At 37.8% G+C, this 144179-nt stretch overlaps 4 protein-coding genes across 7 annotated transcripts in view; 1 reads left to right on the top strand and 3 right to left on the bottom strand.

Annotated features, from left to right (window-relative positions):
* Nucleotides 1-15976: 15976 nt before the first annotated feature.
* Nucleotides 15977-84299, bottom strand: samd12 (sterile alpha motif domain containing 12). Of its 3 annotated transcripts, XM_077591093.1 has the most exons (6): nt 83650-84112; nt 83495-83544; nt 74872-75080; nt 65407-65536; nt 58500-58640; nt 15977-16654 (listed from the first exon to the last, which is right to left on the bottom strand). In XM_077591093.1, the coding sequence occupies exons 2-6, from the start codon at nt 83499-83501 to the stop codon at nt 16623-16625; spliced, it is 519 nt and encodes a 172-aa protein (XP_077447219.1). In that variant the 5' UTR covers nt 83502-83544; nt 83650-84112; the 3' UTR covers nt 15977-16622. The 3 variants fall into 3 exon arrangements, with proteins under 3 accessions (XP_077447219.1, XP_077447218.1, XP_077447217.1); XM_077591092.1 differs by lacking the exons at nt 83495-83544; nt 83650-84112 and adding an exon at nt 84157-84299; XM_077591091.1 differs by having other exon boundaries at nt 83495-84114.
* Nucleotides 84300-86025: 1726 nt separating this feature from the next.
* Nucleotides 86026-90327, bottom strand: LOC144067385 (zymogen granule membrane protein 16-like). Its single transcript, XM_077591100.1, has 5 exons — nt 90216-90327; nt 90117-90144; nt 89280-89326; nt 87923-88082; nt 86026-86718 (listed from the first exon to the last, which is right to left on the bottom strand). The coding sequence occupies exons 1-5, from the start codon at nt 90268-90270 to the stop codon at nt 86394-86396; spliced, it is 615 nt and encodes a 204-aa protein (XP_077447226.1). The 5' UTR covers nt 90271-90327; the 3' UTR covers nt 86026-86393.
* Nucleotides 90328-101032: 10705 nt separating this feature from the next.
* abrab (actin binding Rho activating protein b) lies at nt 101033-105951 on the top strand. The gene is made up of 2 exons (XM_077591320.1): nt 101033-101913; nt 105468-105951. Exons 1-2 carry the CDS (start codon nt 101033-101035, stop codon nt 105949-105951), a joined length of 1365 nt encoding a protein of 454 aa, XP_077447446.1.
* A 9003-nt stretch (nt 105952-114954) lies between these two features.
* angpt1 (angiopoietin 1) overlaps nt 114955-144179 on the bottom strand; it is a 55462-nt gene continuing 26237 nt past the window's right edge. Inside the window, exons 4-9 of one of the 2 annotated variants that reach the window (XM_077590550.1) lie at nt 143892-144124; nt 135178-135293; nt 134079-134180; nt 129313-129479; nt 120075-120205; nt 114955-115499 (exon numbers count right to left, since the gene is read on the bottom strand). In XM_077590550.1, coding sequence (XP_077446676.1) covers nt 115336-115499; nt 120075-120205; nt 129313-129479; nt 134079-134180; nt 135178-135293; nt 143892-144124 — 913 coding nt within the window. In that variant the 3' untranslated portion in view covers nt 114955-115335. Of the gene's footprint in view, nt 115500-120074; nt 120206-123268; nt 123319-129312; nt 129480-134078; nt 134181-135177; nt 135294-143891; nt 144125-144179 lie in introns of those variants that run through there. The other variant, XM_077590551.1, reaches the window with a different exon arrangement.

The following is a 144179-nucleotide window of genomic DNA, read 5'->3' on the forward strand; positions in this document are numbered from 1 at the left end:
TCACAATGGGTGACTTTTATTCACAGTGAGCATGTGTAAAATTTTAATGTGTGTATGAATGCCATTGAGTGAGTGTGCATGATCAAGGGAGCAAGGCCTGAAATGTGGACACAACCTCGTGGCCCAGCTGTTTTAATTCCATATTCAGTAAAGTTTAATATTAAGGGACTCATAGCTGTCAAAACATATTAGGATGATAAAGCATACTCCACTTATGATGTGTTGGTCTCTTGCTGAGGTATATTTTACTATGATAGATATGATGGCAGTAATTTTCTCAGGCTGGAAGGGGCAGAAATCTCATGTAATGCGCAAGAGCTGGAAATAGATGTTTCGGTAAGTCTTTTTTAGTTTGTATTTTAATGCAAAAATAATGTTTGTTACATCAATTCTGGGAATCTAAGCAACTCATCGGGAGGGACCCTGTGACTATTTGAGGAAACTTGGGTTTAATGCAAAAATAATGTTTGTTTCATCAATTCTGGGAATTTAAGCAACTCATCGGGAGGGACCCTGTGACTATTTGAGGAACTTGATTGTGGCCACTTATATCTGGGAACTTGTTCTTTCAATCACTATCAACGGCTAATAACCGAGGTGAGTGAATGAAAATTTACAGTAATACCTTGAGATACAAGCTTAATGTGTTCCAGGACTGAGCTCGTATGCCAATTTACTCGTATTTCAAATGAATTTTCCCATTTAAAATAACTAAATAGAAATTAATTCGTTCCCACACTCTGAAAAAAATGCAAAGATATGTTTTTAATTGTTCTAATTCACCACCCACGCACACAAAGTAACAAATATCTATCAAATGGTTATGATCCGCAATAAAATGACATTAAACGCATGAAGAAATTCTTGCAATGTGCGTGCAAGCGTGCAAGTGCGCGTCTTGCATGTTTTTCTGTGCGCATGCATTTGCAAATTTCTCGCACGCAATGGAGAATGGCCGAGGAAAATTGCTGCAAATCATTTTGGTTCGGCGACCAATTGATAATTTTTCAGCATAAAAATAAATGTATTCATATCACAAAAGCTCAGCAGAAAATATATTTATGGAAATGTATTGGAATAATTTTCCAGCAAATATTTATGGCCTATCCCTGGAGGTAGGGGGCAGTTTATGATATTTTGGGCTGTGTGATCATAATCGGCAGTCTTTTCCTGTCTGCTTCTGTGCAGCAGTCTATGTTTTGAGTGAATAAATATCAATAAAGCAACACTGCTCGGCTCCTTGGTTCGACAAACTGCCTCAGATTCCTGTGCTTGCTTGTATGTTCATTGTTTGCATTGTTATGACGTGAAAACCTCCGTCTTGATGCTTTCAAGAGAGAACATTAGCAAATATAGACTGCTAGCCTGGGCTTTTGGCCTAACGGTTACCGTGCTCTTCTGCCGTGTTGGCCGCGGTGTGCAGTGCGGCTTCAAACCTGGTAGAGCACATGTGTCAAAGTGGCGGCCCGGGGGCCAAATCTGGCCCGCCGCATAATTTTCTGTGGCCCGGGAAAGTAAATCATGAGTGCCAACTTTCTGTTTTAGGATCAAATTAAAATGAATTGTATAGATGTATATTAAATTTCCAGATTTTTCCCCTTTTAAATCAATAATTGTAATTTTTTAATCATTTTTTTCTGCTTTTAGTTCAAAAATTATTTTGTACAATCTAAAAATATATAAAAAAGCTAAAATAAACATTGTTTTAGATCTATAAAAAACTGGATATTCAGGGCTTTTAATCCAGTTATTTTAATCCATTTATTAAAAAAAAATCTAAATATTATATCTAAAATGGTCCAGCCCACGTGAAATCAAGTTGACGTTAAAGCGGCCCGCGAACCAACCCAAGTCTGACACCCTTGTGGTAGAGGAACACGGAACATGTCTCTGGTGGAACGGTTACATTTGGTCTGTCGCTGGTACTAGCAGAGCTGCCAACTACTCTGAAATTTCAGGAGTTTAGCTGGAAATGCAATCCAAACTCCAGGACTCCGGACAACCTCCCTAAACTCCGTAAATCCCCAAAAATTGTAACTTAAATTTTTTTGGAAGCAATCATTTCAGAAAAGTACCACATTTCCAATTTAAATGCCTCGAAATTCACACCATCACTTCGGCTTCCGCCATCTTGATTTAACTGCACTGTAAAACGGAAGAATTCGGTGACAAGTGTGCATTGTGAATCATCCGAGTTACAAGTTCTGATGAATGATTCGACTTCAGCGCATATCGATTTTGCGTGAATCGCATTCACTCTGGATAAACTCTGGAAATGGGACAAGGGTACTCCTGAAATGGGGTCGACGGAGGTTGGCAGCTCTGTACTAGGCTAAAAGTCCAGGCTTGTGTCCTCTCTTGAAGGCATCAAGAGGGGGGTTTCCATGACAGCAAATGCATCCAATTAATCACTGAGCACCTGTTACATTCCCCTCCTGAAACCGCGTTGGTGACACAATCCGTCCAACCCTACCAGTTCAGGAATTGAAGCTGTGCAGTGATTTTGACGTAAAAAACAGTAGTTGTTAGCAGTTTTATAGAAATTGAACGTATTTGCAATGCCAGGTCATTGTGAGCAGTTTTAAGGAGGTTTTTGGTGTTCGCGATTTCCGTCCTGATTATACATGAAACATTAGATGGAAAACTTGTGATATAAAAACTTTGCAGAAGTTTATTTGAAAGGATACTTTCCTGCCTATTCTGAATCCGTGACCTTCTGTGTTCTGGGAATGTTTGGTACCTGCTGTCCATATGTGAGTCTTGGTCTTCTTAGGCATTATGTGTCAGCTGTCACTGTAGAAAATTCATGCCAGGTTTGACACCACTGAGCACACTGCGAGGAAAGGCTGCCAGATGGAACCACCAGCTCCGAAACTCCTAGATGACAGAAACTGACAAAGACACTCGCATGCATGACCCACAAAGCCCTTCATTGACACACATTTGGGAGGCTTGCTATATTGGAACTGAACAGCGAGTGTCAACAACATGACACTGCTCCAAACATAATTCCTCTCAGTCCACAGCAGACAAACAGGAAGTCTAATCAATAAATATGCCCGCTCAGTCAATAGCCGCTTTCGGACTGCAGGAACTTGATTAATTGTAGTCCCAGGACTCACGAATACCATATTTTCCGCACTATAAGTCACAATATTTTCAAGGTTTGGTGGTCCTCCGATTTATTCTCAAGTGTGACTTATATAGATCTTTTATTTGACCTCCAATTATGGCACAGCATTGTTGTTTAGGTGATTGTTATTGCAAACAATGTTAATATGTTACATTATCAGGAGCCTATTTTGTCCGTTGTTCCTTATTTTACCATTACATTATCATATGTTACATGTTTTTCCTTGGCTTCTGATAAATTAAAAACCAGTACCCTAAAAATGGTACACGGTCGATTGGTTGCCGGTCTTTTGGTCGCCGATCTTTTGGTCGCCAATCTTTTGGTCGCCGGTCTTTTGGTCGCTCGGAAGGTAAGTGATAATTACCATTTAATTCGTTGCTCAAATTCCCTAAATACAAACTGCAAATTACTATTTAGTCATACTTAATGCCCTATTAATTATTAGGCTAAAGAAAAGCTCCAAATTTCCCGGACTTTTATTGTTTTTTGTTGGAGAACTTGTTAAGACCCTGACTGACGTACCTTCCTAAGGGGACAACTCATGTACATGCAAACTCTTATACACTCACACGTCGGCTCAGTGAAACTGTTCATGGCCATTGTTGGCTTTTATTGATGCATAGACCGTGTTGTTTTACCTTGTTTTGTCGCCGGTCTTTTGGTCGTCGGTCTTTTGGTCGCCTGTTGTCGCGTTCGGGGCGACCAAAAGACCGGCGACCAAAAGACGGCGACCAAAAGACGGCGACCAAAAGACCGGTGACCAATCAACCGCACACACCTAAAAATGCAGATTATACTGCAGTGCTTATCTATTTTTCCTTTTCATTGCCCATTCTTTGGCTAGTGCATCTCATAACTCAGGTGCGACTTATAGTCCGGAAAACATAGTAGTTATAGGAACAATTCTTAGCCAGGCAGTCTTGTTTGCACAAGAGATGACATGAGAAACGTAATGCCTGATATCATATCTGCAATCTGTCATCAGTTACGTCCGCATTTCTCTATATCAGTACAGGCAGTCGACTTACGACCTACGCCAGTTACTTCTGTTTGACTTTACAACCGTTGTGCAGGATAATTCGGACAGTACAGTGCGGGCATTGCATAAAACTTTGCATCTGCATCACGACTACGGAAACTTCTCAGGCCAGAGATTACCGGTTGTTTGCTGTGTTCACGAAGTCTCTCACATAAAAAAAAAACAAATACAGGAATTCAGGTGCAATCTTTTGATAATGTGAGTTACACAGAAACATGTAACACTTTATTATACTGTACAACCTTCACAAAAGGGATTGAAATATGATCAGATCACATTACGACCGATCTGTCGGTCCAGAATGTGGTCGTAAATTCACGACTCCCTGATGTATACATATGCATGAATAAAGCTCTCCGCATTCTAACGCACTCTCCTCATTTTGGATAAAATGTCAGACTTCTCAGTGCACCTCATGTATATTCATGAAAGTACGGAAACCTTAACGGAAAACAAGCAATCAAGGAGCTTGTGGAGGACACTGCGGCAATTGTGGAAGATTCAAGGTTTGAGCGAAGCTTGAGTAAAAGCATGCTAAAAATGATCATTTGTTTTCTTGGTTTCAACCTTCTGTCTACTTTATTTTCACAAATTCTGCTTTATTTTTGTCACCTCAGTTTTATTTGTATTTTTACACTCGATTTTGGTTTAGAAGTACAAGTCTTGTGTGATATGTCCAAAAAGCCTGAATTAAAGAGTTCAAAATCGTATGAATTCTGTTCTTCACTTACACTGTGGATGATTAGCATTTTTTTCTTAATTGCCATCATTTTTAAAGGTCATTTATCCAATCAAGAATGGTCGTGTCTGTGATTAATGTCATCTTGGACTCTTGGTAAATGTTTGGACTGGTTTGGAACTGATACGGTTTTGTTGTCACTTGTGAATTGATAAAATTCCAGGTTTTATACCGATAAGCCTAATCTTCTATCTCTGGTACCTCCATGTTAACATGCACACACTCAAGTATGCATTTAAGATTCCAAAAGATACACCTAAAACCAGATAGAAAAACATTCATTAAGAACATATCCACGGAAATTAATTCACAAACATGCACACCTTGATCCTACTCAAACCACAGATTAACCACAAAGAACGAAGCAATGTTTACAACTCACGCATAAGGAGCTTATTGTGTTTTTGCTACTGACACTTGTTTTGTTCTTTTGTGGACTCCAGTTTAGTAAATACTGTAATGAAAGAAGCATTTCTAATTCTTCTAACAAATGGCCAGGAATATAGTAATCTGTGAAAGAAATCACACAGACATAACACCCTGGCACCTCCTGTTCTTACTGCTCACCCAACTGGTATCACTGCTGTTAGTTAGATTGGAATTGTGCAGCTAAATGAGGACTTGTCAATATTCAGCTAACATGGTTGTGATGGCCACTCCAACAAGTATGAATACACCCATGGGGATCATGGGAGTGTTCAGTTGGGCTTTCGCATCCCAAATTATAGAGGTTGTTTGTAATACTGGAGATACCACGCTGTGGAAGATTCTGATGTAATTTGGGCCCAGAATATAAGTAATGTATGTTGGATTAACCGTGGTTTTCTTTAGTGATGACAAAGGCAAACTTCTATCAGAAGTTCAAAAGAAGTATTAAATGTAACAGTATACAAGAAGGCCGAAGGTAGAGGTTTAGCAAAATTCCAGAATTGCATGCTCCTTTTACTGGTTTTCTAATCATACAAAATTATTTGGTCCTGGGAAAGAATCCCGGAGGCCCATTTCACACCACAGGCTGAAGTGACCCAATTGTGACTTTTTTGCCTTTATCTGACTCAAGTCAAATACTTTCTTGACAATCTGAATGGGCATGAAAGTGAATATTTTCAAATCTGACACAGGCCATTTTATTAGGTACAATATGTGGATTTAAAATAAATATGGGCAACATTTTTCAGAATGTGTCTGCAGGGTGAACTGTCCAGTCTCCCCAAATTGGAAATTTAGGTAACCATTGAGCACATCAATTTGTGTTGCTTAGCAATGTGTGAAATGGCAAAGGCAGCGTGAAATAGCGGGAAATCCCAACAGAAATTGAGGACGAAATGGACGGAATATTTTTCTATACCCGTGCATGCATGTCACTCTTTATATGAACACTTTACAAGCCGATATAGAAAATGGTAGTCTGAACAGTCACAAAAAGATTGCATTTGAGAAAAAAAAATTGTTCATCATAATCAGTATAGTCTGAATATGTACTAATTTTTGAAGGCAAAGGAACATTGCGATCAGGATGGCACTAATATGGGTTCAAACACCAACCAACATGACTTTAAAAAACCTGTGTTCACACTGTTTTTAATATTGCTTCTAATATTGCTTCAAATGTCACTATATCTCAATTGTTTCGATGGCTCATATTACTGCAATAGTTGTCACTTTTGAACAAGAAATAAAACAAAAAAAAAGTGGAATTTTGTTTTATTTCAAAATCAAGTCTACTCGCGTCTGGCCAGTCAGACAACATTTAACTCGGTAAGACGGCAGGGCCCTAGGTAAGATGGCGGCCCTAGGTAAGATGGCGATGCCCTGAGCGAGCAGTGACAGGCACAAGTGAGTTTTTTTTCACGTTTTTTCTTTAATTTCCTTCATAGATGTCAAAATAAATTTGGTTCAGCGTTTTATCGGTTTATCTTTTCTCTATTTTGAAATAAATGACTGGATCCGCCCCATAATCTTGCGTCATGGCGTCATGACGTCATGACGCTATGGTGTTATGGCGTTGTCATCTTGTCACCTGTCGTCTTTTTATGCACATATAAGCCCTACCCTCGATTCAGTCATCATTATTTTGTCCGACAATAGCGGCTTATATGCGAGTAAATACGGTGGGTGTGAGGTGTTTCATGCGTGTTTTTCAGTTATACATAATTCTAAAGAAAGATGATGAGTAGGGCATCCATATATATCTTTTCTATGTCGATGGAAATCCTCATATGTCCAGGCAGGTGAGTGGCAAAAGTGAATGAATAGTTTCCAAATGAATATTGACTCATCCTTGAAAGTGAAAAGGCCATCAAAAAGCATGTTCTTTAAACTCTCGGGAAATGAGAAGCGCCACATTCCACTGCACTTGTTCATTGAGTAACATGAAACAAGATTAATCGATTTCTCCCATAGCCTGCATGTTACGTCATTTAAGTCACTTCACCTATGATGTCACTCGACCCCCCCCATCCAAACATGAGATCAATTCAGATTAAAACCATAAAAGCAGTCACTCAGAGCTGACAGATAAAGGTCCTGCAGAGTGAAATGTTTCAGCTATTTTGGCTTCTTTCAGAACTGGCAGCATGCAGAGAAACTGCTCATTAGAAGGCAAGTTTGACAGAAGCACTCTCCCCCACTAGAGCTCACCCAAACAGAGGGGAGGCAGAGACGAGGAGGCAAGAGGCAGATGGTGGCAAGAAGATGACGGTGAAAAAAGGGAAAAGCAGAAGGAGTGCTGGAGGTGGAGTGAAAGTGAAAGAGGAGTGAATGATACAGCTGTGGAGAGGGAAAGAGGACGGCGGGTAGAGGAAACATGCCAGTGGATGTTATTAGTCTTGGACCAAAGGCTTTTAAACGAGCACGCTCACAGCACCATTCCATTCTCATGGGTGCCTGCTGGCTTTAAGCCTTCAGGTTCTACTGCCGCCGGTTCCATCATGGTCGAACATACAGGGAAGCTGAGAAGATTTATTTTCACTACACCCAACCTGTGGAGAAACCAGGGCAAATATATGCATATGTTTGGAAAAACCCATTTCCTAAGGATCTCCCTCCCAGCCCTTTGTAATACTTTAAGGAAGTAGGAATATTTATTATCACTGTTCCTCCCTTTAACTATTAGAGGGATAATTGTCCGACACATACATAAACATTCAAGACATAATACCGTTGATGTTGAACGGCAGTCTTACTTTCTTTCTTGCTTGTTGCCAATGTCTTGCTCTCTATTAGAACCAGCACCGTGGGAGGCATGGAAATCATTTCCCAGCAGCAGGGTGCAATCCCTTGTGGAGGGCTCTGGCCACTAATTGTCAGCCTGTCTGAAAACCTCAAAACAGCAGTTTCAAAGGGCATAAAAATGGTTTGTGATAGGGATTATGTTAGTTTGTTTTACCAACCATTCATGAAGACTAAAGCCTTTAACCTTTCCCAATATTGATTTTATTTTGTTTATTGAATGTCATACCTATCCAATTTTCAATAATTTTAATCTTTTGGCTAAGGCGTAAAGTAAAAAAAAATCATAGGAGAAAGCACAAAGAGTAGAGTAAGAGTAAAATATATCTATTGTAGAGTCTACCAGAACAATGCCAACTTTGTGAGGGTTTTCAATGTTTTATTTGCAAACTAGAGCACAAAGGTAAGACTTGTAAGCTGTAGCCAAAGCCAACAAAATGAAAAAAAAACAACAGCCTTTGCGCTTCCAAAAGCCTGTCCACTCCTCCATTTCTCTCTCTCCAATCTTTAACGTGGTGGGTTTAGGAACAGCAAGTAAAACACAACACTCCACACATAAAGTATGTTATATTTTCAACAATTGCAACGGTATAATTCTTTTGAAGGTCAGAACCCACCTGGGATTGAACCCTCGATCTCAGAACTGTGAGGCCGACATGCTAACCACTCGCCGACCAAGCCATCTCGTCATACATGTGAAATCCAATTGAACAATATTATTATTAACACTATGTTGCAAAAAAAAAACCTATGAACTGTAAAACAAAATCACCTTAATCTGTATTAAATATAATGCTAAAACGAACTGTTAAATAATAGAATTTAAAAGAAAAATATTACCATTTTCACTTTTTAAATTTTCAGAAATAGGACAGCGTTCCAAATTAGTACCTGACCATGTTATAAGTTATTAAAGGCATCGGCAAAAACCAACCTCTCAATGGCCAGCAAAATCTTTTAGCGACTATGCATTATTCAAAGAAACACCACTTGTGGCTGCCTGGGGGACTACATTTTGTTGGGGCTACCAAAAATGGGTCTTTTCAAATGTATTTGATTTTTTTTTGTAAAGTACTCCATGTGAAGACTATCGTAACACACCACACACAGTACGGCTGAAATAGTTGAAGGGGCCACACGCAGACCTAGGAGTGCAGTGCACCCCATCCTAAGTACTGGCAATAAACACATAGGTTATAACATTTACAGTTGACATAATGTGTTCAGGAGCTTAACAACTCTTGAACACTGCCTAGCCTAACTGTCAATTTACAAGTGGTAATAAATAAATTACTTACACAGTTATTTCAAATTCTAGTAGTAACAGTTTCCTCCCCCCAAGGCCCAAAAGAAGCTGTGAAATGTTTTACTTAATGTGTGGGCAGAAACTCCAGAGACCCTACTATGTAATGGTGTCCAATTAAAAAGTAAAATTTCATTAATATGCTGTTTAAGATCATAACAAGTTGTATATACAAATATTTGCTCTGTCTGAACTGAGAGCAACTTGAAATAGAAATAAAAAAATCTACACTTGGTCAAATCGTATTGGAATAATAGCAACCTGGAGCAGACCGTTTTTCTTGAAAGTTTCAGAGGCTGCCACACAAAGTCAGAGGGATGGATGAGCATTATTCTGCACAGTGCTGAAACTAGTTGTGGCAAAGCTGGCAAGATTAAACCTCCCTGAAATGTATCTGTTGGAGATGAGCAGCTGGCAGAGAGAAGGGACCAGGGAGTTCGCAGCGGAGTGTATGGTAGCTCCATCTATACAGAATCAACACACAGTGAAAGAATCCTGATACACGCAACACACAGAATCCTGATAAGATGGTCTAAGTTCCTCAGTTGGAAGAGACAGTCTCACGATGGCCACTTACACATGCAAAGTTCTCTGAGATAACACACACACACACATGTGTGTATATATACATGAATATATATATATATATATATATATATGTATATATATATATAGATCCACATATATGTATGTATATATATATACATACATATACACACATACATATACATACAGACGCTCCCCTACTTACGAACATTCGAGTTACGAACAACGGTACATACGAACGTCTGCAAATCGGGTTTATGTCGAAAAATGTTCGTAAGTTCGATTTTGTATTGCGCGCCTTTTTCCAAGTAGTGCTTCTTTCCGCCGCTAATACCGACGCCTGGCGCTGTGATAGCTCAGCTCACCTAGCATCCACCTTCCTCTGCCCAGTTCGTTGCAATGCGGAAGTGCGTGAACGTATCTCCAGTGCGCAAAGAACCTTTTTCATTTGTATCATTAAATATCTCGTGCCTCCATTATTGAATATGGTTGGTGAAAAGCGAAAGGCTTCTATTGAGGGAGGTGCAAGGAAGAGGCAAGCCATTTCATTTTAAATGAGTGGCAATAATAACAAAGCTTGATGCGCGTCAGAAAGTGGTGAGCATTGCACGTGAATACAACTTGAATCGTTCGACCGTCATACCATTTATAAACATGAAGATCGAGCAGCAGGACCCAAATATTGAACGTTGCACAAAGTTTGCAAATCAATTGAATGATGCCATACAGTGCTACCGCATCATTTATGATGAAAAAAAGAAAAATGCAATCGTCATTAGATAGCTTCTTTCGGCCAGTTTCTAGTAAATCTCTCTCTCTCTCTCTAATGTATGTATACAGTACTGTATGTATTCTCTCCATTTTATTAAATGTTTTTTTCAGTACAAACCAGTGTGTGTTACTTATACAAGCCTTAAACATACAAATGCATGTATATAAACCTTCAATATACTTATATAGGCCTTAAATATAAATTATAATACAAAATATAGCACTGAGCAACTTATGAACAAATTCAACTTATGAACAATCGCTCGTAACCTAACTCGTTCGTAAGTAGGGGAGTATATATATGGGTCATTTTCACATAATTCAGCAAATAACGGTAAAGATATGGCCCTGGACTTTCCCTTTATGTGTTACAAAGTTATAAAAATTAATTACTACTGCTTTGTTTGCCACATATTATACTACATTTGGCACCAATTTTAAGAGAAATCTATTTGAGACACAAATACATTGAGAGCCAGTTTATGTTGAATTTGTCCACTCCGTTAGATGTCCAGAATCTAGTGTCACAGTTTATAGGAATGAAAAGTCGGGTTATGATTTATTTGTTTGTCTCTATTTAGAATGTGTTGTTTAGATTTGTTTCAATAGTATTTTCACTCAAGTTGTCTTTGAGAAAAATGCAAAAGAATTGCAACTGCAAACAGTTTTACTGATGTACCTTTCATATCAGTTAGTGTGTCTTTACCGTTATCACATGAGAAATACACCAAAAAATTCACAGTAAATACACCAGGTGGCTGGTGTGGGAGAAGTACCAGGATGTTGTCAGCCATATTGTCAACGCCAGCTAAGCAGAAGCCATGAGAATGAAACTAAAACCAAGGTAAGGACCATACCTGTGAAATGTCGTAACAATTCCATGTCTTTACCGATGTCCTAAAAACTTGGTGAACATAATTACTTTGCTTTTTAATGAACTGGGCATGGTGTATGCATGCAGAACACTATCATTTACTGAGTGCCAAGAAATACCATCTACCAATGTCAAAGGCTGAGGTGGAATGTTGTGTCTTTACCGTTAATAAATTTTGTCTTTACCGTTATTAAAAGGTGTATACAATAGATATGTAGAGATGAAATACATATTTTTAAATATACAACAGATATGTAGAGATGACGCTAACATGTTATGCTATGTTTATGTGTATACTAATTCCTGCTTTGATTTGTAAAATTTCCAGAACATGAATCCATTTAAGAAAAAAGGCGGTAAGCCACCTGCGAAAAAATCTAATGCTGCAGCGATGCGCAAATGCAGGGAGAAGATTAAAAATGACCCTGGAGCCTATCACAAATATTTAGAGAAAGAAAGGGAACGATATCAGAAAAGAAAGGCACAAGGAAAGATTCCAAATATTCACCCATATTTTTTAAATTTTAATTAATTATGTTTTCATTAAAGTTCCAGCTAAGATATTTCCAGGCAGTGCTAGTGTTGCTAATTAGAGATAATCAGAATGCTTGAATTGCATTTTGTAAATTATTCATTTTCTGAAAGTGTCTTTACCGTTATTTGCTGAATTATGTGAAAATGACCCATATATATATATATATATATATATATATATATATATATATATATATATATATATATATATATATATATATATATATATATATATATATATATATATATATATATATATATATATATATATATATATATATATATATTTATATATATATATTTATATATATAAAAAGAAGCTGGGGCGCGTTGACGCCTCCAGACGCAGATGCTGACACATGTCGAGATAATGATACACACAGAGACACTGACACGCAAAGCCCAGCGAGATATGAGCGGATGCTTGCTAAAATAAGCAACATCCACCGCCTTGGAAAAGGAGTCTTCTTAACAGACATATTGAGGGGGATCAGTGAGAAGTGGCATAAAAGGGAGCCGCAAAAAAGGAGGATAGAGATGAAAGATAACTAGGAGGACAAAAAGTGCAGAGACCACTAACGGAAGGTTAAAAGAATAATTAAATGGCAATTGGTGGGTGGGATGACATAAAACTATCCCAGCAAAGAGTTTATTTTTTTCGCATTGCAGCTGAGGACACAGCTCAGACTAGAGACTCACTATAAGAAATCAATAGTTTACTGGCTTCTCCTTCAGGTCCTCAGTTTTTCTGTCTAGGATGTGATTAAGTAAAATGTTTAAAAAAATAATGTCTTGTTTTCCAAGCAGTGTTGCTTTGCTATTAAACCTAAGGATGTGAAGTTGTAATCTTGTCTCTATACTAATATTGATTGATTTTTTTGCATGGATTTTATTAGGATGTTCTGTCCATATTTGGAGACCACATGATATTCCCCATCCCTAATCAAGCCCCAAACAACAACTAAAATAGTCATCTTTGTCAACTGAGAACGATTTATTTACAAAACTTACAATTTGTTATACTATCAATGCATATATCAACAAAAAACACTAGGGTGAACCATGAATTACTGAAAAACAAATACACCTGTACTACCTTCTTTGCTAATATTTTCAACAAAAATTACATATAAATTCAAAATAGTTGAGTATCAATATCATCCAATTAAAATTCAAACCTAAAACAACAGTGGGCAAACCGGTCCTTCAAGGGCTGTTGTGGGTATCGGCTCTTGTTCCAACCGATCCAACAAAGACAGTTTAACCAATAAGTAGGTTTCTGCGGAAACAAAAAGCACCTGACTGCAATCCACTAATTGAACTTATAGGACACCAGATAGATCGGTTGAAACAAAAACCACTGCAGACCGTTGTGCAACTGTCTGCCCATGACGACCTTAAACCATATTCTGTCCTGATGCAGTACACCCTAAATCAGTGGTGTGCCGTCAGGGCTTTCAAGGCCTTCTCTGCTGGCCTAAGAAATATCTGAATCGCAGACTGATGTTAATTATATTTTGTCCATGAATACTTATTAAATGATCTAATAGCGGTTGTCAACCCGCAATGGCTGAAGGAGAAGAAGAAATGGATTTGTTTGCAGATTTACTGTCAAATCCATTTTCAAGAAAAATAGCTGGACATCATTAAGAAAGGTCGGACAACTCCAAAGCAAGCAAGCCTGTCACAACCGGGAAGGAACATTTTCAGCACTAAATCGAATAAAACGTTTGCCAGAAATACCACAGGCTCGACTTTCAGCATTAGCTTCGATGGCGATAGAAAAGAAGGAGGAAAGAAAGGAGGACGGATATTGTGTACAGTTAAAAAGGATTTTTGATGGCTATATTTCTAAATAATATTTCAATTGTATGAGGTTATTATTGATGACTTTTTATGTGTCCCAGCTGTAGCTGCAGTAGAGGTTTTATAGCCATAAAATCGTTTTTGAGGGTTGGATTGATTCCGATAGCTGAAGGCGTCACTAGGAAATTCACGCACCGCCACTGCCCTAAATGAACAACACTACATAAACAACCACAAAGGGTTTATATCAAACTTCTTCATTGCCTGTAAAGACACTCAAATTTACCACTATGTGTGCACAAGTCGCAATACAGGACCGGTTAAAATAATAATAATAATAATATCTATTTTTTGTGCTAACTACAATTATGATCCATGAACTAATGAACCCTACTTCAGAGAAAAGTATGACCACGATATAGCCAGTTGTTGTTTAGCCTAAACAAATCAATTAACTGATGACTTTGTTAATCTTAGAACAACTGTATGTCCTGAAGGCCTGATCAATATGACTCAATCAGCTAGCAGGACTTTTTCCTGTATCAGCCTGTTCCTGCTATATCCCAACAATGAATGACCAGACACAGTGGAACCTGTCCACAAATGGAATTCCATTAAAAAAATGCAATTGCTCTCATAGGCAGCAATTTCTCCAATATAGCCCTTTTTTTCCAATTGACCATTGACCACACTGATCGAGGAAAGTCGTCCCCCCTATACAAACATCATTCCAGAATGTCAATATTTACAATTCCTATTTCTAAGTTGTAACAATGTTTGCTACACATAATGAATGTATACTCACGCACAGAGATGAAACAGCTGTTTGGTTTCATGACAGGCATTGGCTTTTAGGGTTAGTAAAGATACAATGTAGTAATATAACAGTGAGAGGCCATTATTAACATAGATATAACTGAGATTATCTTCATATAAATATGACAAAACAGACATTTCGGTGACAGACACAGCTGTCATCTTATTTGCCATCTTTGCTATTTTCAATATAGCTCATCTAAAAATAGTTTGAGAAGCTGACAAAGAATAAACAAAGCAGAGCTATACAGAGATATGTCAAAAGAGAAGAATATCTGTGATCTCTTCTGTTTTTCTTGCTCCTCGTTAACACCAAAAAATTCCAAGTCAGACTAACCTTTGGGTCGCCTTCAATCATTAAGTCAATGTAAAGTTTGTTGGCAGAATTGTTTACCTTTCTGGACAAAGGTTTTTGCGACATCACTGATGTGTCCTTTCCCTGGCCCCCCCTTCCACCTTTGATCAGGTTTTTGGTGATCCACTTCTTTCCCAAATGCCACTTGTTAATCCTAAATGTTTATACTGAGCTGTTTTTAACAATTAATGGTAGAATACTGGAGTGTATGCCTATTTTTGTTGTGTTTTTAAACATTTCACATTCAGGTGATATTGTCAAAAACATCTCTTTCAGCTGAAACTGTATAAAATAATATGCATGCTAACAATAGTATAGTTGGATAGGAACACTATGGACATTATGTGTAACAACATGTTATCTGAGGTCTTAGGCATATTTGTGCTTAAATATTGTACATAAGCACAAGTTATGGATACATATCAACGTGACACAAATAGATGCCAATATTTCTCTCCCATGTCACTAAGGCATCTTGAAACGTTAAGTGGGTTTTAATTTTACTTCATTTTAGGTTCATCAAACTGTGGTTAACTTTTCTATTTAATCTTTTAGGCATGTAATTTCTTAGAATATTTTCTGTACACTTAGTATTGTTGTGATGATGGAAACAGTTTTCATCTGTTTTTAAAGTATAACCTGGCATTCAAATAGCATCACAGAGGTTCACGTTGGAGAAATTTCCCCCAAAAACATGGTGTCCGTTGGTAATTGTTCAACATATTTGATTGCATAAAATAAATACCAGAAAATGTACATCAGGCATTGTCAAAAATGGTTTACGTTACACCATCCACTGTTTGCCCAGATAAAGGAAGAATTGAGAGCGTGCAACACACAAAATTGATGTTTAATGTGTCTCCCCTTTTGTGGTTGTTAGGATATGTTTAAGGGAATAATGTAGGATTTATGAGCAGTAATTGTCTTGCTATTTTACAAAGCCTTAAATTGGATTAGGAGCAGCCTTCCCATGTGGCAACATAAAACTTCAGTCACTACAGTGACGTTTGAGTGACAATTTTAAGGAGTCCCTTTAAGGTGTTAAGAATAAAATCTATTTCTGAAGGAGTAAAGCCATCTACAATACATAATATATTTTCATGAGTGAAGCAACACTGCAAAATGTGTTTTCATGATGTTAGCTGTCAGTGCTCTGCACAGGGATCTCATGTGATATCTTAAATCTATCCGGAGATGTAATGAATTGAGATATGTTTTATATTATGGAAACTGTTGGTCAGATTCCAGAACGCTGCCACGATTGTTTTGGACTGTGAGGACATATCAAGTTGGGACTTGTGGAAGGATTTTCAGGAGTGGCTACGAAAAATGTATGAGATTGTTTCCTATCTTTGCTCGGATGAGTTCACACGAAGAGCTGTGCACGAGGTCTAGGAAGTGGTCCGGGGATCACATGCAGATGGTCTCGTTTTAGGTTGCCATGGTAGTAGTCTTTAGCATACTTCTCTGAGAGCTTATGGTGAAGATGGATCACAATCCAGGGAGCCTTCAGAAAGAAAACACACACACCCACAACATATCAGAAAAGGTTATTGCTGAAACTGGGATTTTGCAAGAAAAACATTTCAGAACAAAGATTGAGAAGAGAGACACGTACTGACAACGTTGACAGAAAAGCAGGGGAAGTGGAAGGGAAATTGAGAAATGTGGCATAGATGGTAGAGGAAATTTGGAGTTTGAGATCAAACAAGCGAAAAAGTAGGGGCTTGAGATAACAAACATGAGCACAATGAGGCATAAAAATGGATCATGGTGATGGAATTAGAAAACTAGAAGAGGGCGCAGAAAGATAAGGGAAACGGGATAAAAGAGTAGGAGTGAATCAAAAGCAAGGGGACATAATTATAAATAGAATAGAGATATACATGGAAAATCAATGCAGCAAGCAACTTTGTGGCACAAGGCACTGCTGTGGAATCAGAAATATCTCACAAAAAATGAAAAAACGCAATAGCTAGAGCGTTTCAGATAAAGACAGGATGATGAGTGGAACAAATGAAGTGGAAGTATTATTATTGAAAAGTCAGTCAGCGCATTATATGTCAAGAAAAATAAATCTGACAGTCGTTCTCTTAACAAAAGCATCTAAAATGTGTGATGAAAGATCAGGAAAGGTATATTAATAATTATAAGTGATGGAGTTTCAATCAATATTCCTTCTAATTTTTCATCTTTCATGCATACAAACAACATCGCTGAGCACACTGAGGACCACTGTGAGCAACATCAGAAGTGCTCACTATGGCCACTCATCTGAATCACACCGGTCATCAGCAGGTGCATTTTTAGTGCCCAGAAACGATCTAGTCATCATAAAATGTAATGATTAATATGCAATAAGCTGCTTCGTAGTGTAGAGGTTCACTCGCCTGACTTCGGTGTGGGCAGCCGCGGGCTCAATTCCCGCTCCGTGGCGGTTTGATTGTGAGGTTGGGGTTATTCTGGGATGTTATTATATATGTGCATATTGGGGCACATATGGAATATGTGCATATTATTAAATCATTCTTACGAAGCAGACGAAAGCTGGCTTCAAGGACATTTAATTGTTTTCAGGACTATTGACTCGGACAGGACACCATGTTCCAGGCCAATGACTGTTGATCTGAGTTTGCAATGAAGATCTACGAAGGACTCTTAAATTGCTTTGACTTGGATTCCGGCAGATGGCGATAATCGAATAAACTTCCGAAAATACTCGCATATTGTTTAAAAATACTGTCGCTCGGGTTTTACCATATATGGAATTATGATGCTTATTTGTGCAAATTGTTACGCAGTTGTTTTGGTTTCCTATCCGCTCAGGTCACCTTGTATGTTTACTTGTGCAAATTCTTACGCAGTTGTTTTGGTTTCCGACCTGATATGCAATTGTTGTGGCAGTTGTTTTTTGACCTTAATGGTGTTATTCGGTTATTTTATGCAATTGTTTGAATCAGATTACAGTAAGTGTTTTGATTATGCGCGACTAAATGGACAGAGGAGGATGCTGTTTCTTCAGAATCATCTGGGACGAGGACGAAGTCAGGGTGGATTCTCCTTGCAAGTTTCGTAGCTGGAATATGTCGACGATGTCTCTCTGTTTTTATTAAAGTATACCTATTAATAAACCTATCAGTATGGTTGTTTGTCTCTTTGTGTGCCCAACGGCTGACTGGCGACCAGTCTAGGGTCTAGACTGCCTTTTGCTCGAAGTCAGCTGGGTGAGGCTCCAGCAACCCCCACAACCTTTTCAAGAATGCGCGGTATGGAAGGTGAAAGGTGAATGTAATATACAATAATAAAATATCTTAATAGAATATCTTAAAGAAGCTCCACAAAATGTTATCTTATTTTTCATGCCTGTCCTTCTCACTTCTCATTCAAATTACTTTTCTGCTGTCGCCTGGGGTAGTCGAGCTCCATTTACTCCATCTTTTTTTTCTCGGAATATTCGCTTAAAACTTTAGCTTCGCTGCATGTTTTGCAGAAAAGACCGTTCTCACCCGAAAAAGAAAAGATTATTTGATTATTTGCACATACTCCCACATCCATTCTAACTTAAAAGAAATGCAGTTCTTTTTTACTTTGGTTTGGGGAGTCGACGTATCATATTCACTTTAGAAGAGTTAGCATTAGCGTCACTTAACTCTGCCGCACTGTTCCAAGCGCAAGTACCGTCAATGCCGTGATTGGCCACGTAGCGTAATTGAATCGTATCCTATGATGGACACCTATCACTCACTGAATGACACAGCAAAAACTTATATAGTATATACATATATACATATACATATATATATATACAGACACTATTATCCCACAGACAAGTCTTGAGTTTCAGATTGGAAAAATACCCGAATTGTAAAACGGCATAATTAATGAGTGAAATTTTTTCCAAAACTGACCAAAAATTATGTTTTGATTTAGTATTCCCCGATCAAATTATAATAACGTCTTTGGAAGACAAGCACAAAATACAATGAATGGATATTTCAAGAGGATGTTTTTTCTTTACTCCAACATGCACTCAATTCTTTAACTGTCCTGACATTGCGTAAAATTGGAGTCCTTGGGCTGTCTTTGTTTTATTCTTGATAATCGCAACCCCAGTTTTTGCACTGTCACACGCTGATACCACAAACCAATATCCAGTGGAAGTTAGACAGGAATAACCCCAATTCCAGTCACATGTAAAAAGAAACAGAATGATTTACATATAATGTTCCTGCATTTGCATACACCAAAATTACAACCAAACTGATTCATTTATTTTCTGTCTTTACTCCTTGCTGACTTTGTATTGTGCTTTTTTAAAACTCGAAATTGGAAAATTATGTATTTTATCAACTGGTCTCTCAATGCAATTGATCACATTTTCTTAACAAGATAAGGGTGAGCCTGATACAGAATATCAGGTGGGTGGGCAGTTGGTATTTTGTGGTACCTGATGGTGGGGGCCGTCACGCTGGCCATGTAATTGAATTGTCTGGCTGTCTTGTCATGGGACCTAGGGGATCTGGCACCTGCATCTACGAGTAAAATGCAGCCCAGTAGTACCTGTCACAGATCTATGGAAAATAGCCCCACACCCTTGTGGGTTTCTTGGAACGATGCATTTGAAAGATTTGTCTTAAAAATACTTTAAAAGAGAGTATACTTGGAAAAATGATGCCACAACAAGACCTTGCTTCCCTATTGTTTCGGTAGTAGCAAGACTGAGCATACTTTAATTAGACACATGGAAATGCATTACCCACCAAGTGTTGCCATCAATTATCTATAATGATGTCATCAAGACATTCCCTTTCCCAGGGCATCTTGGGTCATGGATTATTGAGAATCATTTCAACCATTGTTGTTTAGATTGAAGAACATATACCAGAATGTTCTTTCCAAACAACATCAGAATAAATTCTCGACAAATCCAAAGAAATTTTGATGTTTGACAATTTTGTTGCTGGAGCTTTTCACAAATTTTAATGCAAATAATTATTAGGATAACAGCATAAAGAAATGTTGACAATATTAATGTTTTGTTTTGCATTTTGATCGATTTCTATTTGATTGTGGTCAACAAATTAATATATTGACCCTAAATTGATTCCTTTTTTTGTTACGCTACTGATGAGTACCAATCAGTCAAAAAGAAGACAGCAGAGCACTGTCTCATGCCTTCATTTTTGACATCTTCATTTCAAGAAATGTTTGCGTTGTCAGCCAAAAAGTCAAGAGGCCACACATTTACACTGTTCTCCAAACATTAAGTATCGTGATCTGAATCTAAATTTTGAAGGTTGTTTGCTTTACTATACACCCTATACACAAATTATTCTGCAATAGTGGTGAACAATAACGGGCAGTATTTCTCATCAATGTCATCTTCACAATGTATCTACGGGTTACAACTCATCGCAGACATTTCCATTTCTTCTGTACACATGCTCTGCATTATAATAGGAAGGGAGGTGCATAGTTCAATCCAAATATATGAGAGAATATTGCTGCTCTAAAATGCAAAATCAATAAAAGTTGAAGTTTTCACAGCTATGTTATATGGCACTGAAAAAAAGGACGATCACATCTTCATTTGGCTTTTATTACAGCAGTGTAAATTTATATGTACATGTAAATTACCATTATTTAACACAGTTCCAATAAACTGCTAAATTAATTAGTTGCTAAATGAACATATAAATATTTTACAGACAGTCATCCCTGAAAATGTACATAGTGGAAAATCGTGACCGGACGTTTGGTCGCCCGGGCGTTTGGTCGCCCGGACGTTTGGTCGCCCGGACGTTTGGTCGCCCGGACGTTTGGTCGCCCGCAAGTTTGGTCGCCCGCACGTTTGGACGCCCGCACGTTTGGTCGCCCGGACGTTTGGTCGCCCGCACGTTTGGTCGCCCGGACGTTTGGTCGCCCGGGTGAATATAATTTTGAGAGGTGGTTTCAACAGTAGATATTTAGATATTAAACTCACTCTCTCATGAATATAATTTTCAGAGCTGGTTTCAACAGTAGATATTTAGATATTAAACTCACTCTCATGAATATAATTTTGAGAGCTGGTTTCAACAGTAAACTCTGTCATGTTGTCAAACGTCCGGCAACCAAACGTCCGGGCGACCAAACGTCCGGCGACCAAACGTCCGGGCGACCAAACGTCCGGGCGACCAAACGTCCGGCGACCAAACGTCCGAGTACCGTGGAAAATATATGAAAATGACCTCATATTGGATTGAGATATTTTCCCCCTGTTATATGTATATAACTTAAAAAGTGTGTGAACTCAATGGAGATAGTAAACAATGTGCTTTGTAATTTTTCTGCAATTGCTTTTGCCGATCAAGGCATTTTCCAAATGAGCAGATTTTAAATCATACTCACTTTAATATATGGTACCTGCTGACCTGCCGACTAAGTCTTGCCCCCCGCATTCACTCGCTTCGCAGAGGAAGAAAGGCTCTCCCCACTGCCTTTAAGACGTGGAAAGGTGAATTGGCTTCAAGATTTAGAAGAAATCCATTGTTTCCAAACCAGTTTGGAGTTTCAGGGGTTGAAAATCCAGCATTAAAACATCCCAAAATCCACTTTTCTTTAACATTGTACTTTGTAATGCCTTCATATGTGTGAAAATTTTATTCCTTATTTTCTAGACTTAGTTTGACCTGGAACAAGAATTACCTACATACATTTAAAAAGTATATTTCTGGCATAACTTGGACGTAAAATCTGAACTTTTGAGACGTAGAAAGCTAGATTTTATTTTGGCATTTCCTTTTTAGTCAGGATTCTTTATCTTATGTTTTTTAACCACAAAAGCAAAGGTATAATATTGTTGCTTCTGTATTTTTCTGCTTTGAGTTTAGCACCACGGAACTGGCAAGCATAGTTCAGAACCATTTCTTATTGGTGCTGCGCCATTTTGCAATATACCTCTCCTGAAAATGTGTCCTACTGGGTGACAAAAGCGGTAGATCAAAACTACGTAAGGTTTATTGTTAAACATTTCCTTCCAAGTGGATGCAAGAACATGCGAATAAGGTGGTTATATGCCAATATGGATTAGGATGACTGTATTGTATGGTTTTTAGAAGTTGTCCCATATTGTGTTTAGATGGTTGCAATCTCTAATGGTATAGTTATGCAAGATATCTCACAAGATCAGTAGAATAAATACCGTATTTTCATGACTATAAGGCGAACATAAGTCTTAAATTTTCTCCAAAATAGACAGGGCGCCTTATAATCCAGTGCGCTTTATATTTGGACCAATACTAAAATTGTTATCACGATAAAATAAAATAAATCAGTCGATAGGGTACACCATCCTCTACAGCTCTCACAACTACGGCAAGCAGCCCCTGACTCTACTATTTCCCCCGTAAAAAAAGTTCTGCGCAGTGACTGCTGGGATATGTAGTTCTTTGGTCAATACACCCAATGGATTGTGGCCTGTATACATCGACATCAACACAGCTTGACGAAGCATGGAAAGCAGCCTTGGAAAAGTTACGCTAGTTACTAGCTAGCTACTATTTGCGAATGGATTGTGGCCTGTATACATCGACATCAACACAGCTTGACGAAGCATGGAAAGCAGCCTTGGAAAAGTTACGCTAGCTACTAGCTAGCTACTATTTGCGAATGGATTGTGGCCGCCTGGATGAAGGTATAAAACTCAGAAAATGAGGACTTTGATGGATTTGTGAGTGATGATGACGTGAGTACATTGTAAAATGGCTAAATAAAGTACAACCGAACTCAGTTTTGCTTCTGTTGCCTTTTTAAAAACGTGTTTTTAGCGTGTGGGTGTAGCGTGTGTGTTTAAAATGGTGTATGTTTTGCCATGCCTGGCTGCGTCTATAAAAACGGTGCGTCCTTTGTGTGTGTAAAATACAGAAATAGCACTCGTTATTGACACTGCGGCTAAAAATACGATGCGCCGTATAGTCGTGAAAATACGGTAGTTGAGTAAAGAATAACTTGTAATTTGTTTCCATCATATGACAACACCAAACATTTAAAACTGGTATTTAACGAATGCTCTTTAAGACATATGAGACCAATGAGATTCCTGCAGAAAACAAGAAACACCAGTCAGCAATCCACTGATTGTAGGACAAGAGATTGGTGAAAAGGTGCCCTCTCAATGGGTTGGAATGAAAACCCGCAACCACTGAGGCCCTTCATGGAATAGTTTGCCCACCCCTGGCATAAGATGTGGTAGCATAAGTTTGCATACCCTAAAAACTGGGACATTTCCTGTTTAGCATTAAAATAGTAGTCACAATCACACTCATGTTAAATGGCAGCAAGCACCAAACTTCTAACTATTAAAGTGTCCCTGAATTACCCCCAAAATCAGTTTAGCTGATCTAGTGTGCTTTTGTTTTATGTATACGTTTTCATGCATACTCAATAAGTACAAAAATCAGCACTCTCGTGTGCATGCTTCAGAATGAAATGATGTTCTGTGCCACTGGCATGTTTCCTCTCCAGGATTCCTTTAAAGGTCTGTTATTGTTTATCACAACAGAGTCAGTATCCTCCCAATAGAGGGCTTGGGGATAAGCAATATACTCAGAAAACTGAAACAGAGGCTTTTACCATATGAAAGGCAAAGGGAGAAAGCAACGAGGGAAATGAAAAGGGGATGAGAAATAAGATATCTATGATGAGAAGGGTATAATTCTGGAAGATAGAAAGAACAGGGAGGAGAAGATGATGGAGGGAGAGTAGGAAAAGTGAGAGCAACCCAGACGACATAGTTATATTCCCCAAGTGACTTGTGACTTGTTGGCTCTTTGCAACTTCAGCTCTAAGGATTACTGCATTTACACTTTTGCTTAAAAATAGCTTGAGTGAGAATTTATTTAGTTTGAATATCCCATCCAATATTGTGTTTCCTGAGACATATACCTTAGGCTACAGCTAACAGATAAGATAGAATGTTTCTCAAATTCAAGCACATGAAATAGTTTTGAATTGCATCTCTGTTAGACATGATCAATGGTCCAAAAGATGTTGGACATAAACAAATGTCATTGCCTCGCCAGGAAAAATGAAAATGAAACACTGGATTAACCAGATTAACGTCAGCATTTCTGTTAAAATGTGTGGATCCAACCATAGTTCTACTAATAGGTTGCATAATGTATACAAATTTAGTACGAGTAGGCCTCCATAATCAATATGAAATGTGGGACTGATGTTGTAAAAAAACACTTATTTCCTTTGCTAAAAAAATGTGGAATACTATGTCACTAAAGAAAATATTATGCATGAGGTCCCAACAACAATCTATTTAATAATTGAATGTATATGTATGTGTGTATATGTGTATATGTGTATATGTGTATATGTGTATATGTGTATATGTGTATATGTGTATAGGTGTATAGATGTATGTATAGGTGTATAGATGTATGTATATATATATATATATATATATATATATATATATATATATATATATATATATATATATATATATAAAACCCAATTCAATTATTACATGGATTGTTGTTGGGACCTCAAAACTGATCATAACCACTCATGGTTTGAAAAAATGACTAAGGAAAGAGTAATTCAGTTATTGATCAACTATCAAAATAAAAGAAAGAGTCATTCATTATCTATAAATCTTATACTCAAGAGAGTTGTGGAGGTGTTGGCGTCTATCCGTGAAATAACTTTTACACCTATTATTTGATGAATTGACTTAGATTAAAACTGAGATCATTATTTTCCCCAAATCCTAAAAGATTGGCATGTGAAAATGAATGCAAATACTAAAAACTGCAGTAAATTATCCTACCGCAAATGAGTCAATTGGGGTAACATTAAAGAGTTAGCCAATATATTTCTTGCAGGCATTTGACAATCTGCTAAAACCTGATGAAGAAGACATTTTGAACCACCAATGCTAATGTGTAGACTCTAAATCGCTGCCAAGATACGGGACATTCGATCATTTGTTTTGAAGGTCAAGTTATCAGATGTGCTGAATATGGTTGCCTGTTTACATGAATTGATCAAAGTGAATGATGTCACTGCAACACTTTCTAGGACAAGCTTTTAACTAATTGTTAGATTCTTAACTCTGGGGGAAAACGTTTGTTAGCACAGAATATCCAGTTTGCCATTTGGAGAAATCTGTCAAGTGTCTTTAGAGCATACTTGAAGAAAAAGATATTGAACAGGGCATGTTAAAAGTTAATTGCACTTAAATATAAGCTATGAGAGGCCTTAAAAGAGGCAAGACAAAAAGCTTGGCTTCTGTTTTGAAGCAAGAGACGATCTTCAGTAGCTGAGGTTAAAAGGGGTTCGTCAATCTTTGCCACACGGCAGATCAAATTTTCCACAGAAATGTGATGACTAGACAGAGGTTTGAAGGGATAGAAAAGTGAGAAGAAAGGTTCCAAACAAGGAAGTGACTTCGGCGAATCAAAACTTTGATTTTCACTTTTAAGTTTGGCTTTTGTCTCACTTTCAGTGGCTTTTAGAGGTCTGGAACTTGATGACCTCACAGGTGCAATGGCAGAGAAAACCACATCAACTATTATTTCTTTTGTTACAGCTATAATGGGACCGCATTGTTCCCCCTCAAGTCCCTGATGGGAAGCTTTTCTGCAGTTAAAAAAAGGGGGGCTTTGAATGTTATTTTTTTGTTCACGCTTTGAAATTATTCATTATGCTGGAGAAGTCTATGACATGGTAATTGATTTATGAGCTCACACTAAATTATCTATGATCAGGAGAAGGTAGTTTTCAGAGCTTCATCTAATAGCTTTTTGGATGAGCACAGTGAGTAGGATCAATGGTTAAATTCAATGCAGAAGCTTAACAAATTGTGTTTTTTTATTTTCAAAGTGGTTTAAGGGTAAACTTTTTTTAGGGTCATGCACCTGAGTTTTAGTTTTTTTTCTTTTTAGATTAGATTATCGCTTTTTTGTGCTTAACTCTTTATTAAATTATTAGTTTGTTCCCTTTTATATCTAGGCTAACTTACAGGTTGGCATTTCCTTTACGATTTTGCGAGTTCTCTTGATGTCATCATAAATTTTGACTATGACTGAAACTGTGTAGCGCAAACTATATCCAGTTACTTAAAAATAACACATCTTACCAGGTGATGCATCTACAACTAAATTAACTACAATTTAAAGAGTCCCAGTTCAGAAAATTTGTTGAATCAATGTTGCAGACAAATATATTGTTCTATTATTTGTTGTGATATTCTCCATATTTATCGTATTTTCACGACTATAAGGCGCACCGCATTATAAGGCGCACCCTCAATGAATGACACATTTTATTTTTTTCCATATATAAATGTCTATTTTGGAGAAAATTTAAGACTTTTAAGTGCGCCTTATAGTTGTGAAAATACGGTAATTAGCCTATTTTTTTTCTTCATCATGTGACCAATAACTCTGAAAATATAATTTCAGAAAAATCCAGGAAAAATGAAGTAGAATACCTCTGTTTTGGGAGATCAGACTTTTGAGGTGTTGTATTCTCGTATTAACCCAAAAACAGACGGCTACATTTAAAAAAAGGGTAAGTAAATAAAATGTGTATCTCTTAAAATCGAGTGCTTAACTTTAGAAAAATAAAATATACAAACAAGGTTAGAGGTTCTTTTTTCTGTCTACCACCTTGACACTAGTCACAAACAACATTACAACGCTACATTTAAAAAAGGGTAAGTAAATAAAATGCATATCTCTTAAAATCCAGTGCTTAACTTTAGAAAAATTAAATATACAAACAAGGTTAGGGGTTCTTTTTTCTGTCTACCACCTTGACACTAGTCACACACAATTCTACATCGTATATTTTAATTTACCACCACACAGACAGCTTTAGATGTTAACATTGTTGCCCTCTTACCTTTGACTGAACCACACTTTTTGCCAGTATTATTTATCATCTCACTTTTGATTATTAGTAGCAAGAGTAGAGTATCCAGCCAGCCAAGATGGCCTCTGATTATTGTATTTAAAAAAATATATGTCAAAAATAAATATGAATGAAAACAACAGATATTTGAAACATTTCAGGTACTAATTTGCAAATGACTCTATACCTGGGAGGGGAAATTATTAATAAAATGAAAATGAGACTTATTCACAGAAAGAAAGCTTCGGAAATAACTTAAGACACACATGACTTCCATTTTTGGAGCCCTTATCTGCAATCAGTGAATGTGAGTCTGGAAAACTAAGGACAGTGTACTGTATTGTGTAGATTTAAGTGCAGGATAAGTCCACAACATTTACAATTTATTAGTAAAAAAAATATTTGAAGCAATCAAAAATGGTTAATTTCCAAGACCAGGTTTAAATTGAATGGGTGCAGAGTCTGGGTTTAATATCAACCTTTAAAGCCCACAATTTATTTTGCGTTTTTTTTTTTTTTTTTAATTTTTGTTTAGTCTCTTTATATATGTAGAAAAAATATTATTGTTTTTTCATATTAGGCCCCAAAACATGTGATTGAACAAATATGCTATTTACTGGCACACAAATGACAAACATGGTTAACGACAGTTTTGGTTCTTCAATTATATATGCATGTTTTTTTCTTAGTCGAATAAAACTGAATGAACATTTCATCTCTGCATTTTTGGTTATATTTTCTTTTTTGCTCTGCTTCAAAAACACCACGTCATCAGTTGCAGCCGTGATTGTCGGCCTTTTTGGGTTAACTATGGGCCATTCGGAGCAAAAAATAGAAAATAAACATTTGCCACAACAAGGGATGAAGGAGAAACTGACAACCTTTGAGTTGGGACAAGACTATTCGACCCCCTGAGTCATGCCATCCCAACTCTAAAGAAAAATTGAATACGATGCAGATACATAAATAAAGACGAAGTAAAATCAAGGCTTCCTCCAAGGAACAAAGTAATGAAAGGGAAAAGTCATTTTTACTCCATTAAAAACTTTTGGAACAGTTTAATTTGTCTTGAGTATCTCGGGGATTCGCGGAGTCTAAACTAATGTGCTTATCTGGTAATTAAATAAGCAATAAACCAGACAATTAGTGGCACCAGTGCATATCAAATACTTGTTGGTGTTTGGGAGTGTGCCATTGACCGTTTTCTTGCATGGTAATTACATCTTTCTAAGCATGTATACGGTACTTGGACGTTTCGTCGAAAGACGTTTGGTCCCCGGACGTTTGGTCGACGAGACGTTTTGTCGACCGTACGTTTGGTTGACTGGACGTTTAGTCGACCGAACGTTTGGTAGAACGGACGTTTGGTAGAACGGACGTTTGGTAGAACGGACGTTTGGTAGAACGGACGTTTGGTCGCCGGGTTGTTACTGTTGAAACCAGCTCTCAAAATTATAATCATGAGAGAGAGTTTAATATCTAAATATCTAATATCAAAATATCAACAGCAAACTCTCTGTCATAATTTGACAGCGAGTGAACCCGGCGACCAAACGTCTGTTCGACCAAACATCCGTTCGACCAAACATCCGTTCAACCAAACGTCCGGTCGACCAAACGTCCGGTCGACCAAACGTCCGGTCGACCAAACGTCCGGTCGACCAAACGTCTTTCGACAAAACATCCGGTCACAGATTTATACAGACACAAAGTGTGAGCTCTTAAGGTGACATGACAAAGATGTACTAATTTTCACAACGCACGACTGGGAAAATGTCATGTCAAAATTCTGAACACCCAAATAAAAACAGAAATGTTTAACAGACAATTATAAAAAAGTAAAACTATATTTATATACATATATATATATACAAAGAAAAACTGAGAGATATCTTCTGACTCCAAGCATATTATGTTTAATCTGTTATGGGACTCAACTGTTACACGCCGCTCTCAGGTGTTGATTAACATTCTGTTTAATTTTGGTAGTTTCTTATTATGCCCTGTATACGCTACGGCAATCATGTCTCCACCGTAAACAACTGAGTGCCCACACCTCTGGGTCATTAGCCTTCGTCTTATATACCCATCTGTTTCAATGCTCTTTGCCAGTGTGTCATTTTTGTTGTTGGAAGCTAAGTTACCACATAGATATTTGCCTTGTGATTTCTGTACTTTGGTCTGGCTGTATGTGTTTTTTGATACTACGTATATTTGTTGCATCTTTTAGCCAGCCTGTGATCAGCTGCACGGGAAATAAACTTTTGTCCATGACCTGCCTCTCGCTGTCTCATATATTTAAGTCCCACTGTGTGTTCCATGGTCACATCAACGATATCACACCTTCCAATGTGTCTTCTTGAGAGGACAACACTTTAATATCTTCCACTATCTATGACATGCAACTGAATTAAAACAACTTTTTTGTTCAACATAGGACATTTAGAAATTTGCAACAATACCAAGTGTAAATGGGTGTTTTTTTTGCTTTCGATTATATCAAAAAAGAAAATGTTTTCCATCATATGCCACAGGTGAGAGGTGATATTTTTGGTGTTCACACAAAAGCAAAGTTCATAAAGTGTAAACAAAAGAATACTTTTTTTTCTCCAAAAGCGAAGTAATATTTTACTAACAAAACAAAGCATTTTACATTACATAGAATTTTCTGGAATAAAAATTTATTCTTACAATTACAGATGTTTACATTGTTCACTGTCAGTTTGATGCTAGAATTATATAAAGAAATGCAAAAATAAATACTGTTGGATACCATAATTTGGTCCTTTGGAGTTCTATTTAATGCTAAATTGTGATTTGATGTAATTAGATCATTTTTAAAGGGTTTCGTTGGTTGTTTTCTTTGATGAGCATGGCAAACAAATTCCGGAATTTACATATAACGTACTGCTCTACTTACGAAAAATCCAAGTTACGAAAAAAGTTCTGGGCCCAATTAATTACGTGTATAGGTAGTGTACCTCGATTCAAAAACATTCACACAAAAACAAAACCATCATGTGTAATGCATACGGTTAGGGTGCTAACTCGAGCACCACTACAAAACAACTAAATTGGCGCACTGGCAACAACGAAAGAAAGAGGTGTGCAAGGACGAGGGCTAATGACACACAGATGTGGACACTCAGATCATAGGGAGAGGCAAGCTGCCACAGTGAATACAGATAAACACAGGAGCTCACCAAAATAAAATAGGATATTAAACATAAATCAATGCCGCTGAGACCGACGAGTGACGTTAGATCACCCCCCATTCCGACTTCTGGTCCAGCTAATGACGGATCAGGCCGAAGGGAGGCTGACCTTCCATAAGGGTCTTGTCCACAATGAAGTTAAAACAATTCTGTCCTTTCCACCCACCCATGTTCACCGTGCATCCCACTCGTGAGTGATTGACTATTCTGTATTTGCTGTGTGCACTCACTGACTCTGTGGCATTAAACTTGTATTAACTGAATACATGACGAATGCTTTCCCACGGGGATCAAACCTGCAGATGTTATACCGCGTCAACCTTGTGATAGACACCTTAACCTTAGCATCGTTAAGTATGCATCATACCAAGCTGGCTATGTGTAAATGTATGTAGTGTTACTGTCAGGTTGTGTAGGTCCCAGTGACTACAGATGAGGGCACCTTAAGATGGAGGAGCTATGAGCTGAATATTAATCACACTGCATGTGTGGAGTTGGAGAGGGACTTGAGGGATTGCAGTAAAGTATTACCTAGGGGGATGTATCCTATATATACATTCATCAAACATCGGTAGTACTGTGCATAAGGCTGAAACAGGGCACAATATGTCTGCCTGCCCTGTGGGATGAACACAGTTATCGTTGTATGCATGTGATTTGAGATTACACAACCACTGGATTGAATCAGCAAACTGCTTCAACCTCCTTGCAGTGGTGAACATGCTACCTTTAAGTTTGAAAAACATCTGGGTAAGCAAGAAAAAATTAAGGGGGAATTTGGGAAGGATGAATGGTATCAATTAGTAGTTGATAAATTTTAGAGCCAAAGATTACGTGCTTTGATTTGAAGCGGCATCTGAAGCACAGTCAGGGGACAACATGCGTATCAAAGCCAAAAAAATCAAAATCAACAAAACTTGAGTGGTTAGCACGTCGGCCTCAAAGCTCTGGGGTCCTGGTTTCAAATCCAGGTCGGTCCAACTGTGTGGAGTTTGAATGTTCTCCCTTGCATGGGTTTTCTCCGGACACTCTGGTTTCCATCAAACCCATGACTGTGAGCCTGATGTGCTAATCACTCGTCCGCTGGGCTGCCTGCAACCAGGTTGCTAAAGTAAGAAAAAAAGAAAGACTTTTGTTTGATTTTGAAAACACCAGACTTGTGTTGTGACATTGTTTGGCTATGTGTTGTCAGGGAAACTGACACTGAAGAGAACAGCTGTACATTACGCTGATATTGTTAAGTTGATAAATATGTCTTAAGAAACTGTTATAATGTGGACGCCTGGATCTTTGAGACATGTGTGTGTTCTCTTTCTTATTAAATTAAGTAGGTGTAGTTCAGGTAGGTAAATCACTTGTCCAGCTGAGTGAGCACATGGCACTAGAACAAAATCTATTTGACCTTTTTTGGCTTGCAGACATGAGTCAAAACAATTGTGTGCTAAATTCAGTATCATTAAACCAAGGTGTTTCATTGTTCATTACCAGCAGAGGAGAAAATTTGTTTGTCTTCATGGATCACTGGATGGAAAGCAAGCAGATTGTACACAAACTAATCCCACCACTAACTCTGACAAGCAAACAACGGACAATCAAACTAAGGGGCCATCATGACTACATCGTATTACAAGACCATTGGTAGCCATTATATTGTAACTTATGTTTGCCAGCTGCAGACAATTGACGGACAACTAAGAATTACAGTTTCTGCCTCTTTATCTTCCTGTTTGACTTGCTTCTGCACTCATGTGATTGATGGCTGAATGCAGGCTTCAGTGCGTAGGAGATGAAGAGAGAGTAGCTACAATGGCCAACAAAAACGGCTCAGAAAAGAGGAAAAAGACACAGGGAATTGAAAAGAGTGAATAGGCATTGTTCATCTTTGGCGCAATGAGCTGCCGTTTGTTCTAAAGAATTATTGTTGTCTGCTTCAATAACACTTGCATGTTCTTTGGAAGTTATACACGTTAAAAGTTAGTCATTCAGCATTCCGTCGAGTGCAGTTGCATTTGAATGATTATGGCTCACAAATTTGGGGTGACCTAGTTCCTTAGCAGCTTTAAATAAGCATTCTGACCAAGCACTGATTTGTTCAAGTGTTTGCCAAGGCTAATAAACCAAACTCTTAAAGGCCTGCTCTGCAAAACGTTTGCAGAAGAAAAAACAGGAACACATTTTGATTGCATACATAAACAGACTTTCAAGATGAAAAATTAAATTTTGCCAAGTATAGGTCTGCAGAACACAATATTGTGATGCAGCTCATTTTGTGGTTGTAGTCAAGATGTATAAATTACATACTATAAATACATATAATGAACACAATGTGATTTATCAGCGGTGGCTGGTAGGATTTTTGGCAGGAAGGACACAATTTATCCAATCACCACTGATTTGAGGATGGCTATTGCAATTTGAGCACATAATGCAGTTAGAATGACTTCACACACAATTAAATACAATATTTAGGATAGAAGTAAAAAATACATTCTTAGTAAGTCACCTGCAACATGCCACAACCACTATTCATGTTTCAAAATTATCTTATGTACGTCTGACTCCCGTTCGTTGTCACGTAGCTCTGACGGTGTTTTTTGTTGAGTGTTTTCCAAGTATGGATAAAACAGTTTCCTCTTTTTTATCATCATGCCTCCCAAGAAAATTACCAGAGCGAATGAGGAGGAGGACATTGACGAGTTGGTCGTGGGGCACAAAAATGAACTCTCACCGGAGGAAGTAGAGTTAATGCAACACACATTTTTCCTCTGCATAGTTGAAACCGATGGCATACATAATTGGAGGACGGTTTATGACTTAAACAGTAGTCGAGACTCATTGTCTTTACCTTGTGACCTGTTGAATACGAAATGGAAAGTGGTGTAGAGGAGGGAGCCCCGAAGAACATGACTCTCGGGAGAATTTAAATATAAGTGCAAACTGGAGGCAGAATAAGGCATAACAAGGCACAAGTCAGTGTGAGAGAAACAGAGAGAGCGATTGATTGGCATGGAAGCATCTTGGGCTGGATTAACATTGGCTCTCGGGAGCCTACTGAATGGTAAATCTCGACTCTTCAAGCAAACATGGCAATTAGTATACTGAAACTAAAAATTATTTTGTAGCAGAAATTAATATAGAGTGGCCCGGAGGAACGAGTGGTTAGCGCGTCGGCCTCACAGCTCTGGGGTCCTGGGTTCAAGTCCAGGTCGTCCCACCTGTGTGGAGTTTGCATGTTCTCCCTGGGCCTGCACGGTACTCGGGTTTCCTCCACATTCCAAAAACATGCATGGTAAGCTGTTTGGACACTCTAAATTGCCTCTAGGTATGAGTGTAAGAGTGAATGGTTGTCGGTAGCCAGCCAATTACATGGCACAAGGAGACGCCCTGTGATTGGCTGGCTACCAATTCAGGGTGTCCACCGCCTCTGGCCCGGAGTCAGCTGGAATAGGCTCCAGCACCCTACGCAACCCTAATGAGGATGAAGCGGTTTAGAAAATGAGATGAGACTATTAATATAGAATGTATTTAATATAGTGTGCAGTATAACAAGTTTGAAATTAAAAACAAAAATGAATGGTTTCCCGGTTTCAGCACTACATTGATTATCCTTACTCCACCCTGATTCTATCTCTTGATTGAATGTATCTACTGTTTTTCAGGTGCCTGAACCTAAACAACAGCTGTGATAAACAAATTCGAACAAAATGCATACATGTGTGAGTGCTTCCATCAAAGTTTTGCTAAGAAGGTAATTTTATATATTGTTTTCCTTGTGTCAGTAAGAAGTTTTAAATAAGCACACGCAATCACAAGCCCTCCGAGGCAAGTCTTAATTACAGAAGCCGCTACTTCAGGCAATTTGAAAGCATCCGTGATAACCTAAGGTGTTTACATCATCAAAAAGCAGCTGTGCTTGCAGGAAAATTAAAGAAATTAGCACTGCTCATCACGCGCCAAGAGCGGGAAACGCTGACTTGACTCGACTTCAAATTTTCCCTATGTAACTCTGCCTGTGAAGACTAAAACACACTTTCTGTATGAAAAGCCAAAGGCCATTAGTTTTGACATGGATCCTCTATATAAAGTGAAATACAAGTCAAACCTAACTTACTTCAAGCAACCTAGCCTATGATCGCATTTGTTCCCAGAACAATATTGCTATTTGTTGGTTCACTGAACTTTATTTAGTAGATCCCCTCTCATATGAGTAGTGGACAGCATATTTTTCTATTATTGTTGAAACAGATTCTCATATCAATTAATTACCGTTTCAACATGATTTGGAATGTACACAAAAAAGTGTCTTAGTTGTTACCATGACAAGCCCGGCTGGCCTACGGTTTCCTCCAAATTGCAGAAATATGCTTGAAACCAACATAGTAATTTAGTGGTCATGGAAAGTGAAAAGAACAGGGAAGGTATAGGAAGCAGAATGGAATTTCAATCTAATCAGAGTGAGTAACGGGGCTCCAGTGCCAAGAGAAATGATACAGATTGAAACAAAAATGTAAAAGCTGAGTTTTATGAAAGTAATCCCACTTATCGAGATGATGACAAATGCTTATGGATAAAATCCCTGCCAACGTCCACTATACTTGTAAAGTTGGCACGGTAAAACGCAGTACAGTTTGAATGTGTACCAATAAAAGTACACAGGTTTGAAAGTTGAGTCAGTATCTTTTGCTTTAGATCCTGCATCGTGGTTGGGATACTGGAATTAAATGTGCCCAATACCTGCAAAATCTTGGTCAGAAACAAAAGCATTGAGGGAAAGTAAGAGAAAAATATGGTTTAAACTGGTTGATCAATTCAAAAATTACTGCTTCAAAGTATGGCATGACACAAAGACAAATCTCGGATATATTTTGGTCAGCTAACGAGACGACCTTTAACCAGGCGGCAAGTAGATCATTTGTATTTTGACACTCTGGTTATAAGAAAATTTACTTTTACAGCAGACAAAACCTACATAATAGCAGGCAAGCTTTCCGGAGAGAAAACTTGTATGTGTAGCCTTCAGAGATGTATTAAATGTTTGTCTTTGAGCAAATTTTGTGGCAAAAAATGGACTCATATGATGAGAACATTGAAATCTCAGGTGGCGAAGACCTATTGTCACCTGACAGCCATATATGCCATACACTCAATGCGTGTGCGGTCATTTGGTCGCCGGTCTTTTGGTCGCCCGGACCCAGACAACGGGCGACCAAAAGACCGGCGACAAAACAAGGTAAAACAACACGGTCTACGCATCAATAAAAGCCAACAATGGCCCTGAGCAGTTTCACTGAGCGGACGTGTGAGTGTATAAGAGTTTGTATGTACATGAGTTGTCCCCTTAGGAAGGGACATCAGTCAGGGTCTTAACAAGTTCTCCAACAAAACACAATAAAAGTACGGGAAAATTTGAGCTTTTCTTTAGCTTAATAATTAATAGGGCATTAAGTATGACTAAATAATAATTTGCAGTATGTATTTAGGGAATTTGAGCAACGATTTAAATGGTAATTATCAATAACCTTCCGGGCGACGAAAAGACCGGCGACCAAACGACTGAGCACCTACTCAATGAGGAACAAGACAATGCAAATGAGATTTCACTATATGATAAACAACTATCAATTGCATGCATACATTCAACTTTATGTAAAGATAATATGGATAGGTAGGTTCATATCTATACAGGTGCTCACAGCTATGTGCCTTTTTTCCAATTTTCTATCAGGCTGAGCACTGTCAGCATTGTTGTATAAAGGGGACCCTTTCAATCAGTATCAGGGAATCAAGTATGGCTGTAGCATGGCGACCTCTTCTCCCTGGAGCCACTTCATTGTAACTCAACTGAAACACAAGCCTATAAAGCTTCAAAGTAACATTGTTATATGTTGCATTTTGTATTCACATTCAAATAATGGGCTGACTATGAGGGAAAAAGTGCTGCCATGTACACACACTTAAACTCTTAAGTCTTATTCATGGAATCCTGCACACAAAATGGAATATGCTTGAACAAAATCCTACAGAGGCACACACAAAGATAGCATAATATTGGGGTTGCTCTATGTGGGCAAGTGCAGGAAAGAATTGAATGGATTTCAAAAAGAAGGCTCAATGGCAAGACTGATGATAATGAAATCCAAGGGAAGGACTGACCTGATTGAAGAGGGGTAGAAAAAATAAAGAAAAATCAGATTTTCACGGCAGTGAAGTAAAAGGGAACTCAAGTATGAACAGCAAATGAATATAGTTTGTGTGTGTCTGTAATTTCTCCTTTAAACTGGGTTAAAGCTGTAGGCTATGCACTAATCACTGTTTAAGTCAGTTAACTGTGGAAGCATAGCAAAATGATTTCTTATGCAGTGTGGGTAATGAAATAAAATTGAGTGGGTACTGATAAATTATTGCTTTACACCTGCTGTTTCATAATGTGTGTGTATCGCCAACAAAGCCATAGCATTAGATTTCTAGTTGGTGTGAAGGGATGATCTCATAGTCAACAAAGTAGCAAAATATAAATGCAAACTATCAAGCATGTAAACTAAAGATCAGAATGGTAATGCAAGGAGTTTAAATAATCTAGGCTTTTACTAAGGATTCTTTTTGGAATCAATTGTGGATTATTGTATACATTATTACATTAATTAATTTAAGAATTGTCAAATCACATGCTGCCAATGCTTTCTTCATTTTGAAATCCATTATAGGCAAACTTTAACATTCCTACCAAACTATAATTTATTAAATAGCTTCCAAAGCATTAGCATTTGTTCTACTGCATGATCAAAAATTGGACATGCCAAGGTCACATGGTACCAAATCGTGATAATATGCTAAAAATGTCTTTTTTTAACCTTCTTCAGGCTTCCTCAGATTAACAAGTATCAACAGGACACTGTTTAGCATGCAGCAAACACCTGTCTTGCCTGTAGTCCTGTTTTCCAGCAGCTCCCTGATCAGCATCTCTGACCAAGATTGGTGTAGTGTTGAATATGTGTGAGTGAGGCTCTTTGTATTCTACTAATTCTGCCCTACAGTTGCAGAGGCTAATGAGGGTTAACAAGAGCTTCACTTACACACAAGCTGACTGAGTACCTTAGAGGCCACAGGGAAAACTACAGTACATGCTCAGTAGGCTCTCCATGAGCCTGCTCGTTTAAGATTGGCTGAAAGATTTGGAAGGTATGAGAGAACACCAAGCCCTCACTACTAATGCTCATTATATATAGGCAAAATTTGATACTGCCGATACCTAATAAATATACTTTTACATGTACAGAATATATGACCGAAAAAATACTGAGACTTTTAAAAACCTGCTGTGAATCTTACCAAGCCATGAACTGAAAACCAAATCACTTAAAAACTCACCCAGCTGATCTTTCTAATATGTAGTAATTGAATTTACTGAATCTAAAAGTTCACAATCAAATTGGTTTACACAAAAGGACAAACATTGCTTCTCTTAAGCTTATTCATGATGTAAATCACATAATTGTGATTTCAAAACGTAGATTGGTGAAATTGGCAATCTGTGACAGGAGCAGACTTTCAATGGCTTGGCAACAAGCTTCGCCCAGTATAAGAAAAATAAAGGGTTCATTTATTGATTTGAATTTTTTTTGTCACTATCCATATAAAACGTACAGGTAAACTTCTAATGAAGAAAAAACGGTGGTAACATCTAGTTAAATGTTCTTATCGATGTGTTCTGGTGCAAGATATAAGGTTTGACTGCGAGACCTGTTTGCGATTCAGTGAGTGAGTTGCGAGCCTTTTAAATAATTGATTACACATGTAGAATAAAATACATCCTTTCCATCAATCATAGTGATTTCACTTTGAACATTCCATTCACTTAGCTTAGCTAGAACGTAATAGGCATACGGTATAGCTTTTGCTTCTGTTTAAAGGATTTGTAATATAACATTTTGGGGTTTGGTTCTTTTATGGATTTTTGTTAGTTTCTGTAGCATTTTATTGTATTGTCATTACTACAATTTAAACCTAGTCTTCTGTCTTAGAATGCCTTTCATACTTAATACATCTGGAAAATGTACAGTAGCAAAACTTAAGGCATAACAAGCATTTAGAGAAATGTCATCCTCAAAAGAAGAATTGTAAATTACCATCTGCATCTTTGTCTTGTCCAACACACATTATTGCGTTAATACATTTCGGACATTTTTAGATCAGATCCGGGCTTGAGTTGTCATGCACTAGCAGGGGAAAACTGCTCAATATCTTTGTCACATTTTATTGTAATTGTGTGGGGCTATGGTGGCAAGGCCATAGAATCTCTGTTTGGATATTGCTGATTTAGATTTCCCCTGAGTCTGGAGAAGCGTAAAAAAGTGTCTCAAAGTCTTTCTGTCTGTACTTGTTTTACTGACTTATTCTTGCTATTACACCTACTGGACTGTGGGAAGAAAACAAATCTAATCTCCAACAACAGATGGATTTATTGAAAGGCCAGAAAATACATGCATTCAGTCTTTCTAGCACCACCTGCATAGAGGCATATTTATGTGGATCCTTAAAGTTGAACAAGATCCAACTCTTTGACATCCACTTTGTTATCTTTAAAAAAATACAATAGACCACATACACATATATACATATACGTATACATACATATATACACATATATTTAAAGTCCATACATAAATATACAAGCACACACGCACACGGGTCCTGAGTCGATTCCACACAACTACAAGGAGCAGGCGGGGGACCCTGACCCTGAATTGGTTGCCAGCCAATTGCAGCAGATGCAAGGGAAAGGTAGATGGAAAACTATTCGCGCGCACACTCATACCTAGCGACAATTTAGAGTGTCCAATCAGCCTACCATACATGTTTTTGGGATGTGGAAGGACACTGGAGTACACGGAGAAAACTTTAGCAAACCCGAGAGAACAAATTCCGGCAGAAGTTCAGGAAGGTCAGAACCCACGAGGATACGACCTTCAATCTCAGAACTGTGAGGTGGATGTGCTAACCACTCTTACATAGGGCTGCCCTAAAAATAGCAGGGAGTTATGGTATTGAGTGATGGTAATTTTTTTTACGGTAAGTCCAGTCAATCTTTTTTTTCCACCTCTTACTGACTCTATTACCATTTTAGTTTATTCTCGATTCCTTCTACAAGTCTATTCATGTAGAAAATGGTCTATATCTCCCCCTTTCAGCCTCATCAAGCTAGTTTCTGACACAGGCCATTTTAGGAAACTGAAAATAAAGTTTCAGAAGTACAGGAGAGAAAAAATGTATTATACAATGCAAATGAAATCAAAAGAAAGAATAGACCAATGGAAGAATTGGAAGGATTCTAAAAATAAAATAAAAAATGACTGTGTGGGATGGTTGACGTAATATCTAGCTTCCTTTGCAGAATCTGAAATATGCTGTGTTGACGTGGGAAAGGTCAATAGGTCACTATAGCCAGCAGTATCCTTCACTGTCTCAAGGCTGGGCTAAAAGTATCAAGATGAATATTATTAAACCATAAAATGAAATGTAGTGATGTGTATGTTTTTAATTTTGATTGGAGGATTATTTAGAGTAGTCTACACATATTTGGTTCACTTTTCCTAACATTATATTGACGTGCTTTGCTTTCTTGGAAGGAGCCACCTGGCGATGTAGTGGTTCACTCGCCTGTCTTCAGTGCGACAAGCACGGGATTGATTCCCGCTCGGTGGTGGTGTGATTATAACTGCGAATGGTTGTCTGTTTGCTCTGCGACTGACTGGCGACGAGCCTATGGTGTAGTGCGCATTTCGCCCAAGGTCAGCTGGGATATAATCCAGCACCCTTTGACCCTAACCAGGATAAGCGGAATGCTTTCTTGGGAGACATACCAACGAATAATTCAGACTGAAAAATATCATCCAACTGTTAAACACAGTGAATGAACTTTGAGCTGTGTAGAAAAAAAAGAACAACAGAATGTTTTGTGTGGGGTGTGTGATTGTCCATGAATGGAAGCAATTTGTTTGTGCACCAAAGCTTCAGTGTGTATGCCATACCTGTCAACTCATGTTTTTCCTATATTTTATTCATTTTTTGTACGGGAAGAAAATGTTTAGCGAAAAGTTCGATTTTTGTAAAGCCGATCTCTTGTCATCCCCATTTCGGCTCTAATCCAGATCCATCTCAGTCACTGGTAGCAGATGGAAACGTCATCGTTGATTGCTAATGTTGTCATACTTTGAGCATGATATGCACACGTGTGTCAGTCACTTCCGCTTTTTCACTATATAAATATATTGCTTGTCAGTAAGCAATGTACGCAGACAGTCCAGCTGTCAACATCATACAATGAAATCTACAGAATCTTGAAATTAGTACATACTGATGGGCCCCCGTCCACTTAGGAGAAAATTTTAGACTTTTAAGTGCGCCCTATGCGAGTAAATATGTGCCGCGTTGCATTTGTACATTATTTTCTATTGCTTAATAAGAGGAATTGCAATCATTAATAAGGGGAGCTATTAGCCGAGGTTGAAAGTTATGGTATGCAGTAAAAAATATGCTTTAAGTTTGCACTTCTATATGTGAGACTGGATTTCTCACTTAGGGTAGATAGCAACTTATTTCTCAGAGGAGTTTGGCTACCAGAGTTGTAGTGTTAGTATGGCTGTCATATAAAGGAGGCCAATAGAACAGTCTTGTATTCAAGCGTTGGAAGCCAATAAAGTGCATTTATCCATCAGTAACTATACTCTATACTGCTATAAGAACTACTATACTTTTCTTCTCCTCATACTCGTTCTCTATCACACATTTGGACATAAATGTTAGCCCATCATTCTCAATAGGGACCATCATTAGCAGCTATACCCTAGCAAATCGACTGGATGGTGCAGCCGGGCAATTACTATAATTTCCTATCCCACACCAGTCATTAGATAAGCTTAACATTGACAGCGGATATTTAAATTTTGAATAACAATAAACCATCATCCAAGTCTCACCTTTTAATAACCTGGAAAATAATGACCGAGAATCATAATCAGATCCTCGCTCCGATACCTTAATAAAACCGGACTCTTCTATCATCTGTTAGAGATGCCCTCCTCCACTCTGTTTCAAAGCATGACAACACATACTGTAATTGGAAAACTATTCCCTTAATTGAATTTTTGTGTGCCTGCACAGTTTTGGCGAAAATCTGTTATCTTTTCTCTTGAAACTGTTGCTGCTTACTATATTGAAAGTGATGACAATCAAACAATAAAAATACATGGATTTTGTTGAATGACATAAAATAATCATAATTTAATTAATGCATTACAGAGTAGCCTAGTAATTTGCGAATAATAATAGTCAACTATAAAACAAAAGAGTACTACATTACAATTTAATTGCAAAATGTATAATAGAATATGTCAACCAAGCCTACAGTCATAAAAGATCACTCATTAGCAGACAAATAGGTTAAATGGCAACCTGCATTATGCTTGTCAATGTCAAGGCACTCAAAGGTGAATTTAATCCAACTCCAAGTGGTAATTGGGCAATAAAAGAAAACACTAACAAATGTTTTCCTAGACCTGAGGGGATCATTAGATACGGGAGAAAAAGAGTTCCAATCTTATCTAACGGGTGATTTGAAGGGTGCATAATGAAGACTAATATGTCGCTTATAAATAGCTGGTGGGTGGATTCAGTGTCTTACGACCTGAGTGTGCAGTCTACCGAGGCGTTGACGTGCCAGGGTAGCAAATGACTGCTATGACAGAATAGTGGTGTTGTCTGCTAATAGAATCTTTGAGTTTTTTTATAGACTAAACTCACTCAAAGATAGCAAAATCACATGCAAATAAACAGCCGGGACCATAAGACAAAAATGACTGAAGGTAAGACAACAAGTAGGTATAACGGTGTCTGTATCCACTGTCTGCGTGTGTAATGATTTAATTTTGGATTCACTTGCTTTTCACAATACAATAGTGCAGTAGGCTCAGAGTTGTAACTTGTTATATTTCAGTTGTGTATGTGTGTTGGGGTGGGGGGTATTTGTGTTCATGTATGTATGCGTAAAGAACTGCGTCGCTGAAAATAAATGGTTTTCATTGCTGAAGAGATGAACAATATGGGAATGGTGGTTCTCAAGTGTGTTAAATAAATGCACAAATGTGAAGAGAATAACGATTCGATTTAAAAGTATTATATGTATATATATCTGGATAATTAATGTGGCTGTTTTCGTTCATCAAAGTAACGTGTGAAGAACTGTCTAAGGACCAGAACCAGTTTAAGAAAAATTAAAGTCATTTTCCAATATTGTTTGCTAAAAGGAGCCATATCCAAGGAAGTAACCTGACACAACAGATGGATTTTTCCATATAGTATATCAGTCACGAATGCATGTATCACACAGATCAATCTGGGCAAGATCCAATTCAGACCTCTTTCATTGGAGGACCCTGAAAAAAATATGGCTGCTGATTTGACGAGTTTTCTCGCCACACTAGTGAAAACACTGTTTTCTGGCAAAAAAGCTTTTACAATGGTACCTCGAGATACGAGTTTAATTCATTACGGGACTGAGCTCGTATGTCGATATTCTCGTAACTCGAACAAACGTTTCCCATTGAAATGCATTAAAAAGAAATTAATTTGTTCCAACCCTCTAAAAAAACACCCAAAACAGGATATTGGATTGGAAAAAATGTTTAATTTCTTCTACTTCGCCATCTACTAACAAAGTAACAGATAACTAGTGGTTTAATAGTAATAAAATGTGTTTAATAGTATATTAAAATTGGACGGATTTCGCGGACGGGAGAGAGACGCAGAAGAAGCGGGGGGACTTTCCACGGCAATGTACTCGTGACAGAACAAACAAATTTAAATTAACTTGGATTAATATATACAAAACTGAATTCTAATTTTGTTTTAATTTGTTTTACCTTTCTTCTCCGGGTTGACTCCACCCGGACTTTCAGCGGGAGTTTTTAAAAGGAACGCATCAAGGGTTGTTTGTTTTTGCCTTCCCTTCAAAATATTTCGAAAATGACGTGCACAAATGTCCTCACAATACGATAACGTGCGACCACTTGCCAGGTTGTCAGGGTGCCTCTTTTCTACAAAATCAGAAAACTCTTTCCACTTTGCTAGCATGTCTTTGATATCCTTTGTAGCTAGGATAGGTTTATACCCCCGGTAGTGCCTTCTCCTCTGCCATGATGAATGTACGCCTGGGCATCTTCTTCCAAAAAAGACCAGTTTCGTCGCAGTTGAACACTTGTTGGGGGATGTAACTTTCCTGGGTGATAATCGAGGCAAATGTGTTGATGAATTCCACCGCGGCTTTTGAAATGGGACTTGCTGCTTCCTCGTGTCTAATAACCGAGTGTATTCCAGATCTTTTTTTAAATTTTTCGAACCAGCCATGACTCGCTTTAAAGGGTTCTGAAGGTGTTGAAGGCTCCCCCTTTTCAGATCCTTTCTTTGTTATGAAATCCATGTAATTTCCACTGGCTTTTTCACATATAGTTGACTCGGTCACGCTATCTCCTGCTAACTGTTTATCTTTTATCCACAATAAAAGAAGGCTCTCCATCTCGTCATGAATGTCACTGCGCCGGGGGGAAATTATAGTTAGTCCTTTGAAAGGCCTCTTATCCGTAATTGCGTCCTTCTGCTTCAGGATGGTGCATATGGTTGACATATTCCTCTCGTATTGCCGAACAAGCTCTGTGACATGTACTCCACTCTCATATTTTTCAATTATTTTGCGCTTAATATTGATTGTCAACGTTTGCCTTTTCTTTGCACAACTCTTCATTCCACCTGTTTGCTTTGGATCCATTGTTGTTCACTTTGTATTATGCATTGACTAATGGGGAAAAAACATGGGAAAATGCAACGCTCCGCACAGTGCTCGTAGATATCTGTTATACACGAAAGAGATGGGGCAAAAAAGACAATGATAAGCGCTACAATGATAAACAGCCACTCATGTCTTGGCCACCTGGCTTTCTCGTATCTCGAAATTTTTCTCGTTTCTAGAGATAATTATTTGCTCGTATCTCGAAATGCTTGTATGTCGGGGTGCTCGTATGTCGAGGTACCACTGTATTATTGTTCCTTGCTCCTCTTTTAATGATGGTTAGGGTTAAGTACCCCTAACCTGGGAAATTTACCTATTTACAAGAACTGATTAGCACTACGACATTGTATTCAACCAGATAGTTCCATTCTGGTCACGTCTGCAGCTCCTGCCTCTTTCTCCTGATTGGCTCGGTCATCCGATGACCGCAAAGTGGTTAGAAACTTGACGTTGACAAGACGGTACTGTAAATGAATGAAAAGGCCAGGACTGTCTTGCTTACCAGGTTAAACCCGAAGGGAGGTTTAAAACTTGACTGCACAATTATGAGTGTTCATTTACCAAATTGCATTGCGGCTGCATCAGCAAATTGAAATATTGTTCTTTTATAAAGTATTATTCATTAGCACTTCCTACAGCCAGGTTGGCATTTTTCCCTCTCGTAAGAGCTTTACCGTTAATGTCAAGACAGATTTATGAAGAGTAATTTCACAAGTGGAACTGCAGTAAACCAATTTCCCAATGACTGATGGCACACCTTCTACTGTCTCATACTTACACACTTTCATTAATTCACCTTGCCATTTGGCAGCGGCATGTTTCCTTGTTAAAGAAGCACAGGCTGTAAGTGAGTTAGTTATGCACTGAATTATTTTCTGTTTTTCTAATTTAAAGAGTGCATCTCCCGGTATAAACCAGGTAAAACACAATATAAAAGATTTATTTTGTGGTAGTAAACACTAGGCATTTCTCATTAGCTGTATGTCAGAAGGCAGCTACTGGCATGGTTTCTGGGCCACAAGTCCTGGGGTCACACTGGACAATACTCAAAAGATAATGGCACAAGAAAAGTCCCTAAAGCAGAGGTTCTGGTTGGGAGTTAAGGACAGCTGCCCAGTATTACTGGTAGAACATGGATAACATGCAAATACAGATGTTAAAAGACAGGTGTGAGAAAAAAGGCGAATGCTCCATCAGCAAATTAACAGCAACAACACACACGGTTTGACAAAAGAAAAGAGGCTTGTAAATAAACTATTACACGTGATGAAATGTGAACCAAAATAAACATAAGCATGAGGGGGTGGTAAAATGAAGTTAGTGTTAATATCTTCTATGATAATGGAGTGAATCTGGCCAGTGCAGAAAGATCAGTCATGTGGAAAGAGAAGAAAAAAAATGAACATGGGTGTGAAATCTCACATTGACCAGAAAGCCATATTTCCACAAAGAAGTGGAGTTTCCGTTGTGAGGGTAAGTGATGCAGAAAAAGTAGAAACATATGAATTCAAATGAGGTTGAACATTTTTTTTCTCCATCACTCTTGGTTTTATTGGATTGCTAAAAAGTTCGTACCATATTATGAGCAAAGGAAATAAAATCCAGCACTAAATGTTCAGCAATATATATGTGGAACCTATGAAAAAGCTACATTTTAAATTGTATAAAACTCAGTCCTAACTAGGCATGTCCTAATACTGACTTTTTGACTTCCGATCCAAATCAGATTTTTCTCAACTTGTTTTCTCTGATACGTATCCAATGCCCATATTTTAGACTAGTAAAAATAATGCAAAATATCACGTAACCAGCTTTGTTTAATATATTACACGATGATCAACACTGTCATTAGTTTCTAAAGAGATGTAGCCCCACTGAGCAGATATGTTTCCCTAGTGGTTTGATTTACTGTGGAAAAGCACCAAATATGATACTTTCCAATACTTCCGAAATAGTCAATAGTCACCAATACTGAAACTGAGTATTGGCTCGGGACATCATTAGCCCTCTCTATTTTCCTGTTACACACCAGGAGATGGGTCACATGACACATACTCGAGGGAATTTATTAGTGCAATTGTTGTTGCACAGAAACATTTTCACCAAAACATTTTTATTAATTCCAAGCAAATACATCTATTTTTTAATGACATGCATTCCGCATCATTGTGCAATAGATATAAAATTTTGTTGAAAATAACTATGCTTAGAAAAAACAAACAAACAAACAAACAAACTACTATGTGGTTCAGACTAGACAATTGTGGGAACTAAAGTTCTCTCAGGGCTTATTGTTGGGCTTTGAATAATTTACTGCAAATGTCATGGTAAGTGTTGATTATTAATAAACATTCCCTCATAAGAAAAGGGACAACAAATCCCCAACATTAAGCAGGCCTTTTGCACTATACAAAATCAATGCCATAGAGCAGGGGTCTCGAACTCAATTTACCTGGGGGCCGCTAGAGGCCGAGTCTGGGTGAGACTGGGCCGCATCAGGATTTCCACAAGAAAAGCACTGATAAAACTTTCCAACGTTATCAAATATCTTTATTTTTTAACAAAAAATAATGAATTAAATAAATTAACTTAAAGATGAATAAAAAATAAATCAATCAGTAATATAAAACCAAATAATACTAATGAGCATACAGTAGATATACACTGGCTGGCTAAGTAGAGAAAATGAATTATTTTTATTCCGTTTCAAATGTCTGTATTAACAGCTCTTTAACCTTTAACTTTCTGAACTTGAATGGAACATTGAACATGAAATATTCTGAACACGGCTTCTTTTGCCTACTCCTTGCTGCTAGAGACCTGGCAGCGCTTCTTCTCACATAGTCACATTTGGCTTGAGGGAGGAAGCAGTGGAGAACCTCAGTAGAGCTTGAAGATGCTCATCAGTAAGTCTGGACCTGTACTTGGACTTATTGAAGTTCAAGGTGGAGAAGAGCTTCTCACACAAGTATGTGCTCCCAAAAAGGCACATGGTCCGCTTGAACCTTCGGGAAAGTTCAGGGAAGCTGGGGGTCAACTCTCTCAAAAATTGCCCAAGCTTGTCTGCTTCTCCACTCACCTCCCTGAACTTGGCTTTGAGTGCAGAGTTGCACTGCAGGTCAATGAGCTCCATTTGAAGCTCAGGAGGGGCATCTTGCACATCAAAGGAGAAGGGGTCCGCAAAAATTTGAAATATGGCTTTGTGTGTCTTGAAGTCTGCAAATCTGTGATCAAATTCCTCCTGTAGCTTCGAAATGGCCTCAACATACTTCTCACCACTGAATGGTGTGCCTGCATCCACGAGAGCCTTGCATGCTGGGAAATGGCAAAGGTTTGTCTGAGAGAGCTGGGCTTTCCATAACACAAGTTTAGTGCAGAATGCTCTCACGTTGTCATAGGCAGCACTGACAAGTTGCCCCTGGACTTGTAGCTTCTTGTTCAGTACATTAAACTCATGTGTGATATCAACAAGAAAAGCCAAGTCCATGAGCCATTTGGGATCACTTAGCACAGGATCAATCAACTCACAAACGGCGTAGCTAGCTTTGACTGCTGCATTACTGTCTTTGGTAGCCTTCTTGAAGAGATCCTGTTGCCTCAGAAGACGTGTTTTAAGACTGGCAACCTGGTTGGCTCTCTCATCTCCCTGGTATTTTTCGTACTCCTCAGCATGTCTCATAGTACAATTACGTTTCAAATTGTATTCCTTGTGCACCGCAACTTTTTCAGTGTAAATGAGACACGTCGGGGTGCCCCTGTGTTCAACAAAGAAATATTGCACTCCCCACTTTTCTTGAAACTGTCTGTGCTCATCACCGACCTTTCTCTTCACGGCAGGCTTTGAAAGAGACATCTCTGGGGCTCTGTAATATGTTTTTCCACTTGGAATGAGTCTCGGGTTGATCTTTCACATTCAGTCGCGCGGGTTTGTGGCGCATGTGCACTTTCGCTCTCCGTTTCAATCGCGGAGATGGCTACAGACACTGACACAGGCTGGATCACGGATCATAGCGCCTCATTCAGTTCTATGCTGAGAGCAGCGGAGGAGTGTGCGCGCCGAGCGGAGTGATCGGCCTCACGGCTTCTCCTCCGCCCAGCTGATTGGAGGAATGAATGAGTGAGTGAGCGAGGCACTGGACAGCCCGGCCGATGTCCCGCCCTCCAGAGCCGTATACCTCACCGTGATTGGTTCATTCAGCTCCGAACCAAAGTTCCCTCTAATTTTTTGTTGGTCTGAGCAGAAAGACAACCTCCCTGAGCGCACTGAGTACCAGTGTGAGCGACATCATCGGTACTTAAAGACGTTTCGCCGACGGACGTTTGACAGACGGGCAGGTCGCCGAATGGATGTTCCACCGAACGTTCATTCGGCCGAACGGAGGTTCCGCCGAAACGGGATTCGAACGCTCGCCCCGCCGGATCGTGTGTGTACAAGTTTTTCAACCTCGGCCCGCGGGCCATATACGGCCCGTTAGGATTTTTAATCCGGCCCGCCGCCGGTGTTGTCCAAATTATAGTAAAAATCAATGTTCGTCTACCATCAATGGCAGTCCGGGAATAAGCACTCTTGGGCAGGCAGATGTAGCAGAACCGAGCCGTAAAATGACAGCAATCGGGTCAAATCCATCCTAAAACAGCATTTAATGATTAAATACAAATACTGGATGATATCGCGATGGAGGCAAAAAAAACGTCTATAGACGTCCATTCGCCAAACGGCTCAAAATGCTCTCAAATTCGGTCAAATCCAGCTGAAAACAGCGTTTAATGATTAAATACAAATACTAGTATTTGTATTTAATCATTAAACTAACAAATACTAGTACGACCTGTCCGTCTGTCAAACCTCCGTCGGCGAAACGTCTTTAGGCGAATCATCCGGTCACGACATCATCATTGCTCGCTATCGGCACACCAGTATCACACCTGCCGCAAGCAGGTGCATGTCAATGTTCCCTCTAATTTTTCATGTAAAACATGCTGTAAAACAAGAAAAACATGAGTGGACAGAGCTACTGCCACTGGCTGCCACTTAAACGGCGCCATCATGAGGAAAGGGGTAAAAAAAAAAAAAATAAAAAAAAAAAAATAAAATAAAAATTAAAAATAAAATAAAATTGATCTTTCATATTAAGACGGGGGCCGCAAATTATCGTCCCGCGGGCCGCAGTTGGCCCGCGGGCCGCATGTTTGAGACCCCTGCCATAGAGTGATGTTCTCTGGACTTCTTTAAAGGCCACATTGATTACCTTGTGCTCGAGACCATGACTAGCTAACGACTTCCCCAAAACATAAAATTACTGAGTCAAGTCAAAACTTTACTAACCATATTGGAGAAGGTTAATTCGGAATGGATTACCTATTGGTTACAGCCGTAAAATGAAGAGCAAAAATATGATAGTGGACCAAGCCACTTGTAAAATGATCCTACCTTTGTATCTGACTGCAAATATTAGCCATTTTACCTACATGTTCCGTATTCAACAAATTAAGGCTACAAAACGTTTCATGCTTGCAAATTCCACCTTTTTGAAAAAGAAAGTCACAGACACTGCAGGGAGACAAGTACAAAATGGATTGGAGCCTGCAAAAACCACAGGCTTTCTGATAGAAATTGATTGCATATGTAGTGTTTGGTGGAGAGGACAACAGATGTGCAAACAAAGTTAATGTCTAGCCACTTCACTACACTACTGAACAATAGATAACGACCGCAATTTCAATTTGACTTACTTGTTTATATAATGATAGTTTTTCTGAGGCCGCAATGTGGAGGTTATTCCTCGCCAGGGACAAGCACATTTGGAACAAATGACAATATGCTCAACAATTGTGTTGAATTATTTGAGGTTTATTCTGCAAAATGCACTGATGATACGATAAGTACTGTGCTTGATCTATTCTGATTATATATAAATGAGAAATTGACATTCAAGCAGCACACATTTACTTTTACAGAAACTTTTTGGTGAATAGAATGAAATTCTAAAATGACAAAAATTATGCCTTTAGTAATTTTAATGGTTTGATGTATTCCCTTTAAAAAGGCCTCAGTTTCAAGCCAAAAGCATTCCAAATTCGCCATCAATCATGTCTGCCCTTAAAGTGATAGATGTTAAAATAGTAATGGATGATCTGGTGCAGTGCTCTGCCTTTTTGAAGTAAGCTGCCATAAATCACCAATAGACCAATTCTTATCCTAGGCATAAATTACATCATATCCTTTTTAAGGACCTTGCCATTGTACAGTATGCCTTTCAATGTAACCTAACCCAGCAGTTTTTCCATACTATTCCGTGTCCTTGTCGTTCTTTAATTTATTTCAAAATGTTCTTTTGGGACTGCCATACGAGTGAATGTCGCTTTGAAGTCCACAACGTAAGTGCCTGATCAGCCATGTAGTACTTGATTTAGCAGGCATGCCTTAAATAGTGTTATAAAATGAGACTAAGACCCTGAATTTTCCATTTCAATTACAAATTTCACTATTTTATGAAATGCAAAAGAGATTGGGAAGAGATGAGCAGTAATCCCTCAACAGAATACAAATATTATGTTAGTTATAGACTAAGTTAAAGACTTTACGGCAGGTGTCTCAAACCGATTCCGCCGGGGGCCGCAGTGGGTCCTGGTTTTTGTTCCAACCGATCCAGTGCCGACATTTTAACCAATCAGGTGTCTTCTAAAATAAGTAGCACCTGACTTTAATTAACTGATTACACTTGCAAAAGGTATCCTCTTGTTGAGTTGGAATGAAAACCTGCACCCACTGCGGCCCTTTGAGGACCGGTTTGAGACCACTGCAAGTTTAAGCTGTACTGAACCGAAAATTTGTCAGTCAGTTACAATACTGCTTGTTTAAAAAATATAATAATCATTTAAGATTCTATGAATGTAAGCATGGTTAGAGATGAATTTGAAATGTACAAATATTTTACACCCCAAAGGTTATAACTGATACTTTCTCATGACCATTCTTCTGAAAATGTTTCTCATCTCAATTTGGATTCCTTTGCCAGCTCTAAGAAGTGTCCTGTCATTACAATATGCCAGGATTATAGAATTCCGCAGTTCTCTGGAGGGCATCAAATATACAAGAAATGTTTTTGTAGCCTTGCTTGGATATTTGCTTTTGGAAAATTCTGAACTCCTGAGGCAGTTACTTTGAAAGGATGACATGGTTTCGACCCTGATATGCTTTGCCAGCTGTGAGACTTGCACTCAAATTATTCATTGTTATAACCCCAAACCTTCTATGTTCTATACAGATACTGTAAATATGGAAAATTTGGAATCTTTAATTTAATTGCTGTGGTTTAGAAATATGGGAGGAAGCCAGAGTAAACCACTGCAGGCACAGGGAACACACACAAACTCCGGACTTAACTTTGAACCATTGCGTCATTGCCTTCAATCTCATAATGTAAATGCAACCCATGTTTCCATTTAGAGACTGAACTTGAATTCACAAAGATTTTGACAGTGCTATTTTCTGGCTTGTTTTTAAAATGTTAAATCCTCCTCTGCATTAAAGAACACAGGCTAATAACAATGTGAAGAACAAGTCTAATATCCTAGCCATTATATGAACAAGGCATAATATCTCTAGATATGCCAATGCCGTAATAGCACTTTCTTAATCACCACTTCAAGGTGTTCAACTGTTTGTTGAAATTTTTAATAAAGAAACTCCTCAACTCAAACCCTGTATATATTGCATTAATGAATGTCAATTCAAATTACAAAACAAAACCCATTTTTGTTTCATATTTCTGACCTGATGTGGCAAAATGAGTACGAGAGGAGCTCTGACCCAAGCTTCAGTTGACCATTTACCATGTGAAGTTGCTACGCTACAACCTTTACTAACTTCTATCCCTACCCTCACAAGCCACAGAGGTTGCCATGACAAACAATTGAGCACAATATTTCTCTTTTGTTCATTTTTCCATTTTACTCTCTATTCCATGTAAAGAAAGTAATTCTGTATACTACTATGCGCTTAGGCCTATTGATCTAGGTTCGTAATATCATGAGGATTATACTCGGAAGCTGAATATTGGGCTCCTGAATGTCCGGCGATGGTCAGGGAAGCAATAAAACGCATCAGACTTAGTGGAACCAGTCCATGGTGCCAGGCAACTGATAGAAGACCTTTTAATGGTATCTCATGTCATGATAACCGAATGAATGTGGTTTCATTACCATGAAACTGAAGCCATGAATGTCTTGCAACCACTCAGAACATTTTGAATGGGGGTATAGCACAATGTATATTGTCGAACAGCATTACTTCCTCGTATTACTAAGTCACTTTAATTATTTTAAGTCATATTTTAAACAGTTACAAGTCATTCTTACATGGTGACTAAACTCCACAAAGTGTACATGTTAATTGTTAATAGTAATTTGACGTCTATGTTAGGGTGAAATTTCTCTCTTTAGCAGCGGTCGGGAACCTTTTTGACAGAAAGAGCCATAGGTTTGAATGAGTAGTTTATGCAGACATGGCACATACAGGTTACAAATTTGAGACCCTCATTTTTTTGCTTCCCTGTTAAACTTAATTGGGCAAAATTGGGTGGATAAATCCAAAGTTATATTTACATTACTACACAGATATGTTAACCCATTTATAGTGGTACATTCCAACAATCAACATATGAAAATGAACTGAATATTGGCACTGTAACTAGATAGGTGGTTTCTGCAGAAAATACGGGTTAATGTTAATATATATAGTAAAATCTTTGATCCTGGATACATTTGTTGCTGCTAAGGGTTCAACGTTTCCAGTTTTGCATGTTTGTATATTAGTAAGATTGGATAATGTTGCAATTATTTGCAAGTATTTTAAGTATTTTTTCCTGCCTTGTTTGGTACTGGAAGTTAAACAAACTAAACAAGAAACCAATCCTAAATTACATTTAGTGTACCATTACACCCCTAGTGTGTAGTCTAGTTGAGATAATTGGAGACTCAGTCATAATTTTCTTTCATTGTTGCTACTCTGTTTTATATTTGTTATTGTCACTTAAAAAGGAAAACAGTTCAACAGAATGAACACATCTGGTTATATTCCATTATAAAGCTTTTTTTTCTATTTGTTTTAATAATGGCTACTGCTTCAACAACAGGAAGCTAATTTTGAAATAATAACATTGTGAAAAACACCCGTGTTTAGTTAGGATTTAAAGCTCAAGTGGCTCTCATCACTTAAAGGTTGAGGTGAACCATGACATCTAAGCAAGGGAGTATTCCATTTGTTATACGAAAGATATATTTTCCACCATTATATCTAAATGGAGAAGGAAATAAAAAAAGGTATTCACATTGACATCTCATGGGCACTGGGCCATAGTTGAAATCTCTGAGCAAGGAATCTTACTGACAGAAAATGATGAAAAAGAATTAATTTGACCATCCCTCACGGCAAGAACAGCCATGGAAAAAAAGGGGTGAAGACAGTAAAGAGCAGTGAGAGGACAGATGAAGCCAAGGGAACCAAAAAGGCAGAAGGGCTTGCATACAGGCTGTGGTCCTGAAGGGAGAGTTCAGCTAATGAGAGCTCTCGGCTACCCGCACACCGGAGCGGGTCATCTGATTCATGGAAAAGCCCAAAGGAAGAACAGAAGTCACACTGAATGCCTCGAATGCTTTCAACAAAGTCTTGAGGAAAAAAATGCTCAATGCTGAATATTCAATCCACTTCAGGGTAAGATATATTGGAATTTCTGCTTGAATATAATGATGAAGTTTGAATGCTGTCTTTATTGTGTTTCTATCCTCTGCTCTCACACTACTACTACAATTTCGGCTTGTTCCGTCAGTGGTCGCCATAGCAAATCAACTTTTTCCACTTAATCCCATCTTTTTTAAATCGTACTCCACACCAGCCACTTCCATTCATGCAGCTTCTCTTTGGTTGACTTCTAGCCCTGCTCCCTACCAGTTTTACCCTCAACTTCCTTCTACCGATATAGTCCCTCTCTCTCCTCTGGATATGCCCAAATAATCAAGGTTCGGTCTCTCTGACCTTGTCTGCAACACGTCTGTTAGGGTTATTAGTCTTAGATTATTATATATTACCTTGCAATGAAGAAAGTGCTTTGCTTACTACATCTAAAATGCCTGCTTGCAACGAAGTAAATGCTTTACTCCTTAATTGAACTAAACAAAAGGGAAGTCAAATCCACTTGGACTGGTGGAATGTGGAGAAGATCCTTCGGCTGCACATGACTTTCATTTGTTTTGACTATTTGACATCTCACTTCTGTTACCCATCCCTCCCTTGAGAGTTGAGACGTCTATTGTAACTAGGGTCCTTGAAGTTAATAAACAAGGAAAAGAAGTGTGTGACGCCAGAACGAACCGGGGACTAGACCTGAACGGTTCGATTTCTCCTTGCAAGAAAAATCCAGAAGATTGTCTTTTCTCTTTATTTGTGCATGCATTTGGGAATGCCTATTGGTGAACCTATCAACGTCTAACTCTCACTGTCCCTCTTATTTTCTTATTAATAATACAACCCAATCTGGTCACTCCTAAGGAGAAACACAGCATCTTCATCTATGCTACTTAAAGTTTCTCTGTCTTCATACTTTTAATTAAAACTGTGTGAACATATTTGCAGCTGCTGTCCATCGCCAATGACAAGATAAACTTCTGATAATGACAATGATTGACCCACCAGAATCAAACTAACCACTTTAAATTAAAATGTTGGTTTTATGTCTTCCTTTTCTAATTTCATAGGAAAAATGTTTCCCTACCGAATACAAAATAAACGTAATTCATTTAAAAAGTAGTTTCTGCTGAGTGACTGCATTCACAAGTATTGAAAGCAATCTGTGATATATGTTTCACATTTGTCTTTGTCAGTCTTAATGAGTCTTTGTTGGAGTAAATGAAGCATAAACACAGGCCGTGTCTACATGCACAGATTAGTGTAGCATACTTTGAAAACCATTTTCCAGGGGTGCCGTCAACTGTGTAATTCAAGTAGATTTTGAGAGTGATGACTCCACAAACCAGTTAATAGCATATTTATTAGCATAGGCTTGCAAAGGCCGTAATGGTCCTGAGCATGAAATTGAACCAGGAAAAAAGTTGAAAATTAGATTTGTTTCTGCAAGTAAAGAATTGCAAGACTTTGCTGGGTTCCCACTTTTGTATTACAGTAATTAAAAAAACAGTATGTGCAGCCGCTTTAATGTATTTGCTCATTGTTTTATAAAAAGTAGAGTTAAAAAAAACAGAAAAAACTTGTTCATCTCATATTGCATTGTCTCAAATCTATCTGATGTTTGATGTAAATCCATAACTCACTTCCATTTCACCTTGACATCTTGTCTCATGTCAGGGAATATAGTTGTTTCAATTTATAGGAGGTTTAATATAAACTGTACAGCCCAGTGAGAAAAAAAACGGAATTGGACATCTTGTCCCATGAGATGCAAGTTTATTGCTTTCTGTTATTATCGATCTTTCTTATTATTCCTTTTTTCATCCTTGTTTATGCTTTGTTGAAATTGGCTTATTATGATGTCTCTATTTTTTCATTTCCTGAGTGCATGAACTATTTTTCTGAAGTTCTGAAAGTGCACAATTTTACCATGAAACACTGTTCTTTAGATGATGTCAAAAAAGCTTGCGATTTTTTTAAATACATTTTGAGAATATTGGGGGAAAACAAGAGATTTTAACTATGTTTGAGAAATATGGTGGATATTACGGCAAAACAGATATCTTCAAATCACAACTAAGTGACATTTATTTCCCCTTTTCATATAATGGTCATGTTTGCATTGCTCCAAAATTTCCATCTGAACACATGTCATGATGTGAGGGCGTGCAGATGTGAAACCAAACGTCCGGTCGACCAAACGTCCGGTCGACCAAACGTCCCGTCGACCAGACGTCCCGTCGACCAAACGTCCCGTCGACCAAACGTCCCGTCGACCAAACGTCCCGTCGACCAAACGTCCCGTCGACCAAACGTCCCGTCAACCAAACGTCCGGTCGACCAAACGTCTTTCGACGAAACGTCCGGTCACGGAAAGAAAGCAATGGAGAATCAGGGCAAGGTTATACAGGGAAAACGCTAAGACTAAATCAATACCAAACATCAAAACCACATGAACCTAACAACTTGTGTAAGTAACCAATCTAAAAACCAAATTTTAAGGATTCATTCATTATTTCAAACAGAGACAAGACCACAGCGATATCAAGACAAGTCCATGTAGTATTGCAATATTACAATACTGTGACATCCCTTAAACTGTAAATATAATGTTTATTTTTTCACATTAACCAGAAACTCAGACGCTGCTATTGTCGAAGGTTGTTTTGGCCAGTCTCACATTACTGTAGCCTCATTAACTATGACTAAAATCGCACCGATATGGGAAAATCTAATTATTCCCCTCCAAAGGCCTAGTAACCCTTAAAGGTTAATCACTGTCTGTCTAGCAAGCAATGTTACGGTATTCTACAGTAATTACAACACCTCACTATCCTTTTTTTTTTACCCCCATGAGCCTTATTCTCCTACTCCTTTGTTTAGATAATAGCTGTGTCTCTACTTATCATTGCCATAAAGATATTGCACAATTTTTACTTCATCTTTATATGAAGTAAGATATTTCTATAATTGTGCAACTGTGGTGTCAGTGTTGAAAAATGCCAATGACCATAGAACAGGAAATGCAATTGAAAAGTGGTACATAAAGCATATAAAGTGTAGTAATATAGCTAATTTGGCAATAAATAACCACGAAGGTACAAACAACCTTAAAGTTAACTGGTTAAGTTACATTGGTTAAGTTGATGTGAAATGTGCCTGGGTTAACGGTTTGAGTACAACATTTATTGGTTTTACTTTATATATGTATATATATTTTAAAAAAAAAAGATTAACTTACAAACTTGTAACCCAGAGGCATCTATTTCCATCTTTTGCGTGGGAATTTGACGATCCAATCTGGGTTCCTTTTCACACCACCTACCTTCCTGTTTTCCTCTCTGCTCGATCTTCTCACCCATCTGTCTTCTCACCTCCTTTTTATTTCTCTTTCACCTCATCAACCCTCCGCAACAGATCCCAAGTGGTTACAGCTCTTTTTGCCTTGAGCGAGAGCTCTAAGTGCATATGCAATGGGCATTAAAATAAAAGCCATTCCATCCTACCTGGTCCCGGTAGTTCCAAAAAAGAGAAAAAAACACCCTAAAAAGTGTCTCAAACACAAAGGGTTTCCATGTGCTCCCTTTACACCTGGGGGTGAACCTCACATGCAGTACTTGTTGAGATAAAAACTGTGCATATTGTAATTCTTCACTGGAAGTCGTTGTCAGCCTTTGCACATTATATTTATTTTGCATTCACATTTCAGTGACCAAAGTATCTTTTCAAATTGTGTTTTTACTCATTTTACTATCTTGTGGGTTTATTAGCACTAATGTATGAGCACAGGCCAATGTTGTGTCCAAGAAACTCCAGTACATTTTCAAATATCATATAATAAATTATCCATCTATTTTTTTTCTGTGTGAGTCAGTATAAAACAACCACGAATCAGTACTGCTCCAAGGTTGGGAACCATCGCTCTAACATATGTGACCATCTACCCACTGCAACCATGAGCAGCAAAAACTGAGAAGTCCTCATTGTATTACATTATTGTTCTAATTATTATTATTGTAAGCATTACAGTAATACCGTGACATAGGAGTGTCCCAACATACGTGAAACATAAGATACGGGGAAAATTCCGTGCACATTTTTGCCTTGAGATATATGTGGATTTTAGATGCATTAAAATTGCAACATTGTAAACAAAGTTTTAATTCATAGGGGGATTTATTGTTTTGAATGAGATAACGATTTAATATTGAACATAATATGGAAAAAGGTATTATTGTCTTTTGGGTAGTGAATCTAATCTGTTCCACATACACTTGCTGACTAGATGACAAGACAGCAACATAACCTTAAAATTTAGCAATACACCATGATCACATTAAGCCTCTTGACACAAATTCAAAAGGCCATTCACTCATAAGTACCAATTACAGGACCCCCTAATCATTCTCCATCAAAAAGCTACGAAACTACAAACGGTTGTTTGTAGTTTTGTAACCATTTTCATTAATCATCTCCTGGGGGATTTACAACAAGAAGCAACTACCATGACTACAAATGGCAAAAGTACAATAGAGCTCTATTACGTGACTGATAAGGAAAACTTGAGATGTTTTCCTGGGAGTAGCCCGACATTACCTGTCGTCTGTTAGGAAGTGTATGCAAGCACAAAATTTGCATTCCAAATTTTAGGTACATGTGCCGTGTTTGCAAAAAAACAAGGAGGCTATATGTAAAATCTGACCTTGTGTAAGAAGTTGAAGGGTCCTAACTTCCTCTCGCACACGGAGCTGCAGGACCTGTTGTAGGATGTTCTGCCTCTCTGCTTCCTGCATGATGCCCATTCTCTCCAGCTTTCGGTCTGTCAATCTCATCAGAGCCCGCCCTAGAAGAAAAAAAAATCAAATTATGATAAAAGATTGTCAAATGAGAATAGATTTTAAAAAAATGTCTCATAACAAGAGTTAGGGTTGTAGAAGCACATAACACAAATATTGGTTGCCATGACAAAAATTGCAGAGGCACTAGTATTTTTTCCAGCACTCAGTTATTAAAAGAAGCTTTACATCTACCACAAATTGTCAGATTTTTACTAATTAATGCGAAAAACTTGATATATGCTATTTTATAGAATTCTCATGAGAGCAGACTGCATTACAGCAGAGCTGCACAATTATGGCATTTTGAAAGCACATTTTGATTTGTGTTATGTCAATGTTTGTTGCACCAGAAAGCTAATGAGAATCTCTACATATTTATTACATTGCAAGGCCTGCATCATTGGTGCTAAATAATAGAGAACAAGCATTTTGTTACTATAACAGAGCAAATTTTATTTTTGCTAACACTCCTCACGTTTGAAATCAGAAAGAACATTTTTTTACTATCGAAATTATTAATAAAAAAGAAAACATTTTGTTTATTTATTTGCTATAATTTAATTTACAAACAATAACTATTATTATTCTTTCTAGATTTCCGTTCAGTATAGTTTAATGTTGGTTGTTTTTACTATACATACGCAATTATTCGTCACAATTCGGTCTCCCAAAAAACTTAACACACATGTTGGAATTCTATTCAGTGCACATTCTTTTCAAGGATCTTTAGTTTTGAGCTAAAAACATTTTTATGTGCCTTAAAAGTTTCAATTAATTTCCATTGTGGTGTTGTTGCTGCGGAGTTTGCTGTAATATGTATGATATATCAGATATGCTAGATAGTAGGGCCTTTTTAATTATATGACACAATAATTCAGGTCAACAAGCAAGGCTCTGAATTATGGAGGACCACAACATCCAGTACCCTTTGCAGTTTTTACCATGATAATGAGGCATGATGTATTAGGGCCACTTTGGAATGACATGATAGAAAAATGGTGAATAACAATAACATTGTTATTTTAAGAGAAAAGTTTAAATGTTTTAAATATAAAATTGCAATGTTGCAAAAAGTTTTATAGAATAAAAATAACAATAAATTAAAAAAAAACATTTTTAATGTGTGTAAAGCTACTATGTTTTCTGAAGTTATATTTTGTATTTTGATTTTAATTGGTCCCTTAAATGAAACTTTTCTTCTAGCTTTATTTGTTAACAATCCTTAGCCCTGATGAAAGCGGATGTCTTTGTTTCATCTAGATTAAAAAAAACATTACATTAAAATGAACAGAAGATATTGTAAAAATCCAACTGTTCATAATTAATGTAAAAAACTGCTTAAATACAACAAGGTTACCAAAAAGCTTTTTTTTCTTTTAAATTACAATTCATTTTGTGATAGATGGGAAAATAGATGTCCTGGTGAAACGCTTGGTGTAAACAAATCAACTGTGGGAGAAATTATTAGAAAATGGAAGACAGACAAGACTGAAAATCTCCCTCGATCTGGGGCTCCATGCAAGATCTCACCCCGCGGCGTCAAAATGATAACAAGAACGTTGAGCAAAAATCCCAGAACCACACGGCGGGACCTAGTGAATGATCTCCAGAGAGCTGGGACCACGGGCTGCTATCAGTAACACAATGCGCCGCCAGGGACTCAAAGACTGCACTGACAGACGTGTCCCCCTGCTGAAGCCAGTACAAATCCAGGCCCGTCTGCGGTTCGCTAGAGAGCATTTGGATGATCAAGAAGAGGACTGGGTTGTGGTCAGATGAAACGAACATAGAACTTTTTGGTAGAAACACAGGTTCTCGTGTTTGGAAGAGAAAGAATACTGAATTGCATCCGAAGAACACCATGCCAACTGTGAAGAATGTGGGTGGAAACATCATTTTTTGGGGATGCTTTTCTGCAAAGGGACCATGACGACTGATCTGTGGAAGGGAAGAATGAATGGGGACATGTAACAAAAGATTTTGAGTGGAATACTCCATTCCATCAGCAAGGATATTGAAGATGAAACGTGGCTGGGTCATCCAGCATGACAATGATCCCAAACACAGCTAGGGCAACAAAGGAGTGGCTTCGTAAGAAGCATTTCAAGGTCCTGGAGTGGCCTAGCCAGTCTCCAGATCTCAACCCCATAGGAAATCTGTGGAGGGAGTTCAAAGTCTGTGTTTTCCAAATGTCGACAGCCCCAAAACATCACTGCTCTAGAGGAGATCTGCATGGAGGAATGGGCCAAAGTACCAGCAAGTGTGTGAAAAGCTTGTGAAGAGTTTCAGAAAACGTTTGGCCTCCGTTATTCCCAACAAAGGGTACATAACAAAGTATTGAGATGAACTTTTGGTATTGACCAAATACTTATTTTCCACCATGATTTGCAAATAAATGATTTAAAAATCAAACAATGTGATTTTGTTTTTTTTCCCACATTATGTCTCTCATGGTTGAGGTTTACACATGTTGACAATTACAGGCCTCTCTAATCTTTTCAAGTAGGATAACTTGCACAATTGGTGGTTGACTAAATACGTATTTTCCCCACAGTATATATGATGAATGGAATTGTAAAATGCATGAACATCTTTAGGATTCAGAATAAAATGTCACACATTAATTTTTACATTAGACTCTATCACTCTGTCTTGGGGTTAATTGTGCATGAAGCTATTGAGTTATTGAGTTTTTTTGTGCTTTATTGTAGTAATTTAACAGTGCACACATGTTGATTGACACACAAACATTTACAAATATGTCAAGGTCCTCATCTTTTGTAAGTGACATGAATAGTTTGCTTGTGTGCATGGAGTGGCAGATGAGCAGAGTTGGTGACATGTCTCCTTTTTTCCTCATCTATCCACCTCTTCTGTTTGGCCTTTGCAATGTCTCTGGCTAAAGTTTTATCTAGGCAGCATCTTACTCTTAAAAACCAACATAGATGGCAGTTTCTGTCCATCATAATGGCAATTTAGCACACAAGTGAAAGCAACATTTTTGTGGGTTGTTGTGCACACCGCTACCATGCTGGTTCTCTTATTGTCCACAGTGTGTTTTAGATTAGATTAGACTAAACTTCATTCATCCCGTTCTACCGGGATGTCGAAAGTGAGTGGGACCTCGTCCATGTTAGTGATGTGGTTGGCTGGATAGCTGGTTGATCATCTTTTTGCTGCAGTCGGAGCAGAAAATGGCCATCTTTGGCCAGTAATCCGCCAGAAACTGCTATGTCACTATGGTTCTTGCCCAGATGGATAGATTGCCCAGCTCGAAATGTTTATGGTAGTCATTGGAGAACTGCAGGCTCTACAACTTTAGACAACTAGTCTTGATCACACTTCACGCACAAGTGTGGAACTTCTATTGATCATACACGCGTTTTAGACTGTGGGACCATGAGGTTCACTTAAACCATAAATGCGAAGACACAATGCTAACCAATAGCCGCAATAAACAAACATGATTTTACTCGGGGTCATGGACAACACTATCATAACATGTAAATGAGACGGATAGTCTATGAACAATTAAGAGGAAAGGTTATAGGCGGAGGTCATGTTTTAGCCATGACATTACTACGACGTCACAACCTTTTGCAGTGATATAACATGGAACTGAAAATGCGTGTTAAATCAATTTTCTTGTGCCAAGCTTTTCCATTACAAAATGAGTCCGGGTATTGTAATTACAACAGATCAGAGACTAATGTTTAATTATGCCTTATTATGCTTTAATGCATTTTTAATGACATCTGGGTGGCTCTGTTAAGAATGGGAGGTAAAGATTGAGGGAGGTAAAGCTGGAGGATGGGATGCATTGATTTCATTCAAAATAGGATCAGGTTCTTGGTTGCATAATTCATTTTGCGTAGTCACAAAAACAATGTGGATGCACATCCATGAAACATTGCAATCAATCAAATGCCACAATTTCTATAAATTAAAAAAAGTCGGCAAAACTATTAATTACTGTATTTACACAGCAACACATCTGTAAACAATTAGCCAGTGTTTGTGTCATTTTATTCTTCCATAACAATAGTAAATGCAGCTTTTTAATTCCCTTGTTTATGATAATAGCCTGTACAACTGAAGAAAAAAATATATTGAATTACAGCTTACAATGGTTTTGGATTGTGTTAAATTAATTGGTTCTTGTTTGGAGAGACAAACTGAATTACTCACACTTAATTGTAAGTAGGACTTTACATCTCTGCATTCATGTGTCTATGTGCATGCAAATGCATGTACGTGGTGTTTCATAACCTTTTTCTGTAACATAATTATATAGCTGAATACCCAAACTAGGCCATGGTGTTTAATACAATGTTATGAAGTTGAGCTCTATGCAGTCAATATATTTTATTCTATGGAGGAATTACAAAAAAATAGCTTGTCCTTCTGCCCAAAAACTATACTAAGACAATTTACTTTGCTAAAATTTGCTTATCTTGACGAATTGGTAAAAAAAGAACATATTTCATAAAACACTGTAGAATATCAGTGTATGGTGCACAGTGGGAGGAAAGAGTATGTGAACCATTTGGAAACCAAAAAAAAGCATAATATTTAAAGTTAAAGTTCAACAAGATACATTGTATATTTTTTGCAAAGTTAACAAAAAGCTACAATCATTAAGCTCAAAGATGTTGCAGCACAACAATGTTTCAAAACGTAGAAGTAAATCAAAGAAAAAAAATGGTACATAATTGCTGCGATCATTGAATACTTCTGCTACAACAGAAAACACATGGTTGAAATTATTGCAGGCAAAATCAATGACTTATCACAGTATTTTCTGGGACTATAAATTGGATCTGAGTAAGTCGGACTAGCCAAATTGCACAATAAAAGGAAAAAATATATATATAAGTCGCACTGGAGTTGCATTTTTTGGGGTATTTTTTTTAATTAATCAGAAATGAAGAACAACTATTGTACGTTAAAGTAAAAGTAAAAAAGGGAACAACAGACTAAATGGGTGCCTGATATTGTGACATATTCACAGTTTTATGGATAACTGTAGCCCCCCAAAAACATACAATAAGCTGATGGAGCTCAGAGTGGATAAAAATAAAAGACAAATAGTACCTGATTATAAGTTGCAGGCCCAGCCAAATTACATTTAAAAAGTGCAAATTACATATGGAGGAGCAAGAAGTTAAGGATAAACTAAACACAGGAGAACTGAAAAGACAAATACGCACCGCTAAGGGTGAGGTGTGGAAAAGCTTCAAAGATCTCTCTTTTCGCTCTCTTTGTCTGGCCTTTTATTCTGTGTTCCAGCGTTATTTCGTTGTGCAAACGCATTTATCATTTTCATAAAAAATAGTAGATTATTTTACCCTTAGGAAATGTTGCGTTTCTTTTCTGCCAAATAACATATGAAATTTTGTATTTTATACTTCGGGCTCGGGTCTGGCTTTAATACCCACAGGCCGTGTCAGGTCGGGCTGGATTTTTATTAGGCCCGATCTTAGCTCTAAGTTAAATACAATTTCTGAATTGCTAGGTTGAAGTCACACAAACATGATTCTTACCTTCAAAGCATTTACCATTGAATGCCAACTGGCACTCAGATCTAGCGTACAATGGTGAAAATGATTTAAGTGCAAAACGAGGCTCATCATCATTTTGCCCCTTTTCATAGCCTTTGAGCTATTTTAAACTGTCAGACCGTCACTGACTCGAAGAAGCCCTTGACGACAACAAACAAATTTATTAGCATGATCAGTCGCGCTCGGAGAGGTGGTGTGCATGCCAATTGACATTCGTCTGTTGGCATGCGGACAGCAGCAGTGTGACTTTGAGGATCCTTATTAGGGAAAATGATTGACGTGGCAAACTCCACACAGATGGACATGACCTGGATTTGAACCCAGGACCCCTAGAGCTGTGAGGCCGAGGCGCTAACCGCTTGCGACACCGGGCCGCCCATTTTTCATCAATTATGCCAAAAAAGAGGAGTTCTCATTTCGTATCGAGTTGGGAAAGGCATAAACAATTGAAGCGCACCGAGATGGCAGCACAATCTTCTGCACTCCAAAGTGGTGGCGAGACTTCGACCTCGGCGGTCATCTATAATCCTCATAAAGCGTGATTTATGCATGGGTGTGTATGTGTGTGTATGTTAAGATTCTCTTGCTACGTTTGTCCAAAACGTGCAACGTAGAGAGTTGACATTTTTTACGGTGGCCAGAAACAGCTGTCGGATCCTAGTAGACGAGTGATTGCCTTTCTTCACCTTCTCTAAATGTGTAAACACAATCTTTTATTTGTTAAAAACCCATTTTTCAAAAGAGATTTTTTTTAATAGCGCAACAATTGTCTTTTGGTTCTAAACAAGCAGGTGGGACCGGCAAAGTCGGGTCCCCCTGCTTGTAATATTAAATAGCAAGGTAAAGGGAAATGAAATGTTTCCACAAACACAATCGCAATTTTATGAAGAAATATATGACAGAAACAGAATGACAAATTAAGCATCCGTAAGCATTCATATTATTAGATTAATTAAACCTTTTAATATAAATTCCCATCTTGAGAAAATTTGAAAAAGCTTTTAATAAAGCAGACTACTCATCCCCAGTGCAATAAAAAATGTTTTCACACAAATTATTACTTGCACAGTTTGGAGAATATTCATCACAACATTGGTACATTGATACAGTACAGTGAAATAATGTAAATTTTAATATTTGCATTTTGACTTAGAAATATGCTCTCTATTAAACAATACACTGTCAGGAATATATATGTGTAATAGTGTACCTGTGATATCATGTTGTTTAAAGGAATCGCTGTATATCTGATGTTGATTTGGACAGTGTTTCTTGAGCCATTTGCAGACGTCTTGTTGGGTCCAAAGGGCCACGGGTTTCGACAGTTTCACGTATCCAGGCTGACAGGAATAAATAATGGGAAAAAGTGTTTATGTTTCTCATAACTTCAAAATATATCCAATTCATTGACTGTAGGTAAATGTGATGTATTATAATTCTCCTTTGATCATTTTTTTTTGGTTTGGGAATTTAAACAGTTCAATAAACCGAAACAACAGACTTTATATTTAAACATATAATAATTAATTTTCTATATTGTTAATTTATTTTAGTATCTGTGGTAAGAACATTTTATTACCAAGCACTCGAAACTAAATACTCTTTTAGAAAACATCCAGCATCTTTGACTCCCTGCCTTGCCCTTACACAATTGTTTCTTTGAGCAGACCACATAAAAATTTGCTTTGTAATATCTTTGGTGATACTTTTCCATTTTCGACTGAACAGGCAAAACAAACCATTATAATGGGATGCAACTGTACATCATGGCAGTCTGAAGAGGCACTCTGCTTTTCATTGTAATTACGCAGTTACATACGAAGATTGCCAACAAACAAGGGGCGATTAGAATTTCCTCTCCTGCCCTCCCACAGCTTTACCTCTCATCTTATTTCAGCATGTGGCTAACTTTGCTCCGTACCCGATGCTGCTCTTTCTTATTCTTTCTCTATAATCAAAGAGTGGAGTATTTTGGGTTTATAAATATTGGGACAGCAGCACAAATATAATCTTTTTGGCTACTAAACAGTATATCAGCAGATTTTAAGTGAAAAGAACAGTAAATTGAAATCCATGTCAGGTGAATATATACATATATATTTATATATATATATGTATATATATATATATATATTTATATATATATATGTATATATGTGTATATATATGTATATATGTGTATATATATATATGTATATATGTGTATATATGTGTATATATGTGTATATATATATATATATATATATATATATATATATATATATATATACACACACACACACATATGTTAGCTTCCTCCTGACTGTACATTGCTACTGCACCAATAGAACATGTTTTTGCATGCTTGTTATTCATTTTAATACATTAATAAATAATTTTCTTTCATTTTTGTCTGTTTTTTCCATCTTTCCTACAAAAGTGGGACACTGATCATTTTAGGTTAGTTGGTAGTTTGAGGACTGTGGAACGGATGACAGAATTTACATATAAAGTACTGCTCCACTTACGAAAAAAATTTGGGGACCAATTAATAACGACTTAGGTATATTCACCACTATTATTATTTTTTGGTGGGTTCGATGCATCTCATTCTGATTTACAGTGTAATGTTCCATGGTAAAAAAAAAATCAGTTGAGATTGAGTGAACACCCAACATCAACAGTGGCTATTCAGGCTCATGTAGATCAAGGCTTCTAGAAACGTCAGTTCAAATGTCAGTATTCTGAGTAGGAAGACAAAAGTGAGACGACAACAAATGAAGCTGATATGCAGGTAGGAAAGTCCATGTTGCACTTGATGCGATTGCTGGGCAGCTCGCATTGGTGCTGAATCTGCAGGGAGGTGGGGGTGGTTTATAGGAGGAAGAAACCGCATTAACCATTAAACACCGCTCAACTCAATGTTAATTAACCCTGACTAGGAGCCTCAGGCAAAAAAGGGAAAGTGAGGCTAAATTCAGACAGAATGGTGACAGAGAAAAAAAAATACTGTGAAAGTGTAGTGAAAACCATGTGTATATACGAGTATCTCTACATTTGCAATATTCAGATTACGAAAGGCCTGGCTGGGAAAATTTTATATTTCAATATACAACAGAAATTCAAGTTACAATAACTGAAGTCTCAAAAGTTCAAATATCCCCCAAAACATGAATACACTTCAGATCAAGTACTTTATTTTGAAAGTGACGTGATAGAGTTAAACACATGTATCAAGGCTACTCGAGTTTGGACAGTCAGAGCACGTTTAACTACGGTAAGATAGATGGCAGCGTCCTGAGCGAGCAATGCCAGGCACAAGTAAGTGAGTTTTTTCACATTTTATGCAAGATACGGTTTATTTTTTTTCTTGAATTTCATTCATAGACGTCAAAAGAAATTTTGTTTAGCGTTTTATCTGTTTATCTTTATTCTATTTTGAAATATCTGACCGGATCGTCCGCATTGTCTTGCGTTATGGCATTTCGTCTTTGTCCCCTTGTGGTTTCGTGCATGCCAAGTCTAATTCGTGCGCATATAGGCCGTACTCTTGATCCACTCATCATTTTTTGGAGCGCCAAATACGGCGTATATGCGAGAAAATACGGTACCACTGTACTTAGGGGTACTAACTGACGAAACAAAGGACTGGAGAAAAAGAAAAAAGAAAGGAAAACGTTGGCGCTTCACAAACGTAGTTGAGACGAGACTCATTTTCCATGAACCCATTTGTGAGTCATGGGCTATCTGTGTTTTACATTCTACTCTCTTTCACCTCATAGCAGTGCTTCTGAGAATGGGGGAAATAGGTGAAGCTGGTACCAGACTGCCAGTTTGAAGTGCCAAAGAGTGGGGAGAAAACATCAGTAGGATAGGAGAGAGCAAGAGCAAAAATAACAGGAGCACAATCATGCTCAAAGAGCTCTGCTCAAGATTCCGGGCCAATTAGAGGTTTGAGTGACAGAGTAAGGCTCTGAAATGTAGCACGGCCTTTTTTCTAAAATGAATACATTTGGAAACAAGCACGCACAAGAAGCATACACAAAAACTGGTACACCCAAATGGTGAAATATTACAAACAGATAAATAAGCAACATATTTCCAATCATAAAACAGAAACTCAGCAAGTGTGCTGCAACACAAGCTTCCCTGCTGTGTTGTCCTTAACTTTAATTGATAACTAAAAGCTCAGCATGGCTTTTCTTCATGTTGCCTTAGCAACACTGCAAGGACAAGCTCAAAAATTAAAGACTAGAAATTGCAGAGCCTTGAAGGGAACGCACAAACCTGACATGAACCGTAGCATGTCATAATAAACAGCCACACAGTAACGACTGCAAATTGTAACATACACAATGGACCATGTAATTGCTCCAACAGTGATATGCATTTAGAGATCCAATATGGAATCAGTGAGCCAAATTAATCAAGAGGCAATCACCTCCTTTTGTGGGCACATGTGACTCAGAATTAAATGCAGTGTGTGGCTGATTGAAATTGGCAGTGTAGCACTGAGTGAATTTGACTGCATGGCGTGCTTTCAAGTTCCAGAATCAACGTCATAATGGTTCAAAGTAATTGGCATATAGAACAAAGAATAAATCACACATCTGACAAACTAATACTTCCATCTCGCAACATTTTGGGAGTGCTGAATACATAAAAACAAAGAGGCTGCAAAACAGTGGGATTTCATGAGGATTATACCGTATTTTCACGCCTCTAGGGCTCACCGAATTAAAGGGCACTGTCTATCTAAATTGCGGGTGAATTTCAGTATTTTTCCCATACAAAATGCGCTTTGGCTCAATGAGCACAAAGCACTACCATAATGTTGTGTATATTACAAAAAAAAAAGGTAGCAGGAGCAAAACTGAGTTTGATTGTGCTTTATTGACGTAATGTGTACTCGTGTTAATATAAGTCAAAGCATTAAAACGTATACAAATCCGTCAAAAAAGGCTTTCGTAAAAGTAATGGCGATGGGCTTAGGCAAAAGCTCGCCTTGCTAGCCAACACTTTAGCCCAGGCATCCACAACCTATTAACAAATCATCGCATAACTTGCTTGACGCTGCCTGTCATTCTTTGTATAACTATGTTTGCCATTGGACATCTATCTCTCCCAAACCGTTCACCTTACGTCCGCGGAAATTCAGCAGTGTCTTTTTTACTTGTTGAAGCTGATTTACCAACTCCCTCCACTTGCAAGACATGTTTTTGTTGAGGTGCCCCGATGGAGCTCGATTTCCATGTTCCTCTGCCCAGCAGATAGCCCCCAGTTTGAACTGTGCCTCATAAGCATATCTCTTTGCAGGTGCCATTGTCGGGGGGCAAACCGATATTGTTTCACAAAATGTAAATACATATTTTCCTACTGGTACGAGCTCTTTGCTTGAAATCCAGGCCTTTTTTCCATATACAAGTAGCATGTTTGCAAGAAGTGTACCCTGACAGTCAACCGGTCAGGGTCATACAGCGACAATTTTGAATTTAGTGCATAGATAAGGTGCACCGACTTATTGGGCGCCTGTTAGGTTTATTATATATTTGCTTCGCTTTCTTTAGGTTTATACATTATTATATATTGGAAATGCTTTGTTTAACTTAGCTTATTGACACCAAAAAGGGTCACTTTAGTACATCTGCTTGCAACCCTGATAAACAAAGGGAAAGGTCTCTATCAAGTTGGACTTATCAAAATTGTTTTGAAACCTCGACTTCTCACCCAGTCGCAAGTTCACAATGAAGATCCGGGAATGACTCTTAATTGTTTTGACTTGGATTCCAATTGTTTTGATTCCTGTGTTTTGAATGGATGCTTGCTTGTTTTAATTCTTATGCAATTGTTTTGAATCCTGACCTTAAGTATTTTGAATAGATAACCTTAATTGTTTTGACTCTAATGCAATTAAATGGGAAGGAGAGGATTTGGTTCTTTAGAATGATCTGGGACGAAGGCGAGTCAGGATCGATTCTCTCTTGCAAGATAAAGCAGAATATGCCTCCGATGTCTTCCTTATCTTAAAGCGTATCTATTGGTGAACCTATCAGCGCCCCATCCATTTTAGAGAAAATTTTAGACTTTTAAGTACCCCCTTATAGGCAAAAATACGGTCCTATATGGGTACCTGACTAGCACATAAAACAGGGCTCTCCAAAACGGTCTTCCATGGGCCGCTATGTGGCCTGGTCTTTGTTCAGACTGATTCTGCACAAAAGGCTTAAGTGATGAGCTTTCTGCTGAAAGAAACAACTCAAAGCACACAATTACATTACAATTACAACTACATTAGACACCTTAGTGGTGAAAACATGCCCCCTTGTTCAGATGGCATGAAATCCTACAAATATTGCAGCCCTTTGTGGTATAGTTTGGAGACCCCGGATCTATAGACTAACCCAGAGGTGGGCAAACCGGTCCTCGAGGGCCGCTGTGGGTGCAGGTTTTTGTTCCAACCGATCCACCATCGACACTTTAGCCAATGAGATTTCTGCAGAAAACAAGAAGCATCTGACTGCAATCCACCGAGTGCACTTGTAGGACACCAGATTGGTGAAAAGGTGTCCTCTTTATGGGTTGGAATGAAAACCCACACCCACTTCCGGCCATTTGTGGAATAGTTTGCCCACCCCTGGACTAACCCATCACGTTCACGTACTATCCTTCATGTTTTATATAGTTCGTATACATATTACTAAAACAAAACGTTTCTGAGTAGATATACTTCTCCCAAACAAACCGTTTCTGAGTAGATATACTTCTCCCAAACAAACCGTTTCTGGGTAGATATACTTCTCCCAAACAAACCGTTTCTGGGTAGATATACTTCTCCCAAACAAACCGTTTCTGAGTAGATATACTTCTCCCAAGACTAAATATTCACAAACTAAGGAAAATGAATGCTTGAAAATATTGGTAAAATATACCAAATACGTTTTGTTTCCCACTTAAAATGCCAGGTCTTCGCTTGCCCGGTTCTCCGAATGACCATTGACCGTTAAATCTCAAATAATTGCTACCCTTGTGAGGAAAACGCAACTTAGAAAATGAATTAATTAAAATTCTCCTTTTGGGTATTATTAGATTTATTGCTGTCTCGTGTAACTATGTGAATATTTTTTATACTAAACATCCATCCAGTCAGTCATTTTAACAATTAAATTTGTCAGTGTTGCAGGGGACCGGAGCCTATCCCATCTGACTCCGGGCAAAAGGCGGACTACATCCTAAACTGGTCAGCAGTGATTCACACAAAAAGACAGACAACCAGACACGCTCACAATCACACCATGGATGAGCCAATACCCCATTGTGAGCTTTGCTAAATATAATATTATTGTACATGGAACATGTCCCACAACATGGATGAAACTGTGTTGTCATAACTTTTATAAAGCATTGAATGACATGGTACACTGAAATAACAGTTTTCCAGAAGAATGGGTTGAACACATTTATGTCAATAACAAATTACTGTTCAGATTCCCATAAAATAATATATGGCTCTGATTGAATATCTCTTTTTTTGACGGCAAACTTTGTTTTCAATCTTACTGTGGCTTAAGTGATGAGTATAATGAGAAGAACCATCGTTCAATCAGCAGCCATATATTTTTTTGAAGGTGCCTTCCATAAAAAGGTCTCAAGTGGATCTTTCCCTGATTGATCTGTGTGATATATTCGTAGCAGATACGATATGGAACTATCAATCTGGCGTGCCAGGTTGGCTTCCTTCCACATGTGAGGAACACTGATTGAAAACTATAAAGTGTTGTCTGTGTGCTCTCCAAATGACAGTCAACCTGTTCAGGGTGTAAAGGGGGGGTGGGTGTGCAAGGCAAGGGTATAAAAAGAACATGTGATAACTCAATGAAAAGGAAGAATAAACATCTCCTGTTATCTTAATAGAGGGGTATTGTAATAAGAGAGACTCTCCGTTTAAAGTAATTATATTTTGCAAGTAGCCATGAAGGTGGATAAAGTGTAAATATGTTCATGGATAAATGTATTTTTCTTAGTGTCACATAACAAGGTTGGCCTGGGTCCAGCATAATATAGTTTCAGAGTACCCTCTAGTGTTATAAACTAGGCAGTGCAGTTGTTCTGTTGAAATTGCACAGAACTTCACCACTAATTGGAGGGTTGACGGAGTCTATTCTAGATATTGTTATCTATCTGATATCCTCCTCACAGCTAATTAGCATCCTTGCCAGGCTTGATTTCACCTTCTATTCTGTCCGTCTCTATCTCATTAGAATTAGGAGCTCCAGACCTGGCAGAAGCTGAATATCACCCCTATTAATTAATCTATTATGTGAAAGAGCGCAAATGGATGCAATATGTATACCAGTGCAAGTATGGTTATGTGTGAAAATAACACACAGCGCCATAAAAAAGTTAACCATCTTGTTAAAGACGGAGATTTACAAACTGTTGCATTTCACATTTGTGCCAAGTTAAGTTCAGTAAACATGACCTTGCATTATTTGCTCTCGGACTTGTTATCAAGTTTGCTGAGCATAATTAACATAGCTTTTGCACCAAACATGCAGGGTTGGCAAAATAAACCAGATTTTTTTTGGCTCACATGCAATGACTTAAAACGTGTGGACTATTTATTCCACAATTACACAGAGTATTAATTATTGGAGTAAGCAAGAACAAATGTATGAAATTTTATACTGTATTTGTCACTGTCTGAGAACCAGGAAAAGAATACATAATTTACAGTTAATTTTCACAGAACATACCTGATTACATTATCCTGCTTCCAAAATGCTAAACAGGTTGAAGCTATATATAAATATAACAGCTTCAAGCAGCTTTGCATAACATGAATATTGCAGTGCGATGCTTTGTCTCTTGTTATGCTGTGATTAATTAACTCACAAACCAAGTAGGTGACAAACACATCACAGTTTAACCTGAAACAGTGCAATGAAATTGGAACTCCACACACGGTCACCATTAACCACTGAAACTTGTGTTTCGTTTCAGAATGGTCAATTGAGCAGTTTGTGGGTTTACTTTATAAACTATGATTTTGTAGATTCAATTTACATTAAGACATGACATCAAGACACAGTAGCATAGTCACTCTTGATTGAGAGTTCATGCGCACTTGTAAACAAAGCAGAACGTCTGCCATATACTATAATACAGTCATACCTCTACTTACGAATGCCTAAAGGTACGAAACTTTCAGGTTACGAAACTTTTTGAGATGCAAGTGAGTGCCTCAAGATACGAAAAAAGACCCACGTTACGAAAACGTCAATATATTTCCCATATCCGTTATTTTATTTTGACATTTTCGCGGATACACTGTTTCTTGCTTGACAATTTCCCTACACTCTAACTACTGGGCTCTCATTGGCTGTCTCACAACATGCCTCTATGTTTCTTTGACTGCCGTTGTCTGCTTAAACTTATGTTTGGAAGAAGCTGTGGCCGAGAGCCTTTGACGTGGAAGAAACTGTGGCCGAGAGCCTTCGATGGACTCATAGTTGACAACAACTCTTCTTTCCCAAGATGGCGCTGTTCACGCAGCAGCCGGTGGCAGTAGCTCTGTCCACTCTTATGTTTTTCGTGTTTTACAGCCCTTCTATCTTTTTTTAATTACATTTCAATATTTCTTAATACATTCCTTTTAATTTCCGAATTCGTGGAAAAAACATCCTGGAAAAGTATTCCCGAGTTTTCCAATCGCCCACTTGGCGACGTATGTCTTGAGCATTTTAGAAACATTAAAAGTTGTCAAACGCAAGATCAGATCGATTTTTCTCAAAATATCTGTCAACAAGGACCACCGAAGGTGAACTTAAATCCAAACAGGTAAGCAGCAGTGCCGATAAATAAAATGGGTGGAATATTAGATGCCAAAGAAATCATAAAACGTTAATGCAAAAGATTAAAAGTTCAATGTAAAATTGTTCTGTGTTCGTTTGCTCTCTGCCTCTGTTGCCTAATGTTAGCTTCCTGAAACGTGCACATGCACATGAATAGATTTTGCATGTTTATTCATTTTAATGGCTTATTAAATAATTTTATGACCATTTTCTCTCATTTTTGTGTGTCTTCACACTTTTCCTACAAAATTTGGACACGTTGATGAATTTTTAAGGGCTTAGTTCGTAGTTTTGTGGGGACCGTGGAAAAAATTAGATTATTTACATAGAAAGTATTGCTCTACTTACGAAATTTTCAATTTACGAAAAAAGTTCTGGAACTAATTAATTTTGTAAGAAGAGGTACATGGTACGGTATATGCATGCCAACCACCATCTGCACTATTTTTGCCCCTATACTTACTGCTCATTTGCTCTGACTCCTATTGACACTGTACACTAGATGGGATTCTATAGAAAGGTATTATTTTTCAACTGTAGATAGGTTTTATACTCCGTATACGCTGTTACACTGCTAAACCAGAGCTACAGCACAGTTTCGTTCTGCCATGTAAAATGATAATAAAGCACTCTATTCTATTTTATTCTGGTTGTTAAATTGCGCTGGTTTAACGGTGTGATTGGCTGAATACTGTCTTTCTGATTTAGCACCCCTGGCCCATGGTGTGATTTATAATAGGCTTGCCCCCGAACGTACAACACAGCTGTGCTTATCTTAAGGCTGAGACATGATACCAAAAGGTTTTCCACATAAATACTACAATGCTTTCGTTCTGGTGCCTCACCCGTGTGAGCTCAGATTCAGACACTGAGCGATATGGTGGTAAACGGTGCTGAAAAATGGACGGGCTGATGTCATGGTAGCTCGGGCTGTCATCATCCAGCAGCACTGGCGGGCCGTCGACAGACTCCTCTACTTCATCTACCTGCGATTCAACATCCTCTGGATACATCTGGTGGTCAATGCCATTCTGACTCAGGGTGCAGTGAACAGCTGTGAAGGTCAAAAGGCACACTTGAATTAATGACAGGGAATAGAAAACAGGTTAAACTATATTATACTCTTTGTAACTAAATCTTTCTAAACTACGTTTAATTTCATGAAGGTGCACATAAGGGAATGTCCTATCATGATTAACCAATATTGATCCATAAATAAGGAGCATTTTTGTCTTTTAAGAAAATGTAAGTGTTTATGCTTATTACATGCTGGTTGTATTTTATTTAGTTAATAGTCAAAACATGCAAGAACTGCGGATCTGTTACAAGGTTGTTTGAGTAAAGAAAATCACTTCCAATGTAACTTGAGTACTAGCCGCTAGATGCCAGCATGGTACGCAATATGCCAAGTACCCTACAGTTTTTGGAATCATTAAAAATAATAACTGTGAGTGCAAACAAAAAAATGGGTAAAAAGACTGAAAATATACATAAAAATGAAAAAGAAAAAAAACTATGAAATCCTCAAATTAAACCAAAGGAAGAGAACAGAGTAACAGTGTAGATTAGCTCAGAAGAGAGTGTTTTTTCCCATCCACAAATGAGCACTGATGAGAGTTCAAATGTCCAGAGTGATGATGGTGTCAAAGAATGAGAAAAAGAAACATATTCTACAACTAGAAACCATGTTGGAAGTGTGGAGATTGTTGAGGGTGCTGAGTTTTAAGAGCACAAGAAAAGTCTCATTTTCACAATTAAAAAGAAGACTGATGAATGAGTCACCCCAAAATGTGACGTACTGAAAATGTCACCCACACTCCAAAAACAGGCTGGTACAGTAAGAAGAGAGTTTATATTCTGCTCTGTTGAATGTTACGAGAAGGCAGTAAAAATCAAGACAATTAGCTTCTCATTTCAAATGCTACTTTTTTGTTATTTGCCTTGTTCAAAAATAGATTTTCATGTTGCAAAATCTTTCAATGAATGTCGAATAATTATTGATAGTGTTATTTCAGTGGTTCTTTACCATGTCTGAGATAAAAAAAAAAAAAAACTGTTTTACATGCCACATCCTCACAAGCTCTTTCCCAGTCCATTTATTTTCTGCACCGCGTATCCTCACATAAGGTCACGGGCGGAGCTGGAGCCTATCCCAGCTGACTTCGGGCACCAGGCGGGTGACACCCTGAATTGGTGGCCAGTCAATTGCAGGGCACAAGGCGACAGACGACCATTCACATAGGGGCAAAATTAAAGTTTTCAAACAGCCTACGCTGTATGTTTTTTGGATGTGGGAGGAAACCGGAGTACCCAGAGAAAACCCATGCAAGTCCAGGGGGAACATGCAAACTACACCCAGGAAGGTAAGGATCGAATGCCTAATCTCAGAACTATGAGATCGATGTGCTAATTACTATTTTCATTTCATTTAAATAGGTCTTTTTTTTAAACAATAACATCTTGTCTTCATAATGGATTACGGCATTGCACAGCAGTAGACCTATCGTAAATTAAGATGCCGGAACTACACAACAATAAACTCTGTCCAGTTTAATAGTGAATAAATTATTTATTAATATTTTTCTATTTTTTATTGATAGTAATTTATTATTATTATTTTATTAATTATTAAGATGGCGGCGCACACTGACACAGCGGCTCTATGCTCTCTAGTTTATCACTTAGTTGGGTCTTTTGCCGAGAAAACACATCTTATGGAGAAGCACTACCAATTTTGTCATACGCGGTTTCTGGATGTGATGACAATTAGGCTTTTGTTGTTGATGATGACGACAGGGCCTATGTCCGATTATAATTATTATTATTATTAAAAGACAACTGTTGGTTAACTATAGGTACACATCAAGACGCAGAAATCACAGGCTCCATCCTTTTCTGCAACCTTCAGCACAGGACTTGGAATGTAGGAAAGAATATACATAAGTGATCTAGGTCTTGAATGCAATTGAAATGCGCAGCACAACCATTGCTACCTCTTTACTGCTTCCCCTTTCCTCCTAGTTCACTCTTTCAGCCCTTCTCCCACTCAAATGAAGAGATTGTGATTGATAGAGGATCTCATGAAAGGAGAAATTACAGTCTTCCTTTGAAATGATGAGAGACTTAAAGCTGTGACCAGAATAAAGGCATACAGAGCAAATGACAAGATGATGAGAGGAATTAAGACTATCAAAAAAGATGAAGGTGAAGGACTATTGTTTTGCCCTCAATACTGTAATGCTACGAGTGGAATGAAGAGAGGAGCAATGAGATGGCTTTTTTAAATTATCAAGTTACTATAAATAGCACCATTACATTCACCTTTTTCCAGGAATGGACTGAGCTTGGAATAGGAGGGGAGGCTATTTTTAGGGTGAACGTCCGCTGGGTTGATGGCAATAAATAGCATGTCGGTAAGAAATGAAACCAGTCAGTCAAGCGGTTGGGGTCATACAAAATTTCGAATTAAGTCCATAAACAAGGTGCACCAACTGATTAGGTGCCCTGTCCATTTCAGAGAAAATTTTAGACTTTTAAGTGCGCCCTATAGGTGTGATTATATATACATATGCATATACTCCCATACTTACAGCGTAACTAACTATATTTGTGACCATGTCTAAAATCCGGGTATTTTCAACTTCTAATGTTCCTCGGACGATTCGCCGAAAGACGTTTCGTCGACGGACATTTCGCCGACGGACAGTTCGCCGAATGGACGTTTCGCCGAACGGACGTTTCGCCGAACGGACAGTTCGCCAAACGGACGTTTCACCGAAAAAATGTGTTTAATTTATTATTTTATTAAACAAATAAAGGTGGGGATGTTTCTCATTGTGTTGTTTTTTGTGCCAAGGTTGAAAAACATATACACACACGATCCGGGGGCGGGGCGAGCGCGCGAATCCCGTTTCGGCGAAACGTCCGTCGGCGAAACGTTCGTTGGCGAAACGTCTTTCGGCGAATCGTCCGGTCACGCTTCTGATACCAAAATCTACTCTCGCACATCTTCCATTTACTGTCATTGATTCTGCATAAATGCCTATCCGGACATAACTATCACTTCAGAAGCTTCAAATCTGCAGTGCATATGATGTCCTGCTCATTTTAAGAGGTAGAATTCTACCACTACACTCAGACTTTTGAATGATGTGTATTCACACACACGCGCACACAAAAATCTGCATCATTTGTCACAGAGATGATGGTTGAATAAAAGGCAAAAAGTATTCCACTTATCTCCTCTCTCCAGAGTCTGATTTGCATGTGCTTCGAACTTCAAACAGATTGACACCAGTCCTGGCAATTTTTTAAGCGCTCTTTACAAGACATCATGTAGTCTCGTTTATTTATTTTTTTAACATCAATATTGGTAAGTTTATAGTATGAAGTACAAAAACAAGAGACAAACGACAATTTCTGCTTTGCACTCTTAATTAGTCTTATCTTAGTTATCTTATTGCTATGCGATGGCATGTTTTCCGGAAGGTTACTGATGCTTGTTTAGTTTCGACTGTGTTTTTAAACTATTTTATCTAATTTGTTTATTTGTTTTTTACTGAAATGCAATTATTTTTTTCGTCTCTGGTTACCATACGTACAGGATACATACCTGTCAACCTCGGCCAATTGCTCCCTTTATTAATGATTGCAATTTCCCTTATTAAGCGATAAATAATAAACCATACAAACACAACACGGCACATATTTACTCACACAGGGCGCTATTAAAAGTCAAAAATTTTCCCCAAACATGACATGGTGCCCAATCAGTCGGAGCACATTTTGTATTCACTAAATTCAAAATTCTGTAGATGTCGCTGTATGACGCTGACAGCTTGACTGTCTGGGTGCATTGCTTGCTGAAATGGGTAAAACGAGATCGGTCTTACAATAAATGTACTTTTTACAACAACAAAAAACGTACAAAAGTTGTCATACAGCGTACACAATTTGAAATGATCAAAAAATGTATAAAATATGGAAAAACGTATAAGTTAACGGGTATGATATAGTAAAGCTGGGCTAAAAGAAATAAATTGTCAACATTAATATTAAAAACTTTCCATAAAAATTCAAAAATATTAAACTATAATTACACCACCCGACAACTACAGCATGACCGGACGATTCGCCGAAAGACGTTTCACCGACGGACGTTTGGCCGACAGACAGTTTGCGGAACGGACGTTTCGCCGAAGCGCTCGCCCCGCCCCCGGATTGTGTGTACATATTTTTCAACCTCGGCCCGTGGGCCATATATGGCCCGTTACAGATAACATTCATTTAGGAATAACAAGGGCATGTACTGCCCCCCGCTGGACATATTTCTAAATACAAGTACGTACTACAATGTGCTGCCATTTTTTTATTTTTTTTATTTTATCCTTGCGTTTAAAGTAGTAGCCATTTGGAGACGCAAATTGATGTCTGACACTGAGAAAAAACAACACAGAAGACTTGAGACTTGTGAAATTCTAAGTGCCTTGGACAGACTAGAGGGCTTGGAGAACAATACCTGGAAATGCCATGGAACACACTTTTACTTCTAGTTTTATTTTAAATAATTTCCCATTATTTTAGGAAATATATATTCAAAATGAATTGCTGAGAACCTTAATTCAAAGATTAATCTCAACGTTTTCTATACTGGTGTAAATTTTCTGGAGTAGGATTTCTGGATTTACAATTTAATTACAGAAGTACTTAATGTTACTACTACTTTATTTTCTCTATTTCTTCTGTCACGTACTGTTTTGCGTGATCTCCAAATGGCTACTACTTTAAAAGCAAGGGTAAAATAAAAAATATAAAAAATTGGCAGCACATTGTAGTACGAACTTGTATTTAGAAATATGTCCCGCGGGGGGCAGTACATGCCCTTGTTATTCCTAAATGAATGTTATCTGTAACGGGCCGTATATGGCCCGCGAGCCGAGGTTGAAAAACATGTACACACACGATCTGGGGGCGGGGCGAGCGCTTCGGCGAAACATCCGTTCCGCGAACTGTCCGTCGGCCAAACGTCCGTCGGCGAAACGTCTTTCGGCGAATCGTCCGAGCACCCAACTACAGACAACGGATGCACTGTTGCGAAATGAACGTTAGTTCCAGACCAATGCTCGGGAGAAGAGAAACATGTTTTTATCATGTTACCAATAGTTGCCAATTCCCATACTTTTGCTACATTCTCAGTAATCTTAATCTCCTCCTTGACTATAGTTGAGGACACACTCCTTAGTTTTTATTACAGAACAGATGTAATCATATACCACAGATGCTGAAATTGTTTTATTTCACCAATTCTGTAGCTGCTTAAATCTGGTAGTAGATTTGGATTGACCTTTCTGAAGTGATGCACAAGCAGGCGAAGCAGGACATTAAGGAAGCTTCATGCATAGAGGCAAGAGGCAAATGAACAAATTCAGCCGCAGGCATAAACAACTGCTTTGGCCAGACTCGGGATGCACTCTTGCTGCTATCATTATGCATCTAATTGATTTAAATCTGAACCTTTTGCCCAAATATCACACGTGCCCTGAGCGTCATCTGTCATATTTTTTTAAATTAGGGCATCAAGCACCAATGCTGCGAAGGTCTGCTTAGAATGCAAATCATTATTATTATTAGAATTCTAAGAAATCATCCATCTATCAAAGGTCTATCACTCCATTACAGCAAACGTAGAGAGAACACTACCATTCACATTGTTTTCAATTGTGTCATAAGGCATTACACTATGAGGCTAGTTTTCTTTTTTTTTCTTTTTCTGTACCGCTAATCCTCAAGGGTCGCGAGGGGTGCTGGAGTTCATCCCATCTCAGCAGGCAGTTTTATGGAAATTGTTGCTAAAATCTTTTTTTTTAAATGTTGTTCATTTTTTAAGCGATGGAACTAGGGGCCCGTTACTTAAGATTAATTCAACACCTCGTAGCAGTAAAGTACGAACAATTTTATGTCCAGTATCCCTATATATAAAATTATACTACTAAATTATAATAAGCATTTAGTATGAATAGGAAAGTTAGAACCTCTTCTATATGGCATCTGCCCTGAACAGCTTTATTGTATTTCAAGAAATAAATTAGCTTTAATTTCAGCACTTTATTATGCCTTGCTAATTAACAAACCAAATAAGTAAAGGCGATCATGTAATCAGACCCTGTGTTGTGACAATTTACTTCGAGATAATTTTATTTCCCTCCATCACTGATTCTATTCCATGTCTAGTAAATTGAATTGGGTAAATTCAATTAGGAAAACCTCACAGTTGAGAAAGCAAAGTACATCAAAAGCCAAGCAACATGTTCAAAGAAGATGCCAAAGCACACATCAAGGCAAATCAGCCAAACAGAATGCTCCCAGGAGCAAAGTGGTATCTCTAATTCCTAAATGGATATTATGCGATGTGTTTCCACTTTATTTCATCATATTAAAAGTGCCTGTAGCTTAAGACAGCAATCTAAGTCAAAACATTTATCCCTTTTTGTGTTGTTTTGGTTGTCTCCCCCACTGCCAAGTGCAAATTGTGAGTTTAAAACTTGGAGTGACATTAGAATTTCAGTGCACCTTTCAACAGTGCTCCTTGCTTATTCAAAGTAATGTCTTCTCAAGTGTTATAAATGATGAAACAGTTGACCTACATTTTTGTGTCTGAGGGGTTGATGGACCACTGGAACGGAAAGTCACGCTGCACAAGTCTTTTATTTTCCTTCAGCATCATAAATAAGAGCTGATGTTTGTACCATTGAAGTGCTGGATGGATATTTTACCATGATATCAGTGGCGTCTTTAGTTTTACCACTTGAGGTGGTGGTATCTAATTTAGGGAGCTATCACTCTAAAAATGGAAAGATTATTTTTAGATAATGGCCAAATGTATACATTCACTGAACACTGTGAAACAAACATGTAAAAATGCTTCATTATTAGTCAAGGGATGAAGGGAGCACTTTGATTTGTTTAGTTTTTTTATTACAGGGCCTTGACAAAGTATTTACCCGCTTTTTGATTTCTGTTTTTAGCATAACTATCACACACAATAATTTAAATTCAATTAACCAATCTTAATACATTCCAAAGTCAGGAAAGTGAACCATTGATTGAGTAGGTGGGTTAGGGTTTGTATTTAGTTCATTTCTATTGGAAAAATTGATTTGAGATACGAGTAAATTGACATACGAGCTCGGTCTCGGGATGTATTAAGCTCGTATCTCAAGGTATTACTGTACTTAAAATAATCTGATTATGATTGTTGGGGTTATTCTGGATAATATTATAGATGTATGCATTTTAATTACTTTTGTATAAGAGTGTCTTTAATTTGACTGGGGCAAACTCGAGGTCACCCTGCTGGCTCCAGCTTGTTGACGTAACACCTCACCGTATCCTCGGCTCCAAGGACTGTTTACTGGGAGATACACCTCGATGCAACCCAGACACCCAGATGCAAGTTCGCAATGAAGATCTGCAAAGGACTCATAAATTGCTTTGACTTGGACGCCGGCAGTTTACCTTATAAAGAAATTATTATGCTTATACTGCAAATTCTTACGCAGGTGTTTTGGTTTCGATCTAATATGAGCAGTTGTTTTTTGACCATAATGGTGTTATTCGGTTAGCTTATGCAATTGTTTTGAATCAGATTACATTAAATGTTTTGAGTATGGCGCGACTAAATGGAGAAGAGTATGCCGCTCTTCAGAATCCTCCTGGATGAAGACGAATCGGGAGTGATTTTCACTTGCAAGTTGTAATCAGTGTATGTTAAAGATGTCTCCTGTTTGATTAAAATTGTATTAATGATTAATCCATCAATGATACAGCTATTTTTTCATAGTCTTAAATTTAATTGTATATTTAATGTGAGTTTAGCTGTGTTCTACTTCTTTGACTCTATTGTTTCTGCATTATTTGAATTTAGAAAAGTTAATATAGTCGTGTCAAACAGACTGTAAAATAATCTCAGTGCCAGTCTACCATTTGATTTGTAAACTGGTCCAATGTTCTTTAGTGATTTCCATTCTATTTTTTGTGAAAAATTACAAAAAAAAAACGACTGTAAATTGTGCAACACTAAAGGTTATTGTCACATTACTAAACTGTAGTTCCCTTTTGGAGAAAGGTCACAACTGATATTAAATTGTTCTTAATTAACAAAGCTGAACAAGACTTCAGCAAGGATTCAACAAAACATATTTTCAACAATTGTCTACCTAATAATTAGCCCTGAGACATATTCATTGTCCTTTTTAGAGATAGCAAACTACACAAACAGTCTTTCATCTTACACGTCATCAATTCCCACGAGACTAACGAAGTTCAAGTACAAATGGTGACACATAGTTTGGCTAGATGAAAGGTATGCAGTGTTGACAGAATCTCATTCCAGTCAAACAAGCTTTGGTATTCAGCCTGAAAAAAAAGGGGAGGCATAGGGTTTCATCTAAAATACAGTTGCAGACATACCTCTCATTGGATTCTGGATCCATAAAATACCCCCGATAAGATGAGGAGACCTGCCCAGCATTGCAAAGCACCAGCAGTCCAGAGGATTCCAGCACTTATTTTACATCCACAGTCCTCACTCACAACCTATATGGCTTCAGCAGCTATTTACTCACAATTACATGGAGGTTGATCCACATGTTAGACCACCTGCTGCAGGATGAGCTTGTCTAATCTTGGGCAAATGTTCAAACGGGGTACGAGGAATTACATAACAATCAGACAAAGCCTTTCCAAAAGAAGAGGTTAAGAGGTTCTCGTAAGACGGGCGATGATGTTGCAAAACAAAAACCCTAGTCTGGCAGGTTGCAGATCTGTCAATGGGCTGCGTCGACGCGTCACTCAGCAAACTCGTCACGCGCACAGTCGTCAACAATAGAGAAAGCGCGTGGGGAGGAATAATGCTCCAAGAGGTGTGCGTTAAAATGAATAGATTACCGGCACATTGATGAGGATCGCGGAACAATTATTACCCCTTTCAGTATTTTCCCTTTCTAATTCTGGGCACAGAAATAACTGCATTCCTGCCTTTCGCAGTGATTTTCTATGTATGATCGATCACCCGCCAGCTATAAACACACGCTCACGAGAAAGAGCAGAAACTGAAATGAACCTCAATTTACCTTCGACAGCCATAGCGTCACTCCACAGATTTGGGCATCACTTGCAGAGCTGCAAGACACGTGTCAACGATTTCTCATTCTACCTTGCTCTCCCGTGTTATCATTTCATTACTGCGGGCAAACCGGTGTGCACGTTTGCTGCCGCGCCACAAAGGATTGTGGGAAACGTAGTCATACATAGCTAGCAAAAAGCACATTGGCATGGTTTGGTCTGATTGAGTACAGACGCTCCCCTACTTACGAACGAGTTAGGTTCCGAGCGATTGTTCATAAGTTGAATTTGTTTGTAAGTTGCTCAGTGCTATATTTTGTATTATAATTTATATTTAAGGCCTATATAAGTATATTGAAGGTTTATATAAGTGCATTTGTATGTTTAAGGCTTGTATAAGTAACACGCATTGGTTTGTACTGAAAAAAACATTTAATAAAACCGAGAGAATACATACAGTACTGTATACATACGTTAGAGAGAGAGAGATAGATTTACCTTTTTCTCCACACAACTCACTCGTAAACGGAACAAACACTCCACCCTCACGTTCGCTATCGATGGGCTGTTTGCTGTCGTACTATTCCTTTCAAAATATTCCGAAAATGATGCACACAAATGTCCTCACAATCGGATAACGCACGACCACTTGCCAACGAGCAGCAGTCTTTTATCAGCGATCGCGCCGCTGCTCATGGGAGCTTCGGGGGCGCTGGCTAGCGGCTCCTTTTAGCTTGTAGCATCTGTATTCGCATCCCCTCGAACGGCGCCTATGATAGAGTTGCTACTGGGGATGCTGTTGCGAGCCAGTGCCCCTGATGTTCTTATGAGCAGCCAACGAGAAGTAATATAATACTCCTCGTATTAGATAAAAATAACAGGAAATGCAGCAGCTGAGCTTACCCATGTATTGATTGTGGGTAAGGTTTTATTCTGAGTGCCATTGCCTGTCGGCGTTGTGTGCACGAGTATACTTCTTTACCCAGAAAGCCCTCTTTTTCCCGCGCATGAGCGTTGTGCGTTTCCTGGTCTGAATAACTCATCCGGTGCTCGTAAATATTGTTATACACGAAAGATATGCAAAAAAAAATGCCATGGCCACCTGGCTTGGTCGCATCACGAAATTTTGACCGCATCACGGGCGAATTATTCGATCGAAATTTCCCCCGTAAGACGAGCATTTTGTATGACGAGCGGCCGTATGACGAGTTACCACTGTACTTTAATAAAAACAGAGAGACATCGTTGACATATTCCAGCGTTTAAACTTGCAAGTGAGAATCGTCCTGGCTCGTCCTCGCCACCATGACATTCTGAAGAAACGGCAACCTCCTCTGTCCATTTAGTCGCGCATAATCAAAACACTTAAGGTAATCTGATTCAAACAATTGCATAAGATAACCGAATTACACCATTAAGGTCAAAAAACAACTGCCACAACAATTGCGTATCAGGTCGGAAACCAAAAACACCTGCGTAAGAATTTGCACAAGTAACCATACAAGGTGACCCGAGCGGATCGGAAACCAAAACAACTGCGTAAGAATTTGCACAAGTAAGCATAATAACTTCATATAAGGTAAACCGGGCGACAGTATTTTTAAACAATATGCGAGTATTTTCGGAAGTTGATTCGATTATCGCCATCTGCCAGAATCCAAGTCAAAGCAATTTAAGAGTCCTTCACAGATCTTCATTGCGAACTCAGAACAACAGTCCTCGGCCTGGAACATGGTGATCTGTCTGGTCAATAGTCCTGAAAACAATTAAATGTCCTCGAAGCCAGCTGCCCTGTAGAGTGACCTTGCTCGGTCCCAAATTAAAATAAAGCTCCTATACATATTAATGATTAATGCACATATAATAACATCCCAGAATAACCCCAACACATAATTTATTAACATTTATTGAATTACATATAATGCTGTTCAGACATAGGCTTTATCATCCTCATCGAATCATCAAAAAAAGCCTATTGTCATCATAAACAGCTGTGTATGACGAAATTGGTGAAAAGTGCATTTTTTATGACATTATCAGTCTGATTGCTAAGTAATCAATCCTCTTAAATTCATACAAAACAAAAGAATTATAAAAATCACATTTGAAGCCAGAAATGCCGAAAAAATGGGGCTGTTAATCAGTTTCACTAATTCTAGCTCAGTTAGAACAGAAAATAATTAAGGTGCAAAATAGAAATGGAAATATTTGCAATCTGGAGGATAACTAGTATATATAACTTTGATTAGTGTGGCGATTCTGGATTTTTACGGTCAGCCAAAACTCCCCAGTGCGCCCCAATAGAAGTGATTCCATATTGTTGACGACCACTTATGAATCGAAGTTCAGCCTTTTTGGTGTGTGGGTACATATTGAATGAGTGCCCAGAAGGCTGGCCGGCAGACAGGGAACGACTCATGTTGGTGGTGAATACCAGAGACTGGATGTAATGGGTGTATTTTCCAGCCACCTGAACAATTGCCTCATTTTCATACAATAACATCTCTTGAATGTTGCCTCTTGCGTAGCCTGCCATTTCACTCCACATATAGCCATATCGAAGTTGGATTCTAATAAAGAATGAAACAGCTTGATAAGTAGGAATTGAAAATTACTAAATTATTCAAAATGTTTGATAGAAAAAAACACATGCCAAGACATATAACATACATTCTAATAAGAAATTATTAAACAACTTTAAATTAATTCTGTTATTTCATATTGGAACTCTCAAAGGATTCAAGTCCTATATATCGCTGCTGTTCAAATGAAAACGTGCCATTAAAAAATGTTAAGGTAAAAATGTATGCTCAAAATCAACTTTGTATGATCACCATACGTTGATAATATCTTCATAAATGATGATAATATCTTCATAATTATTTACGTTGATAATATCTTCATAATTATTTACGTTGATAATATCTTCATAATTATTTACTTTGATAATATCTTCATAATTATTTACGTTGACAATATCTTCATAATTATTTACGTTCACAATATCTTCATAATTATTTACGTTGACAATACCTTCATAATTATTTACATTGATAATATCTTCATAATTATTTACGTTGATAATATCTTCATAATTATTTACGTTGATAATATCTTCATAATTATTTACGTTGACAATATCTTCATAATTATTTACGTTGACAATACCTTCATAATTATTTACATTGATAATATCTTCATAATTATTTACGTTTATAATATCTTCATAATTATTTACATTGATAATATCTTCATAATTATTTACGTTGATAATATCTTCATAATTATTTACATTGATAATTTCCTCATAATTATTTACGTTGATGATATCTTCATAATTATTTACGTTGATAATATCTTCATAATTATTTACGTTGATAATTTCCTCATAATTATTTACGTTGATAATATCTTCATAATTATTTACGTTGATAATATCGTCATAATTATTTACGTTGATAATATCTTCATAATTATTTACGTTGATATTATCTTCATAATTATTTACGTTGATAATATCTTCATAATTATTTACGTTGATAATATCTTCATAATTATTTACGTTGATAATATCTTCATAATTATTTACGTTGATAATATCTTCATAATTATTTACGTTGACAATATCTTCCTAATTATTTACGTTGATAATATCTTCATAATTATTTACGTTGATAAAATCTTTATAATTATTTACGTTGATAATATCTTCATAATTATTTACGTTGATAATATCTTCATAATTAATCTGGTTGATATAAATTGGTTCTTTACCCAGTTATGTAGCTATTGTAATTCTCCCAGATTCGAATGCCAGTAATTCTCTCGCTTCCCTGAATGGCGAAGGAGGATCCACTTCCCGAACCGACTGGTGCAGAGAATGAGAATTCCTTTCCCCAACCGACTGGTACAGAGAGCTCCGGGACTGTTTGGGCTGCAAAAGAATACACGCACAATTTTTTATTGAAATACCTCAGTTCAAAGCAACAAAAAAGGCCATCATTCGTGAGAAATGATTTCCTTCTTCTCAAAGTCTTCTTGAGTTTAGTTCTACTTCTTTATGTGACTGAAACAGAAACAACTCTCAATTAATGACTAGTGCCTGGGTTAGGTTTTTTTTCCAAAGCATTAAACTGATGGGAGGCAGTTTAAAGTTGGAAAAAGGAACCATTGACAACATATGATTAGATTTCAACATTGTTTATCCTGGTCATGGAGACTATCACTAAAAAGCAGACTAGACCTTGAACTAGTTATCAATCGCATTCATGCGTAGTGTTTTTGATTGTGGTTTGTCAATTGTAAATTGGTGGATATAAAAACAATCTAGGCGGCCTGGCGGCTTGAGTGGTTAGCGTGTTGGCCTCATTGCTCTGGGTTCAAATCCAGGTCGGTCCACCTGTGTGGAGTTTGCATGCTCTGCCCAGGCCTGCGTGGGTTTTCTCCAGATACTCAATCATGCATGGTAGGATGATTGGACACTCTAAATTGCCCCTGGTTATGGGTGTGAGTGCATGGTTATCCGTCTCTTTGTGCCCTGCGATTGGCTGACCACTCATTCAGGGTGTCCCCTGCCCCAGCTGGGATAGGCTCCAGCACCCCCCCGTAACCCCCAGTGAGGATAAAGCGGTTCAGAAAATGAATTAAAAAAATGAATAAAATAATCTAAAGCGGCACCAAAAACAATCTATTGAAAACATTGTGAGTAAAAATGGTGATATTTGTCAACTAATTAGCAAGTTTGTAATAAGTTCTTATGGTTAGTTTATGCAGTACAATCTTTCCTTTCTTCTGGTGCCTGTTTTGCAGTTATTTTCCTTCCAAAAGTGAAACGTAATCACTAGATGAGAATTTGAGCTGTATTTATAGCAAAACTAATGAGGTTTCCTTCACAGGGCCCCTAATGCACCGGCCCTTATAAAATGGCCAGCAGGGGCAATAGCGCGGTTCGGGGAATACTAAGATATAGCACCTTCCTAATTTTAACGCCTGAAAGTGTTGATGAATCACAGATTTGGGCATCAATTATAAGTTCACAGTATGTATAAGTGCATATTTGTTCATACACACTGGTAGTAAATGAGGCTCATAAATATAAATCAATAATTATAATGATTATGTGCAGACTTACAGTTTGCAAAAGGCACAAGAAGCAGACTGAAGACCAGGAACAGCATTCTGTGAGGTTGGGGTAAATATTAAACTGTTATTCCCGGGTATTAAAGAAAACCTGAATGTTTACCACCATTTTTTTTGCTAATAAACTATGGTCATCAATTACTATGTTGTAGTTCTTTTTTTTCCTTTACGGGAGCAGTGGAGTTGAGTAGGGCTATAGCAGTTTAACAAAAATAAGGTTACATTCAATTATGCAGAACAGTCAACTGATGAGAGTGATGGACCATTTTAGATACATTTGTGAGTGCATGTGAAAGATTAGAAGGAGATAAAATAGCAACACAGCCTCAATGTTTAGAATTATACACAAAGCCATCAAATTTACAAAAGTAGCTATAAAAGGATTCATAAAACAATATGAATATGCATCTAACACAATATTCAGTAACTGAGAATAGTATATATAGATCTTTTTTTTTTAATTAGTATGTAATATATTTATTTTTCACTAAAAATTCATCAAAACATCCCATTAAGTAACTGTTATGCTTGAAATATTTTTCACTACAAAACTATTTTTAAGATTATGTGGAGAAGAAATTACATTTTGAAGTTGGATTACCAAATAATAATTAAAAAAAGGAAGACCACAATTTTTTCATGGTGAAGGAAGGGAGAGTACTCTTTCATTTAATATATTTAACATATAGAGTGTATATAGTAATAATAAAACCCAATAATCAGTCAAAACCATCAAAAACAGGCAAAATGCATTTAGCTGCTCATAAAAGACCTGCTAGTTAATATGTTAATACATTATTAGAATAACAGGAATGGAAGTCAATCTTACTTCATCCCACTTTGATGATGCATATTCTCTGTTAGGAAAAAAAGGACAAAGGCTAAATCAATACCAACATGCTTTAATTAAGGCCTTTTAAAACCTTACCTTTCAAAAGTCCAGTTTCTTCAATCTGCTTGGACTCTACAGTCATCAATTTCATTTATACAGGTTAGTACCAATCTTGTACTGCCCATACAATGATGCGAGACAAAATGGGTGGATGTGGGTGGTACTTAAACCTTAAAGAAGGCGTGTCAAAAAACTCCCATGTACATGCACACACCCCCACATGCCAAAGGCAAGGTGTGTCAGACACATGAAGAACCTTTCAATGATGTGCCTAAACCTGACACCTGATTGTAGTGATCATTAGAAAATGGAAGAAGCTAAAATGACGGTCAATCCCAATCACAGCTCAATGCGAGATATCACCTCGTGGGGTCTTATGATCCTAAGAAAGGTGACAAATCAGCCCAGAACTACAAGAGAGAACTTGTTCAATGACCTGAAATCCGCTGGACCACTGTTTCCAAGGTGACTGTTGGTAATACACTACTAAGACATTATGGTTTGAAATCATGCATGACAAAAAAGGTTCCTCTGCTTAAACCAGCACATGTCAAGATCCGTCCTAAGTTTGCCAATGACTGTTTGGATATACAGAGTCATGGGAGAAATTTCTAGGGTTAGATGAAACGAAAATACAACTCTTTGGTCATAAGTTCACTAACCGTGTTTGGAGGTAGCAGAATGATAAGTACCATCCAAGAACACTATCACTGCTGTGAAGTATTGGGGTGGTAGCGTAATGCTTTTCTGCATACGAGATATGATGACTGCATTGTGTTAAGCAGAGGATGACCGGGGCCATGTATTGTGTGATTTGGGTGAACAACCTCCTTTCCTCGGTCAGAGCATTTAAGATGGATCATAGCTTGGTCTTCAAACATAACAATGACCCAAAGGAAAACCAAGGAGGTGCTCCTTAAGAAAGATATCAAGGTTCTGGGGTGGAACATAATAGAATATCTTTGGAGGGAGCTGAAACTTCATGTTTCTTAGCGATAGCCTGGAAACCTGACTGATTTAGAATATATCTCTGTGGAATATTGGGCTCCTGCAATGTGTGCAAACCTGGTGAAAAACTACAGCAAATGTTTGACTTCTGTAATTGCAAACAAATGCCACTGTACCAAATTTTAACATTGGTTTTCTCAGTTCTTCAAATACTCATTTGGAGACATATCACACAAATAAATCATAGAAAAAATAATACTTTTTGAGTTTTCTTTTTAGATGATCTATCACATAGTAGACATATACCTACACTATGACAAAGATTTCAGACCCCTTCATGATTTTTAAGTGGCAGAACTTGCAATATAGTCGGGTGTTCAAATACTTATTGATCTGACTGTATGTAATTTCACTTTATTTCCCTAAAATCAATACCATGGTGCAAAGTTTGCATTGCATCATTGCAGCAAGTTGTCTATATATATAGGTAATAGGTCTATACATATCATGTATTGTAATGGTGTGATTTGCTGTGTTTTTTTTAATACATTCCCCATTGCGATTCACGCGTTGCACTGAAATGATAATGTGCATTCAGTCTTTTTTTATGTTATATTTCTGAAATTGGCAATACGGTGCACAAGTGGTTAACACGTCAGCCTCACACTTCTGAAATCAAAGAATCATTGCCCTTTGCATTTTGCCTTGGTCCCTGCATGGATTTTCTCTGGGTACTGCAGTTTCCTCCTACATCCTCAAAACAATTGTGGTAGGATGGTTGAACATTTTAAATTTCCCCTAAGTATGAATGTGAAAGTTCACCTCGTTGTGCCCTTTAATTTGCTAACTAACAAATTCCGGTGTCCCGGTGTCTATGTGATGGCTGGGGTTCGATCCCTGCTTGTGTGGCTTTTGTCCGGATGGTCATTGGCGTAAAACTCATGGTAAATCTATCATGCGGATCAATTATTTTTCTGTGGTGGTCCTTGGGAAGTTAAGCTGAAAAGTCAGTCAGACTCTTGAAATAAGTTTATTATCATTGTTAATTCATGTTATTAAAAAGATATTCACTTTTTCATTTTTGTTTTTACCGATAAAATAATTCATAGAGCTGGACACTGTCTTTGTTTTCTAAAGACACATTATCCAGAGCAATTAGAGGTCTAGTATTTTGCTTAAATTCACTTTAACACAGTCGTCTGAGGGTTAAATGCGCAACTTCACTTCAAGAATTTCAATTATATTAATAATTCTCAGAGAAAAACATACTCCATGAGTTTAATAACTGATTTATTTCCTTGTTTACACGCACTGTTGTGTCAGAAGGATGGAATGAAGATTGAATAGATATATTAGGATCAAAATCCTACGTGCCTAAAAAAAGAATGATCGTGCAAATGAAGAATTTAAAGCCATCAGCTCATACGGAAAGGAAAAAGTTCGCATGCATTTCAGTTGGTTTTCAACAGACATCCTGGTTGCTTCACTGGTCAAACCTGAATTTCAGTTTTCTGCTTCTTTTTTTTTCGAAAATTTTAGAGACATGGCATCATATCTGTTTACTGATAAACAGGATGGGTTTCATGTTTTTCAATGTTATTTTTGACAGTAGTCTAACTGGTCATATAATCAGATTGTATTATTATTTTCAAAGTAATTAAGTAATCAATTAGGGGACTAAGTATTCCAAAACAAAATGAATGCAGTATACTGGCATTCAAAATGTGTAGGAACTAAAAATAGGCATTTCGGATTCGAGTCGTTACGCTACAGCAGCGGCGGTCCGTGAATTTTCTGGCGACGCCTTCAGCGAATCAATCCAACCTTCAAAAACTATTTCATGGCTATATAACCTTTACTGCAGCTACAGCTTGCGACACATAAAAAATAAAATTGAAATATTATTTAGGAATATAGCCATATGTTACTCACCCAAAATCATTTTTACCTGTACACAATATTCATCCTCCTTTCTTTCCTCCTTCTTATCTATTGCCATCGAAACTAATGCTGAAAGTCGAGCCTATCCTGTCGTATTTCTGGCAAACGTTTTTATTCGATTTAGTGCTGAAAATGTTCGTTCCCGGTTGTGACAGGCTTGCTGGCTTTGGAGTTGTCCCATCTTTCTTAATGATGTCCAGCTTTTTTCTTGAAAAGTCCGTCTTGAAAATGGCTTGGACAGTAAATCTGCAAACAAATTCTTTTCTTCTCCTTCTGCTATTGCGGGTTGACAAAAACGCTATTAAATCAACACAACACTATATTTGCTTGTGCAGCTTGCTCCAGATACAGTTTGGTAGCTCTGGCTAGTCCACTCTATCACTAGCCAATCATAGTTGGTGAAAGCGATGACGTATCCCTATGCCTGCGAGAAGGAAATGACGTATTCCTACGCCTGTGAGAAGGCCTTTGTGTCACCAAATCAAATTCTGATTGGTTAAAGCAACAGTCTTATCGACGCTTGTTTAATACAGCAGAGCCCGCAGAACTGATTGTGAAGGCCTTGAGGCAGATTTCTTACCCTGGCAACAAATAATGGCTGAAATGTGATTGGTTAAATGCTTCAATATGAAAACACACACCTGGAAGCAGTGCAACCAGGGGGAAAAGCAATGAAAGGAAGCTACCAGACAATTTGGAATTATTTAATACGTATTCATGGACAAAATATAATCAACATCAGTCTGTGATTCAGATATTTCTTAGGCCAGCAGAGAAGGCCTTGAAGGCCCCGACGGCACACCACTACGCTACAGTCGACAAAAGGATTTTTTTTGTGGGAAAAAACACGCCACCGATTTAGGGTGTCCCCCACCTCTGGCCCGAAGTCAGCTGGGGTAGGCTCCAGCACCCTCTACGACCCTAGTGAGGATAAAGAAAATGAATATCATCAATTTCCCAAGAGGATGTGTTTTACTGCACATTTGGCCCTTTCTGTTGTTTTACTACCCTCCTTAGTGCATATATACCCATCTTGACCCTTTTGGAGGAAGATGCAAATGGAGTATTCAAAGTCATTTTTTTACTGAAAGGGTTTAGTTTCTGATTAACAGTATGTTCTATGGCCCAGTTTTGCTAGCTCCACTTGAGATTCCCAAAAGAGCTGCATTCCTTTGAACAAGCATTGATTTTACAGGATTTCATGATTTTCCTTCTGCACCTGAAAAATATGTAAGATTACATAGCTGCACTATATGGGTTATTTCATATGACAGTCAACTAAACAACAAAACTATAATCTTTCTTTGCTTACAGTTTTCTTTTCAATTGTACTGGTTTATGCAAAATTTTAACGTAGTAAAGGAAAGAAAGTAAATTGTGGTTCAGTACACCTAAGGGTTATTAGCAAATAATTTATGTTGACATTTTCTTCTTGTTTATTTTATTTAGTTCAAATTTGTTTTGCAAGTTCTCACAAAGCATCTCTTCAGGCATCTGTCAAGCACTATCGAACTATCATTATTCATTCATTCATTTTCTGAATCGCTTTATCCTCACTAGGGTTACGGTGGGTGCCGGAGCCTATCCCAGCTGACTTCAGGCACAAGGCGGGGGACACCCTGAATTGGGGGCCACCCAATCGCAGGGCACGATGAGACAAAAAACCATTCACGCTCACACTCATACCTAGGGGCAATTTAGATTGTCCAACCAGCCTACCATGCGTGTTTATGGAATGTGGGAGGAAACAGGAGTACCCGGAGAAAACCCAAGCAGGCCCAGAGAGAACATGCAAACTCAACATGTGGACTTACCTGGCTTTGAACCCAGAACCCCAGAACTGTGAGGCCGATGCGTTAACCACTCAAGTCACCAGGCCGCCCTCCTATCATTCTATTGAATTGATTTTATACGGTAAGGAATGTATCTTAGTAAAACTACAACACTTTTTAACGGGCATGTAAACATGATTATTGCTAATATTGGCAAAATCAAACTACTCATTGAAGAAGTATATTTTCTCATTTGGTATAATTATACATTCTTGCCCGAGACCCTTGTGGGGAGGATAGGCGGTACGGAAAATTAATGAATGATTATACATTTATTACAGTTCTATAAGTCGCCTAAGTGGGTATGTTACTGAATTTGATAGATTGGATTTAACTAATAAACCCAAAAGCTCAACAAACAGGTTTCATACCATCTCGCTGTTGGCCAGAAAACGAAAGTTGTTACCCAGTGACATCATTAATGTTTCGTTTAATTCCATTGTTGTGGTGTTTTTTTCCAACACATTTGTTTTATTGGAACATGTTCATTATGTCTTGTGTAGTAAATTGGTACAACACAAAGACTGCCGATAAAGATAAGACTATTTTTTCTTCATGTGATGAGCTGAGTTAATTGAGCACCTGAAAGGTAATGGAGCAGCCACTGAAGTACCTGGTCTGTTCCTTTATTTTGATAGAAACATTTTACTGAAGACTGCTTTGAAGAAGTGACAAAAGACAGGTGGCCAAAAAATTGGGTTGCTTTATTTGTGTTAAATGGTTAGAAACAAAATAACAAAATATTTTAACGGATTGAGAAAAGGTATTCTTTTCACCACTATTGTATCGTAAGATAATTCCTTTGAGGTATATTGGAAACAATGTAGGTTTCATTTTTCATTATCTTCACTAAAATAGTTAAATATTTCCCTTGTGATAACAAGTCCTTAACTTCCTCATTACGTCAAGTGGAGAAGTGAAAGAGGTCCAATACCAGAGCTGTATAAAATAACACAAAAAGAAAGAACTGTTACCGATATAAAAAATAAAAAAGGCTTTTTTTGCATCAGTCATAATAATAATAATGATGATAATGATGATCATGATAATGATAATAATAACGATGAAAAAAATAAAAGAAAAAAATAATAATAATAATAATAATAATAATACCAATACTACTACTAATAATCATCATAATCATCATCATCATCAGCATAATAATAATAATCAATAATAATAATAATAATAATGATGATAATAATGATAATAATGATGATAATGATAATAATGATAATAATGATAATAATGATAATAATGATAATAATGATAATAATGATAATGATAATAATGATAATAATAATAATAATGATAATAATAATAATAATAATAATGGCAGCCAATAAAGTTATTTTTCATATGTTGTAATGTAACCTTGGTTGGCAATGACAGAGGTCAAACAGTTTCTTTACTTGTTGACCAGGCACACTTTAGTTGGTATTTTGTTGGCCCTCTCCTCTGCACATCATTCCTAGACATGTGATGTTTGAGGACTATTGCTTGTCAAAACAAAGTTTAGACACCCTTCACAGGTGTTCAAATGGGTTGAGAACTGGAGACTGGTTGGGTCAGTCCAGAACCTTGGTATGCGTTTTAATCGAGCCACTCCTTGGAATTCCTGGCTGTTCATATTAAAAATTGCAGCTGGACATAAAAGGGGAAGAGTAAAAAAGAACAACATTGGGAATAGGGACAATGAATGAAGGATTGAATGTACTGTATGCTATCTGACTAATAAGTAGCATTACATAGCCATTTATATAGTCACAACTTAATTGACATATAGGTGCCGTACACAAATTAAGCAATTGGAGAACAAGACGGAAGAGAGAAATAAACCTTGGTCGGGCAAGGGAGGGTGAGTGCTACTGTTATACAGCATGGAAAACCGTCTTAAATCTAATCATGTGTGTGTCCATCAACATTATTATACTCATACGTTTCTCATGATTACTACTTACTTAACTCAGTTTTACTTGCATGTTAGTTATGAGGCAAGGGTGTCAGACACGGGTTGGTTCGCAGGCCGCTTTAACGTCAACTTGATTTCAGGTGGGCCGGACCATTTTAGATATAATATTTAGATTTTTTTAATAAATGGATTAAAAGAACTGGATTAAAAGCCCTGAATATTCAGTTTTTTATAGATCGAAAACAATGTTTATTTGAGCTTTTTTATATATTTTTAGATTTTATAAAATGATTTTTGAACTAAAAACACAGAAAAAAATTGATTAAAAGATTACAATTATTGATTTAAAAGGGGGAAATCAGGAAATTTAATATACATCTATATTCTTCATTTTAATTTGATCCTAAAACAGAAAGTCGGCACTCACGATTTACTTTCCCGGGCCACACAAAATGATGCGGTGGGCCAGATTTGGCCCCCGGGCCGCCACTTTGACACCAGTGTATGAGGTGTACTCTTCCACTGAGACACCCAGACCATGAGAGTAATATTAGAGAGAGGAAGTGGCTGTTGCAAGTATTGCAACTGTTACTTTGACTGCTATATGAATTCAAAACACATTTCCAGCATTAATTCATTTAACATTCTGAAGTTATAAAAAAAGGGGAAATATGGCACAGAAATAAAGTAAGCAATTAGAATGAATTACAGAACTAATGTTTAATAAATGAACCATCTGTAATAGGTGAATGTAGACTACAATTGAGAACTAACTGTAATTGAATTTGATATTCAGTAAGATATTTACTCCTTTAAATTTCCTGTTACTAAATTATAACGTTTTTCACGTGAATATATTTTCCGTTCACAAATGCATTCCATTCCATAAGGTCTTGTTTTTATGTCTTTGGTTTATTTGTGGTCGAGATCGTAGTTTTAGTGCTTTCTCCAATTGTTATAAAATATTAGTTGATAAACCAAAACATTTTCTAGTTAGTAAGTATTTAAACTGTAACCTTTATTGTGATGCTTACATAGCAGCTGAGTGGTTAGTGTGCCAGCATCACAATTTCTAGGTTTATGGTTTTGATCCTAGGTCGGTTGTTACGATCGCGCCGCGTCGTCGTGGCACGATCGGGAATGGATTCGGACCCAGGCGCGGGGAAGTAGGATTTGACGAGGTATTCGCTTAGAAACAACATCTTTAATACATTAACAGGGATCTACAAATCAACAAAGGCTTGGAACCAAAACGGGAGTATGCAGGAATATGCAGGAATATGCAGGAATATGCAGGAATATGCAGGAATATGCAGGAATATGCAGGAATATGCAGGAATATGCAGGAATATGCAGGAATATGCAGGAATATGCAGGAATATGCAGGAATATGCAGGAATATGCAGGAATATGCAGGAATATGCAGGAATATGCAGGAATATGCAGGAATATGCAGGAATATGCAGGAATATGCAGGAATATGCAGGAATATGCAGGAATATGCAGGAATATGCAGGAATATGCAGGAATATGCAGGAATATGCAGGAATATGCAGGAATATGCAGGAATATGCAGCAGCATGCAGGACGTATGCAGGACTTGCAGGAACGATCCGACAATGACCAATCCGTTGTGTGGGGCTTAAATACCCACACCAGGAGGCAATCAAGGATTGTCTGCAGCTGCTCTGACCTGACGGCAAGCCAGGAGTGACAAATGAGCCACTCTTGACATCGGTCCTCATTGTGTCGAGTGTGCATGTTCTCCCTGGCCTTGCGTGGGTTTTCTATGGGTACTCCTGTTTCCTCCCACATCCCAAAAACATGTAGAGGGGGCTGGTTGAACACTCTAAATTGCCCCTAGATATGAGTGTGAGCGTAAATGATTGTCTGTATCTTTATGTCCTGCGAGTGGCTGGCCACTGATTTAGGGAGCACCCCTGGTTGGTGCTCATAGTTAACTAAGATAGGCTGCAGCACCCCCCACGACCTTTGTGAGGATAAGCGGTTCAGAAAACGGATGAATGAACCACTATTTCAATAACTTTTCAAACGGTTCCTGTTCAAAGCAATTTACTTCTCCCCTAAAATATAGATTTCATATAACATAATGAAACTTTTTTTCAACCAACTTAACTATTTTTAAATTTGACTGCATATTTTACGTTGGCTCACAAACAATTAGAGAAACTCATATTTTTGTTGGATCATATTATTGTTGGATCGAAGGAATGACAATATTGTTAGTAGTTAATGTGAAGACAACTGAAACTACTTTTTTTAAAATTAGCATCCCAATTTTATTTTTAACCAACATAAAAATCCAGTTTAACAGATTAGTAACTGTTCTTTAGCGTCGATTTTATCATTATTGTTATTATATAAATTGTATATAATAACAATAATGACACTGAAGAACAGTTCGAAAACTAATCTGTTGAGTCTTTATATTATGAAGAGAAATAGCTTTTTCATATATTCATATGTTTATTTTTTGCATGATGTCAGGGGTTTTTTGACGGAATGAGGAAGTTATGCACTTGCATGCGATACCATCACAAAGCAATGAAATGAAACCAAATATGAAACTTTCATTGTATTTAAAATACCACAAAGAAAAGATTTTAGGATAAAATATTGGTGAAAAAAATACCTGTTTTTTTCCAAACAATTCAAATATTTTGTGATAGGTTTATTATTAATACACTTTAATCGAACAGGGAGACATTATTGCACATACTCTGGCTACAACTTGCAAGCAAAATCACTCCCGACTCGTCCTCGTCCAAGATGATTCGAATAACACCATTAAGGTAAAAAAACAACTGCCACAACAATCTCATATTAGATCGGAACCAAAAACACCTGCGTAAGAATTTGCACAAGTAAGCATACAAAGTGACCCGAGCGGATCGGAAACCAAAACAACTGCGTAAGCATTTGCAAAAATAAGCATAATAATTTCTTCATAAGGTAAACAGAGCGACAGTATTTTTAAACAATAATGCGAGTATTTTCGGATGTCGATTCGATTATCGCCATCTGCCGGAATCCAAGTCAAAGCAATTTAAGAGTCCCTTGTAGATCTTCATTGCCAACTCAGATCAACAGCCTGGAACATGGTGTCCTGTTCGGTCAATAGTCCAGAAAACAATTAACTGGCCTCGAAAGCAGCTGTGGGGGGAAAGTGTCCTCGGGCTTACTCGGTGCCAACATAAAGTATAGCACACATTAATTTATAGCTTCATTACCTATTAAATGCTTAATGAACATATAGTAACATCCCAGAATAAACCCAACATTTTGTTACATCATGATCGTGAGCTAAAATATATTATCAAAAAATTATATCACCAATATGAGAAATTACTTTTGGTTGTTTCATGAGTCATCACCATCCTCTATGACGGACTGCCAGCAGCTGCAACTGTATGCATTTGCCTGTGCCAATATCTATTTATAAGATCCATCCTGCTGTAAAGAAAAAGGATTAGAAATCTCTCAGCAGTATATTCACATGAAACTTGCACTCTCCAATTAAAGTATTTAACACTAGTTACTTGTGCATCAATTATTTTTCCTACACTGCTGTCTTAAATGAACTGTGGAGCATGGCATGTTGCAAGATGAAACCGTTTCCTGCGTCACAAAGAGGGTCCTCATCTGCTTCACGTACCACTTTTCTTTTTCTGGATAAGTTACCTTCTAATTAATGCCATTTCTATCATTGCTGTGTCGTTTTCTTTTAAATAATTTTATGTAAATTGCTGGCAAATAACCTTCTCAAATCAGAAAAAAAGACATAAGTAATAGTTATTATATTCACATGTCACTACAAGTAAGGTCAGCAGAGATACTAAATAGAATTCCATTGATTTAACTATTACAGACGCCAATTGCATTTCATTTAAATAAGAACAAGGGTAGATAGTTTAAAAAAATAGAGTTATGAATGAGCTCTACATCTATTGGCTCAATTCAGAGTTTACTTCTAGGCAGTGGCACTCACTATACAATCTGTGATGAAACCTGACTCTGTTTTGGGGTGAGCGGTGTCGGGCAAAGGTGTCTGCAACTGAACCCTTGCATAGCTCAACTGTTTTCTTAGCTAGAGCCACAATTCGAAGTCTGAGCAGCAGAGCGGTAGCAAAAGAAAAAAATATGTTTATAACCACACAGCTCAGTTAGGCCTCAAATTTGGTTTGGCAAAGTGTGTTAGGATGTCAAAGGACGAGGCTGCACAATGGAAAGCGGCTGGCAACAAGAACATTAAGAAGCTTCGGGCTGTCAGCATGGTGTGTGGACTAGCAAAGAGCTGGCAACATTGGATATCAGAGAATGAGAGGAAGCACGCTTCAGAGCCTAGTGGATGGTCTCCGTGTCATGGAGAATCATCAGAGGAACCCCAAAAGATTTGGATTACAAATGAAACTGAAATAGAAGATGGTCTGCAGCACAAAGTTGCTTCAAAAGAGATACCGACACTTCTGGACTTCCCCGAAGAAAGAACCAAGGATCAATATGCAGACAACTCAGAGATAAAAATGTCTTCCTCCTCTATTACGATGAAGATGGTGATTAAGACTGCTGGGCCAAAGGACAGAAACACAGGAATGAAGTTACTGACAAAGAAGATTGAAGGTGAGGATGTAGGGACAAAATTCACACTGGACACAGTGGGCTCAGAAATGGTTTTATCACAGTTCCAGACTGAAAAGCAGATAAAGCTTAAGCAGAAGTCTGGAAAAGATGGTTGTCCAGCAGAGGAACATAGTCAATTTTGTGCTTATCCAAAGGTGGATGCACATGAGGGAGAGGATCATGCAACAAAATACTCTCCTTCTCTGGATGCTGCATCCTCAAAAATGGTTTTATCACACATCCAGCCTGAAATCCAGATAGAGCATGAGAAGAAGCCTGTAAGTGATGGTTCTCCAGAAGAGGAACATAGCCAAATTCATGCTTATACAAAGGAGGATATAAATGATTCAACATTTGAACGGCAGGTATTAAACATGAACAATGAAGACTCCTTAAGCGGGTCATCAAAAATCTGCGATGGAGAGTCATCAGTGAAAATCAAATGTCCACAAATTCTAGCGTGAGTATAACAGCTTTGTTGTTGTTGTTGTTTTGTTGTCCATGTGCTTTAGTGTTTACACTACACGATTAAAAGTGTTATTCAGAAACCACTCTAGCAGTTTAGTCAGCAAGCCTTACATTTGCAGATAATGATGGCAGTCTGCTTCATGAGGATGTACAAATCTCTCCAATTTTAAAGGAGTGTCACATCATTCCCTGGCCTACAGAACAGAAAGGTGGATATGCTAGCAAAAAATATGCTTATATTGGAATTTTGTCATTATCATTGTGTGTTATAGAGAAAAAATGAATAATCTACTGCAATGACATGGTCGAAATTCTCTACAACATGTAATATATTTTATTCTACAGGACAGACGAAGGTGAATGTTGCACCCTGCATTTATTCTTGAAACACAGGGAGAAATAATCAGAACAGTGATCCGTTGTTGCTTCTCAATCCAACTTTACTGTTATATTTATCAACACAAAAAGCCATAATATACAATTACACCCATATATATATATATAAGCAACACGTTAGAACCCAAAACATAATGTACAATTACACCCGTTCAACATACGGTCATAACTTGTTATATCTTTTTACAACTTCGAGAAGTCCTTCTCAACAATCCAACAGGGCAAACATTGAAATATCAATAACATAACTTCCTTGCTATGACCGTCATAGACACTCAACAGGATAATGGCGGCCGAAGGTAGCCATGTCCATGACCTGAGACTCGCACATTCACGCTCGCAATTCAAAAGTAAATAAACATTACTAAACATTATCTCCTTTCTCACACGCTAAACAGTGTATATTGCAAACCGCAAACTCAACCGGCCTCTACAACAACCAGCATACCTTAAAACAGAGGGAGAAATAATCAGAACAGTGATCCTTTGTTGCTTCTTCAATCCAACTTTACTGTTATGAGGGAAATCTCCCGTGTTTCAAGCTATGTGCTCCAAGGCATCAATAATCGAATACCGATACTCTTTAACATGCCACACATTTGCCATGTGGATCAAGGCATCAACAATCGAACACCGATAAACACATCCAATCCAAACCAACCGCACATCCTCAACACGCGATCGCCAATAAATCAAACACTCTAGCATGTCACATGAACATTTTGTAACAAGATGATATAACAACACCTAAAAAAATGATAATAAGGAATAATAAATAAAACGTGGAATAAAGTACAAAAGAAAGATTGGGCCTCTGATAAAGAAAAAAGACGAAAATAGCTTTTTGTTACAGGGGACAGCCCCAGCCAACGACCAAGCCAGTGATTATATTGTTGTTATGCAAATGACGTTCGATTCCAGCCTTCTAGACTGAGTCACAGAATTGCATAAGGTGGAATCATCGTGAAAAGTAATTGCTGAGGGAAAGTGTAAACAATTAATTGTCGTCATCTTCGTGAACGTTAATGGAAAAATTAACAAGACAGATAGGTATTATGTAAAAATATAATCTTTTCGGGCATTTCATTCTGTTAACGTCCATTGAAAAGTGTAGTCATTTGAATAAAATAAATTTATTATGCTCTAACATCAATTAAATATAATTAAAAGGACTGTGAAAAGTTCATAAAAATGTGAAAATCCACGCTGAAACTCGCTTGCTACTAAGAAAATGGCGAAAGACAGAGGACTGTCACTCAACTCAGCATCGAGGGAAGAAATTGGCAGGCAGTGCTGTAATTTTCATCTGAAAATAGAGCTTTCTGAGGTGGATTTTTATCAGAAATGCGAGTCCCATGCGACCTTACTACTTGGCGCTTATTTGCTCGGCAATCTGCACGTCAGAGCATCAGCAAAGGGGGATAATTTTTGGGAAATCTATGCAACGTCATGGCAGACGCTGTGGTCCTAAACTGAAAATAGGGAGCCTCGTGGTAGTGATTAAATACAAACACTGGAGCTTTGCAGATATCAGAACCGGGCCCACAATTGAAATATTATTTAGGAATATAGCCTTGTTTACACGCACTGTTGTGTCAGAAGGATGGAATGAAGATTGAATAGATATATTAGGATCAAAATCCTACGTGCCTAAAAAAAGAATGATCGTGCAAATGAAGAATTTAAAGCCATCAGCTCATACGGAGAGGAAAAAGTTCTCATGCATGTCAGTGGGTTTTCAACAAACATCCTGGTTGCTTCACTGGTCAAACCTGAATTTCAGTTTTCTGCTTCTTTTTTTCCTGAAAATTTTAGAGACATTGCATCATATCTGTTTACTGATAAACAGGATGGGTTTCATGTTTTTCAATGTTATTTTTGACAGTAGTCTAACTGGTCATATAATCAGATTGTATTATTATTTTCAAAGTAATTAAGTAATCAATTAGGGGACTAAATATTCCAAAACAAAATGAATGCAGTAAACTGGCATTCGAAATGTGTAGAGATTAAAAATAGGCATTTTGGATTCGAGTCGTTACGCGACAGCAGAGGCGGTCCGTGAATTTTTTGGTGACGCCTTCAGCGAATCAATCCAACCCTCAAAAACTATTTTATGGCTATATAACCTTTACTGCAGCTACAGCTTGCGACACATAAAAAATACAATTGAAATATTATTTAGGAATATAGCCATATTTTACTCACCAAAAATCATTTTTAACTGTACTCAACATCCATCCTTCTTTCTTCCTTCTTTTCTATCGCCATCGAAGCTAATGCTGAAAGTCGAGCCTGTCCTGTCGTATTTCTGGCATAGTCCGTCTTGAAAATGGCTTTAAATCAACACAACAATATATTTGCTTGTGTAGCTCGCAACAGATACAGTTTGGTAGCTCTGGCTAATCACTAGCCACTAGCCACCAAGTTGGTGAAAGCGATGACGTATCCCTACGCCTGTGAGAAGGCATTGTGGTGTTGCCAACTCGAAATCTGATTGGTTAAAGCAACAGTCTTATCGACGCTTGTTTAGTGCAGCAGAGCCTGCAGAACTGATTGTGAAGGCCTTGAGGCAAATTTTTGACCCTGGCAACAAATAATGGCTGAAATGTGATTGGTTAAATGCTTCAATATGAAAACACACATCTGGAAGCAGTGCAACCAGGGGGGAAAGCAATGAAAGGAAGCTAACAGACAATTTGGAATTATTTGATAAGTATTAATGGACAAAATATAATATATGATTCAGATATTTCTTAGGCCAGCAGAGAAGGCCTTATTAAAAAAAATAAATGAATGTGTTCGGGTTCACCCGGATCGCCTGACACTCTTGGTATGTGGCGATTCTGCTGGCTGGCTTCATGCCATCTTAATCAACAAGTTCCACCATCCTCATGCTTTAAAAAACAAGAACAAAGCCCATGTTTTGACGGATTCGTTTATAACAGACAATGGTGTTTTTTTTAGGTCGTTTTGTTACCTGACATGTTTTCATGCCACGCTTAGTGAGGTGAGTAGAATATCTTTTGCGAAAAGAACAATTATGAAAATGCTGCAGGAAAAGAATTTTTTGTTTGTTTGTTTGTTTTGTTGAGTTCCTGCGGTACAACCGTAGAAGGGTGTGATCATGTGTTCTTACATTATTTTCAGGTGCAGAAGGAATACTGAGCAAGCCTGTAAGATCAGTGCTCTCTCCAAGAAATGCAGCTCTGTTGGGAAGCTCAAGAGTCGCTGGCAAAACTGGGCCACAGAACATACTGATAATCAGAAGCTAAACCCCTTCAGTGAGTACTTTGACTTTGATTACTCCATGTCCCTCCGCCTCCAAAAAGGTCAAGATGGATATGGACACCCGAAGGAGGGTAGTAAAACAGCAGAGAGAGCAAAACGTGCTGAGAAACACATCCATGGGGAGATTGCTGATATGTGTTATGTAATCAGAACAATGGCAGATCCGGATCAAGATGGAAAGACAAGAGTTACATTTGGAGAACTCTTTGATAGATATGTTCGCATCTCTGATAAAGTGGTTGGGATTCTATTGAGAGCTAGGAAACATGGAAAAGTTCACTTTGAGGGGGAAATGCTTTGGCAAGGACAGGACGATGGAGTGATCATTACGCTGTTGGTGTGAAAACCCTTAATTTGGAATGATGTGATTCTGACTGTTATTCATAGGTCAATTACAATGGCTTTTTCAAACATAAATATGCTTCTTCAGTTCTTCATTTAAAGATGAATTTGTAATCCTTTTTATTTTACAGTATATTAAAGGATACAATTGCAGCATAATCCACACATCCCTTCTTTGTACTCACTTGGTTCAAGAAATAAAGCAAAAAAATAATAATAATAATTAAAAAAATAAAAATAAAATAATAATAATAATAATAATAATAATTAAAAAATAATAATAATAAAAATAATTATAATAATAAAAAAAAATATTAACAAAAAATATTAAAAAAAAAACAAATATATTTTTTTAAAATAAATAAATACAATATATATAAAAATATATATTAAATTAAAAAAAATATATAAAAAAAATAAAAAAATAAAAAAATAAAAAAATAAATAAAAATAAAATAAAAATAAAAATACTAAAAAATAAATAAAACCATAAAATAAAAATAAAAATAAAAAATAATAATAAAAAAATAAAAATAATCAAAAAACATATAAATATAATATAGAAAAATATATATACATTACAATATATATCTGAAATGTATCTCTTAATGCATCACACCATAACAGTGTGTGAGTGAGTAACTAGGAGATCTAATGTGTGGTTTTTGCATGCTTACTTTCATAGTAGAAAATTTTAATTGTGATTATAATTGTATCATATGGAAAAGTGACCCCTCAGCATTTAATCCACTGTATCAAATGACGGCGAAGCAACGCAAAATTCAGATCATCCCATTTGTCCACTGCCCCGTAACTACTCCAACCAACAATCCCTACCTATTCTTATGTTTGACATATGGTAAAAGTAGGTATTACGTTAATTGTTTTTTACCCTAATTATTCATTCATTTTATAATTTATATATATTTTGCTATATGTTAAAAATACAGCTGGACATCAAAAGGGTAGAATACAAAAGAACAACATTGGGAATAGGAACATGAATGAAGGCTTGAATATACTATATGCTATCTGCCTATAGGTAGTACTATTACATAGTCATTTTTATAGTCAAAACGTAATTGACATATAGTGAGAGGAAGGGGTACACGAGATAAGCAATTGGAAAACAAGAGGGAAAAAAACCTGGGTCGGGCAGGGCAGGGTGAGTGCTACTGTTGTGCAGCATGGGAAACCATCTTAAATCTAATCATGTGTGAGTGCGTCAACATCATCATAGTCACCTTAGCCCCTAACTCAGACATGGGCAAACTACGGCCCGCGGGCCATATACGGCCCGTTGGGCCTTTTAATCCGGCCCGCCGACGTTGTCAAAATTATTATAATATATATATTTTTTATGCGGTCAAAATACAGGAAATCATTGGATGACCTGCATGAGCAATTCTGCCGTCGGTTTTGTGATTTTGGAAAAATTGACAGCTGGTGTCATGCCCTTTCTCACAAGACCCGGAAACGGTTCCACAGGAGTTGCAGTTGGAGGAGTTGCAGTTGGAACTGATTGATCTCCAATGTGACAAGTTCAACTCCTTGAAAGTCTCTGAGTTTTAGGCTTCATTAAGTGCAGCCAAATGTACAAACATCCAGAAGATGGCACAGAGGATTCTGGTGTTATTTGGCTCTACATGTGTGTGAACAGACCTTTAGTCTGATGAAAAGCAAGAAAGCACCCCATAAATCCCACATGAGTGATGAGTATGTTCATACTTTAGTCCTTTTTTCTGTTTATGTTTCATATGTACTGTTAACGGATGCAGTTTTTTATATGTATCGTATCTTGTGCTGACCCGGCCCGCCTGTCAAATTTTTAAAGTCAATGTGGCCCCCGGGCCGAAAGTTTGCCCAACCCTGCCCTAACTACTCTGCTTTGTGTCTACGTTGTGATTCTATTATTGAACCAATAGAGGTCACTGTAGTGTCAATATGGAATTGGCTTGTCAAACTACAACACTCAAGTCAACACATAAGGTTCAGAGATACTATGTGCTACTTGGTGTGAAAGTTTAGAATTGTGGCACTTCCTGTACAATTATTTAATTCTTCAGTGATCTCGGTACAAATATCCAAAATGGACCAAAACATTCCCTGGTTAGAATTAATATTTAAATGCTGTTAACATTCTTTAAATCTCTTTATACTCGTATAATGACAATAAAAGCATTCAATTCAATTCAATTAAACACCTGTGTGGAGTTTGCATGTTCTTCGTGGGTCTGCGTGGGTTTTCTCCGGGTACTCCGGCTTCCTCCCATGTTACAAAAATATGCATAGTAGGCTGATTGGACACTCTAAATTGCCCCTAGCTATGGATCCACTTAAAAAATAAAATACTGTGTCATTGTTTGACTCTCAAATATAACAATTAGGATTTTGGGATAACTTTGATTAAGTTTAAAATAGCACTTGGGGGGATCATCTAGGAGTCTGCGAGGGCCACCAGTTAGAAGTCCAAAAAGAGGACAAGAGTGCAAAACTCAAACCAGATGGACTCATGACATTGAGGGAAAGTTAAAAGTTCCTGGTTTAGATTTATATGACAGCCACCATGACCATGTTTTACATTATGAAGAGGGTGGAAGCAGAAAAGGAAGGAATATGATGAAACAAAAGCATTGTTGAGTGGCAAGTGTTTACAGTTGTAGAAGCTTTAAATAGTGCTGTTTAATGTTAGTACTCTTCCCCTGTGTCATTGATATTGGCTTAATGGTTTCGAGTACAACTTAAGGTTCCCAGCTTGAAAGGCGTCAGCCCTGGTGGACTCATATTAATGTCAGAGAATGTATGACAGTGACTCATTTATTGTTTTAATGTATGAATGACATTTGTTTTATTTGATGATGTCAGATTCATTAATGATCATTAATGACATTCAGTCAAAGCTCTTATTATGCACCCGCATTATGTCATATATTTATTATCTTGGCCCAGTATAGCTAACATTTAAACTGCATCTTTCTCTAGTGTGGATGCTGTATTTACAGGTGGTCTTTGCTGGTTGGACATTCATTGGCTATTGACTCTAATAATGTGCTCAAATAAGAGTGTTTTGTTTCAAAATAGTATTTACAAGCAAAGGTGCCAGCTCATTTAATGAGGGTAACACTTAAGATGTATACAGTATTCACTTGGATAAAGTGGTTGAGAAAATGAGATATAAAATACTTTGATACACTCAAACCGCAAAAGTAAAGGTAAAGGATGACGGTAATTCAATCTTCAATAAATTTAAAATGTATGTTTTGGCAATATCTCTTGTATGTTTTTCACATCATGTAAATTTCCTATGGCATTTAATCATGTAACAGTTAATGAGATTTCATTTTCATGCATGCCTGCAGTCTTATCTTATTATATGATTATCAAAGTGGCCGCAATGTGGCATATTGTACTTAAAAAGATTTTGTCCAGATGCCGTACTGCAGTGGTGTGCCGTCAGGGCCTTCATGGCCTTTTCTGCTGGCATAAGAAATATCTGATTCACAGACTGATGTTAATGATATTTTGTCCATGAATACTTATTAAATAATTCCAAATTGTCTGTTAGCTTCCTTTCATTGCTTTCCCCCCTGGTTGCACTGCTTCTAGATGTGTGTTTTCATATTGAAGCATTTAACCAATCACATTTTAATTCTGCAGGCTCTGCTGCATTAAACAAGCGTCGATAAGTCTGTTGCTTTAACCAATCAGATTTCGAGTTGGCAACACCACAATGCCTTCTCGCAGGCGTAGGATACGTCATTGCCTTCTCGCAGGCGTAGGGATACGTCATCGCTTTCACCAACTATGATTCGCCATTGACATCCATCGCTGTCTTTTCCCGGGCAAATCACCCCCCTGGTCCGGTTGTAATGTCTGAAAAGCTCAAGTATTTGTATTTAATCAATAAATGCTCCTAGGAAGTGGATTTTACCCCATTTTAATGCAATTTTTGCCGTTTCGCGTATGGACGTATATGGACGTAAACGTTCATCGCTGTCTTTTTCCCGGGGAAATGATACTCCGGGCCCGGTTCTGATGTCTAAAAAGCTCCAGTATTTGTATTTAATCAAAAAATGCTGTTTTTGGCTGGATTTTACCCCATTTTCGGGCAATGTTTGCCGGTACGCCATTGACGTTCATCGCTGTCTTTTCCCGGGAAAATCACCCCCCTGGCCTGGTTGTAATGTCTGAAAAGCTCCAGTATTTGTATTTAATTATTAAATGCTTCTAGGAAGTGGATTTTACCCCATTTTTGTGCATTGATTTATTGATTATTTTTTATGTGTCACAGCTGTAGCTGCAGTAGAGGTTTTATAGCCCTAAAATAGTTTTTGCTGAAGGCGTCACTAGGAAATGCACGGACCGCCACTGCCGTACTGTAGTTTTGCATGAGGTTTAGGCTACTAATTTCTAACAGTCCAGTTGCCTAGATTTTTTCATCAAAGAACAAATCAAAACACTGAGTTTCTAGAAATACAATGGGGTTTAAAATGGAGAGGAAAGTTTAGAAACAGTTATTGGTGTGTTTTCTGTTGACACCAACAAGGACTGAAGGCTTGTTTTTCAACTTGGGCTGTTTGCCACTTTCCTGAAAAGGTGTTGGGTCAGTACAGGTAATGATTGGCACATACTAGCTTGCAGGCTCCCATAATATGTTCAACCTCTGAGAGGACATGGAATCTCAACTATGGAGCGATACAACAGGTCCTGACAACATATTTTGGCACGTTCGCAATCCGTCAACTGTCAATGCAATGAGGAAACTATATTTATCCCATCTGGTTTGGCTTGAAAAGAATGTTATAAATAAGTGACTTTTAAATATAAGGTTTAGGGCCAGCAAGGTTACCAAGTGGAAGCAGGTAGAACATTAACTCTGAGGTTTGAAGTTTTAATCATGCATGTGAGAGTTTGTAATGTTTTTCTGTGATATATTAGGTTTAATCGATATATGTAAAGTTTTTATTACTATGTAAGAATGAATACATTTGGATGAAAGTTAGAAAAAACAAGCAATGTTCCATAGGATAATGAGTTTGATATATATTTTTCAATCCTATTCTTCACAAATAACTGAACTAACTAGAGTGGAGTGGAGTGAACAAGACGTACTTGGATTGCAAACTTTCTATTTTAATTTGGAGGTATTTAAATTCAAATCAGGTCAACTCTGAGGGAATTGCAAAAGTGGAATGTTTTGTTATGTTCAAGTCAGTTACTTAACCTCCATTTAATTAAGAAAATCGGTTTAAAATAAAAGACTAATAGATGAAAGTCACCTCAAAAGAAGGATTAAGAAAACAAGGGATCTAAATACAAATCAATTAAAACAGACAAACTAGATACCAGATCAGTGAATGGGAAAAGATGCGATTACACTGGAAAAGTGTTGACAAGAACAGGTATCAAGTGATTAACCCATCAGATAAATATGCAAACAGAATTTAAAAACAAAACAACAAAAAACAAACGCTACGCCTCATCTAACATACAAAAATTTATTCTGAACTCAATAAAAGATAATTTGGAGCCAAAAAGATGGCGAAAAAATTCATGGATTGTATTTTTTCTCATCTTATATGTGTAATTTCAAACATTCATTCATTTTCTGAACCGCTTATCCTCAAAAGCACGTGTCAAAGTGGTGGCCCGGGGGCCAAATCTGGCCCGCCGCACCATTTTGTGTGGCCTGAGAAAGTAAATGATGAGTGCCAACTTTCTGTTTTATGATGAAATTCAAATGACGATTGTAAATTATTTCCTGTGTTTCCTCACTTTAAATCAATAATTGCAAAAATGTGTACTAATTTGAATGTCCAAAAATGATCTATCGATTAGCACGATCGAGAAAGCTGTCAATTTATTAATCGATTAATTTTGGCAGCCCAGTTGGATGACATAACAGCTCTCCGGATGTAATCGAAACTACCATGTGGCCCGCGACAAAAAATGAGTTTGACACCCCTGCTCAAAAGGGTCGTGGGGGGTGCTGGAGCATATCCCAAATGATTTTGGACCAAAGGCGCGGGACACCCTGAATCATTGGCCAGCCGATCGTAGGGCACGAGAACATGCAAACTCCACACAGGAGGACCAACCTGGATTCGAACCCAGGAGCCCAGAACTGACGCGCTTACCACTCATCCCCCGCGCCGCTGTAATTTTAAACAATTAAACAAAAACACATATTGTTCAAAAACAAAAAAACACTCCGAGATTTTCATTTTAGTGTTTCACATTTTATTTGGCAGCAACACAACACTGACCACATATTACAAAAGATGTTTAAATAAATCAGCAAATCTACAGTTGAATGAGGTAAAAGCACAGTTATCAGTGACACACATCTATAATGTTTTTTTAAGTGTTAATCCAACAGGGGAAAGTTTATCTTTCCTCAGGAAAGCTGAGTTATATACAGAAACACAATCAATGATCCAAAATTTATTCAAACATTTCAATGGTAGCATTACAAATTTTAGATACATAAAATATGCATTTCCCTCTTCCTTACATATGCCTTCAATGAATTCTCCTACACATTCTGTTGTCGTAAAGTAAGCATTAAAATGTTCAAATGTGTGAATAATTTGCTGGATATGTGAATTTACATGCATCCTCCTGTAGCTTTAATAGAAAACAGAAACTGTATTTAAAAGAAGTTTCATGCTGATGTCTTCTCAAAAATATGTTTGTTTTGTCTCAGGGTTTATTTTATGATAATACAGGACAGCTGTATTGTTCGTCACATGCTCGTTGAATTTGGAAAAATATGGTAACGCACTTAATGTCAATCTCAGGAGAGTAGCAGGTCTAGATATGTATGTATTTTAAAATTTAAATGTCCTTTCTTTTCATGTATAGATGTAAAAACATATTCCATGTATAAGGGTTCTGATTTGTTAAATCAAACTACACATCTAAAACCTTTTTTGGATTTGTTTAATTCTTTATACAGAAGTATTTGGGCTAAATTATATTATTGTTATGGAAATATAGATGAATCATTGCAGTTAATATTGCATTCACTCTTTTTTTCCCTTCATTTTTAATCTACCCACGACATCTCTTTTCTAATAAGCCTAATACTATTAACACCATGTTTGGATTTGAATAGTTATTCATTTCCCAAAACTGTAAAAAAGAAGAAATAGAAAAGTAATTTATGGTCAAATATTGCAAATATGGTTGCCATAATTGTACATTTAAAAAATTGGGAAACCTGTTAAAAGTTTACTGTCAAATTAATACCAAAATTCTGTATACATTGGACTATAAGTCGCACCAGACAACGAATGCAGATTGAAAATTAAAAAAAACAATATATAAGTTGCACTAGAGTATAAGTGGCATTTAGGGACGGCAATTTCCATTTTATAAGAAACCAAAAACAAACATACATTAAAGTATAACAAAAGTAAAATGGAAAAAAACTTGGCTAAACAGGCATCTGTTAACATAAAAGTTTTTCAGATAACCATAGCCTAAAAATACAACATAACAGGCATTTAGTAATCAGAGAAAAAAAACAAAAACATACATAAGTCGTATTTGAGTATCAGTCGCAGGACCGGCCAAAGTATTAGAAAAGTGCGACCTATAGTCCGAAAAATAGGAAACGATAAAAATAACATTTTACTTGTTCTATCATTGATGACAACTGTAAAAGGTACTGTAGTATGTCTGTGCAACAGGTATGATGATGTCTGTGTGCTCTTTCCCACCCTCTGCTCTCCAACCAAGTGACCTCCTGACCTTCTATACACAGAGCAGTTATTCCTGTTTTCAGTACCTCATTAGTCAGTTCATTTTAACGTGAAGGTGGCATTGAGGTTTGAGTCTCTATTGAGAGATAAAAAAATGAGAAAAGGAGGACAGTGATGATACCACTACAATAAAAACCAATTACATATGGATCACGTGGTAAAAAAAACTTTAATATTTTTTTATCTTCCATGAATTTCAGTTGAGAAAATAAAAGTTATACCCAAAAAAATTTGCTAGTTTTCAGTTTTTTTGGTAATATTTTGGCAACCACAGATGACATTATTTTCCCATGCATTCATTTAATTTCTGACATATTTATCCTCACAAGGGTCGAGGGGAGTGCTGGAACCTATCCCAGCTATCTATGGGCACCAGGCAGGGGACATCCTAAATTTGTGGCCAGCCAATCGCAGGGCACAAGGAGATGGACAACTATTCAAGCTCACATTCATACCTATGGGCAATTTAGAGTGTTAAACCAGCCTGCCCTGCATGTTTTTGGGATGTGGGAGCAAACTGGAGTACCCGGAGAAAACCCACGCGAGCTCAGAGATAACATGCATTCCACATAGTGAGGACCGACCTGGTGCACTAACCACTCAGGTGCCAAGCTGCCATTATTTTACCATAATTTATTTATTATGGTTAATTTTTTTTGTCCAAAACAATCAGCAATGTGTTTCCATCAAATAACATTATTAATAAAATAAACGTCACCTTTAAACATAGCGTGGTTCTCATTCAAAATGCACATATAGATTGAGAATACACTGCGCTGAAATAATCATTCATTTGATTGTGGCTATTTGAAGAAAGTTGTCATACGAGATGAATACTTAAAAACAAACATTTACATGAAAAACAATAAAGGCACTTTTTTGAGAGCAAAAAAATCATCATTCATTCATTTAATTATCCTCACAGCCAACTATATATATATATATATATATATACATATATATATATGTATATATACATATATATGTATATATACATGTATATGTATGTATATATGTATATGTATATATATATATATATATATATATATATATATATATATATATATATACATATATATATATGTATATATACATATATATGTATATATACATGTATATGTATGTATATATGTATATGTATATATATATATATATATATATATATATATATATATATATATATATATATATATATATATATATATATATATATATATATATATGTAGTGGAAGCTGTGTCCTCAGAGCATAAAAGATCCATTCTGTCCTGCAGTTTTAAGAGTCCTCGCCGCTCTGCCATCCAACATGAATGTCATATTCAGACCATCCTCATTTTTAAATTTGGATGAAAAATCCTTCTTTTCCTCGTGCATGTTTTATAAATGCATGCCGAATCCCCGTGTTGGAGAAACTTATTTGACTGATGTCCTTTAAATAATTGCAAGTGTATCCGATATAAGCAAGAGCATAATTCATTCCTTGCAGTTCTTCACCAAGACTTTGCTGTAACCCAGTTCATATTACAGGGGGAAGGGTTATGAAGCATGGATGGCGCAATGAGATGTGGACAAAACTGGAGGCATCCCAAGACGAATGTGCTAAATTGCCAGGTTTGACGGCTAGGAAAATTCTAGTGGGCGGATCATCATGGCTGTGGCTCGCAGTGAGTAGCTGGGACCCTTAAAGTAGTGCCACTTGATACCGTTTACCTTCCCAATGTGCTGCCCTTGCACAAAGTACATGCCGTTAAGGTTGGAAGGCCCACAAGCATCAAACCACCAACCTAAAAAGAGAACAAATATGTTATTTTATGTTCACAATCATTTTAATTTAGTCTGGTTCTATTTAATAGCACATCTTTTTAATATGCACATTAAAAACATGGATATTTTTTTAGTATTTTTTCAAAAATCTTATTTAATACAATCTACAAATATATTAAAACTGGAAATTGTTCTTACTGAGCAACCACTGGATTTTTGGCATGTCTCATTATATCTTATCTCATTTTCTGATCCGCTTTATCCTTATTTGGGTTGCGGGGGGTGCTGGAGCCTATCCCAACTGGGGCAGGGGACACCCTGAATCAGTGGCTAGCCGATCGCAGGGCACAAAGAGACGGACAACCACGCACACACACCCATACCTAGGGGCAGTTTAGAGTGCCCAATCGGTACTCGGCCGCTTGGTCGCCGGACGTTCGGTCACCCGGAAGGTTATTAATAATTACCATTTAAAATTGTTGCTCCAATTCCCTAAATACAAACTGCGAATTATTATTTAGTCATACTTAATGCCCTATTAATTATTAGGCTAAAGAAAAGCTCCACATTTCCCGTACTTTTATTGTGTTTTGTTGGAGAACTTGTTAAGACCCTGACTGACGTCCCTTCCTAAGGGGACAACTCATGTACATACAAACTCCTATACACTCACACGTCCGCTCAGTGAAACTGCTCAGGGCCATTGTTGGCTTTTATTGATGCGTAGACCGTGTTGTTTTACCTTGTTTTGTCGCCGGACTTTTGGTTGCTGGACCTTTGGTCGCCGGACGTTTGGTCGCCGGTTGTTTGGGTCCGGGCGACCAAACGTCCGTGACCAAACGTCCGGCGACCAAACGTCTGGTCAAGGCCCAATCAGCCTATCATGCATGTGTCTGGAATGTGGGAGGAGACCGGAGTACCCGGAGGAAAACCACGCCGGCCCGGGGAGAACATGCAAACTCCACACAGGTGGGCCTGACCTGGATTTGAACCCAGGACCCCAGAGCTGTGAGGCCGACGGGCTAACCACTCACGCCACTCTGTAAATATGTACATTAAATTTCAAGGACATTTTTGGAGAAAAGGGCCAAATTGAGAAAAATATACATAAGTAAAGCTTGCAGTAATAAAGAAAATTGTCCTGTGAATGGTATTTTCACAGACAGGTTAATAGTGGTCATTTTAGGCTTCAGTTCATCTTTGTAAACAACATGAATCTCATACATTGCAACCAGGACCAGGTTTTAATACTATTAAACTTTAGATCCACCTCTTACTGCAAATGAGGTCATACACATTGCTGTAACTGCAGAAAAACCTTTGAGTACCTCATTCTATTTAGAGAACAAGTACAGTATGTGCTTGCACCAACAACACTGGAGACCAAAGCTGGGGATGACATAGGACCATTGTATTCCACTTGGATTATTAACTTCATATCACTATTTAGAGTAATAGTTAATTTGTAGAACTATTGATATAGATGTTAACATAATGGAAGATGAGTAGACGTCGAATTGTATTTATACTTTAGCTATGCAACATTTACATCTTTTATCTGCAGCTTGTGAACTCTCCCTTGCTGATACAGTCAGATATAGAACATATGCAAGGCATGGCATGTGTCAAACACTCCCTCTGTGTCAGACCTGAACACCACTTTGGCCTGTGACATTTCACAAGACTTGTCAGCCATCACTGGGAACGCACAACCCTTGTTGCTTGCGCTCATCGTAATGATGCCAAGTTTGCTGTATTATCAAGAGAAATGTGTGTGCACCACCCATACACAACTTTAAAGTTATGGGATGAATAGATGACAAAACTGCATAGAAATTCGTAATGCTAGTTTGTGGTGGAGAATTATTCCAACCAATTTGCTTGCCAATATCCATTTTATGCATCGTGAGAAATGAATGACAATGTCAGAAAACATGAGTCAGTAGAATTTTATGTAGGATGATGAGCTAATTTTTCAAAGGCAGCCAATGATGGTATAATGATGTGTTCAAAGTAAAACATTACTTCAAGGGTGTTTCCAATGTGTTTGATAAGTGATATGCTGCAGTTTTACTAATTTGGTAATCCCTGCTGAGTAAAACAGTAATACCTTGAGATACGGGCTTAATGCGTCCAGCGACAGAGCTTGTATATCAATTTACTCATATCTCAAATACATTTTTCCCATATAAAATGAACTAAATACTAATTATTTCGTTCCCACCCTCTAAAAAAACACAAAAAATCAGGATATAATAATGGAAAACAACTTTTTATTGGTTCTAATTCACCACCTACTCACTAAGTAACAAATACCTATCTAGTGGGTATTATCTTCAATACTAAAATGTAATATTACTCGGTACAGACAGGCGGCGCAGACGAGAGAGAGAGAGAGAGAGAGAGAGAGAGAGAGAGAGAGAGAGAGAGAGAGAGAGAGAGAGAGAGAGAGAGAGAGAGAGAGAGAGAGAGAGAAGGAGGACAGGAAAGAGACGTGACGGACACGCTTGTAACATAACATAAACTTTCAATTTAACTTAAAGGAACTTAGATTACTATACACACACTTAAAATAAGTTTTAATCCTACATTACACAAAATTTAAACCTTCTTGTGCTATAGCCGAGGCAAAGAGGTTAATGTATTACACCGCGTTTCGTCCAGTTAGTTTTTTTTAAATTATCAAACCAGCCACGACTTGCTTTAAAGGGTTTTGCTCACCATCTCGGTATGAATGTCACTGTGCAGCTTGGAAATTATGGTTAGTCCTTTGGAAGGCTTGATATCCTTCTGCTTAAGGATAGTACATATTGTCGAAGTACTCCTCTTGTATTGGCGAGCCAGCTCAGTCACATGTACACCACTCATGTTTTTCGAGTATTTCATGCTTAATATCGATTGTTATCATACACTTTTTCTTCTCACTACCCTTCATTGCACCGCCTTGCTTCGGACCCTTTGTTTTTCTGTTAATTCTGCACTGATTAACGATAAGAAAACACGTAAAAATGCAACCTATACGCCCAGTGCTCATAGATATCTTTGCGCGACAGTGTGCTGTTATCCCACGCAACCTCTCGCGGACTTGGCCACCAGGCTTTCTCGTGACCGAACGTTTGGTCGCCGGACTTTTGGTCGCCGGACGTTTGGTCGCGGACGTTTGGTCGCCCGGACCCAAACAACCGGCGACCAAACGTCCGGCGACCAAAAGTCCGGCGACCAAAAGTCCGGCGACAAAACAAGGTAAAACAACACGGTCTACGCATCAATAAAAGCCAACAATGGCCCTGAGCAGTTTCACTGAGCGGACGTGTGAGTGTATAGGAGTTTGTATGTACATGAGTTGTCCCCTTAGGAAGGGACGTCAGTCAGGGTCTTAACAAGTTCTCCAACAAAACACAATAAAAGTACGGGAAATTTGGAGCTTTTCTTCAGCCTAATAATTAATAGGGCATTAAGTATGACTAAATAATAATTCACAGTTTGTATTTAGGGAATTTGAGCAACAATTTTAAATGGTAATTATCAATAACCTTCCGGGCGACCAAACGTCCGGCGACCAAAAGTCCGGCGACCAAACGTCCGAGTACCAGGCTTTCTTGCATTCTCGTATGTCAAATTTGTCTCGTATCTTAAGGGAAATATTTGCTCGGAATTTTCCTCATATCTCAAATTTCCAGTATGTTGGGGCACTCGTATGTCAAAGTATTACTCTGCAGGGATGGCCAAACCGGTCCTCGAGGGCCGCTGTGGGTGCAGGTTTTTGTTCCAACCGATCCAGCACAGACATTTTGACCAATGAGATTTCTGAAGAAAACAAGAAGCACCTGACTGCAATCCACTGATTGCACTTGTAGGACACCCGATTGGTGTCATCTTGATGGGTTGGAATGAAAACCTGCACCCACTGCGGCCCTTTGTGGAATAGTTTGGACACCCCTGCTCTACTCAGTGAAGTGAAAAGCATTGGATGCTTGGCTTAATACTGAAAGTATATTTCATATGTGAACAATTCTAGTTGTATCCATTACATTTCATTTGAATAAAAGTGCCGTAACTACAAAGCCAACATTTCCATCTGGGCCCCATGTGTGTTTTAAAATAGTCACATGGGCATTAGTCTTGATTTGCTCATGTGTACTACTTGCTCTAACTGTGTTAGCCCATGGTTTTATAGGAATATTTGACAGGGTCAAATTAATTCATTCATTCATTTTCTGTATTTTGATAATGTCATTTTGCGGTATTTTGATAATGTCTGTTTTAAGTAAAGCTTGATAAGTTCCCAGAAAGCCACTCAAGAGCTACAAGACTAACTGGGCTACACTTTAGCCATGTCGATTTAAATCACCCTGAAATTTGGTGCAGCGTCTCAACATTTTTACGTGGTGCTCATTTTCCAACCACAGTGACACTGAGGAGGGATGAAGAATCTGGCTTAATAGGTGTGGATAGATATTAAAGTATATAATACTGCAACTTTAGCCTATTGTATGTTTGCAGACATCGACTAAAACGTGCTTGGGTAGTTTGGTTTCCAAATATGGACATTTTTTGTAGAAAGTTTAAATGATTCCGTGTGGAACTGAACTCACCACCAGTGAACATAAGGGCACACTTGCACATGCAGTTGTCATTGTCCATGTCCTTGGTGCTGAAGTCTGCTCCGTGGATCACTAGACTGCTCTGTCTGCCGGCTGTCCCACTGTGACTTTTTAGGAACAGCCTGAAAGACATCAGAAGGCCGGACATGAAAACAGATCAGTGTGAGCTAAAGGGAAGAAGAGTGTGAGTGACGGAAGGCAATAAAGACACAACATGCTGCAGGAGATGTCTCCAGAGAGATATTTTGGTTGTTGTAAATGAGTTTGTGGTGCACACCTGTAACAACATTAGAATGATTGACGGAATAGAAAATGATAAGTTGTAAGGTACTGGAAGCAGATGTTAAATTTGAGGAAAAAAATGCAATTTTATGGAATTTTAAAACAGATCTTATCCAATTGCTGCTACTGGAATCAGTCCCATTTATGTGTGATCCATTTACCAGAAAGAACAGCAGAAAAAAAATATTGTCCAGTAAACCAATGAAAGACAGATGGCGTGTACAGAGTTTGCTTCTAAGGAAAGTACCATGATACTGAAAATCGCATTGCACAGATGCACATGACAGATCCTACCAGCATGTCACAAAACGTTCTAAGAATGCATTTCCACACTTCAAATGTTATTGCAAAACCTCTTTTTCTTGTTGTTCTCAATGAGTAAAAAAGATGAATTTAATTGATAAATTTTGTGTATTACATTTCATATCCTCAGTCCATGTAAGAAAAATAAGCAGAAGGTTGAATACCTTGGATTTAGTACAGGAATGAGTCATTTATTTATAATGAATAATTATCTATACAGTTGTGTAAAAGTTTAATCTGAACAGTAGAGGGGAGGAAGAGTAAAATAAATAGAAACATAAGAATTGTTACCCATGTAAGCAAATCATACAGTATTATACTACGATACCACAGGAAGCTTTCCTTTTTTTAGTATTCAAATCAGCAATGAGGGAAGCCCCAGATTTTAAACTGTTATTTGTGTACCGGGGAAATTTAAGAAAATAGAATGCAAATTCTTTGAAACCCTCCCAACACTGTAGCCTAGCAGGTAGTTGAATTATATTTTAGGAAGGCATACCAAATCACTTACTAGTCGAATTGCCAGTAAGTACTTACTCGAAATAACAAAACATGTTGTGTCAAGGATAAGGTCTGCCCCGACTCTGATAAAGACCAGGCTTAAACTTTTAACTCTTTACTCTCCATTTTACAAAGTTGAATGATCTCTTCCACTCACAAATTCACATCAAGTAGGATTTTCAGAATTACACTTTGACAGGTAGGTTTAAATATTATGCGTCTATGTTTACTGGTTGTCCAGCCAATTGAACAGTCCAACCACTACGACTTGTGCAGACATCTGCTGTCTGCTATGCTTCCTGTCAGGATCTTTTCTGCTCACAATTTGTTAGTAGAATCATCCAAAGATGAAGATAAGAATGAGACGGGAACAAGATACTCTCAGTAATTGAGTCCTAGGGTGTCTATGCCTGTCTAGAACAGAGAGAAGTTACAAATTAGTATTTCCAGTTTTAGATTTGGTCTCAATGTTCTTATTTTTCACAGAAGACGCTTAATTTGTCTCTTTCTTTGTCTTTTCCTTTGCTTGTTCCTATAAGACTACTCTGTGCATACAAAGTAAACTAAGGTTTTGTGAATCAGCTGACCTGACTTGTACAGACGCTCCCCTACTTACGGACATTCGAGTTATGAACAACGGTACATACGAACATGTCTGCAAATTGCATTTATGTCGAAAAATGTTCTTTTTCCGAGTAGTGCTTCTTTCCGCCGCTAATACAGACGCCTGGCGCTGTGAGAGCTCACCCAGCATCCACCTTCCTCTGCCCAGTTCGTTGCAGTGCGTAAGTTGCGTTAGTGCGTGACGTATCTCCAGTGCGCAAAGAACCTTTTTCATTTTTATCATTAAATATCTCGTGCATCCATTATTCAATATGGTTGGTGAAACGCGAAAGGCTTCTAGTGAGGGAGGTGCAAGGAAGAGGCAAGCCATTTCATTTGAATCAAAAGTGGCAATAATAAAGAAGCTTGATGCGGGTGAGAAAATGGTGAGCGTTGCACGGGCATACAACTTGAATCGTTCGACCGTCGGTACCATTTATAAACAGAAAGATCGAGCAGCAGGACCCAAATATTGAACGTTGCACAAAGGTTGCAAATCAATTGAATGATGCCATATAGTGCTACCGCATCATTTATGATGAAAAAAAGAAGAAAACTGCAATCGTCATTAGATAGCTTCTTTCGGCCAGTTTCTAGTAAATCTTTCTCTCTCTCTCTAATGTATGTATACAGTACTGTATGTATTCTCTCGGTTTTATTAAATGTTTTTTTTTCAGTACAAACCAATGCGTGTTACTTATACAAGCCTTAAACATACAAATGCACTTATATACTCTTCAATATACTTATATAGGCCTTAAACATAAATTATAATACAAAATATAGCACTCAGTAACTTACGAACAAATTCACCTTATGAACAATCGCTCGGAACCAAACTCGTTCGTAAGTAGGGGAGCGTCTGTACCACATTCATCCACCAATTTTGTCTTAACTTTGAATCTTTTTCTCATGAATATAAAACATAAGCATAATTTGTTTGGAACAGCATCAAGATCAAGTCAGGTATATTTGGTTCAAATCCTAGCTCAATTATTGTAGTCACTAAGATCATAAAACACAAAACAGTGATTTCTTAGAACTCTGGCTATTCAAAATGTCTCTGAAGACATTTGGCCGCGTGATATACACTACATACGTGCCAAATTTCAACTAAGTGTGTTCACCCGCAGAATAAGTGCTATCACATTTATACACTCCGGTCAACAAAAGAAACTAATGACAGAATGGTCAGAGGAGGCATCAAATGTCTGGGAATTGTTTGCCTGACACCATTTCCAAGTGAAACTAGGTCACCGAGATGGACATTATGCTTATTTAAAACTATGGCCATCAAACTGAGATGAACAGTTTATACTAACTAAATAGAGAAACACAACATTGGCACAACAAAGGCTTTTACTTGACTTCCTTCTAGACAGAAATAAGCATATTGTTTTCATTTTACCACTTTCCCATATGCCCAACTAACAATTACTTTCAAGTTCATAAAAAATATTTTAAATGAACATTTTCCTCACTTGAGGTGTACTTACTAAATCAATGTTGTGATGTAGGTATAAAGCAGGGCTTAGTGTTGTTTCTCCTAACACACAAGAGAACCGTGTTTGATTACACCAAAGCAAAATGAGATTGACATGGGGCCCCAGATCTAGTATTAACATATGGTCTACTCCTAAGCAGAGGTTATTGCTGTTTTATAGCAAGCTAACAAATACAAGTTCAAAAAATACACACAGTTCATGAATGCATTTTTAAAAATGTTGCTGAAATGCAAAATATAGCGCAATAAATCTTAACTAACTTCAACTAAATCTATAAATCTTAAATGAAGCTCAAATGAACTGCTTCTATATTTACTCTTCTGCTTTCCAATGTTTAGGAAAGCACTGCCTCGCGATGGCCTCAAAGCTTTAGGTCACGTCCACCTGTGTGGAGTTTGCATGTTCTCCCCGGGCCTGCGTGGGTTTCATCCGAGTACTCCGGTTTCCTCCCACATTCCAAAAACATGCATGGTAGGCTGATTGGACACTCTAAATTTCCCCTAGGTATGAGTGTGAGTGTGCATGGTTGTCCGTCTCCTTGTGCCTTGCGATAGGCTGGCCACTGATACAGTATATCCCCTGCCTCTGGCCTGGAATGAGCTGGGATAGGCTCCAGCACCCCCCGCAACCCTAATGAGGATAAAGCGGTTCAGAAAATGAGTTGAGAGATGAGACCAAGTAACTATTTCTCTATTATGTTTCATAAATCTGCGACAGTGAACACTTATCTCCTTTCATGAGATCATCCATTCCACCTCACAGGTGTGCCATATGAAAATGCTGACCAGACAGCATGACTATTTCGCAGGCATTCCTTAGTCTGAAATGCTCTGTTGCATCACACATCACAATGCCACAGGTGCCGCATGTTTTTGCATAGAGTGCGTTTAACATGCTAACAGCAGGAAAATCCACCAGACCTGCTGCTTGTGTATTGAATGTTTATTTCTCTACCATAAACCATCTCCATTGGTGTTCCATAGAATCTGGTAGGACATCCAACAAGCCTTACAAGCATTGATGACGTGTATTCACACCAGCTTGTTTTTCTCCAAGATGGCGCTGTCACGCGGAAGCCAGTGGCAGTAGCTCTGTCCACTCTTATGTTTTTCGTATTTTACAGCCCTTCTTTCTTTTTTTTTAATTACATTTTAATATTTCTTAATACATTCCTTTTTACTTTACTTTGTACTTTATACTTTTTACTTTAATGTTTTTACAACTTTCTTTGTTCTGTTAGCCTGGCTTCTTTCTGCTACTTCTTTTTTGGAACCATTCAGCCATGCCTACGCTGTCATACACATGGGACTAGCTGTTACAATACGCAGCAGAAGGAGCAACACCTCAATTACCGCTGGAAATTCGGAGCTGGACAAAAGAGCCGGGAGAAGAAGCAACGCTTCTGATCAACCATTCCATCACGGGATAAGACGGAAGAGCTGTCGGCGCATACCAGGCCGGAAGCGGAGTTTTTGTCCAACTTTACAACGTTTTTTTGAGTCTGTATCCGTTTTAGGTACCGCAACCAAGATGGTGCCGTTTAAGTGGCAGCCGGCGGCGGTAGCTCCGTCCACTCTTTTGTGTTTTTGCTGCTTTTCTGTCATAATGATTTGATTTGGTGATTCTCAATGATGCCATTTACTTTGATTTGCTTTGTACTTTGTGCTTTTGTGTTGTTGTTCTGTCTAATCATCCTCTTGCTACTGCCACAATGAAATTTCCCGAATACGGGATGAATAAAGTTATCCAATCCAATCCAATCCACATTCAGCATGTTCACCACCAAAAAGTCCAATAAAACAAAATTGCACATTTAAGACTACTCTTTGAGTTGCCTCAAACCCACTAAGCTCTTGTGGTAGAAGCTTGACCACATGGTCTGAAAGAAGTGCCCATTATGCCATTTTTGGGAGGGAGATTTGGAAGTGTTGGGTGAATTTTTCTCCAGATTACCTCAACAAATTAATGAATATAATGGCAAAATAATTGGTGGAAAAGGAGCAATCTTTGAGAACAGCAGTTAGACCCTCCAAAAAAAGAAAAAAACATATATAATATATTTTACCCTTTTTAATGTCTTCACTGGCGGCCCGGTGGAGCGAGTGGTTAGCGTGTCAGCCTCACAGCTCTGGGGTCCTGGTTTCAAATCCAGGTCATGTCCATCTGTGTGGAGTTTGCATGTTCTCCCTGGGCCTGCATGGGTTTCCTCCGGGTACTCCGGTTTCCTCCCACATTCCAAAAACATGCAGGGTAGGCTGATTGGACACTCTAAATTGCCCCTAGGTAAGGGTGTGAGTGTGCTTGGTTGTCCGTCTCCTTGTGCCCTGCGATTGGCCGGCCACCGATTCAGGGTGTCCCCTGTCTCTGGCCCGGAGACAGCTGGGATTAGCTCCAGCACCCCCCCACGAACCTAATGAGGATAAAGCGGTTCAGAAAATGAGATGAGATGAGAATGTATTCACTATATTTTCTATTCATTTCTTTTTTTAAGTGACATTTGATGTATCATTGAAAACACAAAATTATGACATGAAACATTTAAACAGCTATTTAAATTAGATTTTAATATTCACTGGTATCCCCGTTATTCAACAGCAATACGCATAATGAGTTATGTGGGACAGTCAAACACAGAGAGGTCCCAGAACACATAATTCTGGCAGTGTTCTGATTTATCTTGGCCAATGTTTTTTAAAAGTGATGTGCAAATGTTCTACCAAAAGTTTTTCTTTCGAAAAAACACATTTAAGAAAATCTCAAAAGCATGAAACTACACCACAAAGAGGTTGAACCTGACATTAATTTGGGCTCTTCAGATGGAAAAAAAATAACTTTTATGTATGTTCTCATAACAGGCATAAAGAAGTGTAACATGGATTAGTTAACAAACCACAAACACAAAATCTCTATGGTTATTGATTTTTTACAACAACAAACATAAAAAATCAAAAAAATAAATAAAAATGAGAAGAAACACATCACTATGAAAACCTGGGAAGCAGAGCAATGAGAGAATTTCTGGTTAAGGCCAGCGATTTCTCGGAACTTTTGGACTTTTGTAGCAATTTTACATATTTGAGATTCCTAAGCATCTGCCAGTTTGTGGTCTGTTATCACAAACCCCCTTATGCATAAAACAAAAATGCTCTACCCCCTACAAATATCTATTGAAGGACATTTACACTCTCAACACAGTGATCATTTTAGTTGGATTCACTTTGTAATCAAAAAGACCTCATGGCAAAATTGCATAAAAGGATCAACATGATTTAACTGATTGGAAATGTTCCGCCTATTAGAAAATATTTTAATATATTCATTTTTTCACCTCATCAACCACGTCACGTTTTTTTATTTGTTTTCATATTATTTTATGCCTGTATTTTTAAAGCTAATCCACAATTTAAGGGTCTTCAAACATCACACAGAGTCACCATGGATACTTGATTATACAAAGAGGCCAATAACTTTATTTTGGCTGAGAAGTGGAAAAATGTTAGTTTTCAAAATAATACTAGACAAGAGATCAACATTTCAGTTTTTGTTTCCAGGTATTTCCATCTGGATCTGATACTGGGGTAAAAAGATTATGGATTTTGTGTGAAGCCACCCATTTTTATCAAAATTTAGGCCATGTGACTGACTGGTCTGTGTTCCTTTTTTTTATTGATTACGCAAACACAATAAAAAATCCAAAATGATGACTGCTGCAACATCTGTAATGATGTATATTATATCGTTCTGTTCGGGTGAAGAAGAGACTGAGCCAAATGGGATGCTCTTGATTTACCAGTCAATCTTTGTTCCTACTCTGGGTGCCAGCTATGGCTTGGAACCAAAAAGAACAAAGTCAAAGTTAGCAGTGGCTGAAATAAGAGATACGATGAGAAGCTTGGTTATCTGAGAACAACTCATAGTTGAGCCCTTGCTCCTCTGTTAAGAGTAGCCAGGCTAAATGGCATGGGAACATGATCAGGATGCCTGCCCACTGAGAGGAAGCCTTGGGGACAACCCAAGATATGCTGGATAGACAATATCTTCTGGATGTCTTGGAAACACATTGAGTTCCCCATAAAAAGCTGGATGAAGTGGTTGAGGAAAAGAAGTCTGGGTTTCCCGTCTACAAGTGCTGCAGCAGGCCTTGGCATGCAAGTGAAATTTGGTGGATGAAGATAGAACATTTTTTCCCAAATATGATTTCAATTAATTCTAAATTGCCCCAAGGTATGAGTGTGAGCGTGAATGGTTGTCTGTCTTCTTGTACCCTGTGATTAGTTGGTCATCAGATCAGGGTGTCCCTCGTCTGTGCCCGTAATAGTAAGCTGGGATAGGCTCCCGCACCCCCCTGCCACCCTTGAGAAGATAAGTATTTCAGAAAATGAATTAATGTTTTCACTTATAATGAGTTACCTGCATCCTCAAAAAGTGTAGGTGTTCAAAGCATTCATTCATTCATCTTCCATGCTGTGCATCCTTAAAAGGGTTTCAGGGGTTGCTGGAGCCTAACCCAGGTGACTTTGAGCAAAAGGCAGACTACACACTAGACTGGTCGCCAGTCAGCCGTAGGGCACACAGAGAGACAAACGACCATACGCACTCACAATCATACCGGCACCAGTGGGAACCAAACCCACGCTTGCTTACACCGAAGGCAGGCGAGCGAACCTTTACACCAGGGGTGTCAGACTCGGGTTGATTCGCGGGCCGCGTTAACGTCAACTCGGTTTCATGTGGGCCGGACCATTTTAGATTTTTTTTTATAAATGGATTAAAAGAACTGGATGAAAAGCCCTGAATATTGAGTTTTTTATATATCTAAAACAATGTTTATTTTATCTTTTTTATAAATTTTTAGATTTTACAAAATGATTTTTGAACTAAAAACACGGAAAAAATTGATTTAAAAATTACAATTATTGATTTAAAAGTGGGAAAATCAGGAAATTTAATTTACATCTATACTCTTCATTTTAATTTGATCCTAAAACAGAAAGTCGGCTCTCATGATTTACTTTCCCAGGCCACACAAAATGATGCGGCGGGCCAGATTTGGCCCCCGGGCCGCCACTTTGACACATGTGGTCTACACCATGGCATGAGTGAAAATAGTCCAAATGTTTCCAAAAATGTTTAATGGCATAAATTTGCATGAAATTAAAGTATTTCTTCATCTATGGTCAAAATATCATCAAAAGATTGAGAATCTGGGGAAGTATCTACAGGTAACAAACAAACTCAATTTGAATCATGTTTTTACGCCGTCAAAATCTAGACAGTGCGAGTCTGCGCCAAGCAAAGGGACATTGTAATTATTGATGGAGAGACAGACATGAACTTCAGTTATAAGGCAAGATGCACCAGACTCTTTCATACCAAAAGCAAGGATTCTTTACATTCTCCTTAAAGTCGTCTCGTTTTTATGCAATAAGTGATAGTATCTTGTCAAAGTGTATTCAAGACTTACAGATTCTTAAATATTGAAATTGTAAAATAACTTACCGTATTTTCACACCTATAGGACGCACCGCCTGAAAGACCGCAGTCTCAGTTGCGGGTGTATATTCTGTTTTTGTGATTTTTTATTTTTTTTTATTTGTAAGTAAATTGCGTCATCGTTCTAATGCTTTGGAGTGAAGCTCACTATGCAACTTACTGTATCTTTTTGACAAATCCCCTTGCATTGAGGATTTACAGTTTACGGGCAGGTCAGTTAAAGATAACACCATTTATCTGAAGGCCTGTGACGTCAAACAGGCATGTACAGTTTAAAACACTTGAACTCCTGTTCTTCATCCAAAAAGTCCATAGCCAGGTTTTGAAAGTCTTAATAGAATGTGATGAAATATTTTTGTTATGATAGGATTTGTTTGGGGGGAATGTTAAAAAGCTTTTAACTAGGCCACCCCCATTTTTCCAATGTAGTGAAACATAGTGCAGAGCTGCATTGTGAAATTCTTCCTTGGACGTGAAAGAGGTGCAGGTACAATTTTGCAATGAAGTACACAGTCATCAATTTTTAAGAATGTGATCATTACCTGTAATTCTGTTTCTCGCTGCCAATTTGGAAGCGATCATACAATGAGAAGGCTTGGTGTCCATCCCAGTCTGTCAGTTCAACACGGAGAATGTACTGCCTTTGGCTGGTCAACTGATAAACGTATTCATTCCCCAACCAGTGCTCTGCAGATATGCTTCCAAAACCCTGAAATCAGTATTACACCAAGTGTTAGATGAATGTAAAGAACAATAACTACTGTTTCAAATGTGATTATGCTAGAGTACAACACCACCAGCTTGTGGAAATTTCCTTATTACCCAGACTATAAATAACATTTTTTTTGCATAGTTTGGCTATGCTTGCGACTTAGACTCAGGTGCAACATTGTTTTCACATTGACAGGCATGAGAAGATCACTCAAGGTGTGATTTCTACTTTGCAAAAGTGATACGAAAGATTAATTATTTAATGGCTTAATGGTGCAATGTTTTTTTTTCTCGGTCACTGATAACATAACATTTCTCCCAACAATGATGACTTCTATATAATTTTTCCCTCTTCCTTCTGTAATTTTATTGTGTGTGTGTGTGTGTGGGCTGGGAGGGTCTTATTCATAGCAGTGGTGGGCCGTCAGGACCTTCAAGGCCTTCTGTGCTGGCCTAAGAAATATCTGTATCATATATTATATTTTGTCCATCAATACTTATTAAATAATTCCAAATTGTCTGTTAGCTTCTTTTCATTGCTTTTCCCCCTGGTTGCACTGCTTCCAGATGTGTTTTCATATTGAATCATTTAACCAATCACATTTCAGCCATTATTTGTTGCCAGGGTCAGAAATCTGCCTCAAGGCCTTCACAATCAGTTCTGCAGGCTCTGCTGCATTAAACAAGCGTCGATAAGACTGTTGCTTTAACCAATCAGATTTCGAGTTGGCAACACCACATTGCCTTCTCGCAGGCATAGGGATACGTCATCGCTTTCAGCAACTATGATTGGCTAGTGATTAGCCAGAGCTACCAAACTGTATCTGGAGCGGGCTGCACAAGAAAATATATTGTTGTGTTGATTTAAAACCATTTTCAAGATGGACTATGCCAGAAATACAACAGGACAAGCTCGACTTTCAGCATTAGCTTCGATGGCGATAGAAAAGAAGGAAGAAAGAAAGGAGGATGCATATTGTGTACAGTTAAAAAGGATTTTTGGTGAGTAAAATATGGCTACATTCCTAAATAATATTTCAATTGTGGGCCCGGTTCTGATATCTGAAAAGCTCCAGTGTTTGTATTTAAGCTCCAGTGTTTGTATTTAATCACTAAATGCTGCTAGGAAATGGATTTTACCCCATTTTAGTGCAATTTTTGCCATTTCGCCTTTGACGTCCATTGCTGTCTTTTCCCAGGGAAATCACCCCCCTGCCCCGGTTGTAATGTCTGAAAAGCTCCTGTATTTGTATTTAATCATTAAATGCTGCTAGGAAGTGGATTTTACCCCATTTTTGTGCATTGATTTATTGATTACTTTTTATGTGTCGCAGCTGTAGCTGCAGTAGAGGTTTTATAGCCATAAAATAGTTTTTGACGGTTGGATTGATTCGTTGAAGGTGCTACGAGAAAATGCACGGACCGCCACTGATTCATAGTCATTGTCTTATTCATAGGCATAATCTATAATACAGAAAATATGGTAGAAGAACCTAATTCGGATAAAATGTGAATGGATGGCTGGACTTCCATGTCTTCCTTCCACTTAGGTCGCACGTGTAAAAGTCATTATTTCTTTCCCTAAATGCTGTTTACACTGTATGCTTGACACGGTCTTTAACAAAACAACTGTAAAGTGTTTTTGATGAGCTGCGGCTGATGGTTGAAGGCAAAGTACTTTTGACAGCTGTGGATTGCAGTGGCTAGAAGAAAGAAGTGGAATGACATTACTACTCTTGGCAAAAGTGGTCCAATTGGAAAAGGGTGAAAGGAGGGTGAAGATGATGATGGTGGAAGCAGTCTGTGTTTGTGCATAGCGTGTGTGGTGATGAGGAATGGGAAGGAGGGAAAGTAAATATGACGCATTCTTGGGGGCTTAGGCATGTCCTGCAGAGTGGGTGGAAGAGCAAGCGAGTGGGGCCCTTTTTATAGCTTCTTCTTTCTATACAACATATTTCACTTCTTAGTGAATATCACTATCCTCTCCTGTTTTGAGCCAGATCCAATGTCAGTACCTGTCTGGAGAGAAAATTTGAAACAAAAACAATTTATGTGTATAGTTGCTTTAATAATAACCCATAGTTTTAAACCTTGATAAATGCTACTACTAATATAATGTTAATGTTGCTACTCGAACATACTAGTGTTCCCTATTTTGACAGTATTATTAGACCAAAAAGATTAACAGACAAAAAGGCCCCTGACTAATTTTCGTCTGACTATGTCAAAAGCACTGTTGTCATTTCTATAAAAACAATCTGGCCCAATAATAGTTTTTAGATTAAATTTGAATACTGCAAATTCAACTTCTTTATTAGTCCATTAAATAACATTAGATCTTATAGCCAAACCATCTTGAAAAAATTACAGATCCTTTGAGTGCATTTAACCTATATACATATGTTTATGATAAGCAACTATACCATGTCATTTTTAAGAAAAAAAGCCTTACTATACTATGTTGTTTTTTAAGGAAAAAAGCCTTACTATACTGTGTCGTTTTTTAAAGAAAAAAGCCTTACTATACTATGTCGTGTTTTAAGAAAAAAAAGCCTTACTATACTATGTTGTTTTTAAGAAAAAAATCCTTACTATACTATGTCGTTTTTTAAGAAAAAAAGCCGTACTATACTATGTCGTTTTTTAAAATTAAAAAAGCCTTACTGTACTATGTCGTTTTTTAAAAGAAAAAAAGCCTTACTATATTGTTTTTTTAATGAAAAAAGCCTTACTATACTATGTCGTTTTTTTAAGAAAAAAAGCCTTACAGACAAAAAGGCCCCTGACTGATTTTTGTCTGACAATGTCAAAAGCACTGTTGTCATTTCTATAAAAAAATCTGTCCCAATAATAGTTTTTGGATTAAATTTGAATACTGCAAATTCAACTTCTTTAATAGTCCATCAAATAACATTAGATCTTATAGCCACACCATCTTGAAAGAATTACAGATCCTTTGAGTGCATTTAACCTATATACATATGTTTATAATAAGCAAGACTTTGAAAACTATTAACACTATAAAGCACCTCACTCACATTAAAACTGTTGAAGGAGAGCGTGATAAAACATTGCTGTTCCATTGCACAATGCACTGTAAATGTCAACCAAAGGTTCATGAGTACCCCCATGTAATGTAATGCACTCTTTGTGCACCTGTTCAGAGTTGCAGGCTTTCCATTTCTCATAGGACCTCAGCTTTAAGGTCTCATATGCTGTTTTTTCTTCTTCTGTAGTTTCCATTTTACTCTAAACAGCGATTTGTAGAGATGTTGCATTTTTAAAAACAGAGTTCATGAGTCCAACCATATTTGTGGGGAAACTGTTACACACAAAATGTTGGAGTTCAAATTCCTGCCTTGTATGACATCACAGGGAGACCCCAGGGTAAAAATCTGCTATGCGTGTCATCATCACTTATTATCAGAGTTGGACCCCCTCTATAGTTTTTGTTTTGTTTTGTTTTTTTACATTCCTTTGTTCTTCTTAACTCATTCGTAACCAACCCTTTTGGAGCGTTTTGAATGACTGACCCAAAAACTATTGTGTTCTGAATGTACCAAATAAAAGAACGGCTCTCTCCTTTCAACAAGAACAAGAAAAATCTTGATTGTGTATCATTAAAATTGTTTCCAAATAAAAAAAACTTGAGCCTCAACCTCCAATCACCGTTGAAACGTTTACTTTTCAGTGGCAGTACATAAATGTTCAATTTCAAATCGATAAATATACTCGTTATTGGAGACTTTGACTTATACAGGTCGTCCAACTACAACAAATATGAGTGTCGTTCTCAATCATAATCATCAAAAATAGCAAAAACTGCACCCGCTTCGATTTCTTCTCAATCTCAGACGTTAATATCATTATGTGACCTAATTTTGATTTTTTTCTCTCTCTTTTTTTCCCTCACTTTCTTTTACAACAGCTGTCTGGGTTACATGATCTAGCTTGGTATTGCTCTGCTTATAATGTGTATCCTTTTCCTTTTCATACTGACAAGTAAGTCATACACCAGTCCAGAGTGCAGAAGGGGAAATTAAACTAGAGACTGAAAGCAGATTATAGGGGAAGGTATAAACATATAATCCATTGGATAATAAACTAACAGCTATCAGAGGGTATATAGTGGTGATTTTTACAATAAAATCACCCTTTTGACTGCCAGAAATAATAAATGCTTTTCAGAGTTTGAGTGAAGAATGAAAATGCTATCACTGCCATTCTAAATATGAACTGATGCTCCTGTGATGACAAACATATTACATTCTATTTAAACAGCGAGAGTAGTACAATAGAGGCCAAATAAAGGTGTTGTTGTCATAGTGTTTGTAAGATAAAAAAAGAGGACTAAAGTTGAAGAAGAATAACATCTGGTTGGTGTTATCCAAATGGATTGGTGGACACTGTTAACAAGTCCAACTGCCAAAAAGCTCATTATGTTTGTCAAAACCTGATTGTTTGAATATTATTGCGACAGGATGTTTTGCAACATAACAGACAGCGGTTTTGAAATTCATCTTATGTGTAAAAGGACCACCAATATTATCTCTTGTGCAATACACATTGATGATGCATGTTTTTGGTTATGTCTCACCATTTTATATTCCTTCCATGTTCTCTGGAAATCCACACTGCCGTCTTCTCTCCGCTGGATGATCGTCCATCCACCACCAGCTATTTCCATGTTGCAATACACCTACAAATCAGAGGGAAAAAATTGTGTTTGACAGTACGACGATAGCACCCAGAGGGCTGTCTCTCGTTTGGGATTTATTAAATGTAATACTATACAACTAGTGCATGTAATGAATTGAACATTTGATGTGATTTTCGGCAACATTCCGAAACAATGAAGGCTCAGCTATTTGAAGTCATGTTTGGGAACTTGGTGTATATGTGTCTAGTTCAAACCTAATCAGTCTCTCCTTATCCTTTACCAACTCCCAAGAGGTGTTCCTCATCAGAGGGTCCAGATCAAAGTGAGGGTCTGGGATGGACACATACTAGCAGACACCTGGGTGTAATATGGCCCTTAACCTTGGACCTCAGTGTGCGTAAGCTGATAATGCAGGGATGTGGGTCTATCTGCAGGGTTGCTCATTGTTTTGAGTTTGAGACACCGGCGTTGAGCAGGGAAGGTCCCCCTCATCGGCCAGCCCACACAGCTGAACATACATGAACGCAGGCTGAGTTAATTATGGAAGTACCCCTGACATTATCATTTCCATGAGACTGTCTCACATCCATCTCGTCAAGGAGCACACAAGCAGCCATTAACCACCTTTGAGATGATTGCAGCAGTGTCTTGACAGATACAATCTGCTCACACCTACTTCAAATTTCTCCATTTATCAAATTATCACCATCAATCAGTCGAGCAGAGAGGTTAAGAACATATCATTGAGAACGTAACCTCAGTGTCCCCGTCATGTTCAGCTCAATGTCTGGCTTCACCCCTTCGCCAAATTCCAACGTTTTCAAAGCTGCCGAGAGTATTCACAGCTTGGACTCATCATTGGCACTTATCGGAGGCAGATTCCCCCAGTGGCTGTGTGTCGTTAGCTCATTTGCAAAGGAAAATCTTAAGCTAACTCAAAGAAAACAAGTGGTTTACTTTAAACCAACAATGGAAGTGTTCGAACTAACTGTTGCTTTCACTGGGATTTTGGCTACTCTTGATTGTTGCTTCTTACCTTTTTGTTCTCTTGCTGATTTATTTGGATGTTGTAGACACCATTCTTATGAAAGCCAGCCTGGTAAAGATCGGCACAATCACGGAATTTCTTTTCTTCATCCAGGACTTTTGGGACTGTGGATGCAAAAACCATTTAAGATTAATGCAGATAGCTGTGCTGGAAATACAAGTGAGGTGAGTGAATAATAGTGCAAAGCAAATATTGGCTAGGGAAAAAAAACTACTCTATGGAAACAAATTAAACAAATGAAAAATGCATTGACTAGAAATCGTAATAAAATTGTCAGCTTATTGGATACGCTATTCACATGTTTGGGGATTTAAATTTAGTAAGGCGTTTTGAACAATGTTTTTACAGAACCACTCATTGCCAGCAAACCTGTCTACACTTTGAGAATGTATCTGATATTTTTGGGTTGATTTCAAAACTTATACTATCCCAATGCTGTACTGCACTATTCTAAGGAATAAAGAGCCTTTTGAGATCGATTTCCACACAGTGGCGTTGTGATTGTGAGTGTGAATGGTTGTCTATCTCTATGTGTTTCCAACAAGTGACTGACGACCAGTCTAGGGTGTAATTTGTATTTTGCTTGATGTCAGCCCGGATAGGCTCCAGCACTCAATAACTATAACAAGGATAACTGTGTTAAAAATGACTGAACGAATAAAGTATTCGGTTAATGGGATTAACATTTGTATGTATAGCGCGTTTCTACCTTCATGGTCTTCAAAGCCCTTTGCTTACCAACTAGTGATGACAGGAACAACATTGGGATCAGTATATTGCACAAGAACGACATAGCCATTAGGGTGGACGAAACAAACTCACAAGCTCAGGGGTGGAGAATGCATACTCCACCATGTCGCCCCACAAGGATGTTGATTTTTAAACTTAACAGTCTCTTAAATATTTTTTTTATTGTATTGTTGGTTATATAATTTGTTATCACTGGATGTATTTGAATGTAACGACAAATGAGTGGTTAGCCTGTCTGCCTCTCACTTCTGAGATCTAGGGTTTAATCTCGGGCTCCGAACTTTCTGTGTGAAGTTCGCATGTTCTCCCTGTACCCTTTTCTCTGGGTACTCTGGCTTCCTCCCAAATCCTAAACACATTCATGGAATTATTGAATGGTACAAATTGTCCCTTGGTTTGAGTGCATGCATGATAGGCTAGTGCTTCTATTCGACTCTCGTGAGAATAACCAGAATGAATGAATGAATCGAAATATTTTCCCTGCGCACTGTGAGCTCCTAAATTTGTTAAATGCAATAAGAGGTTTATGACCTTTGATTATTTACTGTTTGATACTGTTTGTCATTATAATTTATAATGTTTCTTTTACTTTTTATTGTATTCTCTAACACTAATGAGTTATATTTTATTCTATACATGATGTGAAGTCAAAACAGGTTTCAACATTATTTTACACTGTCTCATTTTTCAATATTAATTTTTAGCAGTGGCAGGCCATCAGGGACTTCAAGGCCTTCTCTGCTGGCCTAAGAAATATCTGAATCATATATTATATTTTGTCCATCAATACTTATTAAATAATTGCAGATTGTGTGTTAGCTTCCTTTCATTGCTTTTCCCCCTGGTTGCACTGCTTCCAGATGTGTGTTTTCATATTGAAGCATTTAACCAATCACATTTCAGCCATTATTTGTTGCCAGGGTCAGAAATCTGCCTCAAGGCCTCCACAATCAGTTCTGCGGGCTCTGCTGCATTAAACAAGCGTCGATAAGACTGTTGCTTTAACCAATCAGATTTTGAGTTGGCAACACCACAATGCATTGTCGCAGGCATAGGGATACGTCATTGCCTTGCCGCAGGCGTAGGGATACGTCATTGCTTTCACCAACTATTATTGGCTAGTGATTATCCAGAGCTACCAAACTGTATTTGGAGCAAGCTGCACAAGCAAATATATTGTTGTGTTAATTTAAAGCCATTTTCAAGACAGACTATGCCAGAAATACAACAGGACAGGCTCGACTTTCAGCATTAGCTTCGATGGCAATAGAAAAGAAGGAAGAAAGAAAGGAGGATGGATATTGTGTACAGTTAAAAAGGATTTTTGGTGAGTAAAATATGGCTATATTCCTAAATAATATTTCGATTGTGGGCCAAGTTCTGATATCTGAAAAGCTCCAGTGTTTGTATTTAAGCTCCAGTGTTTGTATTTAATCACTAAATGCTGATAGGAAGTGGACATTACCCCAGTTTAGTGCATTTTTTGCCGTTTCGCCATTGACGTCCATCGCTGTCTTTTCCCGGGAAAATCACCCCCCCCCCCCCGGCCCGGCTGTAATGTCTGAAAAGCTCCAGTATTTGTATTTAATCATTAAATGCTGCTAGGGAGTGTATTTTATCCATTGAAGGCGCCATGAGAAAATGCATGGACCGCCACTGATTTTTTGTCATTTATGTTTAAATCGTATTTCAAGAAAATGCTTCTTCATCATTTCAGGAGTCGAGCAACAATTGATGTGACCATAAAAAACGGGTTCAAATTGGGAACTCAAATGTGAACGAACCCATTTAGCAATGTCCAGTACACTATTGATTGCATTTTTATTGTTGTTGCAAACAATGTTATACACCAAGAACAATATACAACTTTATCATTTATGGCATTATTGTTGGGAAAATGAATAAGAATTGTGGAAAAGACAGTAAGTAGACTACCTACAATATGTGGTTGTTGCCATCCAAGTTTTTCCATGTAAATTTGTTACTTGGATTTTATTAGACCTTGGTTGCCCCATATAAATTCAATATGGGTAATTTTCACTTGTCATCTACTTTCATGGATGGTGAAGGGAGAAGACAGACAGCGAAATCTCGCTGTGAGTATCTTGTAACTTCCAGATAATATCTGAGGTCAACTAGCTTATTAACAGAAGAATCGGAGTTCACCATCCAGATCCCCAAATTCTCTACAAAACATTGCTTCTAACTTTGACAGACCAGCTGCATCCATTTCCATCTGTAGGTAATTATGGCTGCACTATTTTGAAACCAAGCATGAGGCTATGGACAAAATACTACAAGCTATAAATTTCAAGTTCCTGTTATAACAAGTGGTTTATATTTACTTTCCAAGCCTTGTTATAGTGATGGAAATTCCTTCAGATTTTCTTTTTTAAAATCCTCTTTCTTCCTCTTTCTTCTTTGCCTTTCTCCTCCCATTTAGTGAGTTCACATCAGTTTTCACTCCATTGTTTTTATTGATATAATATTAGAGTCAAAGAAGATTTCATTGGAAAGTAAAATGAGTCAGTGATCTTGCGCTTTTACTTTGATCTGCCTGTGCACAAACGACCCCCCTGTTGGAAGTGAGTCTTTTATTTGCATCCACTATAGTATTTAGCCATTTTGACAAAGTATTGAGTGTCAGTGACAAGTCTCTCCTGCTGTGAGAGGTCTACATTGCGGGCCTTTGCACCCCAGACTCTAATACAACAAAGGATAGCCCTGTCAGGCGGTAATTTACCCCAAGCTGGCTGACAGCGGGGTACTTTTAAGGAGTTGGGGCGGGGGTTAATGTTACTGGAGATATTTTGGCCTGGAATTAGCGCTGACAATTATTTCATGATAGCCACTGAGATTTCCCAAAGAAGAAGAAAACCACCATGGGACTAGAAGTGCCGCCATTGTAACGCTAGCTGCCCAGATCTCCAAATATTATTTATGTCCTAATATTTGTTTGCAGTAAAATATTTAGTGGTTCAGTGGGGACACATTTGCAGCAGGGGGTTCATGTGAAAAGACCAATAGGCCCTGGGTGTTTGCATAAATCAGTTGTTGTGCCAAATGAGCCCAAATCCTGGAGCTGAAGAGAGTGAAAATTGGAGCTAAATGGGCTGCTATAGACATCACTGCTCCCATGTGACCGTAATCAGTCTTTTAAGTACAGCTGAGTCTGATTCACGACATGAGCCAATGAAATTCGTGAACATTTTTTGAAGGATCTGACAAAATTATGTTGGTAATATTTCACTTTTTTTTCCAAATACACAGAAACACAGAACTACATGTTCGAAAAAGGTAACAACAATGTTCCAACTGTAGTAGTAATTATTACATGGCTAAACAAAATAAGTACATTTTACAATTTTAACATTTATTCATCAATTTATGCACATTTATAAAATTCTTTTATAGTCTATTAATATGAAAGAATGATAAATACCTCAACTTAATCCATAATATAAGATGTATATGAACACAAACACTTATTATGACATTATTTGTAATTAGAATGTGATCTTATGTGGTGAAATGGCAATGATTTTCATTCTTGCATGCTTTTGTGCAATTTTATTAGTTGAAAGAAAACTTGTTCAATTCATACAAAAATAAAAATAATGAAGAGTTGTGCAAGATAATTTGCAATAATAACTATTATTTATGATTCTGGGCCTTGTGGTATAATCACATGTAAGCACTGCAGTTTGACCTAATATTTAGGGGTTCACCACACCCTTTTAAATTCATGTTTTATATGATTCAAGTTTTAAAAATAATTAAATTGGCTTCATTCTTCTCAAAAAGGCAATAAAAATGACGAATAAGATTCTGTGAGATAAAAAAAAAAACTGTAAAACAAATTCTTATTTTGCAGTCAGCAGCTTTAAAAGAGTGTTCGAAAGCTGTGATCAATTACTTTTAATGGCAGGCTGCGGCTCATTGCACCCTAATGAGCTTTGGATAATGAATACAATTTAAACAAATTGCTTCATCCAGCCACATAAAAAATATCGGTTTTCACTGCAATATTAAATACACAGATGGAAAAATTGCTCATGCGCTATTGAAGAAGAATTTTTTTTAAAATTTCAGTGTTGTTAAAAAGGGAATTACTAGCAAATATGAGTCAACATATTATAAGGAAAATAATTCTAAATTGCATTTCAAATTCAAAAGGATATAAATGTCAATATACTGCAGTTAATAGAAAGTGCTGCCCACATTTTACAAAATAGGATTACAAACAATTCCTTTGACTTGCATACACTTGTCCTAACCACAATAACAGACAATGTTACAAAAAGTAGCTACTTAAACTTTATTCTGAAGAAGTATTCACACATTTAATTGCAGTGGTTGACAAATGGGCATATAATGAACATTTTGGATTTGGGTAATTATCTAGATAAAATTGCATGATTAAATCATCAACAACAACAGTGCTATTGAAGTCATAATTTATTTTTTTATGATAATAATGATAAAGAAAAAGTAGATTAGTGAGTGTGCATTCTTATGCCATGCGGCCGTGTATTTTCCACTGCACAAATTGGTCCATTGTACAGTACAGTCGTACCTCTATTTATGAAATTAATTGGTTCCAGGACTTTTTTTGTAACTTAAATTTTTCGTAAGTAGAGGAGTACTTTATATGTAAATTCTGTAATTTGTTCCCCAATTCGCGAAAACCTACCAACTGAACCCTTTAATTATGATCAAAGTGTCCTACTTTTTTATGAAAGATGTGAGAAACAGTATTAATGTGAATAACAAGCATGTAAAAACTTGTTCTATTCATGCATAGTATAGTACAGTGAGGAAGAAGCACACGAACAAATGCACATGAACACAAATCTAAACAACTTCAATTCATGAATTCAAAACAATCAATCAATCAATTAATCATTCATCTTCCTTACCGCGTATCATCGTAAGGGTTGCGGGTGTTGCCAGAGCCTATCCCAGCTTACTTCAGGCCCAAGGCAGACTAATACACCCAAGACTGGTCAGCACACAAAGAGACAAATAACTATCTGCACTCACAATCATACCAGTGGGAATCGAGCCTGGGTGAGGCAAGTGAACCTCTACACCAGGGGTGCCCAACTCCAGTCCTCGAGGACCCCTATTCAGTCTGTTTTCCATGGTTTCCTCCATAAACAGACTTGAATCAAATGATCAACTCACCAGGGGAAGTTCTACAGAAGCTATCCCAGCTAACCACAGGCAGCAGGCGCAGGGACACTCTGAATTGGTTGCCCGCCAATCACATTGCACAATGAAACAGAGAACCACTCAAATTCACAATCTCACTACCACCAAGGGGGCATCGAGCCAAGATTGCCTGCAAAACGTCAACCACTGCACCATAAAATAAATGTTTTCCATTGTTGCTAGGAAATTTCAGCACCTAGTTAACATCACCAAATAGGTAACAACAGCAAATAGAACTGAAATGGTTTTAAACACATTCTGAAAACATGTCCAGTGTGTCAAATGATCAGTGAAATCTATCTTGCCACCCCTCACCTTATTCAGACGGGCCATCCCTCAGGAACTATTACAGTTTGACTTGGTCAAACTGGGGTTAGGAAAGGCACGACCTCTAACCCGCACTCCTGCTTCAACCCTGAAATGCATAACTGTGGAAGGAAGGACCCACCACACCGCAACAGCCATACTGCAAATCATCAAGGTGAGACCACCACTAATCACTACAGGAAATGCTTTAAAGCACTTAATCAATGGAGGAAGAGAAATTGGGGATGGTTAAATGAGCTAATATTTTTTCAAGGTGACTTCATTGAACTTGACATTTCCAGTAAACCAATGTGTTGCATTTGGACCGACATAAAGAGGCTGAGAAAATACATACTCAGCAGGTGAGCCAAGATAGCCTCTGGAAATTAAATGTTATATACACAGGTCCAGGCCAAACAGATGGATTACGAGCAGGTCAGTTCAACCATGACCTTATATTGGCAAGATCTATTAAAATTACAAAAGCAAACAGCATTACTTAATCATGCTATCTAATCTAATAATCTTTTGTTTTCGAAACATTTGTACAGCAAGTCAACATACGTAAAAATGCTTTTATTACAACGCATTAAAAGAAAAAACAATGCATTCATTCTTGCAAAATGTAATAATTTTGTCATGTTATTTTGTTTTTGTGCTGAAAAATAAACCCCGTCTGATCAAAACAAATGGACCGTGTTGGCGTGAGGTCATTTTGGGCTCATTGGAAAATTCTTAAACCTATGTTATTATAAGTGAGTCAGACTCTGAGGAATAAAATCATCCTTAGGCTTTATAAATGGCATTCAGTTTGACATATGTTTCAATAATTATGCTCAGTTGTTTTATAAATAAAACCTTGAAAATCAATTGTTCTAAATCTAGTGTCACACTGGTTTATGAAAGCCACTAAGCCCCTTTAACAGGAGCAGCCAGGTTAAAAGTAGAACCACATTGCTCACGTCATGCTGCGACCTTCAAGTTTTTGCAGGCAGTGTTTCCCTGTTTCCTACAAGAGTGAATGCTTTACTGAAATGTGTCTTCATAAATTCAAGGGGGTTGGAAACTCACTGATGTTAAAGCTTAGTGCATCTTCTAATAAGGGACAAAAAGTTAATGATTACTTTCTTCAAAATTTAGTTGATGGAACTGATTTTCTTCACAACTTGTGGTCTGATAAGGAAAAAATTACCATTTTTATAGGTTAAGGGAGGCGTCACCAACATGTCCGAATTCAACAGGTCACCGCGGAGAATCACATGTAGCCCATGGCTATGTTCTAAAAGCAGTGGCGGGCCGTCAGGGCCTTCAAGGCCTTCTCTGCTGGCCTAAGAAATATCTGAATCATATATTTATATTATATATTTTGTCCATCAATACTTATTATTCCAAATGGTCTTTTAGCTTCCTTTCATTGCTTTTCCCCCTGGTTGCACTGCTTCCAGATGTGTATTTTCATATTGAAGCATTTAACCAATCACATTTCAGCCCTTATTTGTTGCCAGGATCAGATATCTGCCTCAAAGCCTTCACAATCAGTTCTGCGGGCTCTGCTGCATTAAACAAGACTGTTGCTTTTAACCAATCAGATTTCAAGTTGGCAACACCACAATGCTTTTTCGCAGGCATTGCCATTTTGCTGGCTGAGATACGTCATTGCTTTCACCAACTATGATTGGCTAGCTATAGAGAGTAGGCGGGCCAAAGCCATAGTGAGGCAGCCAGAGATCGCAAACTCCACCGAGCAAAACAAATGGATTTTGTTGCAGATTTGCTCACAAAGCTATTTTCCAGATGGACTTTTCCAGAAAAAAATGCACATCATTAAGAAAGGGCGGTCAACTCCGAAGCTAGCAAGCCTGTTACAGCCGGGAAAAGGGTGTGTGCGCCAGTTTCAGTGCGCTAACTACAAAGAGCTACCAAACTGTAATTGGAGCAAGCTGCACAAGCAAATATATTGTTGTGTTGATTTAAAGCCATTTTCAAGACAGACTATGTCAGAAACACGACAGGACACGCTCGACTTTCAGCATTAGCTTCGATGCCGATAGAAAAGAAGGAGGAAATAAAGGAGGATGGATATTGCGTACAGTTAAAAAGGATTTTTGGTGAGTAAAATATGGCTATATTCCTAAATAATATTTCAATTGTATGAGGTTATTATTGATGATTTTTTTATGTGTCGCAGCTATAGCTGCTGTAGAGGTTTTATAGCTACAAAATAGTTTTTGAGGGTTGGATTGATTCCGATAGCAGAAGGCGCTACCCCAAAATGCACGGACCGCCACTGTCTAAAAGTAGCTCTATAGTGAAGAGGTACTGAATGATTTTTTGGGGAGAATACTTTCAGAGATTTATAGAAGGACCAATGATTCTAAAACTTTTCCATGTATGTCAGGTAAATGGACAGTATCAACCACTATTTAACTTACCTCCATCTTTGGAGCAAAGGTTGAGTAAGTTGTGCACAGTGTCCATCATCTCCTGCTGTTGTCTTTGCAGGGCAGTGCTGTTTCCTGTGGCCCGACTTAGCTGGGATTCAAGCTCTTTAATAACTCCGCTCTGCTGACCAACAAGAAGCTGGAGACTTCCTTTCTCCTGCTTTAGAGTCTCCAATTCTTCACGATGACTCATCTCCATTTCTAACATTTTCTGCTCCAGGAGGCTGATGCAAAAAAAAAAAAACATAAACCAACCCCTAAATAATTGTTTTTATGTGG

The sequence above is a fragment of the Stigmatopora argus genome, chromosome 21 (genome assembly GCF_051989625.1).
Source record: "Stigmatopora argus isolate UIUO_Sarg chromosome 21, RoL_Sarg_1.0, whole genome shotgun sequence".
In the NCBI taxonomy this organism is placed as follows: domain Eukaryota; kingdom Metazoa; phylum Chordata; class Actinopteri; order Syngnathiformes; family Syngnathidae; genus Stigmatopora; species Stigmatopora argus.

Coding starts and splice junctions, on each gene's coding strand:
- samd12 (XM_077591091.1), bottom strand. CDS start 83,555: ATGCTGGGCAGGTCTCCTCATCTTATCGGGGGTATTTTATGGATCCAG. Junction 65,537..74,871: donor CTGAATCTGAGCTCACACGG/GTGAGGCACCAG, acceptor TATTCCTGTCAG/CCTGGATACGTGAAACTGTC. Junction 16,655..58,499: donor CCTTCAACTTCTTACACAAG/GTCAGATTTTAC, acceptor TTCTTTCTGAAG/GCTCCCTGGATTGTGATCCA.
- LOC144067385 (XM_077591100.1), bottom strand. CDS start 90,270: ATGAAATTGATGACTGTAGAGTCCAAGCAGATTGAAGAAACTGGACTT. Junction 90,145..90,215: donor AGAAACTGGACTTTTGAAAG/GTAAGGTTTTAA, acceptor TTTTCCTAACAG/AGAATATGCATCATCAAAGT. Junction 86,719..87,922: donor TACAATAGCTACATAACTGG/GTAAAGAACCAA, acceptor ATTCTTTATTAG/AATCCAACTTCGATATGGCT.
- abrab (XM_077591320.1), top strand. CDS start 101,033: ATGTCAAAGGACGAGGCTGCACAATGGAAAGCGGCTGGCAACAAGAAC. Junction 101,914..105,467: donor AAATGTCCACAAATTCTAGC/GTGAGTATAACA, acceptor CATTATTTTCAG/GTGCAGAAGGAATACTGAGC.